The sequence below is a fragment of the Staurois parvus genome, unplaced genomic scaffold, assembly GCF_062004578.1.
Source record: "Staurois parvus isolate SC_StPar_1 unplaced genomic scaffold, SC_StPar_1.0 ptg000306l, whole genome shotgun sequence".
Taxonomy (NCBI): Eukaryota; Metazoa; Chordata; class Amphibia; order Anura; family Ranidae; genus Staurois; species Staurois parvus.
In genome coordinates, this window is record NW_028318102.1 from 2,504,384 (window position 1) to 2,648,562 (window position 144,179).

The following is a 144,179-nucleotide window of genomic DNA, read 5'->3' on the forward strand; positions in this document are numbered from 1 at the left end:
GTGAGATATCTGCATCTAGGGAGTTTAGTTGATCCTCATTTAATTTTAATAACCTAGCCATTTCCAGATATTTCTTTCTTTTCTGATTTTTCTCACTGTCTATAGTTTCTGAACCTTCCAAGGGGCTTATATTGTACAGTTTCCTGTAATATTCTATGAAGGCTTTGGTGATATCTTTATTTGAGTGTTTCATGTTTCCTTTAGCATCTTTTATTTTTTCTATATAATTTCTATTTTTCTTTTTCCTCAAGGCTCTCATCAGATACTTTCCAGGTCTTTCTCCCCATCTATATCTCTCACTTAAAACTCTATTATATACTTTTCTCCTCTCCTCTTCTATCATTTCTTTCAGTTCTTCCTTCTGTTTTTTTAACTTCAGCTCTATTTCTTTTGTTATTCTATTCTTATGTATTTGTTCTAATTTACCTATTTCTTCTAAGAGCTCATTCATTTTCTCCCTTCTTTCTTTTTTCTTTCTTGCCCCAATCGCCATTAATATTCCTCTTATATAAGCTTTATGTGCCTCCCACACTGTGGCTGTTGACACCTCCCCTGTCTGATTCTCCTTAAAAAAGCGTTCGATCTCCTCCCCTATTTTCTGAGCTATTTCCCTTTCCACTAAAAGTGTCTCATTCAATTTCCATCCCAGCCCTCCGCTTTTCCTTCTCCCCCATTCCATTTTCATAGTAACTGGAGCGTGGTCTGACAAAGATATTGTCTCTATGTCTACCTGGGTCAGGTGGTCAATTAATTGGTGTTCTATTAATATATAATCTAATCTTGAATATCTCTTATGCATATTTGAGAAAAAAGTATAATCTCTATCTTGCGTGTGTGTAATTCTCCAGGCATCTACCAATTGACTTATGTGTAGTTCTTTTTTCAATAATTTCAGGGCCTTACTTCCTTCTGTCTTTATATGGGAGGTGGCGTCCCTTTGTGGGTCCATACAAAAATTAAAGTCCCCTGCCAGGATCAAACGTCCTTTTTTAAAGTCCATCAACTTCCTCAACACCTTTTTCAGATACTCCTCCGGTTTTTTATTAGGACAGTAAATGTTAGCCAGTGTACACTCGATCTCCTGTAACTTGCCCCTTAAGAACAAAAATCTCCCATCTGGGTCTGTTTTTCTGTCTTCCAACTCGAACCTAACGTTCTTTGCCAGGCCTATTGCTACCCCTTTTGCTCTTTTAACCGGGGAATCTGCATAATACCATGTTGGGTGATTTTTAGACCTCAGCCTAACATTTGAACTTATCTCAAGATGTGTCTCCTGTAAAAATATCACTGAGGCATCTCTATGGTGTAATTCTTTAAATAATCTATATCTTTTCCCGGGACAGTTCAACCCATTTATGTTATATGTTATAAACTGAATCTCTTCCATCTTCCTTAAATTTCCTCTTTTCTCCTCCATCTATATTTTTTATTTCTCTCTCCTTCTCCCTTCTCACTTGCTTTTATATCATCTTTTATTTTGCAGAAAAAACAACCTCCCTCTCCCATTTCCCACCCTTCCAACCCTCCAACCCCCTCCCTCCCCCCTCCCCTCCCCCCTCCCCTCCCCCCTCTTTTTAGGCCTAACATTTGCCTACTAATCATTTATGGATTAAAAATCCACCTTTGATTTGGTCCTTGGGCTAAGACTCCGTCCATGGGCGACTTTCCCCTTGTCTAACCTCCCCATAACCTCCCAAGCCTCCCTGGATTTATCACCGGCAGAAAAGAGAAGAAAAAAAAAAAAAAAAAAAAAAAAAGAAGAAGAAATCCATAACTAAGGCAATAGAGTGGGGGTAGAAGGTGAGAGGAGGAGAAGAAAAAAAAAAAAAAAAAAAAAACCTCTCTCTTTCCCCATCCCTCTCCCCCCCTCCACCTCTCCCCCCCACACATTGCCAGTTCTCTTTTCTCTTCGCTCTACTTTCTCATTGTTCTTCTTCCCAGCCAGGGATTTCCGTTCTTTGAATTTTTAAACTATCACAAAAATTTTTCATATCTTCTGGAAACCTAAGGTATGCTGTAGTCCCATTTTTCCATCCTATTAAACATTTGGGAGTCCCCCATCTATATTGCACATTTTGTTCTTTCAACCTTTCCAGTAGGGGTCTCAAAGTTCTCCTTCTCCACAAAGTCTCTGGAGCCAGATCCGCATATATCTGTATGTCTCCTCCTTCATACTTAATTACTGATTTTCCCTTAGTCTTCTTCCAGATTTTTTCTTTGTCCCGAAGTTCATAGAATTTAACAATTATATCTCTCGGCCTTTCTTTCCCCAGGTTTCTCAGGATTTTTCCTTTTCTAAAGGTTCCTTCTATTTTAGACCTTTCCATTTCAGAGCTGTCTGTTATAATGTTAAATATTTTACAAACCACCTCTTGCAGACTTTCTCCCTTTAAGTTTTCTGAGACCCCACGTATCAAGATGTTTCTTTTCCTGTCTTTATTTTCTTGTATCTCAGCCTTATATAACAGTTTTTCTTGGATTTTCCCTATATTAGTTAGTTCTTTTTCAAGTTCAGAGATAGCCTGGGTCTGACCTTTAACTTTCTCCTCCGTTTCCTCAACTCTCTCCAAGAGGTGTCCCAGATCACTGCGAATGTTTACCATTTCTTGTTTTATTGTTTTCTCCAGTTCTTTAAACATTTCTGCCATTTCCTTTTTATTAGGTATTTGTAGGTCTTTTTCCACCTCTATATTGCCTGATATTTGCTGGTTACTAGTATCAGGGCCTATTGATACTCTAGGGCTTCTTTCCATACTAAGGTCTGCTTCTTCTTTTTCAGGTCTGCTCTGAGGTCTTTCTGGGGTTACGTTTCCTTGGGATGTATATTTTTTAATTGTGCCAGTCTGGGACCCTTTAAGCCCACTTCCTTTTACATTCTTGTTTTTCATCTTTCTCTGTGGCGCTTATCCTTCTTATAGTCCTTTATAAATTTGTGGGTAGGGCGGGATATTATTTCTTTAAACTTTCAAGTCTCTGCCCTGTCCCCCTGCTGGTTTTTCTCCTTCTCTTCTCTTCCTCCTCTTCCTTCACCCCTCTCCCCCTCCTTCCCCCCGAGCCTCTCCTCTTCTCTCTGCGAGCCTCTTCCACCTTTTATACAGTCTCTAGGGGTCCCCCCTTTCATATACACTCTATTTCTTGGATGTCAGCCTAATAAATCTTCAAATGCAATTCACATCTGTCACTCACCCTCCTCCTATGTCTTCTTCCAGTGAGTGCCTTTTCGGTCGATTCCTCTGAGGGTCTGTTCATGGGGGGGAACTCCCCAGGGTCTCTTCAGACTCCTTGTCCAGGTCTCAATGGTTCTCCTTCCACATTCTTTTAGGCTCCTGGGTTACTAGGGGGATAGGGGGAGAGTGTGTCGGCCCCCGGCAAACAGGTCGGCGCTGCTCTCTCCCCGCAAAACGCCGGCCGGCCGGCTTCCTGATCTCCCAGAGGTGCCTTGCGGCCGGTCACGTGATCGCGCCGGCCCCTCTCGTCTCCCAGCGTCCAGGGACTCTCTCTTCCCCAGTCACCAGCCGCTCCTCTCTCTTCCCTCACCCGCATCTGTCTCTCCTCCGCCGGGAGCCTTCAGACCGGGTAAGTCCCCCGCCGCAGGGCTCTAACATGCCCCAGGGGATAAGCTTGGAGGCCTGGGGAGGTCAGACAACGGAGCTCCGTCCACGAGCTCCTACATTGAGCTCTCCCCTGCCGCCATGTTCAGGCTCCGCCCCCAGTGAGTGACCCGAAGTCTATCCCCCTGCCCAGTATGTTTGATGGCCAAAAGAGGGACGACCGATTTACGACTTAAAAAAAAAAAAACAGCAGATTGTCCCCACGTTTATGGACTGCTTTACTTTTGCAGATTTTCCCTCACTTTCTGTTTGGTGAAACAAAAGCAATAAGTAAGGACAAAGTTCTATGACAGAGCTCTGGATTGATGAAAGAAAAAAGTCTGACAGTAGTAGTAAACTCTCCCACTCTCTCCAAAACAAACAAAATATTTGCCTGGACATATACCTTTTTGTGGTCCTGTCAAGACAACTATAGAAGCTGCCATACTTGACTTGCTTTTAAAAGTTCCTTCTTATCTTTGACTCATTCATACAGAAGACCTACAAGTGCAGCCGAAAAAAAAGTTGGGTCACCTAAAAATGGCATACTTTTTCCAGGTCATCTAATGAAGCATGGATGATGGCGATCAGTCAACTTATGTACCCTGAGTAGCTCTATTGACTCAAACACACCTTCAGTCCCTCAATCCTCACCTATTTATATATCTGAGTGGTGTAGTCTAGCTCAGCCTTTCTCAACCAGGGTGTCTTGAGGTTTCTTCAGGGGTGCCTTGGCAAAATTTCTAAAAATTACCCAGAACGTATTTACAAGTCAGTGGGTGGAACAAGCCTGCCTTTTAGTTACACAAAGCCACAGGTTTTTATTGTAAACCATTACGACCTTCTAGCCCAGCAATGGGCAAACTACGGCCCGGCGGACCTTTTAATCCGGCCCGCGGAGCGTGATACTGTCAGGATGGCTGTCAGGATGTGTGTAGGCAGGGCAGCGTGACGAATGTGAGGGGAGCTAGGCTCCTCTCACAGTCCGCCCTGAAGACCGGTGTAGCATGAAAATCTGTCTCCTATGAGGATCTGTCCCCCTCGACGTATCTGCGCATGTGCCGGAGATCGCCGATCGGCTGCTAATGCCTGAAACTGGCACATGCGTAGATACGTCAAGGGGGACAGATCCTCATAGGAGACAGATTTTCATGCTACACCGGAACGGCGCGGGAACACGGCGAGAGGAACGCGCAGAGCAAAGGTAAGTGAATTGACACAGGGGGGACTTGGGGACTTAATATGGGGAATGAATTACTATGGGGGATGAATTACTATATGGGGGATGAATTACTATATGGGGGATGAATTACTATATGGGGGATGAATTACTAGGGGGGATGAATTACTATATGGGGATGAATTACTATATGGGGATGAATTACTATATGGGGGATGAATTACTATGGGGGATGAATTACTATATGGGGGATGAATTACTATGGGGGATGAATTACTATGGGGGATGAATTATTATATGGGGAATGAATTACTATGGGGGATGAATTACTATGGGGGATGAATTACTATGGGGGGTGAATTACTATATGGGGGATGAATTACTATATGGGGGATGAATTACTATGGGGGATGAATTACAATGGGGGATGAATTACTATGGGGGATGAATTACTATATGGGGGATGAATTACTATATGGGGGATGAATTACTATGGGGGATGAATTACTATATGGGGGATGAATTACTATAGGGGGGGTGAATTACTATATGGGGGATGAATTACTATGGGGGATGAATTACTATGGGGGATGAATTACTATATGGGGTATGTATTACTATATGGGGGATGAATTACTATGGGGGATGAATTACTATATGGGGGATGAATTACTATGGGGGATGAATTACTATATGGGGGATGAATTACTATGGGGGATGAATTACTATGGGGGATGAATTACTATATGGGGGATGAATTACTATATGGGGGATTAATTACTATGCTTACTATGGGGGAATATTACTATACTTACTATGGATGACACATACACATCATTCATCTACTCTTGGTCCGGCCCCCGGGTCCAATATATGAACCCATTGCGGCCCTCAAGTCAAAAAGTTTGCCCACCCCTGTTCTAGCCGCTGGCACCCTGACAACCAATGACATAATCAGTTAATAAGGAGGATTTGAGCTGCCTGCACAACATCCTTGTTTGACCCTCCCCTGCCCCTCTCCATCAGTGATGGGGTCACATTAGCTCAGTGATGGAGAAAAACGTAGGGAGAAGAGAAACATTGGAATACTACCAGGGGCGGACTGACAACTCATGGGGCCCCTGGGCAATAGGGAATCATGGGACCCCTGTGTCCTTGCCCAAACTCAAAAAAGCCTATGAAAACGGTACCAGGGGTATCTCATGAGGCCCCCTACTGACCCCGAGCCCTGGGGCAGTGCCCGAGTTTCCAAATCGTCAGTCCACCCCTGAATACTACTCAGTACCACGTACCAGTGTGCAAAAGTGTATTTGCTTTGGAAGAATCAATCACCTCCAATGTTGGGTGTCATACATGTGTAGATGTTGCTGCATTATATAAAACCATTAGAATAGTTTTTCATAATTCAGAATGAGGTGCCCTTTTAAAATTATGGACAGTCTTGAGGCTCCCCATTTTAGAATGGGGTGCCTTGGGACTGTCCATAATTTTAAAGGGTGCCTTGGGACTGTCCATAATTTTAAAGGGTGCTTTGACTGAAAAAAGGTTGAGAAATGCTGGTCTAGCTTAGCCTACTCCAATGTTTACATAATTTAATGAAAATCTTCTTCACTGCTGACTGGGCCTGTACAGTAAGTCCTAACAGATCTACATAGGTCTGTCACCTAAATGTCTTAAACTTTAAGCTTTTTTAAATCCTGCTGGTTTGAGTCAGGAGTGGTACTGTAAGTGTACTTTGTCTGCTAATCATCATCCTTACTCCACCACTAGTGAGTGATCACTGATGACTGCATAAGATGCAACAAGTGCACTATTGTATTTTGTTCCTGGTTACTTGAAGCTGTCTATCAACCTGAATACATCATCACTCTACAAATCATCAGTTTAAAAGTCTAATCATGAATATTTCATCAGAGAAGAAGCTATTTATTTTAATACATTATGATACAATTAAAAAGCTTTTAACAGAGTTTTTTTGTGGTAAGTTTCCAAATGCCAAAATGAAGTTACCATTTTTAACAAAAAAGGGACAGTTTTCATCTTTTGCTTGATCGGAATCCTTTAATTACCTTCATAAGTTTCTTCTTTCAACTATATATCTATAATTAAAATGCTTTATCATGAAAGCACAGGGAAAAAAACTTGTTAGCTTCACTGATTGCAAGTCTCAATTCAAGTAGAGCAAGCTCACATTCCAATTTTTATCATCATCCTTCAAGAAAGATAATGATCCCTCTTTCTGCTTCCCAGTAGTATTTAACTTGTCAGCCTTGCATCATTACAACAGTTTTTAAAAGATCAATAGGAGCAAATTAATCTTACTGATACAGTATAATAAGATTCAAAGAATTGTAAGTACAGAGGATCCTGAAAATTATTCTTTTGATGTAATGACTATTTAGGCCAATGGCTTGAAAAGACTGATATATAAATGCAAAATTACTGTCCTTACTGTCTATCTCCTGAAAATAATGAAAGGAAGTTGGGTTAGCTGGGCTACTAAATCTATTATAGGACTTTCTTTAGACATTTTTTCTACAAAAGTTTCATACATAAAGTAACTTGTAAAATATTCTATTTGGACAGCAGGGGTGCCATTATTATACCATTAACATACCTGGTAAAACACAAATGAAATATATCAAAAGTTTTTTTTTTTTTTGGAAGTTCACATTTGCACTTGTTTTTCAAAAATTTTAAGGAAGAAGTGATTTTGTTGCTTATAGCAATCAGTCAAATTATTGTTTTCTAGGGTGGTATGTGAAAATAAAAACCTCAGCTGTTATTGCTGTGGTTCAATGATATGGTTTACGATGACAGTAAATAGGAATGTCATTGCTTCTTTTTTAACAAAAATATTTCACAAATTGTTTCACATACTGCATTTTGAACTCATTCTGCAATGCAATTTGTTGCTGTAGGTGATAACAAAACAGATCTGAAAATAGTCACTTTCCACAAAATGATTTTATTTCAAAATTAAACTTTTTTGTTACATACAGAATAATAAAACCTGGGAGTTGAAGACCTGCATTACTAAACCTAATTTTGTGGTCTTGCCCATTTATATGATAATGATGTTTCTCAAAATCTTCACAATCCAACAATGTATTTTACCAGGATAGCATTTACTATCACAACAATTTAGGATGCTGTATAATCTAATGAAGATATATTTGGTCAAGAAATGCTGGTCTCATAATTAAATGTTTGTTTTTGTTATTCCATATTTTAATGTATATTATTTAGATGTTGGACAATATAGGTTTTTACAGCAGTTATCAGTTTATCAAGGAATCAGTTTGCTTTACTGTCTTTTTTTCCCAAATCAGCTCAGAAGCACTATTCACTAAAACATTTCTTAATGCAGTAAAATTCCAAAATGTTAAAAAAAACTACTTGCAGCACATTTGGCTATAGTAACAACTATGAAAACACCATAAAATGTTGGAAAAACCTGGTCTTCACAGACCACAGAATATTTGCTGGCAGCTGGGCAGCAGAGCTTTAGAAGAAACCAGAGAATGCACTGTAATACATAGACCTAATTGCTTTGATTTATCCTGCTCAAAACGTTTATCCAAAGGGTCACACTTTGTTAAGTAGTAAGTGCAATATTCCCTGGATCAACTACTCCTGTCATTATTACCTCTAAATATTAATATTCGGTTATATTTTGTGCATTGATGGTCAGTTTGAATTTGAATGCATCTTTACGTTTGTGATTGTTAGAAGAAAAATTCTGCCTTATATTGGTGGTCAGTGAAAGACAGAATACCTCCTGGCATTGGTAGTCATCAGGAGAAAAATTTCTACCTTACATTTGTAGTCAGTAAAAAGAAGATTTTACCCTTATGTTGATGGCCAATAGGAGGAAAAATTGACTTCCTTAAGTTGGTAGTCAGTATAAAGATCACTCCTGTACATTGTTTGTCTTTAGAATGATGTATGCTCCCTTATGTTTGTTGTCAATAAAAGGAAAAACGAACCCGTACTTTGGTGAAAGCCGGGGGAAGGTTTCTCCATGATATTCAAGGTCAGTAGAAGGAAGATGTCTCTCTTACATCAGGGATCAGTAGGAAAAAGATTTATTCTTTGGTAGTCATTAGAAGGAAAAATGATCCTTTAAGCTAGTGGTCAGTAGGAAGAAGAATTCTTGCTTATGTTAAGTAAGAAGTTAGAAAGAATGTTCCCTAAATTTGGTGGTCAGTGAGAGGAAGAATGCTCCCTCATGTATGTGGTCAGTAGGAAGATAAATGCTTTTTTGAGTAGATGGTCAGTGAGAAGAATGCCACTGCATGTTGGTGGTCAGCAAATAAACTGGCAAGGCAAAATCGCCAGTGACAGGATCACCATGCAGAGAAGACTGGATATTCTCCTAGATTCACGTGTCACTTCCATGTGCCTTCCTGGCAGCATTAGCAACAAGGGACTTCTTTCAGTGTTTTAATCAATGATTTGTTGTATGTATGGAGTTAGATGAATCGTTCCTCTGGTCTGTACAGTGATCCTGCCCTGTAAGCTGCCACATGTGATCCACCTAGATGATATCACTACAACAAACTCTAAATTATACCTGAAGGCCAGCAAAGAATATTTTCCAAGTAAAGAACAACACCAGCTGATGCTAGACAACAATTGTATCACCTTTAACTGAAAGAGTGGTAACTCAAAGCCACAAAACATGAAATAAAGTAATTAGATGTTTTACTAAAGCAGATACCTCATGCCTATCCTTTGAACAACTACATTGGGTGACTTTTACAATCGACACATCAACAAACTTTTTTGCGCTGACTCCTCCTATAAAAGACACCACAGGTTTTCGGTCTACCAAGCCCATGCCAAGAACAGGTAGCACCGCTCAAACCAGGAGGCACTGGGACTCTTGGAATTCTCCATGGCAAGGGAGTACCACACGTCAAGTGGAGCATGTTCATTCGGTTTCCTCGCCCTATCATTCCAGCGCAGTTACTATACAGCCAACCATTCCTACCAAAAGACAATAATAACAGCACAACACTCCTACTGGACACTGATAAGAACAGAAACTAAAAATGATCTTAGCCAAAAGCAGGGCTGTAGATAATTTTTTTTTCTGGGGGGGTTCAGCTCGCAGCTGGACTGCATTTTTACCCCTCCACACACCCACCACCACCAACTTCCCCCCCTTGAGAGCTAAAGGCAGCTGACGGGGGCAACAGCTATAAATGCTGTTGCACTCAGCGGACAGGCAGTAGTACCCATAAAATGCAACTCATTCACCATGCGGTTGTGGTGCAGGTTTTTAGGGGTTAAAGAGGTGGTGAAGAGGCAACATTAACCACTTCCTGCTCAGCCTATAGTCAAATGATGGCCAGGTGGGGCATTCAACATTCTGGGTGGATGTTATATGATGTCCTCCTGGAAAGGGCCACGCTGCGGCGAGATCTGTCACCCACTGTTTCCACCAGACACAGAGGATGACTGATCAGTGTACTGGCCGCTGCCAATACCATATGATCACTGTGACCAATCACAGCAGATCACATGACAATTATACACAATGGATGGCATTCTTTCATGCCTTCCATTGTATACTATTGTGTTGATCTCTGTGATTGGTCACAGCATTCACAAGGTACAGACAATGCCAGTCACAACTAGCCACAACAGTAAACATTGAATGAATCAATTTCATTATTATTGCTCTAGTTACAGTGTGTTAAAACAAATTGTAAAAAAAAAAAATTGAAAAACATTATTTAACATTATTATTTTTTTTACATTCTGACATCAGTCAGAAATCCTGATCGCTGCCACACCAGTTATGTGATGACACTGTACTGCACTGGTGACAGTATGTAAAAAACAAATTGTGAAAAAAGTCTTCATTTTTCAAACATTTATGACAAAAGAAACTACAAAAAAACCTTGTTATGCCTCTTACTAATTACCTTAGACTGTCTACTTTCCAAAAAGAGGCCATTGGGGGGTAATTGTCCTGTCCTGACATTTTGGGGGTATTTGTCATGTCTTGACATTTGGGAGTATTTGTCATGTCTTGACAATTGGGAGATATTTGCACTGTCCTTACATTTGGGGGATATTTGCACTGTTCTGACATTTGGGGGGGGGGGGATTTATACCGTCCTGACATCTGGGGGGGATTTGTAGTGTCCTGACGTTTGGGGGGGATTTGTATTGTCCAGACATTTGGGGGGGATTAGTACTGTCCTGACATTTGGGGAGGATTTATACTGTCCTGACATCTGGGGGGGGATTTTTACTGTCCAGACATTTGGGGGTATGTGTACTGTCCTGACATTTGGGGGATAATTGCACTGTCCTGACATTTGGGGGAATTTATACTGTCCTGACATTTGGGGGGATTTATATTGTCCTGACATCTGGGGGGTATTTGTGCTGTGCTGACATTTGGGAGATATTTGTACTGTCCTGGTGTTTTCGTGCATTAAGAAATGAGATCAGCTATCAGTACATCTGGATTAATCGATTTTCAGATCTATACCATAGTTTGTGGACTTCCCTACAGAGTAAACAGTATACACTGATTTGGGTTATTTTCTGTAGCACAATACAGTTTGACCTAAATTTATGAAGATATTATTTATTTGCAAAATTGTATAACAGAAACAAAGAAAAACGTTTTTTTTTTATTTTGGTATTTTTTTATTTAGGAAAATTAAAATGGTGGTGATTAAATACCACCAAAAGAAAGCTCTGTGTGTGTGAAAGGATAAAAATCTCACATGGGTACAGTGTTGCATGACCATGCAATTGTTTGCCTCCTTAACCCATGCAAAAAATTGGGGGGGGGGGGGTAGAAGATGGGGGATGTGTAGAGAAGAAACTAGGGGATCCGGGTCTGTATAGGGATACAAAAAAGAGGGGAGGATTTGTGTTAGCATGAGGGAACGGGGAGGAAAGGGATATAGATGGGAATCAAGGGGACTGAAGAGCGATGGTCAGGGATGGGGAATAGCCACAGTATTATAAAAGCAAATAGGCTGGCAGGGAGGGGAGAGGGTATGATCTCCACTGGGAAATAGACAGTGTTAGGGGCATCCTGGGACACACACCTGTGTGAAGGTAAAATGCCTTCAGAGAACAAACAGATGAAGAGGGAAGGGGAGTGAGTGAAAGCGAACTGGAGGAAGTATTGTCCAGAAACTGTCATCAACAATAGTATTCTGGCTGGCTGTGGGGAAGAGGTTGTAAATCAGATGCTAGATGTCGGCAAACAAACTGGCTGGGAGAAGGGAGCAAGGCTTTAAAAAAGAAGAAGGAGAGGGAGAGAGAGAGGGTGAGGGGGAGGGAGAGAGAGAGGGTGGGGGGCGAGGGAGAGAGAGAGGGTGGGGGGCGAGGGAGAGAGAGACGGAGAGAGAGAGACGGAGAGAAGGAGAGAGGGAGAGAGGGAGAGAGAGAGAGAGAGAGGGGGGGAGAGAGGGGGAGGGAGAGAGAGCAATAGAGGGAGAGAGAGCAATAGAGAGAGAGAATAAATTTGGAATTATGTAAATATATAATGAACTAGTAGTTTTTATTTTTTACATTATTATTATTTTTTTTACAATTTTTTTTAGGAGCCCCATTGGAGGGCTTTAGTGAGATATCAGGGGTCTAAACAGAGACAGAGAAAGGAGATTAAGAACACAAGCTCTCAATCTCCATCTCTGCAGTCTCAGCAGCACAGAATGAATGGACAGGAATAGCTCTGTACAGAGCTTCCCGTTCATTCATAAGCTGAAGCATAGTAAACACAATTTACTATGTTTCAGTTATGCATGGACAGAGTCAGTGATCACTACCATTCACTGACTCTCCATTCAGACAAAGAAGGGGCCAGACAAGGGGTGAAGGGGGCCAGGAAAGAGCACAAGGGGTAGAGGGTGCAGGGGGGGGGGCTGAAGAGAGCATGGGAAGGAGGTGTAAAGAACAGGGAGGGCTGGTGTGTACAGAGGCAGAGATTACAGGGGGGATAAGAGAGTACATAGGGCTGGAGAACACAGGGAGCAAAGAACACAGAGGGTGGAGAGCATGGGAGGGCAGAAGAACACAGGTGGGGGCAGAGAGCACAGGGGGACAAGAGAGTAGAGGGGCACTGGAGAGCAGAGCGGGGCCAGAGAGCAAAAAAGGGACCAAAGAGCACAGGGGGGGGGCAGAGAGCACGGAGTGGAGGGCACAGGGGGGCCAGAGAGAACAGGGGGGGGAATAGAGAGAATTAGGGGCTGGAAAGAACAGGGAGGGCAGACAGCATATGGAGCCAGAGAGAACAGGGGGGCCAGAGAGCATGGGGGGGGGTGTGGAGAGGATGGGGGTGGAGAGCACAGGGTGGGGGTGGAGAGCACAGGGGGAAAGAGAACAGTGGGGAAAAAATAACTGGGGGGATCAGATAATGCAGGAGGGCAAAGAGCAAAGGGGGGCAGAGAGCAAAGGGAGGCGGAGAGCACGGGGGGGACAGAGAACACGGGGGGGCAGAGAGCATAGGGGGGCCAGAGAGCACAGGGGAGGAAGCAGAAAGAAGATGAATAGGAGAAGAGGTGGGGGCAGCTGCATATAGAAGTGATCTCTCCATTTTCCTCCTGCGGTCTCTCAGAGGCTGCAGGAGGAAAATGGAGAGATTGATTCTTCAATATGTCACCACCCCCACTGCTCCTCCTATCCAGGTGTGTAGGTGGGGGCGCACAGGCACCCTGCAGCATGGGGACGGGTCAAAATTGTGACCCCCCTGTAGGTATGTCCTTGTCTATCAACACACCAAAATATCCTCTCATCAGAGTTAAACTAAAATTTGTCTTATAATTGTTTCTAACAATAAATCAACATGCCACCACTAACAGTCTGGTGCTCACTTTCTCTCTGGTTTATCTCCATGGTGTGTGTGACAGGTGGCAGCAGTGACACCTATCCTGACATCAGACCACAGGATCTCCTCCGGCTCCTCCCAATTCAGAATCATGGGCCAGCTTACCTGTAGTTTCCGTGCCCTGATGGTTGAACTGAAAGGGCGGTCGGGTGAGCACCACGGCCCTAAGAGCAGCCCAGCTACCACAGCTGCTTTGGGCCCCACAAGGACATGTGGCCCAGAGGCCCCAGCCCACCAGGCAAATGCTCAGTGTGCCCTATGGCCAGTCTGGGCTTGGTCACAGCTGAAGGGGGAGTGTAGGGTTCAGAGGACTAAATGTTTCACGTAACACAGCAGCCACCAGCACCAGGGACATTTTTCATTCACTACCAGTTTAAAAAAAAATAAATTAACCCAAGCAGTGAAGGTATCTGAATTTAACTCAGTATCCACCTCTTGCAGTTTCTGTACAGCAAAGCTCAGGCTGGGAGATAGGTAAGCAGGACATAGAGTGGAGGAGAGACAGCGAGATTAGGTTATCACTATTTTGCTTCTTCAGGTCAATGGTAAGTTGGGCTCAGAGAAAATGGGATAACTGATGCTTTCCCTGAGACTAAGAACATCTATCAGGTAAAAAAAAATACTGTGGAGGAAAATCTCGACTGAAGTGGAGTATTGCAGAAAAATCTTGTTGTGCCGTTTTACCTTCTAATTTTATCTTTGTTATTTTTGGTTGGAGTTCTCTTTTAAATTTCTGCCATGTGCTTATTTTAACAGCTTACCAAGAAGCAGAGTACACGTGGAAGATAGAACTACTTATCTGTAGTCTTTCTATGCTGAAGTTTGATGTCAACTACTTACACACGTTTTGGGTCTGGCGGTTTTCAGAAAGCATACAAAAGGTCAGGTAGAGTTCAGAAAGGTTTAAGGAGGTAGAGTTGAGAATCACTAAAGTAATTGGGGTCTCACTAGAGAAATAATTGAAGGCTTGTTAATTTGAAGTTTATCTACAGAGCAGAACAGCCATATTGCTAGGTCAATGCTTAAGAAATCAAGGACTGACTGCAAGGAACAAAAAGCAAAACAAAGTAGTAGGAGGTGATCATTATAACTGCTTGAAATACATTTTCTCCTTTCTCCCTTTCTTTTGATTGAGGAATGTTTTTCTTGTTGGTTTCTTTTTCCTTTTGCTGATCTGTTTTGTACAGCTTTTTGAAGCTTACACAATTAAGCCAACAACTGCAGGTACACTGTATTGCCCGCATCTCCACAATGGTGGATAAAACATTATTTCCATAGCAACATGGTTGATAGAGATTATGAGAATAAATGACTGAGAATCCAGTAAACCAAGAAGATGCATACAGAAACAAGCTAATATCAGGTTTCCAAGCCATTGCTATGTGGTCCAATTGTATTTATTACTTTTATAGCGCTGTCAATTTATGTAGCACTTACACATATATTGTACATTCACATCCCCTGCCCTCAAGGAGCTTACAATCTAAGGACCCTAACCCACATTCATACATACCCATACTAGGGTCAATTTAGACAGGAGACAATTAACCTACCAGCATGTCTTTGGACTGGGGGAGGAAACCGTAGTACCTGGAGGAAACCCACATAGGCAAACTCCAGGCAGGTAGTGCCATGGTTGGGATTCAATCCAACAACCCTAGTGCTGCTAGGAGGAAATACTAACCACTTAGCCACTGTGCTGCCCGAAGAAGAGTATTCCTTGGTTGCCTATAGATAGTTTATGTAGCACCATACTTTAAATAATTTTATATGGAGTGCGCATGCGCAGCCGCCGGGATCGGTTGTCCCGCCATTAGCTCCGCACATCTCCGGCTCCGATAGCAGCCCATAAAAGGGCATAGTGCTGCCTCACTCCCAGGGCCCCCCCTGTCCTGAACTGGACCTCGGGCACCTGACCTAATGCCCAGAAAAACGTCGGTAAAGAGCCATGGAGGCTCCCAGGTGCGGCTCCCTGCGGGGACTGGGAGATCCAAGATGGCAGCCGGATCGGCGCCCGCGGCTCCTGGTGCCTCCTCTGCCTCTCACGGCAGCACTTCTCCCCCAGAGGGAGAAAATGGGCTTCTCTTCCCACACTGGAACAGGGGGGATTGCAGTTGCATCATCAGCTGGGGTGAGTGACTCCCTGCAGCCCCCCCCAGTCACCCTCCATCCCTGTACCACCAGATTCCCAGGCTTCGGCCTGTTCCTTGGGCCATGACTCCCCTGCCTAGTCACCATTGAGCAGCGAGACCGCTGACATTTTTTCCAGCCAGCATAGCAATCCAGAGCCCGCAGATGACAGCCCAGCTTCCTCGCCAACAATTTCTCCTGACCCTCCTCTATATTCGGGTGACGCGACTTTGATAGCTCGGTTCGCAGATTTGCTGCAACGTGAACTGGACAGAGCTACCTCAAAATTGGCGGCTGACCTTAAGCAGGATTTTCAGGCCTTGGGCCACCGTCTGGACAGTATCGAGGCTAAAGTTGATGCGACAGCCCATAGTGTCTCCCAAAATTCTAACATGATGACCGACTTGCAAGATTGCCTGGTGGAAGCATACTCTAAAATTGATGATCTGGAGAATCGGGCCAGGCCAATTTTCGCATTCGAGGACTCCCTGAGTCGGTTAAGGAGCTCACTAGCTGTGCACACACCATCATGCGGTCTGCTTTGCCTGACATTGATGACCTTCATCTTGAGATAGATCGCATTCACAGGGCATTGATCCCCCCCCCGGCAAGGGTGGCCTCCTAGAGATATTATCGTCAAGCCTCATTTTTTCCAGGTCAAGGAAGCGGTTATGCGGTATGGCAGGGAGAATCCGGATCTAGAGCTTACGGGGCACAAGATACAAATCTTTGCTGATGTCTCTCCGGCCACTATCCAGAAGTGGCGATCCCTCAAGCCACTACTCTCTCACTTGGTTCAAAAGGGCATAAGATATCGCTGGGCCTACCCTTTTTGTCTGCAGTTCACTCTTAATGGAAAGTCCTATGGGTTTGCTACATTCCAAGATGGCGAGGAGTTGCTGCTTCAGTTGGGTATTATCTCTTGCAGTCTGGCATCCCATTCCCCTACGGGATCGGCTCCTCGACCTCCGCCGCTCCAGCCATTGTGTACTACACTATCATCTAAGAAGAAGGGGTCCCGGAACCCACCTGTGAGGATCTCTTTAACTTCCGTGTCCTTTTGGGGACTTTTCACTGTGATGTGTTGATTGGTGGTGGCCTCTCTGTGGCCTCTAAGAGCGTTGGCCTCTGCTGCTGTGTTGGTGTGGGGGGATGGCGTGGGGGGGCTGGGGCGAGACTTGGGATGTAAATTGTATCTCTTTGCTGAATACCATTTCAAATGGTTTCATTGTTTTGTTTTTATATTTCAATGCACTATACTTTTGATTTATTGCTGATGGGTTACTGTTGCTGTCGGTGCCGGAGAGCGTCTTTGAGCTTTCCCTGATTGGAAGACTCTTCCCCGAGATTGTCTCTCTGGGCAGATCCATTCCACCACAGGGCTATTGCTCTGTATTTCCTGGTACATTGTTTGATTCATTTATATAGTATTGTTTCGTATACCACGGTTACTTGACATGCGGACATTTGTGTTACGAATGTCTTCTCCTTTCTCTTCCCTTTTTCTCCGATTTTTCTCTCTTTGTCTTTCTCTGTTTTTCTCTTGGGTCAGCTGGCAACATTTAAGGACTCTTAGGGACCTTTTCACTTTTCGGGAATGAGGGGTCTCTATCCTGATTAGCTCCTTAATTACTTATGTCTTCCCTACGGTCAACTAGAGGAGGAATTCATCTAATTTCTCACAATGTTCAGGGGCTGAATTCCCCACCCAAAAGCATACAGGCTTTTAGCTCGTACCACTCCCGTGGGGCAGATATAGTTGCCTTACAGGAGACACATTTTCCCCCCTCCTTCTCTCCACGCTATATCCATAAAAATTACCCTCTCTGCTTTTTTGCTAATGCTACAGAGAAAAAACGGGGGGTGGCCCTTTGCTTTTCTCGCTGATTGTCCTTTACCGAATCTAAAATTATCCGGGACAAGGAGGGGCGATATCTTCTGGTGAAAGGCCACTTGGGAGGAAACCTTATCACTTTTCTAATCTATTATACCCCCGATACCAATCAGGAGGAATTTTTCCAGTCCCTGCTAAGCACTCTGGTCAGAGAATTTGAGGGTGACATTATTCTGGCTGGTGACTCTAATCTAGCATTGGACCAGACTCTAGATCGTTCCCAAACCGTCACGCTTCAGCCTCCTTCGAGACGGAGCCGTAAGTTGGCTCAACTCTTATACCGCTATGACTTTATTGATGCATGGAGGGAGGCTAATCCTACCTCCCGAGACTACTCCTACTACTCCAGGGCTCATAATAGTTATTCCCACATTGATCATATTTTTTTTCATACACATTCACTCTCCAAACTTGTTACTGCTAAAATCTTCTCCACGCCCTGGTCTGACCACGACCCAGTTTCTATAACCTTGTCGTCCGAGACACCTGGTAAGACGACTTTTCACTGGCGTGTTAATGACTCTATTTTGGGTAACTCCTCTCATTGTCGGGAAATTTCCTCACACCTACAGATATTTTTTGACTTTAATAAAGCAGAGGACACGAACCCGGCGATTGATTGGGCAGCTCATAAGGCCTCAGTCAGGTGATATACTATTCAACTTTCTTCTCATCTAAAAAAAGCCCAAAATGACCTACTAACTACTAAAACTCAGTCACACACTGACCTGGTTGCTCAACATAAGCAAAATCCCAGTCCTGATTTGTTACTTAAACTTGACCAGGCCCGACTGGAACTTAACTTGTGTCTTACTACCACTGCTGACAAACAACTTTGTTGATCTAATCATAAATTTTTTACTTGGAGGGACAGACCTGGCACCCTGTTAGCACGCAAGCTGACTCCCAGACATTCCCAGAAGGCCCTCCCCAAACTCAGACTGGATAATGGTTCGTTATCCCAGGACCCTGATAAGATCCTCCACAAATTTCATTCTTTTTACACTCAACTTTATAGCTCGCCCAAAGGGGATTCTTCTTCTTCTCTTGATACTTTTTTGGAGTCTATTTCACTCCCCCCCCCCTCCAGGAGGCCCATAGGGAGATGATGGAACGACCTATCTAATGTGACGAAATCGGGAATGCGGTGAAATCTCTTGCCCCTAATAAGGCCCCAGGATCGGATGGTCTTCCCAATAATTACTATAAAGCTTTCCCTGATATTCTGACGCCCCATATGGCCCTCTACTTTAATTATTTGCGGGATGGAGGAATGGTACTCCCGGATGAAAATAAGGCATTCATCAGTGTTATTCCCAAGCCTCTCAAGGATGCCGCTATGGTCTCCAATTACCGGCCTATTTCCTTAATTAATTGTGATTTAAAGATTCTTACTAAAATCCTGGCCCTATGTCTTCATAACTTCTTGGCCCTATATATTCATGATGACCAATCAGGATTCATAAGCGGTCGACCAACATCGGACCAAATTAGACAGACTATAGCTTTGTTGTCAGCTGTGCAGTCCAATTGGGACGGATCTCCACAGAGGGAAATTCTACTACTGTCACTGGATATTCAAAAGGCATTCGACAGTCTATCCTGGAACTATTTATTTTGAACGTTAGACAAATTTGGGTTTGACCCTTATTTTACGACGCTGTTGCGGGCCCTCTGTTCTACTCCGTCCGCTCAAGTTTCCATTCGTGGATATAAATCAGTCCATTTTTTGATAGAACGAGGGACTAGACAGGGCTGTCCTCTTTCTCCATTGCTCTTTGCGTTGGCAATGGAACCACTTGCAATTGCTATTCGCGCTGATCCCACTATCTCGGGCGTTAACTGTGGTCAACGGGATCATAAATGCACCCTATTTGCTGATGATGTTCTCATGTACATATCTAATCCTCGAACGTCTCTGCCTGGTTTCTTCCATTTGTTTCATCGGTTTTCTGAGGCCTCCGGTCTTACGCTCAACTCATCTAAAACGGTTGATTTAAATATCTCGTTACCTGATTCGGAGGTTCGTTACTGCCAGGAAAATTTTGATTTTCAGTGGGCCCCTGGTTCTCTCCCCTATCTGGGGATTCTCCTCAAGAAATCTATATCGATGTTATACAAGGCCAACTATCTACCGCTTTTCAAACGACTTAAAAATTACTTACTAGACTGGCAGGATCTCTCACTTTCCTGGTTCGGTAGAATTAATTCTATTAAAATGATCTTTCTACCTAGATTATTGTACTATTTTCGGACGCTACCAATCACGATCCCCAAACGGGAACTGTTATTACTACAAGCAGCAGTCTCTAGATTTGTGTGGAGGGGAAAACGCCCTAGGCTTAACAAATCTACCTTATTTTCTTTGAAGAGGCATGGCGGTTTGGGACTCCCTAATCTTTTAGCATACTTTCAGGCGGCCCAAATAGCACAGTTATCGTGTACTACGGACACGGGATATGTCCCCCAATGGGTTGGGATTGAGGCTCTTTCGTGCCATCCATATGCTATTGGTACTCTCATGTGGCTTCCCAGTGGATTGCATCCTCCTATTTCGTGTCCTACTCTATCCTATTCATTATCGGTGTGGGATGGATGGCGAGCTCGTAAACCTTTCTCCTCTCTGCACACCCCGTTGGCCCCGGTGTTTGGTAATCCTGAGTTTGCCCTGGGTCTATCTTTCGCGAGGCTCCAGAGATGGATTAATAAGGGGTTGTTACGTATCGGAGACTATTTAGATGGGGTTCATCCTCGGTCTCCTCATTATTTTGTGACTAATTGTAAGATGCCTCATGGAGAAATATTCCGTTATCACCAACTTCGCTCTTATATCAATAGCAAGCTAAGATTACTCACAGAACCTTGTGCGCTTACTTGCCTCGAGGTCTCCTGTGGGGCAAGTGGGATGATGCGAGGTCGTTTATCCATTATTTATGCTTCGTTAGTTGATCCCGTCACTAAATTATCCTACATGACCCAATGGGAGAGGGATTTAAATAGTTCATTAGATTTAGATACATGGCGGAATGCGGCTCATACTCTATCGAAGATCTCGATTAACACTGATCGTGTTGAATCCAACTATAAAACGCTACTTCGATGGTATTTGGTTCCTGCTCGCCTAACCATAATGTATCCTTCCGTGTCATCTAGCTGTTTCTGACGCTGTGGTCAAGAGGGTACAATGTTCCACATTTGGTGGAAATGTCCAGTTGTGAGTAGGTTCTGGATCCGCAGATTCAATTTTATTTACTCAGTAACAGGAGTTAGTATCCGTAGATTGCCGGAAGTGGCATTGTTCAATATACTGCCCTCTGACGTCCCCAAAAAATCGACTAAACTAATTTTATACCTATTACTGGCGGCTCGCAATACCATAGCTAGAAGTTGGAAACAATCCTTGATCCCGCTAGATAGGGTGAAACAAAAACTTAACGGGATAATGGTTAACGATAAACTGACGAGTATTGTCAATGACGATATGTCCAGATTTGAGAGGACTTGGGAGCCTTGGATTAATTAATCCACATTACTGTATCGTGAGAGTCTTGCAGCTGACCCCCCCTTTATTTTCTTCCTTTTCCTTAGGAGTAATTTCCTTCTTCTTTTCTCTCTTTCTTCTCTTTTTTTCTACTTTATTTGCTGAATTATTTCTGTCACTTTTGGTTCATTCCTTCCGTTCAATTTCTGTTTATTGATTTATGAAACCTGTACATCTTGATGGTTATGGCACTCTTTGTGTGTATTTGTAATGACACTTTTCGATAATCTTTTTGCGTGCCTATCAGTGTTATGATTCTTATTCTATATCTTTCCACCATGGAGGTGGACTTTTTATTTGCCATCTCATTTTATGCATTTATATGCTTGTTTCTCAATAAAAATATTGAAATATAAATAATTTTATACTACACTAATGATCAAACATGACATGCAAAAAGTCTCAGAACCATGCTCTTCATCAAAATGTGTCTATTATTTTTGCTTAGGCAATCACTTTTTTCATTCAGTACCAATGCAATGACCAGTATTTAATACAGCAGACATCAAGCTAGAGCTTCCTGAAGGTCCTGTATAGGGCGTGACAGTGAGTGCTAGGTTGAATACAATAAAGTGTAGCACAACAGACTAATATATCATTTAAAAATAAATATTAAACAATTAAAGTCCCATGAAAAAGTCTTTTATAACACCACTAGGTGAAAAACCTGCTCACCTCACTTTTTGACCTCATCAGCAGGTCATTGTGCGCTCAACATGTGGACAAACTTGTGTACACCCTTTGTGGTCTTCCTCCAGTTCCTCTACTGGCATCGCCACAGTATACACTCCTCCAGCTGACACTCTCCTATAATATGTATTATGGAAAATAGAAAATTGCAATTATAGTGCTCTCTATTTATAAAACAATTTATTAGTGCCCAGGTTAAAAATACTTACAAAATGTAAGAAACAAGCCAGCATTTAATGTATAATTTTGTTACATGGCTCACCGCCCCGATTCTCCCAGATGGTCATCAGTTCAAAACTTCTAGGGCTCAGCTCCTTCCTTCTAGGTGGATTTCTGTTTTTGGGTGGCATTTTGTGAAGATCTCTTTCATTTTGGGGGGTATATTATTTTATGTTTTATTTATTTTTTCATAGTGCTTTTATGCTTTTTGCAGCAAGAGTTTTCAGTAAAAAAGTTTGCTCTTGTGTCAGGCGTTATTTTTGTGGGGTAAAAGGCTTACCTTTAAAAAAAATGAGGACTTTTGTTTCTAGGGAGCAATTTAGGGATTTTCACTTCCTTTGTTTTTTTTTTTTTATATTGGTATTTTAGGTTGATAGGGTCTTTCTTTAAAGTATGGTGTACTCTAGTGCAGCATTCACTTTTTCATGACCTTCTGCTCTTGGAGCTCTTGTTCACAGCACACAGCTGTATAATTTGAAGAAAAAAAAAATTGCATGAACATTGTGCACCTCACATTATCACTTATGTTCACTGTGACCCTCTTACCCTGTAGATAAAATAAAAATTAGACATACGCTTGGTAGTTATGATTGTATTTTCCTTCAAGAACATGATTTTTAGAAAAATCACTGAGGATCAATAACAGGGAACAGATGTAATAGTCTCCAATGTGAACTTTTTGTATGTCAGAAATGTGTTCACATCCCAAATATTAAAAGATATGTTCACATTTTTAGAAAAAAATAATAAATGCACATATTTTTTCACAAAAAAGTGCATTTATTATTTTTTTCCTATGGGAGTCAAGTAAGCATTGCGACTGTGATTAGTGAATCAGGGATGCAATGTAAAGCTTCTGCAGACAATCTCTGCAGCTTTCAGCCCCTACCTCCACACAGGCTGTCATTTACAAAGTTGTAGGGCTTGTGAATGAACTACAAGGTCGCTTATTATTGTTATTATACAGGGTTTATATAATGCTGACAGTTTACGCAGAAGCTATACAATATAAGGGGGACAGTATAATTACAATACCGTTTGATACAGAAGGAATTGGAGGGCCCTGCTCATGGAGCTTACAATCTAAATGGAGGGGAAGTTCACTGAATGAACTGCAAGCTGTCTGCTGCAATGGATGATGATACTTGTAGTTCATTCATTTACAGAAAACTGTGAATGAATGACATGGCCATGTGATTGGGGCCCCTCATAGCCATGCTATTTTTAAACTGTGACAACTGGTGTGATTGGTGACACACTGAGGGGGTGGGGTGGGGGTGGGGGGAAGATCACTTGAGCTGGATGATGTTACAAGTTCCATCCTAAATACGGGTGGAACATGCAACATGTTCCAAAAGTGAGCTTATCCTTTAATATGAGATACGTTACATTTAGGATGGGTTCATACTACTGTACCAGACAGCTACCAGAGTGCTTTACCACTCCTGCAGCTGGTTCTTCAAAGCTGTGGTAGTGGGCAGTATGGTGCGTGATTCAGCTCCCTTTGTTTGCTTTGTACAAATTTTATTAAGTGTACAAAATGTACACTTTATTCATGGCATTAATGGAAAGAAAAACTGCACCAAGTGCTTAAAACAAATATAAAAATATTACAAATAGCACAGACACACTCAAACTCAAAAATACAAATGTTCCAAAAAATATATTATAGAACTGTTGCGCTATGAGTGAACCATGAGCACCTTTCCAGGTGCATAAAATAGTGATTCAACAAACTAATAATAAAGTATTGTCACCACTTGTGAAAATATAATAAAAAAATCACAAAAAGTCCATCCATGAATATCTGGAATACACCTGTGACTCACTCATTCCACACAGCTTCTTACTGACGACAATGAAGACCCCAGGGTATAGGTGGTCTGTGTAAAGCTCAGAGGTGTGTCAACTTTGCAGCAATGATTCCTTTCGCAGTGGGGGCACAGAGCATACCGACAAGACACTGTACCATAAATCTCCTCTCTGACAGTTTAACCCAATAAAAGGAAACAGATGACAGCCTCCAATAGTGAAATACCGTTGGATTTATTAGAATAAAAACTGCATACCTACCCACATATTGTCCTTAATGCACATATCACATCCAGCAAAAACAATGCTGCTAATACAGGCTCCAGGAGGCATGGTGACACCAACATACGTATCTGAAAAAATGTTTTCAAGATCGGCTGAGTGTGCTAACAGCTCATGCACTTAAATAGACAGTTCTGAGCCCATGAGTGCTGCCTTTACATCCAAGCTTCTGCTACTTTATTACCAAACCCAGGACTGGGATCTTCTGCCCCGGGCAGTAAAATGCAGTAAAACGTCTGTCATAGCATACTATGTGAATTAGCCCTTTGCTTGGTAAAAACAGGTTTGAATAAAAGACCCTCTTTGTCTCATAAATTAGAAATTCCAAGACTATACTCTGCTGCAGTAAGGACAGAACTGATCTCTCCAACTCTTTATGATGTAAACGTGACTGCTGAAGCAGAGTCCTCTTGAAACTTCATGGGGGAAAGAGTCTTGATTTCTATTTTTAGTTGATTTGGTGTCTTCATCAGTGGAGGTTCGATTAAAAATTAATACATTAGTAGAGGCCTTTTTTAGTATTGTGCTATTTTTTATTCTATTCTGATGCCTTATTTTTATTTCTATTTTTCTTTATTCCAGGGAGGATAAATCTTTTAGTCCTTGAGACTTTATCCAAAATTTTATCAAACTATGAACCAGGCAAAACACCCCTGACAAAAAGGGACACAAGCAATATTTGGCAGTAACGCCACCAACACAATGCCCTACTAAAGCCTCAGCTACCAAAAAAGAAAAAGAAAACTTCAAATGTCTATGCAAAACAGGGACTGTAGGATTTCCTCACTGGGTGCACCCTTTTGGAGGACTTCTAACGGATTTGCCCATCTATGATAAGGTCTGGCTACGCAGGTTTCCCCCACATTTCAGGCCTGATGCTTCCCATGATAGTTAAATTAAACCTTCCATTTTTTTATCCAACTTATTTTCCCAGCTCTCAAATGGCAATGGAGATTGTTTCTTATTTAGAAACTTTGACAGGGTAAACATTATCCTGAATATTCACCACCATATCCTAAAAAAAAACTTGGAACACCTTCCAGAGCTACTATTTATCTTGGACAGAAATGGCAATGCAGTTTGGAGTAAGAGGTTGACATTTTTTTGAGACAGCAGCAGAGGCTGTAGGGGTAGAGATTTGCTGATGCATATAAATTGAAAATATCACAACAGACTACTACAGACCTTCATCTCATGTCTCATCATCCTCTGAAACCTATGCTTACAGGAGAACATGAAGCAAAGTTGTGGCGGTGACTGACGATACCTTTAAAAACATCATTCTGCACTGCAAAGCCTAAAGAAAGTGGCCTAAAAAGAGCTACTCCCTTCCATAATGCCTAGAATGGATCTTATAGAGTTTGCACTTCCCCCTAAGTTTGAGGAGGAGACCCACAGCCTACTCCCAGTAGACAAGTATGCCCCCTTTCATTCCACTTGCAAAGGAAATCTCTTGTTCTGTCTTGCCATGAAGGAGGAAATGGAAATACCATTTTTTTTCCCTAATTGTTCTCAAACAGCCATAATTGTAACATTGTTATTATGTATTCCCATACTCTGATGGCTGATAAAAGACTTGCCATGAGCACATAATGTCTGTTTGATCATGACACTAATCCTTTTAAACCAATGTTCCATGCATCCCCTTAGCATGCCTAATAAACTACATTTTAGTCTGTAATAGTCTGTCACATCTCCCCCAAGTCTACACTACCTCATCCCTAAATATAATGAAGCAGGAAGGGAGGCAGCAAATCCCACCCAACTGCATTATGAATATGAATCCATGATGGAGTATTTTTTTTATATATCACAACTATCCAGGTGGATTACTTGTTTTTTTAATTTTTAGGACAAATTGGACTTCCCTGTGGTGGTAAATTGTAATGGATATCTCCTGTTCATTTTTGTTTGTTTTTTTTTAATCAAAGGAAAGGAAAACTGGCCCAAAGTAGTAAAAAAAAATATTTTTTACTTTAACAATATATTTTCATACCCTACCACAAATGAACCACCCAAAGTGAATTCTCTTGCTCCTGGCAATTGCAGTGATTCCACATATGTGTAAGCTATTTTTTGTTTGCACCCGTAGTACAGCTCAGAAACTATACAATTTGCTTTTTTTTTTTAATCCTACTTAAAATACACTGTCCCTGACTGATACTAATTTAAACATTTTCTTTCAACCCTACCCATAATATACTGACCCTGACCTTTGACCCCAGTTTTGACCCTTTTCTTGACCCTAACACTAACCCTGCCACTGACCTAGCTCAAACCTTGATCTAGCTATTTTTTTGCTATTTTTTTTGTTTTTTTAATACACTTTTGTTTGTTTATATCTTTCCCCCCTACAAGGAGAGAAAGATACAATGTATCTTGCTCTCCATTCAGAGGGGAAAAAAAACACGAGTGAGCTGCATAATGACTCATTACTGTGACAGCCAATCAGAGGCTATCACAGCGATCAGGTGACCTGGAACTGGGAGTCCCTGATCCCAATCATTAGTACAAGATCTGGGACACTGAGTGAGAGCCCGGCCTCTGTGCTGGGAGTGTGTCATGCAGCAAGCTCCTAGAACAAACACAGGTATGCATATAAGTGGCCTCACAGATAAAAACCCACTTCAGTGAGGCCACATATATGTGTGCAGTCTGTGGGAAGGGGTTAATGGCTAAGGTGGGGAGGGAGTGATGGAGAAGGTTTAGAGAGTGAAAGGGATGGCAGATATAGACTCACTCAGCTCCTGCTGTGACAGTATGATTAGGGCCCAGCTGTTACTTTGACAATCAAGTGCAGATTTGCGTGGTTCCTCTAGGAATGCATCCTGCAAATCCTGAATTTAAAACAACACTGTAATAATATTTTTACAGTGAATTTTACCTGATTCTGTTATGTGCAGATTAAAGGAGTACCCTTTGAATTGTACGTAATGTCCACTCCAGCAACCTTAAAGTGTATTTCCCCTTTTACAATCAAATTGGGATAACATTGACTTTATATTTGTTACATGTTCTCATTCACATAGCAACTGTCGTTTCCCTCTGCTATGCAGAGGAGAGACTGGGGAATTATTGTTTACCACAAATAAAACATTATGGAATTTGCTTGCAGCTCTCATTATCAGTTGTAAACTAGATTTGAATACACAAGTTAATGTGTCCTTCTTTGTCAATAGGGACAGAGTTTCTTCCCATTTCAAATTGATCAGAAAAGCTTGCAGTCTGCCAGAGACCTGCTTCAAACAATCACTTAGAAAGATAAGGAAACTTTTTTAACTACTTGCCAACCGCAGATAGCCGAATGACGGCTGCACTGCGGCCGGCCAGTTCTGGGTGGGCGTCATATGACGTCCTCCCAGAACGCGCTCTCCTGCGCGCCTCTGGGGGCGCGCACCCGGCGATCTACAGACACAGCTGATCATGTGATGTGGTAAAAGGCCAATCACAGCGGCCTTTTACCACGTGATCACCTGGAAATGCAATTGCCGGTTCTCGGCTGCACTTTCCTCATGCTGCCAGATCGTGAGGAAAGTACTGCCAAGAACCGGCAGTTGTTAAAGCAGGGATCGGCACCGATCATCAGGGCACTGATGATCGGTGCCCTGATGATCGGTGCCTAGCAGTGCCACCCACATGTTTTGCCCACTTGTGCCCAGCAGTGCTCCCACTAACTCCGCCCACCTGTGCCCAGCAGTGCGCCCACTAACTCCACCCACCTGTGCCCAGCAGTGCATCCACCTGTGCCCAGCAGTGCACCCACCTGTGCCACCCAGTGTCACACAAGTGTGCCCAGAAGTGCCACCTACCTGTGCCCAGCAGTGCCACCCACCTGTGCCCACCAGTGCCACCCACCTGTGCCCACCAGTGCCCATCAGTGAAGCCCAGCAGTGCTGCCAGTCAGTGGCACCAGTCAGTGCCCAGCGGTTCTGCCAGTCAGTGCCCAGCAGTGCCGCCAGTCAGTGCCCAGCAGTGATGCCAGTCAGTGCCACCTATCAAAGCTGTCTATCAGTACCCATCATCAGTGTCGCCTATCAGTGCCGCCTATCCGTGACACCTCATTAGTGCTGCCTATCAGTGCCGCCTTTCTGTGCCACCTCATTAGTGCTGCCTATCGGTGCCCTTCAGTGCTGCCTATCAGTGCCGCCTATCAGTGCCCATCAGTGCTGCCTCATCAACGCAAATCAGTAATGGAGAAAAATTACCTGTTTGAAAAATTTTATAATAGAAACAAAGAAACTTATTTTTTTTTCAACTTTTTTGCAATTTTTTGTTTATAGCGCAAAAAGTAAAGAGCCCAGCGGCGATTAAATACCACCAAAAGAAATCTCTATTTGTGAGAAAAAAATGATAAAAATGTCATATGGGTACAATCTTGCATGACCGCGCAATTGTCAATCAAAGTGTGACAGCGCTGAACGCTGAAAATTGGCCTGGTAAAGAAGGGGGTATAAGTGCCCGGTAGGCAAGTGGTTAATATATACATATTTAGGTATGCTGTGTGAGTGGGAATATATAACATATAATTTGTTTTTCTCTAATTTGACTGTAAAAGAGGAAATTATTTTTATAAAAGGATTTTTTTTAAATAAAATGTGTTTCCTATATAACCATATTTTGACCCGTTTTTTCCTAATACACATCAATTAACTCCTTCTTCCCCTTTGCTTTTTTTGCTATTTGTATTTAATATTTTTCTTTTTGTTTCTATTGTTTGTTCTAATTTGTAATGTTACATATAAACACATTAAACATTTTTTGTAGATGTATTTTTTTTCCTATTGGGTACTGAGGGCACCATATCAGTGTCTGACTCAGGCAGCACAGCTGCTGCAACCTCTCAAACTTCAATTCAGCTATTGTTCTTAATACCAATAAACTACTGAAACCTATAAATGAAAAATTAGCACTCAAGCATGCAAATCTGTGTTTTAGGCTTACACTGCTATAACATTAAAAAGTTAAAGTAAATGCAAATAAAAGTGTTTTTTTTCTTCAAGAGCATTTACATATATTGCATTTATTCATAGCACATCTTAGTACATCAACTGCAAAATAAAATCCTGAACAAATGTATTTACTGTGGTTGAAGTTTATAAATGGGATTCTTCAAGAGCTTGGCAAGAAGAAAGCACTTGAACAAAAGAGATAGATCTTCATCCATCATGACCATGTACCAGCCATTGTTGCGGAATTGAATAGCTTTCTGTCACCTTGTGATAATATATTGTTAATGTGCAGTGTGAGTGTACTATCTTTTCATAACTAGTATGTGTCATGTCTACCAGATTACTAAAACAAGGAAACAACTTTATCTCAGAGTGGTCACTACTGGCTGGGTTTGAAATTGTTACATTTTCTAAAACACATCAATACATAGCTAGTATAACACAAAGGCTTCTGACATTTCTTCCATTTCCTTTTATTAAGTGATCATAAGAGTGAAAAAAAGTCTTATTTCGTAGACTATTATAATATCTTTAAGGTTAAAATAAAGACGGTAACCAGGTTCTTATGCAAAACATCAGTAGCATGGGGGTTTACTAAAACTGCATGGTGCAAAATCTGGACCAGCTCTGCATAGAAACCAATCAACTTCCAGGTTTTATTGTCAAAGCTTAATTGAACAAACTGAAGTTAGAAGCTGATTGGCTACCATACTCAGCTTCACCAGATCCTATGTGCACCAATTTTAGTAAATCTCCCACATAGTTTATTTATAGACTATTGGTTGTAATATAGGTTAAGCATTCTGATGTGGATGATTATTTTAGGCACCCAAAACTAAACCTTAAACATTTGGTTGTAGGGCTTTCCAACATTTTTCTGTCCCTTTCTTTATCATCCATGCCTATATTATACACATATCACCAGGGGCGGACTGACCATTTGGAAACTAGGGCACTGCCCGAGGGCCTGGGGTCAGTAGGGGGCCCCATGAGATGCCCCTGGTACCTTTTTCATAGGCTTTTTTAATTTCAAGTATTTTTGTTGAAATATTTTAATACAATACAAAACAGTATATATCAGTACGGTTCACAACTGGGTACATACATACTTCAAATGGAAAAAAGAAAATTCCCCACCAATTGGCTGGGGATATATGGGCAAATATCGAGTGTCTCAGAAGATGTTGTTTGTTTAGTGTGAACCCATTAGGTGTGAAATATTGTAAAAGGTGGAGAGGGACAGGGTGGGAGGGGGAGAGGAAGGGGGGGACACCAGTCTAGGACAAAGGGGTAGCAATTTTAAAAATGTATGTATATATTATCATCTTATACAGCCGTTGGGCTTTTGTAGCCATCGAGACCATTGGGTATTGAATTTGTGATGGGATGAGTTATTGAGGGCCGATCTTCTTTCCATATCGCATTGGAAATTCAGGTCTGCTATAAGGGCAGAGAGAGAAGGAGTTGTGGAAGATTTCCATAGCTTAGTGATGTTAAGTTTTGCGGCTGCTAACATGTGGATAATGACGGTACGGGATTTGGAATTTAATTTGTCGATTCCAATATGGAGAAGTGCGAGAGCAGGATTAGGAGCCACTTGGGTTCCATCAACTGAGGAGATCAAGTGGAAGATATTGTTCCAGTATGATCTTAGAGATTTGCAGGTCCAAAGTATCTGTAGAGTTGATCCTATTTCTCAGCATTGTCTCCAGCAAGCGGATGAGTGGTGGGGATAATATAAAGAGAGTTTGACAGGTGTAAAATCCCACTGGTGTAAAATTTTCATGTACGATTCCCAGTGGGAGCTACATCTAGACGCTTTATGTGTGATGTTAAAGGTGTTTTCCAATATGTGGGGTTGGATTGATTGTGAGAGAATTTTCTCCCAGTTGGATAGAGAGGTGGATTGTAGGGTAAACAGAGACCTGGATATAAGCGTGTAAAAGGTCGAAAATCCTTTCTTAGGGTATTGCGCTTTATTAAGGAAGAGATACGCGGTAGTAGGAACCTTCAAATGATGCAAACATTCATCTCTTGTAAGGAGTGAGCTATCCTCAAGTATGTGAAGATTTCACTTTCAGGTAGGTGACACTTCTCTTGGATGATCGGGAAGGAGTTTATTGTGTGGTTTGTATACAGAATATACCTTGATTTTCCCAATGTAAGAGGTTCAAAGAAGGGGTAAGAAAGTGTAGCACGTTGATCGGGGTGGGTATTGTTTTGGATTCTGGTGAGTTACATAATAAGAGGTCATACCAGGCTTGTAAGGAGGCTCGGATGCAAGGGTGTTTGGGTAGATTTCTGGGTTTAGAAGGATGTGGTAGGAACCGAATGTCACGTAGCGGTGACGGAAGGTGGGGAAGTGTTTCCATAGTGGTCCACGTTTTTTCGATATTTGGGTGCCACCAATAGTGGAGTTGGTCTATAAGTAAGGCATTATAGTATAATTTTAAGTGTGGAAGGCCTGCCCCTCCTCTAGAGGTTGGGCATATAAGGAGGTTTGTTTTATATCTGGGTTTCTTTGAGTTCCAGAGGAATTTAGCAAGCATTGCTTGTAGTTTGGAGAAGAAAGTGTTGAGGACGGATATAGGAAGTGTGCGAAAGATGTAAAGGATTTTGGGCAGTATGCACATTTTTGGAGCAGCTACCCTTCCCAATTTCGATAATGTGGACATGCGTAGGTTTTTAAGTTCTTGAGGGATGGATTCGAGTAGTCATTTATGATTTGAGAAGTAAAGTTGGTCTGTCGAGGTGGTGAGTTTAATTCCCAGATAAGGTATGCTGTGTTGTTCCCATGAGAAGGGAGAGCGTTGGAGGAGTATTTTCTGGAGCTTAGTAGGTATATTAAGATTTAAGATAGAGGATTTGGGCCCATTGAGTTTGTAGTATGATATTCTGAATATTTTTGAAGATGTGTTTGGATCGTTTGGAGTGATTTGTGTGGATTGGTAATCATTAGAGAAGAGCGAAGTATTCAAAAATTCGATTCGACTGATTCGGCGAATGCGTGAAAAAATTTTGATTCGAGTCGAATATATTCGCTGCGAATTTAACTTATAAAAGGGTGTTTCTAGGCTTCAGAGAGCCTTTATATTAGTGCAGAACACTGTACCTTTAATTTAAATGCCCTTGGAGTCTGCTGGGGAAGAGAAATAATACTGACAGTCAGTATGACATGCAGATGAGTGCCGTCGATCTTAGAATCACCGCACACTTCACTCATTTGGGCAGTCACGGGGCCAAAACCAGAGTGTGGAGCCACAGTGTGGCGGTGGAGGCAGCAGCAATGGGAGGCCATACAGCACCCTATGACAAAAATGGAAACAACCAGCAGTGTGAGGAGACCTGAAAGTGGCACATGGCAGAGTGTGGCGATGGAGACAGCAGCAATGGGAGGCCGTACAGGGACCCATGACACACTCTGGACCTGGCAGCAGCATGAGGAGGCGGTACAGGGGCCCATGACAGATTACGGGCCTGGCAGCAGCATGAGGAGTTGGTATGGGGGCCCATGGCAGATTATGGGCCTGGCAGCAGCAATGAGAGGCCGTATAGGGACCCATGACACACTCTGGACCTGGCAGCAGCATGAGGAGGCGGTACAGGGGCCCATGACAGATTACGGGCCTGGCAGCAGCATGAGGAGTCGGTACGGGGGCCCATGACACACTCTGGACCTGGCAGCAGCATGAGGAGGCGGTACAGGGGCGCATGACAGATTACGAGCCTGGCAGCAGCAACTTAGACAGGAGGACGTTCAGCTTCTGCACCGTCGGGTGCGTGCTCGCAAACTGTTGTCTCTTGGAAACGGATTCCAAGAAAGACTGCTGACGGAATCCGTGAAGAGGAGTAGCAGGAGAAGGAGCATCTGAACGAGCGGAATATGCCAACAAGCGACAACAGGGGCCCATGACAGATTACGGGCCTGGCAGCAGCATGAGGAGTCGGTACGGGGGCCCATGGCAGATTACGGGCCTGGCAGCAGCAATGGGAAGCCCGTAATCTGCCAGCACCCTATGACAAAAAATGGAACACACCAGCAGTGTGAGGAGACCTGAAAGTGGCACATGGCATGAGACACTGTGGACCTGGCAGCAGCATGAGGAGGCGGTACAGGGGCCCATGGCAGATTAGGAGCCTGGCAGCAGCTATGGGAGGCCCATAATCTGCCAGCACCCTATGACAAAAAATGGAACACACCAGCAGTGTGTGAGGAGACCTGAAAGTGGCACATGGCAGAGTGTGGCGATGGAGACAGCAGCAATGGGAGGCCGTACAGGGACCCATGACACACTCTGGACCTGGCAGCAGCATGAGGAGGCGGTACAGGGGCCCATGGCAGATTAGGGGCCTGGCAGCAGCAATGGGAGGCCCGTAATCTGCCAGCACCCTATGACAAAAAATGGAACACAACAGCAGTGTGAGGAGACCTGAAAGTGGCACATGGCATGAGACACTGTGGACCTGGCAGCAGCATGAGGAGGCGGTACAGGGGCCCATGGCAGATTAGGGGCCTGGCAGCAGCTATAGGAGGCCCGTAATCTGCCAGCACCCTATGACAAAAAATGGAACACACCAGCAGTGTGTGAGGAGACCTGAAAGTGGCACATGGCAGAGTGTGGCGATGGAGACAGCAGCAATGGGAGGCCGTACAGGGACCCATGACACACTCTGGACCTGGCAGCAGCATGAGGAGGCGGTACAGGGGCCCATGGCAGATTACGGGCCTGGCAGCAGCAATGGGAGGCCCGTAATCTGCAAGCACCCTATGACAAAAAATGGAACACACCAGCAGTGTGAGGAGACCTGAAAGTGGCACATGTTTGGGGCATGATTCATGGCGGATTTAGTCAGTTGTGTCAGGAACTGGTGGTTTGAAATCCAGACTAATCCACGCCTGATTCATTTTCACAAACGTGAGTTTCGCCACACTTTGGGTGGACAGTCGTGTCCTCCGCGGAGTTACAATACCTCCTGCCGCACTAAACACGCGCTCCGATGCCACGCTACGGGCCGGGCATGACAGCCTTTCAAGGGCAAATTCAGCTAGTTGGGGCCAAAGGTCAAGTTTCGTTGCCCAGTAGTCAAGGGGATTGTCTACCTCGGTTGGCAGGGTGCTGTCCAAGTAGACCTAAGCCTGTTTGAGGTCCTGCTCCAGGTCCACCTGATGCTGCTGCTGCTGCGGCTGGTTAGTAGTTTCCTCACTGCGCTGGTGAAGAAAGCTACTCATCATCGACTGCAGACTGAGGCAGCTGCTGCTGGTGGAGCTGCCACTGCTCCTACCACCCCACCCCTCCCCTGCTGCCATGGCAGCGGAACGCGAGCGCACAGGGCCCACAGTGTCTGAGGATGGACGTTGGCGCAGAAAGGCAGAGACCAGCTGACTACATAGGTGGTTTTTATAGTACGTTATTTTGGCCTCCCTCTCAGCAGGTGTGAAAAAGGCCACCATTTTTGAACGGTAGCGAGGGTCCAACAAGGTGGACAGCCAAAAGTCATCCCTCTGTCTTATGGTTATTATTCGGCTGTCGCTACGCAAGCAAGCGAGCATTCTATGGGCCATTTGTGCCAAGGAATGCGAGGGACTCCCTGCCTCCATCTCCACAGCATACTGCCACGGTGCGTCTGGGTCCTCTGTCTCCTCCTCCTCTACCAGATGCTCCTGCTCCTCCACTCCTGTCCGCTGAGTGGAAAAACCACCCATTTCACTCAATAATTCCTGAGCACCAATGTCCTCCTCTATCTCCTCCTCTTCTTCCTGTCCTGCCCCCACAGGGGTCATGTGGCGTTGAGATCTGTGCGCCACGTCTACCGCACCCTGACCAGCCATTGTTAACAGCATTTGTTCCAGGACATGCATCAGAGGAATGACGTCATTCATCCCATAGTCCTGCCGACTCACAAATAGCGTGGCCTCCTCAAAGGGCCTGAGCAAGCGCAGGTGTCACGCATGAGCTGCCAATGGCTGACATCTAAGTTACACAGGGAGTACCTTTATCCGCTTTTAACATAAGGAAATCTGTGATGGCCTTTCGCTGTTCGTAAAGGCGGTCTAACATATGTAGGGTTGAATTCCACCTTGTTGCAACGTCACAGCATGAGGAGTCGGTACGGGGGCCCATGGCAGATTAGGGGCCTGGCAGCAGCTATGGGAGGCCCGTAATCTGCCAGCACCCTATGACAAAAAATGGAACACACCAGCAGTGTGTGAGGAGACCTGAAAGTGGCACATGGCAGAGTGTGGCGATGGAGACAGCAGCAATGGGAGGCCGTACAGGGACCCATGAGAGACTCTGGATCTGGCAGCAGCATGAGGAGGCGGTATAGGGGCCCATGGCAGATTAGGGGCCTGGCAGCAGCTATGGGAGGCCCGTAATCTGCCAGCACCCTATGACAAAAAATGGAACACACCAGCAGTGTGTGAGGAGACCTGAAAGTGGCACATGGCATGAGACACTGTGGACCTGGCAGCAGCATGAGGAGGCGGTACAGGGGCCCATGGCAGATTAGGGGCCTGGCAGCAGCTATGGGAGGCCCGTAATCTGCCAGCACCCTATGACAAAAAATGGAACACACCAGCAGTGTGAGGAGACCTGAAAGTGGCACATGGCAGAGTGTGGCGATGGAGACAGCAGCAATGGGAGGCCGTACAGGGACCCATGAGAGACTCTGGACCTGTCAGCAGCATGAGGAGGCGGTATAGGGGCCCATGGCTTATTAGGGGCCTGGCAGCAGCTATGGGAGGCCCGTAATCTGCCAGCACCCTATGACAAAAAATGGAACACACCAGCAGTGTGAGGAGACCTGAAAGTGGCACATGGCATGAGACACTGTGGACCTGGCAGCAGCATGAGGAGGCGGTACAGGGGCCTATGGCAGATTAGGGCCCTGGCAGCAGCTATGGGAGGCCCGTAATCTGCCAGCACCCTATGACAAAAAATGGAACACACCAGCAGTGTGAGGAGACCTGAAAGTGGCACATGTTTGGGGCATGATTCATGGCGGATTTAGTCAGTTGTGTCAGGAACTGGTGGTTTGAAATCCAGACTAATCCACGCCTGATTCATTTTCACAAACGTCAGTCTCTCCACACTTTGGGTGGACAGTCGTGTCCTCCGCGGAGTTACAATACCTCCTGCCGCACTAAACACGCGCTCCGATGCCACGCTACTGGCCGGGCATGACAGCCTTTCAAGGGCAAATTCAGCTAGTTGGGGCCAAAGGTCAAGTTTCGTTGCCCAGTAGTCAAGGGGATTGTCTACCTCGGTTGGCAGGGTGCTGTCCAAATAGGTCCAAGCCTGTTGTTTGAGGTCCTGCTCCAGGTCCACCTGATGCTGCTGCTGCTGCTGCGGCTGGTTAGTAGTTTCCTCACTGTGCTGGTGAAGAAAGCTAATCACCATCGACTGCAGACTGAGGCAGCCGCTGCTGGTGGAGCTGCCACTGCTCCTACCACCCCACCCCTCCCCTGCTGCCATGGCAGCGGAACGCGAGCGCACAGGGCCCACAGTGTCTGAGGATGGACGTTGGCGCACAAAGGCAGAGACCAACTGACTACATAGGTGGTTTTTATAGTACGTTATTTTGGCCTCCCTCTCAGCAGGTGTGAAAAAGGCCACCATTTTTGAACGGTAGCGAGGGTCCAACAAGGTGGACAGCCAAAAGTCATCCCTCTGTCTTATGGTTATTATTCGGCTGTCGCTACGCAAGCAACCGAGCATGCTATGGGCCATTTGTGCCAAGGAATGCGAGGGACTCCCTGCCTCCATCTCCACAGCATACTGCCACGGTGCGTCTGGGTCCTCTGTCTCCTCCTCCTCCTCCTCTACCAGATGCTCCTGCTCCTCCACTCCTGTCCGCTGAGTGGAAAAACCACCCATTTCACTCAATTCCTGAGCACAAATGTCCTCCTCTACCTCCTCCTCTTCTTCCTGTCCTGCCCCCACAGGGGTCATGTGGCGTTGAGATCTGTGCGCCACGTCTACCGCACCCTGACCAGCCATTGTTAACAGCATTTGTTCCAGGACGCGCAACAGAGGAATGACGTCGTTCATCCCATAGTCCTGCCGACTCACGAATAGCGTGGCCTTCTCAAAGGGCCTGAGCAAGCGGCAGGTGTCACGCATGAGCTGCCAATGGCTGACATCGAAGTTACACAGGGGAGTACCTTTATCCGCTTGTAACATCAGGAAATCGGTGATGGCCTTTCGCTGTTCGTAAAGGCGGTCTAACATGTGTAGGGTTGAATTCCACCTTGTTGCAACGTCGCAGATCAGGCGATGCTGTGGAATTCCGTTCTGCCGCTGCAGCTCAAGGAGGGTGTGCTTTGCGGTGTAGGAATGGCTGAAATGCATGCAAAGTTTACGTGACATTTTAAGGATGTCTTGCAGTGGGATGGTGGATTTTAGGAACCGCTTGACAACCAGATTGAACACGTGAGCCATGCATGGCGCATGGCACAACCTTCCTTGACGCAGAGCAGACACCATGTTCTTTCCGTTGTCGGTCAACATGGTTCCGATTTTAAGTTTGCGCGGAGACAGCCATCTGTCGATTTCTCTGTTCATTACACTGAGAAGTTCCTCCCCTGTGTGACTACGTTCGCCAAGGCATACCAGGTGCAGCACAGCGTGACACCGTTGCGCCCTGCACATGTGATATGCCGGTCGGGTAATGGGACTTGGCACGGGGGTGGCGGCTGAGGACACGGCGGAAGAAGAGGTGGTAGAGGCGGACATCTTTGCCGGACCAAGGACGTGCAAACGTGGAGGCAAAAGCGGCGTGACCTGTCCAAGTTGCTGGTGCGGCTGTGACGGCACCACGTTCACCCAGTGGGCCGTAAATGACATGTACTGTCCCTGACCGTAGTTACAGCTCCATACGTCGGCGCTGCCGTGCACTTTGGCAGAGACCGACATACTCAAAGACTGGCCCACCATCTCTTCTACATGTGAATGCAGGGCTGGCACTGCCTTTTTGGCTTAGAAATGACGGCTTGGCACTCTCCACCGCGGCGCGGCACAAGCCATCATTTCTCGGAAAGGTGCTGAGTCCACCACTTGGAAAGGGAGGGACTGCAGCACCAGCAACTTGGACAGGAGGACGTTCAGCTTTTGCACCGTCGGGTGCGTGCTCGCAAACTGTTGTCTCTTGGAAACGGATTCCAAGAAAGACTGCTGACGGAATCCGTGAAGAGGAGTAGCAGGAGAAGGAGCATCAGAACAAGCGGAAGATGCCAACGAGCGACAACTCCCCTCAGCAGAGGTGTTGGAGCCTTGACTGGCTGATAGAGGGCGATTGACGTCGGGTGACGGAGCAAGTAACGGAGAGGGTGATGGAGCGGGGGCTGGGGCGGGCAGAACGGCCGTATCTTTATCACGGTTTTCCCAGGCCACCAAATGGCGACGCTGCATATGCTGCAGCAACGCTGCAGTCCCAACATGGGCCCCCTGGCCACGCTTGACTTTCTGGCCACATAGTCGACATACGGCTACGTTTACTTCCTCGGGCGGCTTGACAAAAAATTGCCACACCGCCGAGTAGGAAACTTTGCCCCCGATACTCCTCACTGGCTGACTGCTGCTTCCTCCGTGCACACCGGCACCACTACTGGCCGTGGTGGTAGGCTGCAGTGGAGCTGGTGCTGTACTCCGTGGCCGTTTGCCTCCACTGACACTGCTGCGACCCTGCTGCCTCCTGGGCAACCCACCGACTGTTTTGCTCGCTGCCAAGCTGCCACCCTCTTCTCCTGATGATGCGGAAGCAATAGCCTGATGACGACGAGGCTGCCAAGTGCGATCAGCCTCATCAACATAAATTAGGGTCTCCGCCTCACTACTAGCCCCCTAGGCTGCGTGTGGGTCAGGAGACAGACCTGTCTCTAGATTGGCTACCGAGCCACTCTCCTCGCCACTACTTCTTCGCCTGGCTGCTGAAGAGTCGGATGTCTCCCCCCGTTCCTGACCGCCCTCTGTTAGCTCTTCCTCACTGTACAGTGGGGCTGAGCCCACAGCATACGATACTTCGCTTGGTGAGGGAACACCAAAGGACAGGGGCAGGTAGAGGACACGTGATTTCAGTGGGCTTGGTCCCGGGCCATGCCAACTAACGGTTGTGTCTGACGTACCCACCGACCGTTGGCTGTAGGTATCAGAGGTGACCTGGGACCTGCCACATCTGCTCGCTCCTAAAACATTGCCTCCTCTGCCACTCCTATGCATGTTGTCTGACATACTCTTTAATTAAACTATTCTGTGTCCCTGAGTAACAATTCTGTGTCTGTCCCTGAGTAACAATTCTGTGTCTGTCCCTGAGTAACAATTCTGTGTCCCTCAGTAACAATTCTGTGTCCCTCAGTAACAATTCTGTGTCCCTCAGTAACAATTCTGTGTCTGTCCCTGAGTAACAATTCTGTGTCTGTCCCTGAGTAACAATTCTGTGTCCCTGAGTAACAATTCTGTGTCCCTCAGTAAAAATTCTGTGTCCCTCAGTAACAATTCTGTGTCCCTCAGTAACAATTCTGTGTCCCTCAGTAACAATTCTGTGTCCCTGAGTAACAATTCTGTGTCCCTGAGTAACAATTCTGTGTCCCTCAGTAACAATTCTGTGTCCCTCAGTAACAATTCTGTGTCTGTCCCTGAGTAACAATTCTGTGTCTGTCGCTGAGTAACAATTCTGTGTCTGTCGCTGAGTAACAATTCTGTGTCCCTCAGTAACAATTCTGTGTCCCTGAGTAACAATTCTGTGTCCCTCAGTAACAATTCTGTGTCCCTCAGTAACAATTCTGTGTCCCTCAGTAACAATTCTGTGTCCCTCAGTAACAATTCTGTGTCCCTGAGTAACAATTCTGTGTCCCTCAGTAACAATTCTGTGTCCCTGAGTAACAATTCTGTGTCCCTCAGTAACAATTCTGTGTCCCTCAGTAACAATTCTGTGTCCCTCAGTAACAATTCTGTGTCCCTCAGTAACAATTCTGTGTCCCTCAGTAACAATTCTGTGTCTGTCCCTGAGTAACAATTCTGTGTCCCTGAGTAACAATTCTGTGTCCCTCAGTAACAATTCTGTGTCCCTCAGTAACAATTCTATGTCTGTCCCTGAGTAACAATTCAGTGTCCCTGAGTAACAATTCTGTGTCCCTCAGTAACAATTCTGTGTCCCTCAGTAACAATTCTGTGTCCCTCAGTAACAATTCTGTGTCCCTGAGTAACAATTCTGTGTCCCTGAGTAACAATTATGTGTCCCTCAGTAACAATTCTGTGTCCCTCAGTAACAATTCTGTGTCTGTCCCTGAGTAACAATTCTGTGTCTGTCGTTGAGTAACAATTCTGTGTCCCTCAGTAACAATTCTGTGTCCCTCAGTAACAATTCTGTGTCTGTCCCTCAGTAACAATTCTGTGTCTGTCCCTGAGTAACAATTCTGTGTCCCTCAGTAACAATTCTGTGTCCCTCAGTAACAATTCTGTGTCCCTCAGTAACAATTCTGTGTCCCTCAGTAACAATTCTGTGTCCCTCAGTAACAATTCTGTGTCCCTCAGTAACAATTCTGTGTCTGTCCCTGAGTAACAATTCTGTGGCCCTAAGTAACGTTTCTGTGGCCCTAAGTAACGGTTCTGTGGCCCTCAGTAACAAATCTGTGTCCCTCAGTAACAATTCTGTGTCTGTCCCTAAGTAAAAATTCTGTGGCACTTAGTAATGTTTCTGTGGCCCTAAGTAAAGTTTCTGTGGCCCTAAGTAACGATTCTGTGGCCCTAAGTAATGATTATGTGGCCCTAAGTAACAGTTCTGTGGCCCTCAGTAACAATTCTGTGTCCCTCAGTAACAATTCTGTGTCTGTCCCTAAGTAACAATTCTGTGTCCCTAAGTAACGTTTCTGTGGCCCTAAGTAACAGTTCTGTGGCCCTCAGTAACAATTCTGTGTCCCTCAGTAACAATTCTGTGTCTGTCCCTAAGTAAGAATTCTGTGGCCCTAAGTAACGTTTCTGTGGCCCTAAGTAACAGTTCTGTGGCCCTCAGTAACAATTCTGTGGCCCTCAGTAACAGTTCTGTGTCTGTCCCTAAGTAACAATTCTGTGTCTGTCCCTGAGTAACAATTCTGTGTCCCTAAGTAACGTTTCTGTGGCCCTAAGTAACAGTTTTGTGGCCCTAAGTAACAGTTCTGTGGCCCTCAGTAACAATTCTGTGTCCCTCAGTAACAATTCTGTGTCTGTCCCTAAGTAACAATTCTGTGGCACTAAGTAACGTTTCTGTGGCCCTAAGTAACGTTTCTGTGGCCCTAAGTAACAGTTCTGTGGCCCTCAGTAACAATTCTGTGTCCCTCAGTAACAATTCTGTGTCCCTCAGTAACAATTCTGTGTCCCTCAGTAACAATTCTGTGTCTGTCCCTGAGTAACAATTCTGTGTCCCTAAGTAACGTTTCTGTGGCCCTAAGTAACAGTTCTGTGGCCCTCAGTAACAATTCTGTGTCCCTCAGTAACAATTCTGTGTCCCTCAGTAACAATTCTGTGTCTGTCCCTAAGTAACAATTCTGTGGCCCTAAGTAACGTTTCTGTGGCCCTCAGTAACAATTCTGTGTCCCTCAGTAACAATTCTGTGTCTGTCCCTAAGTAACAATTCTGTGTCCCTAAGTAACGTTTCTGTGGCCCTAAGTAACAGTTCTGTGGCCCTCAGTAACAATTCTGTGTCCCTCAGTAACAATTCTGTGTCTGTCCCTAAGTAAGAATTCTGTGGCCCTAAGTAACGTTTCTGTGGCCCTAAGTAACAGTTCTGTGGCCCTCAGTAACAATTCTGTGGCCCTCAGTAACAGTTCTGTGTCTGTCCCTAAGTAACAATTCTGTGTCTGTCCCTGAGTAACAATTCTGTGTCCCTAAGTAACGTTTCTGTGGCCCTAAGTAACAGTTCTGTGGCCCTAAGTAACAGTTCTGTGGCCCTCAGTAACAGTTCTGTGGCCCTCAGTAACAATTCTGTGTCCCTCAGTAACAATTCTGTGTCTGTCCCTAAGTAACAATTCTGTGGCACTAAGTAACGTTTCTGTGGCCCTAAGTAACGTTTCTGTGGCCCTAAGTAACAGTTCTGTGGCCCTCAGTAACAATTCTGTGTCCCTCAGTAACAATTCTGTGTCCCTCAGTAACAATTCTGTGTCTGTCCCTGAGTAACAATTCTGTGTCCCTAAGTAACGTTTCTGTGGCCCTAAGTAACAGTTCTGTGGCCCTCAGTAACAATTCTGTGTCCCTCAGTAACAATTCTGTGTCCCTCAGTAACAATTCTGTGTCTGTCCCTAAGTAACAATTCTGTGGCCCTAAGTAACGTTTCTGTGGCCCTAAGTAACAGTTCTGTGGCCCAAAGTAACAGTTCTGTGGCCCTCAGTAACAATTCTGTGTCCCTAAGTAACAATTCTGTGTCCCTAAGTAACAATTCTGTGGCCCTCAGTAACAATTCTGTGTCCCTCAGTAACAATTCTGTGTCCCTCAGTAACAATTCTGTGTCTGTCCCTAAGTAACATTTCTGTGTCCCTAAGTAACATTTCTGTGGCCCTAAGTAACAGTTCTGTGGCCCTCAGTAACAATTTTGTGTCCCTCAGTAACAATTCTGTGTCTGTCCCTAAGTAAGAATTCTGTGGCCCTAAGTAACGTTTCTGTGGCCCTAAGTAACGTTTCTGTGGCCCTAAGTAACGATTCTGTGTCCCTCAGTAACAATTCTGTGTCTGTCCCTAAGTAACAATTCTGTGTCTGTCCCTGAGTAACAATTCTGTGTCCCTAAGTAACGTTTATGTGGCCCTAAGTAACAGTTCTGTGGCCCTCAGTAACAATTCTGTGTCCCTCAGTAACAATTCTGTGTCCCTCAGTAACAATTCTGTGTCCCTCAGTAACAATTCTGTGTCTGTCCCTAAGTAACAATTCTGTGGCCCTAAGTAACGTTTCTGTGGCCCTAAGTAACAGTTCTGTGGCCCTAAGTAACAGTTCTGTGGCCCTCAGTAACAATTCTGTGTCCCTCAGTAACAATTCTGTGTCTGTCCCTAAGTAACAATTCTGTGGCCCTAAGTAACGTTTCTGTGGCCCTAAGTAACAGTTCTGTGGCCCTCAGTAACAATTCTGTGTCCCTCAGTAACAATTCTGTGTCTGTCCCTAAGTAACAATTCTGTGGCCCTAAGTAACGTTTCTGTGGCCCTAAGTAACGTTTCTGTGGCCCTAAGTAACGTTTCTGTGGCCCTAAGTAACGATTCTGTGGCCCTAAGTAACGTTTCTGTGGCCCTAAGTAACGTTTCTGTGGCCCTAAGTAACGTTTCTGTTGCCCTAAGTAACGTTTCTATGTCCCTAAGTAACGTTTCTGTGTCCCTAACTCTCTCCCTGAATACAGCCAGGTCTGCCTCTGTTGAATGACTGGAGGCAAATGGAGAATTCTAAAATGGCCGCCATTTATAGCTCGACCATTACACAGTGCTGGCTGGCTGGCTGCTGATTGGCTAATGCGATCACATGTCATGAATGAATGCATTATGGGTCAGCGCGCCTTGTCTGCGCGCCTTCCCAGACATCCCCGCTCCGTCGCCGCACATGTCGCCGCCATTTTAGGAAAAATTTTAGGAATCTAAATTTTTCTAATATTCTAAGCGAATTCCACTTCGCCTACTTTGATCGCTCATCTCTAGTAATCATTAATATTAAGTCATCTGCGAATAGGCTAATTTTGTGTTCTCTTTTGAGATGGGCGATCCCTGTGAATGCTGGGTCTTCTCTGAGTTTTGAGGCCAATGGTTCAATAAGTAGGGTGAAAATTATGGGGGATAGGGGGCAGCCTTGTCTGGTACCATTGGAGATGTGGAAAATTTGTGATAGTGTACCGTTGGTTAGTACACTTGCTGAAGGGTTGGAATAAAAAGCAAGGATTGCCGACAGCATCCAGTCTGTGATTCCAAACTTTTGAAGCGTGAGTTTCATAAAGTGCTAGTGTATTCGGTCAAATGCTTTCTCAGCGTCCAGGGATAAAAGTAGGCAGGGTTGTTTAGTGGTTTCTAATGTATGTAGAAGAGAAATGAGTCTCCTCGTTGCATCAGGTGCTTGGCGACCAGGAACGAATCCTACTTGGTCTGGTTGGATTAGGGTGGGTAGGTGGGGAAGCAATTTTTGGGCTATTAATTTGGCGTAAAGTTTTATATTTGTATCAAGTAGTGAAATCGGTCTGTAGTTCTGAACAAGTTGGGGGTCTTTGCCTGGTTTGTTGTGATTATGGATTGCAGCATTTCATTAGGGAGTGTACCTGTAGATGCGGCATGGTTAAAAAAAGCGGTTAGGTGTGGTGTAAGGTTAGGGGCAAATATTTTATAAAATTCGTTTGTGAAGCCATCATTCCCTGGAGATTTATTAAGGGGTAAGGTTTTTATAGTTTTCTCTATCTCTATGGGAGAGAATGGGATAGATATAGAGGTGAGTTGTGACAGAGTAAGATGGAGTAAATTAGTGGTAGTTAAGAAGTTTTGTATGGACGATGTCATTGGTTGGGGTGTGTTATGATCCGCCAGGTGGTGCCTCAGGCTGCCAACTGACAGACCTACTCAGAGCGTGGGGTCTAAGCCCGGGCTGTGCTTTCACCAGGGTCCCTGATGGTGGGGATGGACTTGAAACAGTCCCGGGCCAGGTCACGACCACCGAGCAGGCCCACCAGTGGCTGAGGAGACCTCCAGGGACAGGTACCGGGAGAGCCAGATGTGAAGGGAATGGCGGCCCCAGCAGGGTAGTAACGGATCGTTGACCCATGAGGGTAAGCGGGGTACAGAATCGGTGGGCAAAGAGTAGTCGGGTCACACGCAGGATCAGCAGGGTAAGTCAGTCCGTAGAATGGTCAGGGCAATCCGGGTCAAACACAGGAGCAGGCAGAATAGTCAGGACAATCCGGGTCAATCACAGGAGCAGGCAGAATAGTCAGGGCAATCCGGGTCAATCACAGGAGCAGGCAGAATAGTCAGGGCAATCCGGGTCAATCACAGGAGCAGGCAGCGTAGTCAGGGCAATCCGGGTCAATCACAGGGGCAGGAAGCGTAGTCAGGGTCAATCAGGGTCACTAGACGGGTGCAGGAACTCAGAATCACAGAAGGACCTTGCGGCAATCTGTGACAGTGCAGGGCATCTTTAAATAGTGCGCCCTGCACTGTCATTGGCCGGCTAGGATGCGCCCCCGGCTGTCATTGGATGCCTGAGGCGCGCCCGCGGCTCCTACTGCGCATGCACGGCGTCCTGTCAGCCGCGGCTCGCCGGGACCTAGTGCCTGTGTCCCGGCGTGATCTGCCGCCAATGCGCATGTGCGGGGGACGGCGCCGCGATCCAAGACCACAGAGCCGCGATCCCTGACATTGCCCCCCCCCCAATGGGCACCCTCCGGGAGCCCCACTGATCTCTCCACCGCGGGTGACTACAACAAAATTCCCGGATGAGCCTGGGCGCGTGAATGTTCTGGGCGGGTTCCCATGAGTTCTCCTCAGGGCCATAACCCTTCCATTTTATCAGGAACTGTGTCTGGCCCCCCCTCTTTCGGCAACTGAGGATAGTCTCCACTTCATATTCCTCCTGGTCACCTATGGTGACTGCCTCGGGAGGTCCGGATTCACGGTCCGGGAAGGGATCCGGTCTGGATGGCTTCAGGAGAGACACATGGAACACAGGATGTATCTTGAAGGTCCGCGGAAGCTCGAGTTCGTAGGCCACCTCGTTGACTACTCGTTTTACCGGAAATGGGCCAATATACTTGGGTCCCAGCTTCCTTGAAGGGTACAGCATCTTCAAGTTGGTTGTTGCTAGCCAAACCTGATCCCCTGGTTGAAGTAGTAATTCTCCTCTTCTCTTTCTGTCGAATGCCCTTTTACTGTCCTCTTGGGCTTTAGCGATGGCTTCCTGAATCGTCTTGTTGTTGACGGAAAAAAAGTTCAAGATGTCTTGAGACACCGGTACCGGATTTTCAGGCATTAGATCAGGGAGGAATGTGGGGTGATACCCGTAATTAGAAAAGAACGGGGATTGACCCGTAGCTGAGTGACTCGAGTTGTTGTATGAGAATTCTGCGGAGGGCAACAACGTCAGCCAGTCATCCTGAAGGTAGGATGTGTAGCATCGTAAGTACTGTTCCAGCGTTTGGTTGGTCCTCTCGGTTTGGCCGTTGGTCTGTGGATGGTAGGCGGATGAAAGCGACAGCTTGATTCCCAGCGCTTTACATAAGGCGTTTCAGAACCTGGAGGTGAATTGGACCCCCCGATCTGACACAATATCTTCGGGAACCCCATGAAGCCTCACCACTTCCTTAATGAAGATCCGTGCCGTTTCCGGTGCCAATGGGGTCTTCTCCAGGGGCACGAAATGTGCCATCTTTGAGAAACGGTCGACGATCACCATTATTGCTGTGTAGCCTTGGGATGGTGGGGGTTCGACCACAAAATCCATGGCTATCATCTGCCAGGCCCGTTTGGGTATAGGTAAAGGACGTAACAATCCCCATGCCCTGCTCCTGGAGGGCTTGTTCCTTTGACAGGTGGGACAGGTCCGGACGTAACGCTCACAATCCTTGATCATGTCCGGCCACCAGAACGAGCGCCGTAGTAGTTCCAGAGTTTTCATAACCCCGAAGTGACCCGCCATTGGATGGTCGTGGCAGTGCCCTAGGACCAAGGTTCGCACTTCTTCTGGGACCAAGATCCGGTCTTCCTTCCAAAACAGCCCACCGTGGCTCTGGAGGGGTGACCCAGACGGAACTGGTAGTCCTGCAGAAGCATCGAGAACCCGGGAGCGAAGTTCCGTTTGTAGAGCGAGGAAGCTTCCAGAAGGTAGGATGGTGTCTGGTACCACGGCGTCGTCGGGGTCCTCAAACATGCGAGACAGAGCGTCTGGCTTTGTATTCTTCGTACCGGGTCGGTACGTTATATGGAATGTGAATCGAGAAAAGAAAAGAGCCCATCTCGCTTGGCGCGGTCTCAGTCGTTTAGCCGTTCTTAAATATTCAAGGTTTTTGTGATCTGTGAATATTAGGATTGGGTGCGTGGCTCCTTCCAGTAGATACCTCCATTCTTCTAGTGCGGCTTTAATGGCCAGGAGCTCCCGATCTCCAATGTCATAGTTACGTTCCGCCGGTGTCAACTTCCTGGAGAAGAACGCCACAGGGTGCAATAGTTCCTTGGTACCATTCCTTTGGGACAGAACCGCTCCTACCGCGTTTTCGGAGGCGTCCACTTCCAAAACATATGGGAGAGAAGAATCCGGATGGCAGAGAATGGGAGCAGAGGTGAACAGTTTCTTGAGCTTTTCGAATGCCGTCTGAGCTTCGGGAGTCCACTTAAAGCGGACCCCTTGTTTCGTCAGTTGGGTGATCGGGGAGACCAGACCGGAGAAGTTCCTAACAAACTTTCTGTAAAAGTTAGAAAAGCCGATGAAACGCTGTACCCCCTTTTTGTCGGCGGGTATTGGCCAATCTAAGATTGCCGTGACTTTCTGGGGATCCATCGCGACCCCCGCGGAAGAGAGAACCAGTCCCAAAAACGTGATTTCGCGCTGTTCAAAACAGCACTTTTCTGCCTTAGCGTATAGCCCGTGTTGACGCAACCGTTCTAATACCCGTAACACGTGACCACGATGAACTTCCAGTGAGGGGGAAAAAATTAGGATGTCATCCAAATAAACCACCACGAAAATATCGAGAAAATCACGAAAAACATCGTTGATAAAGTACTGAAAGGTCGCCGGTGCATTACAGAGCCCAAACAGCATCACCAAATATTCGTAGTGACCGAATCTCATACGGAACGCCGTCTTCCACTCATCCCCCTCCCTGATACGAACAAGGTTATAGGCCCCCCGCAGGTCTAATTTAGTGAATATCGTTGCCGATCTCAGTCTCTGGAGGAGCTCGGGGACTAGGGGTAAGGGATAACGATTCTTTACCGTTATCTTGTTCAGATCACGGTAGTCTATGCAGGGCCGTAACGATTTGTCCTTCTTCTCTACGAAGAACAACCCGGCCCCGGCTGGGGATGTGGATGGACGAATAAATCCTTTCCGAAGGTTTTCGTCAATATATTCCCTCAGCACACCCGATTCCGTTTCAGACAAGGGAAAGATACGGCCGAATGAGATTTCAGATCCGGGTAGGAGGTCTATGGGGCAATCGTAGGAACGGTGCGGAGGAAGAATGTCAGCACCCCGCTTACTGAAAACGTCTAAGAAGTCATGGTAGGCTGGAGGAATAACCTGGGATAGATTGGTGTCTCCATCCAGGCACAGGAGGAACCGGGGAACCACGGATCCTGTGACGTGGCAGTGACTCAAACAATAAGGTGACCGAAATTGAATTGTTCCCTTTTCCCAGTCAATCTGGGGGTTATGGGCCCTCAGCCAAGGGAGCCCCAGAATGACTGGAAAAAGGAGGGATGCGATGGCATCCAAACGGAGGAACTCCTGGTGATGGTCTGCCATTGTGGTGAAAATGGGTGGTGTCTCCTGGTCCACCACCCCTGATTTTATACTGGACCCATCTGCCAAGAAGATGTTGAACCCCCTTTCTTTGGTCTGGAGAGGGATTTTTTGCCAGTGGGCAAAAGTCAGATCGATAAAACAACTACAGGCTCCTGAGTCAACGATTGCGGTCACCGACAATGTTCCTCCGGGGAGCTGTAAAGACACAGGAATGGCCAGGTAACTTGACTGATCATCCCTTCCTGCAGGTAAAGTAAAAGAAACGGGAGTGGACTTACTCATTTTTGCAGGACAGGAGCGCACCTGGTGACCAGCTTCCCCGCAGTACAGACATAGGTTCTGTGATCGTCTCCTCTGACGTTCCTCGACCGATAAGTGGGAACGGGCCAGTCCCAGTTGCATGGGTTCCGAGTTGTCCCCTGTTTCCGTGCTTCGCGGATGGTTCCCTGGGGCGGGAGCTGTGTCTCTCGATGGAATCCATGCCACCCTTTGACCCTGGCTGCTCCTTTCCAGCCGACGTTCCCTTAGTCTACAGTCAATTTGAATGGCCAACTCAATCAGTTTCTCCAGGGAGTCAGGTAGGCCTACTCGTGCGAGCTCGTCTTTGAGAGACTCAGACAGCCCGATGCGGAACTGGTGACATAAGGCCGCATCGTTCCATCTGGTGTCTCCCATGCAACGCCTAAAATCGACGCGTATTCTTCGGCTGTCCGGGTATAGTATAGGGTAGCCTCTGCGGAAGCAGCCCGCTGAGGGTCATCATACAAAACGGCCATGGCCTGAAAGAACTCGGTCACGGAGTCAAGATGGGGGTCGTGCTTCTCCATCAGACGGTGAGCCCAATCCTGGGGCTCATCCTGAAGGAGGGAGACTATAAACCCCACCTTGACGGTCTCGGTGGTGAACGTGCAGGGCTGTAAGTCGAAGTACAGGGTGCAAGCGTTCCGGAAGGCTCGGAAGCGGCTCCGGTCACCATGGAATCGTTCCGGCAGAGGAACGCGGGGTTCAGGAGCTAGGGGTGTGGCAACCGCTCCGGATACCGGGTTAGCGGGAGGTTCTGCAGATGGAGGACTCTGAGCAGGGGGAGTCAGGGGAGCTAATGACTCCATGCGGTCCTCCAGTCGGGCGCAGCGACTGTGGAAATTCTGGAAAGCCTGGGTCAAAGTTACCAGGTGCTGGCAAATATCCTCTAGGGACGCCGGTCCACTTCCTGGCTCTGTCATGGCCGCAAGGTACTGTTATGATCCGCCAGGTGGTGCCTCAGGCTGCCAACTGACAGACCTACTCAGAGCGTGGGGTCTAAGCCCGGGCTGTGCTTTCACCAGGGCCCCTGATGGTGGGGATGGACTTGAAACAGTCCCGGGCCAGGTCACGACCTCCGAGCAGGCCCACCAGTGGCTGAGGAGACCTCCGGGGACAGGTACCGGGAGAGCCAGATGTGAAGGGAATGGCGGCCCCAGCAGGGTAGTAACGGATCGTGGACCCGTGAGGGTAAGCGGGGTACAGAATCGGTGGGCAAAGAGTAGTCGGGTCACACGCAGGATCAGCAGGGTAAGTCAGTCCGTAGAATGGTCAGGGCAATCCGGGTCAAACACAGGAGCAGGCAGAATAGTCAGGGCAATCCGGGTCAATCACAGGAGCAGGCAGAATAGTCAGGGCAATCCGGGTCAATCACAGGAGCAGGCAGCGTAGTCAGGGCAATCCGGGTCAATCACAGGGACAGGCAGCGTAGTCAGGGTCAATCAGGGTCACTAGACGGGTGCAGGAACTCAGAATCACAGAAAGACCTTGCGGCAATCTGTGACAGTGCAGGGCATCTTTAAATAGTGCGCCCTGCACTGTCATTGGCCAGCTAGGACGCGCCCCCGGCTGTCATTGGACGCCTGAGGCGCGCCCGCGGCTCCTACTGCGCATGCGCGGCGTCCTGTCAGCCGCGGCTTGCCGGGACCTAGTGCCTGTGTCCCGGCATGATCTGCCGCCAATGCGCATGCGTGGGGGACGGCGCCGCGATCCAGGACCACGGAGCCGCGATCCCTGACAGGGTGTATCTGGGTCATCTTTGATATTGTACAAGGTTTGGTAGAAAGTTGCAAAGGCGTCAGCAATGTTCTTTGGATTTGTAAGCCAAGTGTGGGTAGTTGGGTGTAAAATTGAGGAGATTTTAGATTTGAGGCGTCTTTGTTTGATTATTTTTGTTAGAAGTGAGTTTGCTTTATTACCTAGAGAGTAAAATTGTGATTTTGTTTTTTGGAGATTGAGGTCATATTTATTTAGTAAAAGGGTTCGGAGCTGGTTTCTATCTGAGGTGAGGGATGCAGATGTGGAGGTATTGGGGTTTTGTTTGTTAATTTCCTCATTTAGTTTTATGGAAGCTAAAAGTTGGTTAATTTGTTGTGATCTCCGTTTATTGATTCGGGCGTTGAGTTGAATGAGAATACCCCGCATGTAGGCTTTGTAAGCAGGCCAAAGTGTGGTTATAGAAATATCAGGTGTAGTATTCAGGTCAAAAAATAAGTTATGAGGTTCTAATAAATGTTTTTGATTCTCTGGGTTCTTCAATATAGTAGAATTCAGTCTCCAGATGGGGGGGGGGGGGGGGGAGTGCTGAGCGTTGAGAGTCCTCCAGTATTATGTTGATTGGAGCGTGGTCTGACCATGTGATGGTGCTGATGTTAGATGATGTTATATGTTGCAGAGTCCACTTATCTGTAATAAAGAAATCAATTCTGGAGTAGGATAGATGAGAAGGGGAGTAGTAGGTGTAGTCTTTTTTGGTACTGTGCTGGCATCTCCAGATGTCGTAGAGGTCGTGATCATCTAGGAAACAATTGAAATTCTGTTTGAGGGATCTTTTGCTAGAGGATGAGTCCAGGAGTGGGTTGCCGATGACGTTGAAGTCTCCGCCGATGATAAGTCTGCCTTGTTTTTGGGAAGAGATAATGGTGTGGAGTTTACGATGAAATTGGGTTTGATTGTTGTTTGGACCATAAACATTCACTAGAGTGTAGAGGGTGTTGTTAAATTTGCAAATCAAGATGTGATAGCGACCTTAAGGGTCAGCTGCTTCTGACATATAACGGAACTGTATAGTGTCTTTTATGGCTGTAAGAACGCCATTACGTTTCTTAGGGTTGGTGGCCATGTAGAAGTGGGAGAATCGATGTAGTTGTAGTTTGGGGATCTTGGATGTTGCGAAATGTGTTTCCTGTATAAAAAGGATGTCCACATGAGATGTCCATATTTCCTTTTGGAGCATCGATCTTTTGAAAGGGGAGTTTAAGCCACGAACATTTAAAGATGTTATGTTAATCATAAAGTGGATCCGTGGTATGGTTTGAGAAGTAGTAGAGTTGGTGTTTGAGGCGTTGATCAAGGTTGGACGGATACGGGTGCGATGAGGAGAATTTGTAGTCTGGGCAGTGCGGAAATGGCTTGATCGGAGAGTCAGAAGCTGTGTTCCAAGTTCATTCGGAATACTGAAGTGAAGTGTTGAAGCGTTTGGTTGACTGGTGGTGCGGGAAAAGAGGGATGCGAACAGGGGTAAAAAAGGCTTGCGTAAAACGCAAGAAACAGGAGTAGCTTGATATGCTACTTCAAAACTGGGGGTGTGAACAAGCATTGACCATAGACAAGGTCATGCCAAACATTGTTTCATAACAAGAAAATTTTAAATCAGGCCGATCGCCAGATCTTAATTGGATAGAAGGGATATAGTGGGGTAGAGCGTCAGAGGTGCGGAATTTGGAGCGGAGGTATAATGCGCCAAGATTATTCTGCTTCCATCTGTTGTGTAGTAGAAGAGGTGGATTGTTGGGTATCTGCAGGTAATAGGTGCGAAGTCTTCAGTAAATCTATGCCCGCTTCTAGGTTTCTAATTGCGTAAATTCTGCCCTGGTGTCTGACTGTAATTTTTGTGGGGAAGCCCCATTGGTAAGCAATGCCATGGTTCCATAAGGCCTTGGTGATGGTAACCAATTTTTTTTGGTTAAGAAGCGTAGCTTTAGATAGATCCGCATATAGTTTGATGTTAGCATGTGACAATGGTAATGGAGAGGGGTTTCAGAGATATTTCAGAGATAGGTTGGTCAGACACAGGGAGCGTCTCTATCGCTGGAAAGTCATTTGCATGCTGAGGAGATGGATAGATGAGGGTCTGGTAGGCATGTGTAGTGTCTGTTCATTCTGACGATGAATTTCCCCACGAATCATTATCACTCAATTCTGCAAGTGATTCTAATTTACTATCGCTGTATTCTAGCTGGTCTAAAACCGATTTTGACATAAAGGGACGCTTTTTGGACTCCATGGACATTTCTCTGTTTTCAGGCAGAAAGAACAGTAAAAATGCAGGCAGGGCACAGGACAAAGCACTAGGGACAAAATGTATGTGAAATGGTTTGATACAGTAATGTTTTACTATGTGATTTTAGTGTATTAGTGAATGTCACTTTTTAAAATTTAAAAATTTCCCGCCGGTTCCCGCCCCCGTACATCCCGACGCTCGCAGGGACTGGAACCCAGAAGACGGATACCGGCATCGGCCGGAGGAGATGGCCGGGGACGCTGTAGGGGACACATAGCGGGAGTGCAGGACAAGGTAAGTGATCGAGGGAATCCCAGAGCAATGCTGCAGGGTAATCCTGAATGTAGCTCAGGGTTACTGCTTTTGGCACTGATAATTAACCCCGAGCTACACTCGGGAATACCACCAGGGAGGTTAAAGTAGAACTAAAAGGAAAACCTTTTTTTTTTATATTTTAGATAAGGTAAAGCTTGCCTACATGTTTCAGTTTTTTCATCCAGCTGGTGGATAAGGGATGGTTGAGGTGGATGAGTCATTGGCTGCAACCATTCATCTATCAGCTTTTGTCAGAAACAAAGGTTGAAAAGAAGTTGATCTGTAGAATGACTTTTGTTTAAATGCAGTGGCCACACATAGATCAAATTTGGCAAGTCCTGCTGAAACGGCAGAATTTCAATCTATCTATGGTCACCTTAAAATAGGCTTATAACCCTTGTCATTTTTTTTTCTACCATCAGTTTCCCACTGGGGAGCCTTCCCTTCACTTTCTGTCCCACAGCCAAAACAGGAAGTGAGAGGAAATTCCTCCAAAGGTGAAGCTTCCTAACAGAGGCACAGACAGCAATGAAGACCTGACAGGTGTTCTGATCCTTCTCCACTCCACCCCAAAAAAAGGATTACCTAAAGCTTTGCTTTACACTATTACTAAAGGCAAAACTTTTTTTTCTAGATTTGGATAGAGAGGTGGGGGTTAGAATCAATGTTATGTTTTTTTTTATTGCTGTCTGTATCCCCATTTTAACTCTCCTGATCATCTGTGTCACCATGGAATCGAAGTAAGGGTAAATCCAAAAATTTTAGTTATTCTCAAAACAGGAATAGAAGAGACCTTCCAATCAGAACAACTGTTCCTGCAATTACTGTCTAAGCCTTTCTTCACATGGCCATTTAGTAACTTACATTGGATTCCAAGGGTGGGTATCCAAGCCTAAAAGCAGTCAGATACAATTGTGGCCTGGATATTTTACTGATTTTCTGTTTATTGCCCATATATTGTCATGATTACCCATTTGTTTTACTTGCCTCATTCTAACCTTTCTAAAGCTGAACTCCAAGTTAACGGCTTTATACACAGAAAAAATAAATAAAACCATGAGAGCTGTTTTACCTGCCAAAAGATCTGTATTTCTGTCTATACAGTGAAAGCAGTACACTGATGAGCACATTTCTTGGTCAGTTTGCTCTCTTCTGCTACCAGCATGCTCTCTGCATTGCAGCACAACTGATTGGCTCCTTGAGTCATTTCTACCTTCCCCCTGTCAGAGCTCTGCTGTACAGGGAACTGCAAGAAGGTGATACCAAGTCAAATTCAGGTATTTATACTGTTTGCATTTATACTGTTTTCCTAAAGGGGAAGTTCCACTTTATGCTCTCCCTCCCCTCTTCTATTTTGGCACTTAGGGGGCTATCTGGTTTTGAAAGGTACCCACTCAAGGGTTGGATCTAGCCTGTCTGATGTAGGGGTACAGTAAAAAAATGCCAGGGGGAGCAAAGGATGGGAGGTTAGTAGGGAAGAATACCAGGGCCACTGCTGGCAGGGCAGAAGACAGTTGTCACCGCGGGCAGGGCAGAGGACAGGGGTACAGCTCTTTCTCCCATCCATGCACTGCACAGAGCCTGGGCACAGGCAGCAGAGCTCCTCCTCCCACACAACAAATAACTGAGATCAGTATAGTGTCAGGCAAGGGCAGTATAATGTCAAACTAGAGTGGTAAAGTATCAAATTAGGGTGGTATTGTGTCAATTTAGGGCAGCATAGTGGTAGGTTAGGGTTGGCTGTGGGGGGTGGCACAACAAAAATCTGGGGGGGGGCATAGCCCACCCCAGCACCCCTATAGATCTGGCCATGACCCACTCCCACTTCTGGATAGATCGCTGTGGAAAACCACCGGACGTTCTCTACTTCCTTGCCTGCAACTTTCTGGTGCACACCACAGGTCACAGAAGGTTGCAGTACCATTCACAAAGTGCTGCTCGGTTCGCGCATGCGTAGTGAGCGGTCAGGTGTGAAGCCACAAGGAATCACTGCCCACAGTAAACATGCCGAAACTGGGGACCTGAAGATTAGTGAATAATTGGCTTGGGTGAGGCCAGCACTGGACCCCTGGACAGGTACATGTCCTTTTATTAAATGTCAGCTGTTACAGTATATGTATTTTTTTTCAAACAAGACGAAGAACAGCTTACATGAATACAGGGTTGCATTATTATGTGTCTTTTATATCTGCATGGAGTTCAACTTTAAATACAATCATTGTAATGCAGGTAAATATTCTGACATAATATTAGTCATATTTAATGCTTTATATTCATTGTTCCATTGTCATTGCTGCTGCTTGTTGTGCATCACTGCACAGGAACTACATGTATGTTCCTTTCATTTTGAACAGGTATATAGTTAGTCTACTGAGGTGAATTGAATTCTGTTGCATAATCAAATGAGAATATGGAATTTTTTTTCTTCATTTTCTAACAATTATTCTGCTTCCTTATTACCAGAAATTGTATCAAGAGATGGCTGCAGCATCCTACTGCATGTAGAGTTTCACAGTCGGGCTAGATGTTGCTTAACACTCTGTATAAATCATCTTAGGGATGCCATTTTAAAGGAGAAAAAAAAAGATTACTTTCCAGTTTTGTCTCCCAACTAGAGTCCCTGCCATTTAACTCAATCATTTGAAAAGAGATTACTTCCTTAAAATGGTAACTAGATGGATTAAGTTCTTCAAGGGAATCCTGTTTCGATAAAGAATTAATTCCTGTAATGCCCTTGTGTATTCTTGTTATAATCTTCATTACAAGAATGAGGCGGAAGTGAAGTCTATTATTCCTCTCTCTGCTTTCATTATCATTTGGTATTAAAATAAAGATAGAATGCATAATTCAGTAAAGAAGTTGATGCATTGCACCAGCCAGTAATCTTATCAGGTTTATTAACCAGTTGTAATCTTGAAATGTTATTCTTACACCCATGATGGATTTTATTAATGCTTTAAAAACAGAACATACAATGTTTTACATTGTAATTAAAAAGATTTCTAATGAACATAGAACAAAAACTACTATATAAATTGGACAACTGCAGTAGAAAATATATGTATGTATTTAACTTCAGCTCACCTTTTAATTGGAATACAGTTCAGTTCTTGCTCTCTATGCCAAAAACTAAAGCATATCCAAACCACAAATTTGATCTATAGCAGCTTTCCAGTCCTTAGCTATGCTGTCAATTTTTTAGGCCTTTTCCTTTTATTTTCACTTAGCAATCTTGTGTATACCACACTTTCTGTACATTCATGTTTACACTTCTTCCTAATATCTATGGCGAGAGCTACAGCTGTCACGCTGACTGAACCTCAAATATGTCTGCCTTTATTCATCTCCATTACATGGTAGTTAACAGGATTAGTAGTTTCCACAAGACGATAACATTGCTCTGGTCTAACACAGCCTCTATAAAAGAAATGGCAGCATATAATCTTTTAGTCACACAGTCTCTTACACTCTGGAACCTCTATAGAAAAAAAGTTTCATTTAGCATCTAAATTTTTCCTTGGTCTTCATATTATGGTGATCCAAGGTTTGTGATGGCCTTTTCCCAGCCCTGGGATTTCCATTGGTGGAAATATCATGCAATGACTAATCTTTCACACTTTTAAGACAGTTCTACATTTGTCTTAGTTTCTCAACTTCAACATTTGAAATTGGTGCCTTTCTCTGAATTGTTTTATTAACTGCAAACCCATATTTTTTATAGCACACATTATGCTCTGTCTCCATTTATTTCTTATACTACTTATGAACATACTGTATTTGTCACAACAATGTTCAAGGGAAGGGACTGATTTCTATTCTTTATAACTTTCTCTCTACAACCGAGACTGCTGTCAAACTCACCTATAGGTCTCCTTAGGAGGTTGAGATTGGGAAATGATTATCAGTTTAGGAGTGGGTCACTAAGTGGTGTAATGTCAGAATACACACTAAATCTTTAACAATTAGAGAAACAGCACCTAAACAATTTACAAAATGGTACTTAAACTATGATCTATCAACAAGTCTGTCCCACAGACCTGTTTCTGGAATTACCCCCAACCTGGTTCTTTTTTGCATATATTTTGGGAGTGTGAGAAATTAGTCTGGAGACCTTTAGTTTAATCACCAAACTCTTTTGCAAACAGATTACTCTAATATGGGCAAATTGCCTATTTTCCAAAATTCCCATTCTTACATGTTTTTCAGAAAAACTTAATGACACACTTTGTTGCCATGCGTGATGGTTGTACCCATTAGGAACATGAGCTGTATGCAACATCCATTTAGCTCATGTCTCAGCCATTTTGTCATGAGAAGAGACATAGCATAGTGATGTTGCCCCCTCTCTCCTCCTTCAATTTATGGAATCCATAGCCTTAAGTCACATTTCAAAGGGCCTGGTATCTCAAATTTGGGACAGCAGACACAAGCACATAGGCATTTTCCAGAGCTGTAAATAGCTAATTGACGTTCTGGCAGGATGTCAATTTCTGCTGACCATAAAAAAAAATCTACAGATTAACACTTTCCTCTGACCTATTGTAAAACTGTGACAAAATCCTTCAGTTCTGTCACCCGTTGTTTGTAGGGCAATTAAAGCACTAGGAACACATAGATAAGCCATAAATGGGTATCGTAAAAAAAAACCCCAAAAAACACGAGGAGACTTCAGCCCAATTCACAATTTAACAAAAGCCACACACAATTTATAAAATCAAACAGGATCAAGACACATTAATATTAATATGAATAGGGAATATCATACCAAACAAATCGAGGTCATACATGACTAAGTTAGAGCAAACAGAAGGGGAAATAGTAGTCTCCTACCTCCATGGTGACAGGCCCATCCAATATACTTTATATTTATATTAAATATATTTCCCTGGAAATGAAATATAATGCTGAACAATAATCTACCAGTTTCCAGAATGCATCCAGTATGTATTGGAAGACATTAACATTAATATAAATCTGTGTGTAAAGGAGGGCCCTGATAATGTCATAAACACAGTGACCTCCCCATGGCCACCCTTCAGCTGCTTAACTGGTCTGATGGTCTCTGGCAATAACCCCTTGATCTCAGAGAAAAAGAGATTGCTCCTAAAGTTGACAGCTCCCATGTACCACCAACCAAGGAACATCTATCAAGTTATGCAAGCCAATAACACCTTGCTCATTGACTGAACACTGCTGAAAGCAAGTATTTACCTTTTTACCTCTTTGTCTTGCTGTTACTCGTTCTCTTTGCTACTTTGTAATATCTTTATTTTTTGAAAATATTTTATTTGCACCATTTTACCCTTTTCATTATTAAACCATATTTTAAAAAGTGTTAAAACTGTTTGTAAATGCGCTAAGGCAAACGAAAAGAATCCGTCTCTTGAAGAGTGCTAGTGTAGTATAATCTCTGAATATACCTGTCTGTGATGGCAGCGTGTGTACAGGCATTTATTTTAAAAATCGTCATTGTCATTACTGTTATTGTGAACGGTTGATAGGCCCAAATCTCCCTGGTGGTAGTTTGGAGTTTAAAGGGTTAATTGCTTAGTTAACTTAACCCAGTGACAATCACTCTCAGTCTGTTAACACTTAGGGCTCATGTACACTGCAGCTTGTAAACTCACGTTTAGGAGCTGTTCAGCGTTTTTTTCAGCAGCCACTGAACTAGCCCTAATGTTTTCCTATGTGTCCATGTACACATCTTCGTTTACAGGCATTTGAGTTTATAGCCATTTTATAAAAGATTTTATCAGCGTTTCAAACGCAAAACACTTGTTAACGCGGCAAATCGCATTTATAAGTGTTTGCGTCCGGAAATGTTTTTTTAACTCTTCCAGTTCCCGATGCTGTCCAGAGCCTTTTTTCATCATGAAAAATGCATGCAAAGCATTTTCAAGGTACTCAGATGGACAAAACACTGAAAACAAGATGTTCCTATCAAGCTTGTCACACATTGTAATGACCAATTCACACCTCAAACCTCTCACCCCCTTGGAAACAAAAGATATGTTAATGACCATTCACACCTCAAATTCCTCATGAAGACCCCTGCCAGGTGGCCTTAATGACTCACTCCAGCAGACACCTTTCCCACCCTTGGAAACAAAAGAAATGTTAATGAGCAACTCCCACCTAAGCGAATTTCAACGTGTACTGCTGTCTCTGCTTCTACTCTCTTTATTTCTCTGAAACAGTTTGAAATAGTTAATAATTTACCACTTTTCAGTGCATTCTGGACATTTGGGTTGTTCTCCTGTGCTTATCTTTAAAAAATGCTTCTAAATGCAAATGCACATAAACGCGCATAAACACATTATGCAAACGCAGCTAAACAGATGATTTTTTACCTACATTTTCCAACAGTCTGTTTCCATAGTTCAGAAGTGTCCCGTGTACATGGGGCCTAAGATTGTGGTTATGCAGGCTAGAAAATCTTTGTGCAGGGTGCAGCTGAGAGTGTCATTGCTGCGTAAGTGACAGCATGGTTTGAGGTGGACCACTCTTTTGACACAAGTTGGTGAGAAAGATGATGATGGGTTATTGCATGCCATTGTAAATCTATTAACATACCCTTCTCACATATAATTTTCAGAATGGATGCTATTATGTTAAAGGAAACAAATATGTCATACTATTCAAGATTCTAAATCTCATTTTGATGACAAATGGGACCCTTGTTTCCATAGTATGTGCTGTATTGTATTCAAATCAAGACAAGTGTCTGTCTTATATACTATGTCTTTTTGTCCGTATGTGATCTTGAATGTGGTATACTTGTACACACCTTACTTGATCAAAATAGTGCCCTTCTAGTTTTTCCCCATTTTTGCCTTTGCATGTTTTTTGTCTTTTATACAGCTGGTATGTATATACTTCTGATGGTATTTAACATTATATTATTGCATAAATTCACAGTATATATATCTTGTGTTATACTTGTGTTATAAGTTTGAAAAAAAATATTCAAAAACACATATCAAAAACAAAGAACACAAATGCCAAGATGCATTGACCTGCATGACCAAAAGTAAACTGTAATTGGGGCCATGAGCTGACAGCACCTTAGCTCCAAGATAATACACTGCTCTGCAGATCTAATATGCTGCATATAAATGATTGCTGTCAGCTAGTCTCCAAAAGGCCTACCTGCACAGTTGCTACTGCCTGGCAACACCTTTTGAAAGGATAAGTGAAGTTTCCTAAGGAATGACAAAATATCTTCAAACCCTGCACCCTATCTAAATACTCTTATACAGGGATAGACCTCAGGTGCAGACACATTGAGGTTGATTTACTAAAACTGGAGAGTGCATAGATGTTCGCAATGCCTGGAAGAAAGAAGAACATTACTACATCTCATTTGGTCATGCCTCAAGCTGACAGTCTTTTGGCAAAGTCCAAAGGATAGCCCAAAATTTACTGATTACAGTCTCCAGGATTGTTCATGCATGTTTCCAGTATACCTGCCAAAATTTACAAAAAATCAATACTTCGCCATTTCCTTAATGCTGCCAAGTCCTGTATCCCCCTGATGTGGAAAAAACACAAACACCATCTATAGGCTCATGGCTTCAGAAAGTGGAAGACATACATTTGATATAAGACTTGGTATTAACATCACAGCATTGAGTACTCAAAAACGTGGACTATATGGAATATATTTGTGTATTCCGATGAAGGCAAAGCACTCTTTGAGGAGGGACCTGATGAATAATAATCTGCCTTACCTCCTCCCCTGGCTTGAGCCAGCAATACCCTTCCTATTTGCCTCCCCTTTGTCTTGTCCTCCCTCTATCTCATCTATCTCTTTACTGTTCTTGTTTTTCCTTACTTTTCTTATTCCTTTTATACGCTTTTTAACTCTCTTATCTCTTTCTTTTTGGTCTGTTTAGCAGACCCAAAAACAAACAACAAAAAAAACTTGCTAGGCATGATCCCATTTCTCTTGTCTATGCCCTTGGGCACATTGAGCTATGAATAACATGTTATCACTACTCATGGATAGAGGATATGGTGTTTTCTGGAGGGGCTTTTAGAATGGATATTTGCTGTGATTTGACATGACTGACTTCTGTTGAATGGTAATTTCCTCTGAGTATGTACATTCACAGCTCTGGCTCTTTGCTGAGCTGACTATTGTATTTATCAGTTACAAGTGACATGTAATCTGTTACCATGGAACCTGCCTATTGAAAGTGAACTTAAATTAAAAAAGAAAAACTGGAGACTGCAAAATCTGGTGCAGCTCTGGAAATAAACCAATCAGCTTCAAAGTTTGTTTTTGTCAATGCCTAATTGTACAAGCTTTAGTTAGAAGCTCAAATATTGGGTATGCAGCGCTAAATGTTAACATACAAGACAATGATCCAAGTACGTTTATATAAATGTTCATCAGTTAAAAGATAGTCCCAGATAAAAGTCTTCCAATAGCTGAACTCATCAGACTATATACATTAGTACTAAATATTCCGTAGGGTGATAGATCATCCACCAGTGGTTGAACTGGTCAGGTTATATACCTTAATAATCAAACTTCCATGCGGTAATGGTATAGTAATGTGCTTACCAGAAATACATACAAACTGCGCGTTGTATGTATATACTCTGTAAAGGCATCAGGATCTGGTCACCGGTATGATGTCATCAAGCGCAGTGGCGAACTTTCGAAGATGATGTTAGTCACGCTCAAGGTCCACATCAGACTCACCAGTGGATCCAACGCCGTTCAGACTCCATAAGTAAATCCACCTTAAAGGGGCTCGTAAAATAACGAGCCAGGAAGGCAAGATGGTACCAATAGTGTAATATTGTCTTTATTCAATAAAAACCAAATGTATCAAAGAAAGGCACTCACATCAGATATACTGGCTTGTAGATAAGTTTCATAGGTACAAATTCATATACAGCGTCGCATTGAGGGATTCCCCTGACATGTTTCGTGCAGACTGCACGTTTTCAAAGGGGACACCCCTTTGGATTTACTTATGGAGTCTGAACGGCGTTGGATCTACTGGCGAGTCTGAGGTGGACCTTGAGCGTGACTAACATCATCTTCGAGAGTCCGCCACTGCGCTTGATGACATCATACCGGTGACCAGATCCTGATGCCTTTACAGAGTATATACAAACAACGCGCAGTTTGTATGTATTTCTGGTAAGCACATTACTATACCATTACCGCATGGAAGTTTGATTATTAAGGTATACAACCTGACCAGTTCAACCACTGGTGGATGATCTATCACCCTACGGAATATTTAGTACTAATGTATATAGTCTGATGAGTTCAGCTATTGGAAGACTTTTATCTGGGACTATCTTTTAACTGATGAACATTTATATAAACGTACTTGGATCATTGTCTTGTATGTTAACATTTAGCGCTGCATACCCAATATTTGAATTTTTGACACTGAGGTGCTGAGGTATACCTTTATGCTAGCAGCTTCCTATTCTATTTGCCTAATTGATTTAGTCGCGCTCATTCATCTTGTTTTATTTAGTTAGAAGCTGATTGGCTACCATGCACAGCTGCAGATTTTGTACTCTCCAGTTGTAGTAAATCAATCCGATTGTGCTTTCTTCAAATGGTGCATCTATGAAAGATGTATGAAATTTGTGCATGAGCTGGCCCAGCCATAGTGAGTGATAGTCTCAGGTGTCACCAGTACAAGAGACAAACATTATTTCCTGTGTCCAAGTTTGATGCAAGTACAATAGTACTGCAGGGAGACTAACACTGTATATTCCTTTGGCAACCAGTGCAGGAGAAATCAGCTTTCTGCAGCCTGTGCTTATTATACTGAGGGAATTAATTTGAACCAGATTATGTCATGTGATTTTGTTTGAAAAACTACAACCAGCCTCTAAAGCAGTAACAGAGTTGAAAAAAAAGTCAACACTTAAATAACACAGGTCTGCGACTAAAAAGCTGTTTGATTATTTCCATCTAATTTCCATGTATTTTGGTGTGCTGAAAACAAATAAAATATTGAAAAAACTCCTAGACATCATGATTTGCCACAAAATGAAAAATTGTCTTCAAATTTATAAAAAATGTTTCATTTTTTGTATTTTTTTATATTATGGGTTTTTAACCAAATTTAAAGTCCAAATTACTATTAATTAATTCACATAAATGCATGTAAGATATAAAATGCCAAAAAAACCTTAAATGGGTTGTCCGAGTTATGTAAAAAAAAATATAGCACTGTAAATCTGATGGTCAGCAATATATACATAAGCTAAACAAGTTTTAGGGAAAAAAATTCCATTTCCTCATTTCCCTAGTTCTCTTCTGGTCCTTTGTTGTTATTTGCAGGTAAACAATCTCTACCCCTCCCCCCCCCTGCAAAGGGGATGAATACAAGTGCTGCTCTGAGTGACGTGTCTTACTACTGGGATATTCAGCAGCAAGTTGTGTGTGTAAGCCTCAGCCCTGAGTCTGTGCTTCTAATGGTAGAAGGGGTTAATCTTTCCTGAAGAATCCAATGGGTGGGATTCCAAATACCCTTGTTTTCTGTGTCTATGGGACAGTTGAGACTGACAAAATCACTGGACCAAGAAGAGTTGGCAGCCGAGGGTGCTAACAGTCGGTGAAAAAAATGTCCTCCGAGAAACTTTGGTACCTTCCCATAAAGTTCTTCTACCACCTCTCCACATAAAATTGGGATTGATGAAGCAATTCGTAAAATCACTTCCAAGAGATGGAGAATGCTTCAAAATACTTGGTCACCAAGTTTCCAGGCCTGTCAGAGGCAAAATTGAAGGAAGGTGTATTCGTCGGACCAGACATTAGAAGGCTTATAGTTGATCAAGAGTTTGTCAATACCATGACGGATCGTCAAAAAGAAGGGTGGATTGCATTTTAAGAAGTCATACAGAAATTTTTAGGCAATAACAAAGATCCTCACTACAAAAAGATTGTCGGACGAATGCTGAAAACATTTCAAGCTTTAGGTTTCCTGATGAGTTTGAAAGTGCATTTCCTCCAGTCCCACCTTGACTACTTTCCTGAAAAATTTGGGAGCTGTGAGTGAGGAACAAGGTGAACGACCAAGACATTAAAGAGATGGAAAGGAGATACCAGGGAAAATGGAGCATTACAATGATGGCAGACTACTGTTGGATGCTTCAGAGAGACATTCCAGATGCTACTCACAAGCGTAAATGCACCAAGAGGAGCCTCACAGGGAAGAAGAATTGAGGTTAGTGTGTGTAGGTGAGCTCATTTCAGTTCAAAAAAGGATTTTCATGAAAAAATTGTAATTAAACTTTAATTTTATAAGTCTATAATGTGAAAGTGCTATTGAAAAAAATCACATAATACAACAACAGTGAGGTCCAATCCCTAATCAGTCCATCAACTATAAACCATAACCTTCCTGTTTCATCACAGTGAAAAATACAGTCCAAAATTGAAATATGATATAATCAATCCTTCCAACGATATCCACAATGTATACACCTCAAAAAAAAGAAATATCATATAGTGCATTACCTTTTATAAATAAATAATGTAACTCTAGTGAATACCCCATACAATTTATGCAGTGAATATTTGTGAAAAATAGTGAAAAAAACGTGAAAAAAAACGTGAAACAATCTGTGAAATCACTGTGTATGTGAATCACTCTTCAGTGCCACACAAAAGTAAGATTCAAACTGGTGTGCACTACTATTTATAGTACGGATACCCTTACCAACAATCCTAATACAGCATGCCTATAATAATCCAGGAACTGAACAAAATAGCCCTCCTATGGATCTTCCCCAGGGATATATGGTCTCCACGACACTCCCTGGATTCCTTAGTCACAGTACTCCAAACATTTCACTCCATCCAGAGATAAAACATGAGGGACAATAATAGTATAATACCACCAATCACATTACAATATAAACTTTATTCTAACTCCTCACATTGATAGCCTTTAAAATCGCTTAAAATATAAGTGAAGGAAACCTCTCAGCCATCCAGGAAAACGTCCAGGTGATCTTTTCCCTTCTCCAAAATGGCCGCCAGTCAACTTCCGGTTCCAGCATGCGTCTTGATGTAACTTCGCTTGACGTGTTTCATCATCGACTTATTCATAAGGGATATCCCTATTATTATATTTTGTACTAATTATAATAACAGTAATATTATATTATTTTGTTCATCTTCAGGGGATTGTGCTGTGGGGGAGTTAAATTTTTATTAGTATATTTGGAGGTGGTTTTTGATTTGAATACATTTTATAAGTCTATTTCCATTTATTTTGAGGTATTGCCTTATTTAACATAGTTACCTAAATTGTCAGGAAACGTGATGTCCTATGACAAAATGAAGGTCATTTTCGGATTCAGCGCACCAAAAAACATAAAGATTACGTGGAATAACCAAAACAGCTCTTGAAAAAATTTTTTTTGCAGACCTATGTAATTAAAGCAAACTGCACTGCATTGGAATATAATGCTGCAATAGAAATCACTGGTGCTTTTATTTCATAGAAATGCATAACAATATTGCCCCAGTTTATAACTTGTTTAAAAAACACAATCCATGTTCTGAATGTGCATGAGTCTCGCACTATGATCACACTCTGATTTGAGGCCTGGAAAGAGTAACTGGAGCATTGTTCTTACTATATATTGGCTGTCACAGGGTGGAGCAGATTAGACAAAGCACTCCTGTCACATAGGGTATAAGCAAGGGTTTAGTCTGTTGTGACTATTTCTGATGTAGACACTGACATTAAAACCAAGTATGCAATTACAGAAAACAGAAGAGAAAATACATTGGATTCTGTCCACATATCTGTTCTATCTTGTTTAGTATATAGTGAATATCCCAAGAGGGGCCGCTGAGAATATACCCAGCTCTCTCACAATAGTGCAGAGGCTGCCAATCACAAACACAGATCCATTCACATCAACAATTCAGGCTCAGTCTAGGGAATGTCTTTTCAAAATTTATCGCTGAATAACTAGAATAGAAGAGGTGTTTAGGGTCATAGGAAACTCCGAAATGAAATTAACAGTCAATGGGAAGACAAACTTCTTAGTGAAAAATCCTGTCTACCACTCAGCATCCACAGGTAGATCCTCAGTGAGGAGGATAAAAGATTATTCTGCAGAACAGGATTTCAGGACAATGCCTTCCAGCAAAAGTTCATTAGCAATCTCCTCCGGGCCCTCAGCTTATCTCCTGCTGAGGCCCAGACTGAAAATTTTGTGTCTCACTAGCTACCGCCCAGGGGCAGCAGCCTTTGAAGAAAAGGAAACCTTTCCCTAGAGAGGTAAGAGCACTCTGGAAAGGCCACCCAAACATTTATTACCTTTCCATCCACTTTTTGGATGCCTCCTTCCAGGGATTGGCTGGGGAATGATAAATATTCCTAATAATCATAATGGTCAGTAAGAAGCAGACCAGATAAAAACAGTAGATCACTGTTCCACTGATAACAGTAAAGCAAAAAATTAAATTTAGCCTAGTAGCCAAACAAGAGGAGGGCACTGTAAGTACCTTTCATTTTATACCTGAGATGAGATAAAATTGTGAGACTAAATATTGAGAATGAAGAGGTATGGGTCACAGTTATACAACACATATCCTATTGTGCCTAAAAGAACTGTACAGTAAATTTCTATGTCAGCTCCAAACTTAGGTTCAGGCAGAACCCAGAAGTAAGCTGTCACTCATGTCAAATTTGCACCCAATGAGATACAGCTAGAGCATTTCCCACCCCACAGCCACATTTAAAGAAGGTAAGAAGAATTGAAATTGAAGCACCATACTAAGCACCACTGCCAATTTAATTCCATTAAATTTTTTTATTGTTTGGCAGCCAAGCAAGCTGCTGATCTGCCTTCTACTTTCAATTCACACTGGAATATCATTGTAGGTCTAGTTCACTTACGGTTTGCTCACTTTGTTGCTAGTCAAGCCCTGATGAAGGGACACTTAGACCCCCAAAACAGGTTGGCTACTTCTTGAATTATACCTCTGAACTTTAATTGAATAAAATTGTGGCGCAACACGTTGGGGAGGGCCTTTGACATCACCACAGCAACCCGACTTCACGGCGATTATAAGTCTATGTGAGCGAGTGTGAGCAACCACGCAGGAGACCTGTCACAAACGCATTTTGCGGTTTCACTGATTTTAACTCAGCGCTTTTTATACTGAATACTTGTGAGTGCATAAGAAGAGGTTGTGAATAAAATTGTTCTTTTAAAAAACGATAAGGCACCATGTACCTTTTTCTTTCCCACTATACCAACGAGGAATAATACAAGGAGATGGAGCACTTTTTATTGCCATGAGAAAAAGCTAACTCACAGACCCACAATCATCCATTATCAACCATCAGGAGTATCCAAGGGAGTCTCTAAATATATCCATCAAGGATAAACATCATAAAGCTGTGTTAGCCCAGCAGTGGGCTTAATAGAAGGTGAACGCATACAAGTATCTATATTCCAGCAAGAATCCATCTGCAATCTTGTTTGACTAATCAACTTTAATCGAATTTATATAGACTTTTTGGAAACTATTCATTTTTTATTTAAATTACTTATATTATGATATTTTTGTCACTATTTTTGCACATTCTATTATTGATTTATTTTGAAGTTGTAATAAGTTGACTTGGAAGGTTCATTATTTCTGGAAGTATTCATATCTCACATTTAGGAAGCGTCAATAAGCAATCAATTTATTGTACATTACTACAAAACACATTTATATGAAGATGTGAATAGATGCCTGCTGACCTATATATTTAATTATTATCGCATACCTCAGTGGCTCGCAAGTAATTATAATATATATTAGAGGCTAGGTAGGAGGTTGGAAAGTATTTAGAAGCAAATTTAAGTGACCCACCAGCATGGAAATCTGTCTCCTGGGCCAGGACTACATCTGCTCCTGAGAGTTTGAACTCTTTTTTGGCCAACCATCTTTTCTTAATAGAATTCAAACCTTTCACATTATGTGAGAGAAGTCTTGATGCCATAAGGACATGACATTTGAAAAGTTAGTATAAGCATAATAAAATAATAATAGATTGCCGGAGTTTGTATATAAGCCCAAGCACAAAAGGCAAAATGACAGAGTAATAACTAACAGAAAAAACAATGCATTAAACTTTCTAACAAACATGGACCCAGGAGAGGTAAAAAAAAAAAAAAAAAAGAAAAGAGTGGATACGGTGGCCTGGATCCAGGTTTCAGCGACCGATAGGAGGTTGAGGGAGCGGGAGATAAAGAAGTCATGGATGGCGGAGAGCTTGTTGCAAACCGATCAGGCATTCAGGAGTGCAACCGAAAGTGGGGGGTGGATGCAGGGAGGAGGGGGATAGGTATAAGATTTAGGGGATTGCGGTGGTTAGTGGGATGTGAGGGGCCAGGGTTTGGGGAGATGTCCCCGGCGGTAAGGAGGAGAAGGAGGGTGAGAAAGGTGACATGGGAGCGGGATGTGTAGGATCGTGTGGGTCTGTTAGTGGAGGTGCGTGGGTTGGTGGGAGAGTGGAGTATCAGGAGGAGGTGGTGAGAGCCGTAGTGGGGAGATGGTAGTAGTGAGGGATAGGATTTTTCTATGCAGGAGGATCATCCCAGCAGTCCTATAAGGACAAAAAGCTAGTTTTGCCTTTTCATAAGGCAAAACCTGAGGTGAGCGCATAATAAAACCACACTGCACTTGGATTGTGGGAGCGGCATTGCACCATTGCAGTTTATATTGAAAGAGGACTGTTTATGAGCACATTTTTTATTTATATTGTTTTTGTCACTATTATTATTCACAAATATCACCAGCACAATATGTGTCATTTATTTATGGTGTTATAGGCAGTAGGTAATTTTTATTTCATGCACCAGATATAAGTATATATATCATTTGCTTTAGTTTATTATTTTTATTGTTATTTGAAATAGTGAACATTAGCGTTAACCATACACAGGAGCGCGGCACAATTCATATATTTAATTTTTATCACAGAACACTGTTTAATGAGTAGGTGTGAGTGCCAGTGAACCACAGGTGTATTATAGATTTTGTTTTGTTTTGTTTGTCAAAATAATCAATGGGAAGAGTTTAGACAAACACCATAGTAGCTCACAAGTACACTCATTAGTTACATCATAGAGAGGAAGTCTACCTCCAAAACAATGTGAGCAGTGAGAGGCAGAATAGGGGCCGTGGAGAGTGGATGGGGTCTGGAACTCAGGTAATACACATTGTTGTTACTAATATGAAAGATATTTCTCCTTTGACGTTACTCGATCCCACTCCCAATTTACATATACTATAGGTCCAATGTATCCGATGTAGCCAGTATCTTTCCAGCTACCAATGCATCATCTTCTTCCAAAAAAAAGATAATAAATCCAGGGCTTTATAAAGCAATCCACTGAGCTGGCCAGAACCAACTCTTGAGGGAATCTATTCCACATTTTCACAGCTTTTACTGTGGAGAAACCTTTCAGTATCTGGAGATTAAATCTTTTCCTTCAGACTAAAGCTGGAGAGTGCAAAATCAAACTCACTTCTGCATAGAAACCAATCAGCTTCCAGGTTTCATTACCAAAGCTTCATTGAATAAGCTGAGGTTAGAAGCTGATTGGTTTCTATGCAGAAGGGAGTCTGATTTTGGACTCTCCAGCTTTAGTAAATAAACCCCAAAGAGTTCCCCCATTCTCTTCTGTGATGACCTCAGGGTGAATAACACTACACCAGGTTCACTATGTGAATCAATGATGTATTTATACAAGTTGATCATATTCCCCCTTAATCTCCTCTTCTCAAGAGAGAATAAATTCAGTTCCTCTAATCTTTCCTCATAGCTGACCTCCTCCATGCCTCGTATCAGTTTGGTTGCCCTTCTCTGTACTTATTTAACAAATTTAATGAATCTGAAATAGTGAAACAAAATTCATCTGAAATTCAAATCCATACAAAAAACACATTTGAAAACCAATGCAAATTTGAAAGCAAGAATAGAATAACAGAAAATAAAGAAATAGAAAAGAATATAGTAGAATGGAAAATAAAAGAATATAAAAAGAGGAAAAAAGAACAGAACAGAAAATTAAAGAATAGATCAGAATACAGTACAAAATAATAAAGAAAAACAGAACAAAAAATAGAATAGAAAATATTGGAATAGAAAAGAATAGATTCCATTAGAATAGAACAGAAAAATTAGAATAGAAAATAAAAAAATAGAATAGAAAATAATAGAAAAGATTAGAAGAGAGAATCAAAGAATAGCATAGCATAGAAGACAATAGAATAGAATAAAATAGAAAGAATATAACAGCCTTTTGAAATTTGAATAAAATGAATTTGAACAGAATACATTAGAATATAAAATAACAAAAAAAAAAAACAAAATCGATAGAAAAGACTAAAATACTTTACAAAAAATTTTGAGCTGTGATATGGTGACATGAGTAGTTATCAACAAAGGCACTTAGAAAATTTTGCTGAAATAGAAATTTCCAATATGGTCACGCAACTCTTCATATAGCCCATGTACCATCAAAAACACATATGGATTGTGGATTATGGATTGTAATGTTAAAACTATTTTCAAATCTGTTGGCATTATTTTTGTATCCGTTAAAATTATTTTGTAATCTGTTTGAAATTTCAAATTCGGCAAGTTTGAGCAAAACAAATTCCCCAAAAAAAAAATTAATTTACCTAATCGAACAAAACAAAATTAGTCACATAACAAATTGAAACACATTTTTTAATTTTGCATGTCTAACCAGAACTCCCAGATCCTTCTCCACCATTGATTCCCCCAGTTGTATCCCCCCCCCCAGTATGTATGATGCATGCATATTCTTAGCCCCCAAGTGCATAATCTTACATTTATCAACATTAAACCTCATTTGCCACCTAGTTGCCCAATTAAACAGTGCATTGAGGTCGGCTTGTAAATTGAAGACATCCTGCAAGGACGTTATTCCACTGCACAGCTTGATGTCATCTGCAAAGACTGAAATGGTATTTTTAATCCCAGACCCTATATTGTTTATAAATATATTAACCACTTGCCCTCCAGAGCATTTACCCCCCTTCCTGACCAGGCTATTTTTTGCTGTTCTGCACTGCGGTATTTCAACTGGTATTTGAGCGGTTGTGCAATGCTGTACCCAAACTAAATTTATGTCCTTTTTTCACACAAATAGAGATTTCTTTTGGTGGTATTTCATCACCTCTGAGGATTTTACTTTTTGCGCTATAAACAAAAAAAGATTGAATATTTTGAAAAAAAAACAACAACAATATTTTTCACTGTTGGTTATAAAAAATATCATATCTGCTACATGTCTTTGGTAAAAAAAAAAATGTCAATACATGTATATTAATCGGTTTGTGTGAAACTTATAGCATCTACAAACTATGGTATATATATATAAATTTACGTAGCTTTTACTTTCTGAGTGCCTATCACATTTCTTAAGGTGCTAAAATGCCAGGGCAGTACAACCGCCCACCCCCCTGACCTCTTTTTGGAAAGTAGACACACCAAGGATTTTGCAGAGAGGCATGTTGAATCCATGGAACATTTTATTTTTTGCCACAAATTTTTTTGAAAATTACAATTTTATTTATTTTTTCTTTTACACAAAGTTGTCACTTATATGATATATTGCTAATGCATGCCATGGGTATATATGGAATAACACTCCAAATCACATTCTTCTACTTCTCTCGAGTATGTGGATACCACATGCGAGAGACCTTTTGGCAGCCTAGCTACATACAGGAACCCAAAATCCAATGACCACTTCCAGGCTTTCAAAAGGGCATATTTCCTCATATCACTTCCCCACTACCTATCACAGTTTCGGAGGTCCTAAAATGCCAGGATAGTACAAACCCCACCCCCCAAATGAGCCCTTTTTGGAAAGTAGACACCCCTAGGAATTTGATAAGATGCATGGAGAGTATTTTACAGATATTATTTTTGTCACAGGGTTTTGAAAAAGAAAAAAGGAAAAAAAATATGTATTTTTTTTCTTTCTTCGTTTTCTAAAAACATGTGGCAACAAATGAGATCTGCAAAATACTCACCATGCCTCTTAGCAAATACCTTGGAGTGTATTTTTCAAAAAGGGGTCATTTGGAGGGGTTGCTTCTACTTTCTCAGTATTTCAGGGCCAACATTAGAAGCTTATGCCACACATCACCCACTCTTGAAGAACAAACCTTTTCTGACACTTTTTGTTCACATGGAAAAACTGTTTTTTTTTATGCTAGAAAACTACTTTGAACTCTCAAATATTATACATTTTTTTTTAAAGTAGAGGCCCTAGAGAATAAAATGGTGGGTGCTGAAATTTGCCCGTGTAATGGCGACAAAGTACATACATTTTTAATATCAATAGGCAATGCGTTAAAAGCCTTTACAGCTCACCAATTTATATTTATGCAGGTGGTCTAGTGCTAGAATTACTGCTCTTGATCTGATACTTGTGGTGATATCTCACATGCATGGTTAAACCACTGTTTACATACCAGCATGGGATCAACGCTTGCGCAAACAGGTGTGCGTGCGCAAGGAGGCAAGGTTGTTTTTTGTTTTTAGTTATTTAGATTTTTTCTATTATTTTTACACTGTCCCTTTCTTTTTTTTATCAATTTTATTGCTATCACAGGGAATGTAAATATCCCCTCTGACTGCAATAGGCATTGACGGGTATTATTTTTTTTTTAGAAATCTGGGGTCTATTAGACTCTAGATATCTCCTCTGCCCTTACATCATCTGATCTCACCAAGATTGGTGTGATCAGATGCTTTCCCAATTTAGAAATGGTGCTGTGTATGCCTGCTGGAATCTCCTATACAGTATGTCCCTTCCCGTTGCTCGTAAAGACAATTCAGCAGATAATTGGCCACTAGGATCACTTTTTCATTAAAGCCAACCGCCAGCTGAAGAAAATGATACCAGGATGATGCCTGTAGCTGCAACTGCAAGCATCATCCCGGTAAAACTACTCAAAGTCCAGCGATGTACCAGTACATTGCTGGTACATGTGTGGACATATATGTAATTGCAGAGAACACGGGCATATGATGAACCAGCTCTGTGGACCAGTATGACCACAATTCATTCTTTTTTGTAATGTCCATGTTGAGGGTTAGGCCCAAAAAAGTTTTAAATTCAGAAACCATGATATATCTGAATCGTCTGGTAAGAGCTGAATTTGGGTGGGCGGTGATGTATTGTTGTTCATTTAAATTGCCATGGCTCACAATCAATTGATACAAATATAACATGAAGAACAGCGGAGGGCTAAACGCTAGTGCTGGCAGTGAATGGGGCTTATCCTGCTAACTCTGCTTTTTTGGGGACACTGTGCAAAGGAGGCACTAGTATAGTTTTGTTCATGATCAATACATTGATCCGTACAAACTCTGATTTCAGGAAACATACAATGGTTGGGAGTTTAACTACTCTTTAGACCTAAATAGTAAAGTTTAACATGTATGCAAAAAATTAAAAAATGGTTCTGGTAGGCAAATGTTTAACCACTACCTCTGGGTGAAAATCATATGATATCCTGGGAGGAAAGTTATAGTGGATGATACCTGCACCTGATGATGCCCTTGAAAGCAAAAGTAATTTGAGTGGCTGTACAATCACTCAATCACTTCTGCAGGTGAAGAAAGGTGAAAGAGAAGGCAAATTTATTAAATACCTTCTCCAGTTCTGTATATACAAAGGAGCATGGGGGAGCTCTTGTACATAATGGGCATGGTATTGACACAGCTCCAGATAATCCACATTGGCTCACAATTGATATAATCCAAAAATATTTAGACAGAATAAAGCACATGGACTGAATGATATACACCCACGGGTCCTTAAAGAATTGAGCTATGTCATTTTAAAGACATTGTTTATAATTTTTAGGGACTCTTTAATGACTGGCATAGTACCACTGGATTGGCGTAAGGCCAATGTGGTGCCAATATTTAAAAAGGGGTCAACATATTTACCAAGTAATTATAGACCTGTTAGTTTAACTTCTATAGTTGTGAAGATACTGGAGAGTTTAATAAAAGACCACATAGATGAGTTCTTGCTGGAAAAAAATATTTTAAGCAACAGACAGCATGGATTCATGAAAGACAGAAGTTGTCAAACAAATCTGATTTCTTTTTATGAGGAGGTGAGCAAAACCTTGGACAGAGGGGTGGTGGTGGATGTGGTATACTTGGATTTTGCAAAAGCATTTGACACAGTTCCCCACACACAGCTAATGTGTAAGGCAAAGTCTACGGCTTGGAAAAATCAGTATGTAAATGGATAGAAAACTGGCTAAAAGATCATTTTCAAAGAGCAATGGTTAATGATTCATACTCTGAATTGTCTAGGCTTGTCAGTGGTGTACCCTAGGTTCAGTGTTGGAACCCTTACTTTTTAATATATTTATAAACGATATAGGGTCTGGGAAAATACAATTTCAGTCTTTGCAGATGACACCAAACTGTGCAGTAGAATAACGTCCTTACAGGATGTCTTCAACTTACAAGCCGACCTCAATGCACTGTTTAATTGAGCAACTATGTGGCAAATGAGGTTTAATGTTGATAAATGCACTTGGGGGCTAAGAATATGCATGCATCATACATACTAGGGGGGTACAATTGGGGGAATCAATGGTGGAGAAGGATTCTACTATATTATTTTCTATTTATTTTCTGTTCTACTTTATTCTAATTTTGTTTTCAAATTTGAATTGGTTTTCAAATTTGAATTGGTTTTCTAATGTGTTTTTTGAATGGATTCGAATTTGGGATGAATTTTGTTTCACTATTTCATATTAGTTTAAATTTGTTACTATTCTAATTCGAAATTTGGATACATCCAAACCTCTAAATAACGGAAAATGTGTCTGAATTTTGATTCGGAATGAAATGAATTGCACATGGCCAGTTCTTGTAGATCATAAGCTTAATAATGGTATGCAATGCCAAGCTGCAGTTTTTAATGCAAGAAAAATCCTATCTTGTATTAAAAGAGGAATAGACTTCTGAGAGAGAGATATCATATTATCCCTGTACAAATCATTAGTAAGACCTCATGTGGAATATGCAGTTCAATTTTGGGCACCAATTTATAAACAGAACATTGGGGAACTGGAGAAAGTACAGAGAAGTCAACCAAACTGATAAGAGGCATGGAGAAGTTCAGCTATGAGGAAAGGTTAGAGGAACTGAATTTATTCTCTCTTGAGAAGAGGGGATTAAGGGGGTATATGATCAATATGTATAAAAACATCAGTGGTTCATATAGTGAAGTCAGTATAGAGTTATTCACCCTGAGGTCATCACAGAGGACAAGGGGGCACTCTTTACGTCTGGAGGAAAAGAAATGTAATCTCCAAACACAGAAAAGGTTTCTTCACAGTGAGAGCTGTGAAAATGTGGAATAGACTCCCTCAATAGTAGGTTCTGGCCAGCTAGGTAAATTGCTTTAAAAAAAAGCTTGGCTTCTTTCCTAAATACACAGAATATAACTGGATACTAACATTTATAGGTAAAGTTGATCCAGGGAATATCCGATTGCCTCTCGGGGGATCAGGAAGGAATTTTTTTTCCCTGCAGGAGCAAATTGGATCATGCTTTGCTGGTTTTCTTTTTTTGCCTTCCTCTAGATCAACTGAAGGTGTAGGATTAAAACTTTTTTTTTAATGGTTGAACTGGATGGACTTTCATTTTTTCCCCCCTCCCACCACATTGGCTGCATTATGCAGAGAGAGAAACTGACATTGTTCCTCCTTCTCTGTGACTCCAGAAACAACAAGGATTTTGTCACTTCCTGTTTTGGCTCTTTGTTTACCTGGCCATTACTGGCCAGGAAAGCAGCCAATCAAACTGAACGGTGTCTGATCAGCATTGGAGGCCAGGGAAGAGATCTGGGGTCTGATAAAGCCCACATCTCTCACTAAGGGTACCTGTCACTGCCTATTGCTATCACAAGGGATGCTTACATTCCTTGTGAGAGCAATAAAACTGATAAAAAAAATTAAAGTGCAAAAAAAATTTAATAAAATAAATGAGAAAACTGCCCCTGCCCCCCATTCCATGCTCATGCACAGAGGCGAATGCATACATAGTTTCTGCACTCATATGTAAACAGTGTTTACACCACACGTCTCAGGTATCACAGCAATTGTTATAGCAAGAGCAAAGATTCTAGAACCAGACCTTCTGTGTAACTCCAAATTCGTAACCTGTAAAGATTTTCAAAGCATTACCTATGCATATTTTTATGTACTGTAGTTCGCCTTCGTTCCACATGTATATGCAATTTTAAAGCGTTACATGTTAGGTATCTATTTACTCAGCATAGCATCATCTTTTATATTCACAATAAAATAGGTATTTTATAGTGTGTGCAATAAAATTCTTTAAAATGAAAAAAATTACTGCACAAATACCATGTGACATAAAAAATTAAAACACCCGTCATTTGATTCTTTAGAGTCTCTGCTAAAAAAATATATAATGTTTGGGGATTCTAAGTAATTTTCCAGCAAAAAAAAATGTAGATTTTTACATATATGTGTGCAGTGTCAGAATTGGCCTGGTACTGAAGTGGTTAAAAGAAAATTTATTGAGATAAACAAAGTCAGTTATCTTGCTTTCTCTTGGCTTTAATATATTGAATCATTGACCTTAAAAATGTGGAGCAGCCAAAGGTCAGAACTACTGATCTGCATACCTGCTGAGGTTGGCAACTCGGAAAGTACGGAAAACACTAGGTAAGCATGGAATATTTAGTTACTGGTAGATATGAAAGTAATCCTTTACAAACAGATTCCATTTGCTCCCAATACCCCCCCCCCCTTCCCCAGTAAGAAGGGGAAGATTAACCACTTAGAGGGATAAAGATAGGCAAACTGGAAGAAATGAAAACAGTAGAATAAATATTCTGTATGGGCATAGAGCAAAGCTATTCATTTTTTTTTATTTTAACTTTTTATTTCATACTTAAACAACATTAAAACATTCCATATTCCAAAATATACTTTTTCTTCTTTTCTCCCCTAAATGAATAAATACATTCCATAACCCCTCCATCTCCCACCCCCCACCATGGTCTTATCTTTCTCTATCTGTATCCATTTCTCCATAACTTGTTATTCCGACCAATCTCATCGTAATTTCTTAGGCTACCTCCTTTACTTTAATTAGTTCTGTATAAGATTCTGCGGTTTCAAAATTTAACCAAACATTCCACATTATTTTAAATATTGCCATCTTATCCTCTTCTAAACTTCTCCGTTCTTCCATTTTGAAAATGCCTTCCACTCTATCTATCCAATCCACCACCCTCGGAACCTCTGCCACGAACCAAAATTTTGGTATCAAACCCTTTGCTGCACTGATTAAATGGTACAATACTTTATTCCTATTTACTTCTGCCATGGGCTCATAATAGTAGAATAAGCATTTCAGTGGGTCCCCTTGAATATCTTCCCCACATATCTCCCTATTTCCCTTCAATAAACCTGTATCCTCGGGCAACTCCACCAGATGTGCTCCATATTGCCCCTTTCTCCACATCCTCTCCAGCACCATGGAGAGCTTTCCCCTTGCTGCTTATGAGTTATACTGGGTGTTAAATACCATTTCACCAAGCATTTGTAGTTCATCTCTACTGTGTGCATGTTTATTACCTTGTGCGTTAGGTTAAAAATACCTTCTCTTTGCTGAGGGTTGATTTTTATTCCTAGTTCCCTTTCCCATTTACTTAAATATCCAGGGGGCTCTACATTATCTAATTCCACAAGGATTTTATATATCCTAGAGGTGATGTGTTTTGGGCTTAATTCAGCATTCATTAGTTTTTCAAGCGGGTTCATTTCTCCTACATCGCTAAATGATTGTGGTAAATTTGCAACAAAATGAGACAACTAGTTATACTTCCATTCATCTATTTTAACAAAAAATTCTTTTTTAAATTCTGAAACGTGCATAATCTCCCCCCCTTTTATAATATCTTTCAAGAGTGTGTATTTATCCTTTATTCATCTGCCACTTATTTTAACATTTCCTGGTGCAAAAAAATCTGTTCCCACTGGTATCAATAGTGAATTAAATTCCCATTTTTCCTTATTGTGTAATCTGTCCCATGTATCCAACACTATCCTAGTTAATTTACTTGTTTCTACATCTAATGTACGGAACCTGTGAGGTATCCAAATCATTGTATCTAATTGTGATTTACTTAATTCCCCTTCTATCTTTACCCAACTTTTCCTTTGTGAATTTAAAAAAACAATCTGTCACCCGTGACAGTATTACAACTTTATAATACTTCTTTATATTCGGTAACCCCTGTCCTCCATTTGCTTTTACTCTGCATAACACTTTATAACTAATCCTAGGCCTCTTATTTGCCCATATGAACTTAGTAATCATCTTTCTAATTATTACACAGAAAGTTCCCGGTAAAGATATCGTGAGCATCTGAAACTTATACAGAATTTTTGGGAGTATCACCATCTTGACTAAATTAATTCTTCCAATCCACGAGCCCCCCCCCCCCCCCTTTACTAGTCTTTTCAGCTCGTCTTTTATTTAATTTATCAGGGTGATATAGTTTATTTGGTATATGCTTTTTACCGAAGTCATTAATTTTATTCCAAGATATCCTATTTCATTTTTCCTCCAGGAAAAAGGGAACACATTTTGTAATCTTTGCTTTTCTGTGACTGCAAGATTGATATTTAGGATTTCCGATTTAACCGGGTTTATCTTCAAGTTTGATACTCCTCCATATTGTTTTAGCTCTTTCATTAAGTTGGGCAAAGCTGTCCTAGGGTTAGCCACGTAGAACAGCATGTCGTCTGCATAAGCAACGACTTTGTGTTCCCTATCTCCTATTTTTAACCCTTTTATGTCATTACTTTTCCTGATCCTCTCCAACAGTGGTTCTAATGACAACACAAACAACATGGGGGAGAGGGGGCAACCCTGCCTAGTTCCATTATTCATCCTGAAAAACTGGGATAAGGTTCCATTTACCTTTACCGCCACTGTTGGGTTCTTATATAATCCTTTTATCCAATTCATCATTTTAGGTCCCAGCCCCAATTTTTTCAAGCGTGTCAAACATAAACCCCCAGTTGACCCTGTCAAATGCCTTTTCCACATCGATCGACAATAAGATTGCAGATGTTTTTTCCTTTTTAGCTTTTTGTACCAACATCAAAGATCTCAGACCGTTGTCCCTCCCCTCTCTCCCTGGTATAAAACCCACCTGATCTAAATGCACCCATTCGGACATCAGATCCTTCAACCTTGCAGCCAGTACGTTTGCATACAATTTGGTATCAACGTTTAGCAATGAAATCGGCCTATAGCTTGCGCACTGAGAACTATCCTTCCCCTCCTTCAAAATGAGGGTGATATAAGCCTTGAGGGATTCTTCCATCATTTCTACTCCCTCTCCAATCACATTCATATATTTACATATTTTGGGAACCAATATCTCTTTAAATTTTTTCAGGTATCTTACTGTATACCCATCTGGCCCGAGACTCTTACCCACTTTTGTATTTTTTAAAGCAACATTAATTTCCTTGGGGATGATCGGGGTTTTGAGATTTTCTAGTTTTTCCTTTGCTATATTTAGGAGCTGCACCTCACCTAAATAGTCCTGTATTCTTTTCTCCTTCTCTTCACTTCCCCCATACTTATCCTTTCTTACATTATAAAGTTCACTATAGTAATTATGAAACCTCCTAGCAATGTCAGATGTTTTAAACAAATTCTCTCCCTTCCCGTCACTAAATAAAATTCCTCGCCTGTTTTTTCCTGAGTCTTCTCATTAAATATTTTCCTGGTTTATTCCCCCATTTATATCTTTCTTTAGCCATTCTTTTAAATATCTTCCTAGAATCCTGTTCCATCAGTTCTTTCAACTCATCCCTTTTTTGTATTATCTTCTGATATTTATCCATCCCCTTTTGCTTTTTGTGAGTTTGTTCCAGTTTTTGCAGTTCTTCTATGGCCCGTTTTATTTTTTTTCCCCTTTCCTTCTTCTTTTCTATGCCTATGGAAATCAATATTTCTCTGATGTAAGCTTTATGTGATTCCCACACTATTGCCTCTGACATTCCCTTGGTCTCATTTATCTAAAAAAATTGTTCAACTTCCCTTTTTATCCTCTTCTCCACTTCAGGATCGTGTAAAAGCGAATCATTCTATTTCCAAGATAATGTTTTATCTTCTCCACTCCCCATTTGAAACCTCATCGTGACTGGGGCATGATTTGATAATGACATAACTTAAATCTTAGATCCTTTTACTATCTCCAGCTGTCTATGCTCCACCATTATATAATCCAATCTTGAATATGTACCATGGGCATGTGAGAAGCAGGTGTAATCTTTTTCCCTCGGATGGTTTATCCTCCACACATCAACCAACTGATATCTATACAATACCCCCTTCAAAGATTTAAGACTCCTTCTCTCCTCCCCCCAGATGACACATACCATCTGGGATCCAAAGACAGACTAAAATCCCCCACCACAACCAGGTTCCCCTTTTTAAACTCCATGAGTTTCCTTAATGTCTCTTCCAAAAATCCTGATGGGTTTTTATTTGGGCAATATATGTTAGCGAGTGTATATTCCTTTCCTAATAATTTCCCCCTGATAAACAAAAATCGACCTTCCAAATCTTCCATTCTATCCTCCAATTGGAAATCAACTTTTACTGAAAAACCAATTGCTACTCCTTTTGCCCCCCTTTACAGGTGAATCCGAAAATATCCATGTTTGATAATGCTTCAAATATAATTTCACATTTATATTTCAAGTTAGTTGAGTCTCTTGGAAGAATATTATATCTATTGAGTATTGTTGGACCTCCCTCAATATCTTATGTATTTTGCTGAGTGAGTTTAGCCCATTCACATTATAGGTCATAAACTTAATCTCATTCATACCCTCTGTTCTTTTTTTGATCTGTTCCCTTTGATTCCTTTCCACTTGAATACAGATAATTACTACTAAACCCCTTCTCTACCCCATCTCCTCCCACCCCCATCCCCCCCAACCCTCCCCTCCTCCCTCTCCTCCACCCCACTCTCCAACCCCCCTTCCTCTCTCCCCCACCCCCCTGGCTAATCATAAGCCAAAGAATTTGACAAGAAGGATTCCCCCTAGCAATTCCTTGATTGGGGTGAGACTCATACCATGACCACCTCCCTTTCATCTGTACAGATGACATCTCTAATTGTCAAATAGTCATGCGCTGAGCCTACCGGACTGCCAGCCTGCTCTACCCCTCCCCTATCCCCTTGATCATCAGCACAAGGGGATATAAACCAATGAGGAACTACAAAATTCTAATGTGGCCCAGTGGGCCACTGGATAAAGAGGAGGGAACAAACCCCCCCAACCACCAGGGGTGGGGGCCTCTATGTATCCCCACCCCTCCCATCCGTCTCTATCCCATAGCCCCTTCCCGGCACTCATCTTCTAAGATCTACCTCCTATTTACCCTCTACCAATTGCCCTCTAACTAGGCCAGGTTGTCTCTTTCTCTAATCCCCTCAAACCACCCGTCTATGTTAACTTTCTGTAAGTCCACTTTTTCACAAAAGTCATTGTAGTCTTCTGGGAATCTCAATCTTGCCGATCTTCCATCTCTACATCCGACCAAACAAGAAGGAAATCAACTATATCTGACACTTTCCTCTCTCATATGGATTAGAAGTGGTTTAAGGACTCTCCTTCTCACCAATGTCTTTGGGGAAATATCAGCATAAATTTGTATGACTGAATCTTCAGATTTTATTTCCAGAAAATCCCGCAACCCTTTCCAAATCTGGTTCCGATCTCTAATATCCTGAAATCTGGCTATCACGTCTCTGGGTCTTTCTGCTGATATACCCTTTGGCCTTCTGACCCTATATACTCTGTCCATTTTTATACAATCTGTCTCTGGTCTTCCCATAATTGGGTTGCAAATTTTTTTCATTTTCCCCAGCAAGTCTTCCTCTTGTCCTTTTTCTTCCGGAATACCTCTAAACCTCAAATCAGTCCTTCTACTGCGATTCTCCTGATCTTCCATTTTAAATATTTCTCTCATATCTAATCGCCTCTCTTCTATTTGCATTTCTAATCTCTTAATTTTTAGTGTATGTTCCTCTACTCTTTTCTCCGATTCCTCCAAATGGGACAGTACATGACCCAGATCACCTCGGAGGTTCCCTATCTCCTTCTTGACAACCATCTCCAATTTCGTGGATATTTCTATCAAATCCTTTTTTGAAAGGGTATGTATTTAGGACCCTTCCTGTTCCACTTTTCTTTGTTCCCCTCTCATCTCTGAAATTGGGCTTCCTTTACCTCCTCCATATTACAGAGTGACAGTCTTGATTGATCACCTCTAATGTTTATAAAGCACTTGCCCTGGTTCTCTTGATTTTGTGATTCTGGACTTTGGGTCAGAGGGGGAAATGGGGAGCAGCCACAGCAGGAAGCCGTAGCAGCATGGCTGGGAGGCCTGCTAGAAGGAGTATGAGGTGCTGTGCCCTAAGTGCCGAAACAGCTTACCCTTCCCTGGAGTAAGGAAATGGAGCTCGGGTGTCATCTGATCCGGAGCGGTGGAGGACGGTGGTGCGGCAAGGGAGCGGTGTCGGTGTGCTGGGGGAGCGGAATGAGAGTCTGCTCCCATGTGAGTCTGGAGCTGGTGTGCTAGGGGAAGTGGCCGAGGAAGGAGAGAGAAGAAGCAAGGACCTGGAGAGGTATGCAAGGACCCGCAGCTGCCCCAGACTCTGCCTGAGGACCAGAGGACTGGCAGTCACAGGCTAGAAGGGGAAGGGAGCATCAGCAGTGGGACCGGAGCCTGGGGACATATGGTCAGTTCCCAAATTCATCTCGTATTCCACGTATACAAAAAAGGTTGGTGCAGATTTTCTGGTGTAGGGTGATTAAGGGTTGCTGCAGACATTTTCCAGCATACTGGGTATATTTGTTTGAGAACTGTATTACCAATGTCTGTTGGTGCAGGTGGAAGTCTAATGACTGATATTTAATTACAACTGATTTTTGTCAAGCACCATACAGCAGACCCACATCAAGCTTTTAAATGTAGATCTATACCAAAGTATATACAGCGTACCTGTGGCAAGCTCTGTACAGCTGACTGACGCCAAATGTTATGCAGTGGATCTGCACATAGCTCCAAACAGCAGACTCACACCAAATCGTATATAACAGACCTGTACTAAGCTATATATAGCAGACTTTTGTTAAATACAATGCAGCAGAACCACACTAAGCTTCAAACAATAGACTCATATGGAAGTCTTAACAAGTGACCTGCACCAAGGTGGTGCAGATTTCCTGATGCAGGGCAATTAAGGGTTGCTGCAGACATTTCCCAGCACACTGGGTACATTTGTTTGAGTACTGTATTACCAATGTCTGTCGGTGCTGGTGGAAGTCTAAAGACTGATATTCAGTTACAGCTGATTCTCATGAAGCATCATACAGCAGATCCACACCAAGTTCTTAAATGAAGATTTATACCAAAGCATATACAGTGTACCTGCAACAAGCTCTATACAGCTGATTGACGCCAAACATTATACAGCGGACCCGCACATAGCTCCAAACAACAGACTCACATCAAATTTTATACAGCAGACCTGTACTAAGCCATAAATAGCAGGCTCTTGTTAAATACCTCGCAGCAGACCCGCACTAAGCTCCAAACAACAGATTCATATGGAAGTCCAAACAAGTGACCTGCACCAAGGTCTATACAGATGAATTCCGTCTAGTGTCACATAGTAGATCTGCACAAAACCTCAAATAGTAGACGCACATCAAATTGTATACAGCTGATCTGCATCAAGTTATATATTGCTGACTTAATTCAAATACTATACAGCAGACACGTATTAGCTGTATATAGCAGATTTATGCAAATTCAATACAGAAGATCCAAGTTAGTCTTATATAGTAGACCTATATTATATATATATATAAAGAAGGCCTACCCCAGTCCGAAATAACAAATAAGTCATTGAACGGGAATCCTCTAAAAAAAATGAGAAGTAAACTAACTAAAGGGGGTGGCCCTAAAACACCCCAGGCAAGTGCAAACTCCCTTACGATAAAAAAATATATGCTGGCACAGGGGAAAAAAAATCCAGAGCAAAGCTATTTATGATGCACCATTTGGTAATGACAAGTATGCAAATGCAGTTTTATAGACCTATTTTTTATGAGTTCTGCTGCCATATTTATCTTTAGTGTATGTAAAATATTTTTATGCAAAATCTATATAAAATGCATATAGTGGGCTTGGCTTGCAGATGAGCTGATTACATTACATTACATTGAGTTTATATAGCGCCAAAGGGTTTGCTCAGCGCTGTACAATAGAGGGGGGGACAATACATGAAACATTACAGCAACTACAAACAGCACACGAGGGGTTATAGGGCCCTACTCTTTCGAGCTTACAATCTAGGAGGGAGGGGGTAGTGGTACAGGAGGAAGTGGCTGTGGGGGATGGAGTGGTAGGAGGAATGAAGGAGAGCAGCAGTTAGGTGAGGGTGGGGTAGGCTTCCCTGAAGAGGTGGGTTTTCAGGGAGCACCTGAAGGTGAGGAGGGAAGGTGACAGTCTGATGGATTGGGGTAGTGAGTTCCAGAGGATGGGGGAGGACCTGGAGAAGTCTTGCAGACGTGCGTGTGAGGAGGAGACCAGGGAGCAAGATAGAAGGAGGTCCTGTGAAGAGCGAAGGGTACGGGTAGGGTGGTACTTGGGAATCAGGTCGGTGAGGTAGTTAGGGGCAGTGTTGTGAATGGCTTTGTAGGTCAGAGTGAGTAGTTTGAATTTGATGCGTTGGGCGATAGGGAGCCAGTGGAGGGATAGGCAGAGGGGGGTGGCAGAGGTGGAGCGGGTGGTGAGGTGGATGAGTCTAGCCGCTGAGTTGAGGATGGTCTGAAGCGGGGAGAGCCTGCACTGGGGTAGGCCGGTGAGAAGGGAGTTGCAGTAGTCAAGGCGTGAGATAATCAGGGAGTGTACAAGTAGTTTAGTGGTGTCTGGGGTAAGGAAGGTGCGTATTTTGGCGATATTGCGGAGGTGGAGTCTGCATGTGTTTGTAAGTGATTTGACATGAAGTTGGAAGGAGAGGTTAGAGTCCAGAATGACTGATGGTGGTGATGTTAGTAGTGATGAATAGGATGGGGGGGGGGATGCAAATACTTGTGAAATATGTGGGTTGTGCCAAGCAGTACCAATTTGAAATATATTGGTTCCCCTAGTGGTCCAACCCCTATCCCTAAAAGTAACAGGAAACCACATAGAACAATACACAAAATAAGGTGCCCATGCACAGAAGGAACAGATCCAATCAATTTATAACTACCTTTTCAAAACAAGGTGCAAATGGAATGGCTTTGCACAGAACAAACACAATGCAAACATTTCCAAGCATACTTCCAGCTAGCCAACAAAAAAAACAAAACAAATTGCACCAACAATTTGTGTTAAAAACCAAGGTTTTAGTTGCACAACACTTGCAAATATACAGTATCTCACAGAAGTGAGTACAGCCCTCACATTTTTGTAAATTTATTATATATTTTCAAGTAACAACACTGAAGAAATTACACTTTGCTACAATGTAAAGTAGTGTGTGTAAAGCTTGCTGTCCTCTCAAAATAGCTCACACAGCCATTAATAACTAAACCGCTGGCAACAAAAGTGAGTACACCCCTAAGTGAAAATGTCCAAATTGGCCCAATTAGCCATTTTCCCTCCCCAGTGTCATGTGACTCCTTAGCATTACAAGGTCTCAGGTGTGAATGGGGAACAGGTGTGTTAAATTTGGTGTTATTGCTCTCACTCTCTCATACTGGTCACTGGAAGGTCAACATGGCACCTCATGGCAAAGAACTCTCCGAGGATCTGAAAAAAGAATTGTTGCTCTACGTAAAGATGTCCTAGGTTATAAGAAGATTGCCAAGACCCTGAAACTGAGCTCCAGCACGGTGGCCGAGACCATACAGCTGTTTAAGAGGACAGGTTCCATTCAGAACAGGCCTCGCCATGGTTGAGCAAAGAAACTGAGTGCCCGTGCTCAGCGTCATATCCAGAGGGTGTCTTTGGGAAATATATGTATGAGTGCTGTCAGCATTCCAGCAGAGGTTGAAGGGGTGGGGGGGTCAACCTGTCAGTGCTCAGACCATGTGATGCACACTGCATCAAATTGGTCTGCACGGCTGTCATCCCAGAAGGAACCCTCTTCTAATGATGATGCACAAGAGAGGCCGCAAACAATTTGCTGAAGACAAGCAGACTAAGTACATGTATTACTGGAACCATGTCCTGTGGACTGATGGGACCAAGATAAACATATTTGGTTCAGATTGTGTCAAACGTGTGTGGTGGCAACCAGGTGAGGAATACAAAGACGAGTGTGTCTTGCCTACAGTCAAGCATGGTGGTGTGAGTGTCATAGTCTGGGGATGCATGAGTTCTGTCGGCACTGGGAAGCTACAGTTCATTGAGGGAACCATGAATGCCAACATGTACTGTGACATACTGAAGCAGAGCATGATCCCCTCCCTTCAGAGACTGGGCTGCAGTGCAATATTCCAACATGATAATGACCCCGAACACAGCTCCAAGACAACCATTGCCTTGCTAAAGAAGCTGAGGGTAAAGGTGATGGACTGGTCAAGCAAGTTTCCAGACCTAAACCCTATTGAACATTTGTGGAGCATCCTCGATCCTCATCCACCAGTTCCATGATGTCATCATGGAGGCGTGATAGAGGACTCCAGTTTCAATCTGTGAAGCTCTGGTGAACTCCATGCCGAAGAGGGCTAAGGCAGTGCTGGAAAATAATGATGGTCACACAAAATATTGACACTTTGGACCCAATGTGGACATTTTCACTTACGGGTGTACTCACTTTTGTTGCCAGCAGTTTAGACATTAATGGCTGTGTGTTGAGTTATTTTGAGGGGACAGCAAATTTACTCTGTTATACAAGCTGTACACTCACTACTTTACATTGTAGCAAAGTGTCATTTCTTCAGTGTTGTCACAGGAAAAGATATAATAAAATATTTACAAAAATGTGAGGGGTGTACTCACTTTTTTGAGATACTGTATGGGAAAGCCACACTGCCTCATTAAAGCCCTTCTGCATAAAGTGGGCCCTAACTCTAATTTCTGGCAAGCCTCCATCTATATAGCAATGTATAAATTGCTTGCTAACCCCGGTTCTATCTGGCTACAACCCACCTCCAGTGCTGCCATTATGGTGCATAGGGATGCCAGCTGCCAGATCATGCCACAGCACTTTGAAATATCTATGCATGCACAGGATATTTTTTGTGAGTGTGCAAAGACAGGAGGCTTTGTCATTTCTGTGCTAAGCATCTTTGCACATTCGTGGGGATACCTAGCACATGCTCAGATATACAGGGCAACCTAAGTGCACTCAAAAGTGCCCCAGGGCTGTCGGAACCAAAAGGCCCTGCAGCATTTCTAGAAATGCACAGAATCCAGGAAAGGAGCAGGGCCCAGACATTAGTCTCACCTTGGTAAGAATTGGGAAGTTCTGATTTGAAACACAATAAATGTTAAAAATAAATACAAAAATATATACAATTTAACCACTTTCTGCTGCCCACAGTACACTTATTGCAGGTGGGCAGCAGCCACAGGCTAAGCTACATACCTTTATGTTGCTTAACACATGTGCATTGGCACACCCCATTGGGCACTCAGTGGGGCAATACCATGACAAAGCGGATCACGGTGCTTGTTACCCGGCTGCTGAGAGTGGCCAGAATATCATGTAATTGCTGTGACCAATAGGTAGTGATCACAATTACAATGCAAGCAAAACTGTTATGAATGGCTTCCATTAATGACAGCTTGCTTACTATTGTGATGCTGTGATTGGTCCACGGCTGTCACATGGTACCTGCCACCCTGTACCATGTGATTAGCTATAGTCAATCACAGTATCACAATATTAAGCAAGATGTAATGAATGAAAGCCATTCTTGACAGTTAAAACTATTGCCTATAACAGTCAAAAAAACCTGATCACCCACATAGTAGTACAGTGTTACTATGGTGACACTGAACTATTCTGATGACAGTATGAAAAAAAAAAAAAAAGTTCTTCAGCTGCCATTATGCTGTGCTGGGCTTCTGGTGTGTACCTTTATTAAAGGATAAGTTCACCTTTGGAAAATGTTCAATGTTCCCATAGCTGCAGCTGCTGCCCGCTGCTGATCCTCCCTTCCTCTGACAGATAGTACAGGGAGAAGTCTCCCTGTACTATCTGTTCATTTTGAAAACAGCTCAGCTGTTTGGGGTTCAGCCCACATGGCTGCATCATTCATTCACAGTCTTCTGTGAATTAATGAACTGCAAGTCCCAACAGCCTTAGCGGCTGTGGGCTTGTAGTTTTCAATGAACTACCATAGCACCGCAGAGCTCCGGGGTAGTTCATTATAGCTTCCTGTCAGAATATCTGCTTGCTCCTACATCCTGTACAGGCAAGTAGATATGCTGACAGATCTGACAGCAGACCTGCATTGCACAAGTAATCTACTGATCAATAGTGCAATGCTTTCCAGGCTCCTGTAGACAAAAATACTAAATGCACATTTTTTTTACCTAAAAGGTGTCTAGAAGGTGAACATAGGGGGGCGCATGCGTGGCTGGCTCCGGGATGACAGCTCGTGAGTGACAGCTCCGTCCCGCCGTCAGCCTAACCGTGGCACACACCGGACCCAGAGACACTGCAGCCTCTCCCTAGAGACATAAGGGCATACAGAGGCTCTTACTATCCTCCGGACCATGCCCTGATGCTGCAGATCACCAGGGCAGCCAGGGAAGCTGACAAGCTTCTTCCCTGCTCTCAGCCCCTGCATCCAAGATGGCGCCGGCTCCTCAGCTGACAGTCTCCTCACACAAGCAGAGGGAGACACAGTGCAGAACACAGACTCCAGGCTCAAGGAACCACTATACCCAGGAGACCCGGGTGAGTCCTCTCCGCCCCTGTCTCCTTCTACAAGTAGTCCTGCTAAGTCCAGACCCAGACTGGACATACAATCTGTTTCTGACCTGCAACCTTCCTCTCCTCCTACAATTACTGCCATTTCTACTCCATCTTTAATTGAAAACTTTCCTGCTTCTGACCATCCAATCACTGAAATTTCAATGAAAAGTATGCTACTATCCCTGCGACAAACACTACATGACGACCTGACAGCAACTATATCGCAAATCTCATCTGCGGTACAAAATCAGGACCGACGCATCCGCTATATTGAAAACAGAATGGGGGGAAATGTTCATGGCACACAATGACCTCATAGACGCCCACACAGACCACGGAGCTGACATAGAACAAATTAACCTAAAATTGGCAGACCTAGAAGACCGCTCCAGGCGCAACAATATTAAATTCCACGGAATACCGGAAGCAATCACTACAGGTGACATAGTACCTTACATCCAGCAATACATGAAACACCTCATCCCTTCTCTAACGGACGTGGAACTTGCCATAGACCGGGCACACAGGATACCAAAACCATCGTTCCTACCGCCCGCAATACCTAGAGATATCCTAGCACATGTGCACTTCTACCACGTGAAGGAAAAAATCATGACGGCTGCTAGAAACCCTACCTCAATTCCGGCTTCTCAGGCGAATATAAAATTGTTTGCAGATCTATCCAAAGCTACACTTCTCAACTGCAAGAAACTTATTACCATAACCAAAGTGCTGCGGAACCATGGTATCGGCTACCAATGGGGTTTCCCCACGAAGCTCATCGTTAAGCATCAAGAAAGGCTCTACACGGTCAAAAACCTAGAAGCAGGCATAGAACTCCTGAAGACATGGAACATCCTACCTGTGGACTCCCACCAATCCACTTCAACCCGACCACAACAAATGGAAGCAGAATAGTCCTGAACCAAAAAATCCCTAACACCATTTACTACCCGACACACTGGGTATCATCACAAAACCACTAAAGGCTGACAGACGGCCCCCTAACCGAACATTTCTAAACTTCAAGTTTTTCGTCAACACTCCTTTGTTTCATGTTGTCATATATGTTTCTGTTCCCCCATTACACAGTAGCAACATCTGCTACATATGTTACTTGTATTTTTCACAAGTTTTTTTTTTAACCCCCTACCCACCTCATACCACCAGTCGCTCACATCAACCTCCTTTCCCTCAAACACCTCTACTACAAGCGGAAATAACCTCTTCAGACCAGCAAACATATCAAGACCACTACTTCTTCTCTATGGAAGCTTTACATCCACGACAAAGAAATATTCAACCTTTCACACAACTTATCTCTCCTACTCCATGCAACCCGTATATACCCAACAATATGATTAGCATATCATCCTTGAATGTCCGAGGCCTCAACTCTCCTTACAAGAGAACTGCAAAAAGAAGCTCGCTCTCTGCAAACTGATGTTCTTTTCCTTCAAGAATCCCACTTTACCTCCTCCAAAATTCCCAAATTTAACCTACACCACTTCTCATCAATATTTATGGCAACCAACTACAAGAAAAAGAATGGCGTCATCACATCTTCCAGTAAATGCACCTTTAAACATACTTTTAACCGTTTTCTACAAAACAACTACCTCTACGACATATGGCGATGCCAATACGGTACAGAAAAAGACTACACCTATTATTCTCTGGCCCACCTCTCCTATTCCAGAATTGACTTTTTTATCACAGACAAGTGGACCTTACAACATATCACCTCCTCCAAGATCGGCACAATAACATGGTTGGACCACGCTCCAATTTCCATCACTCTGGACCACAATCAACATTCTTCGATCCCTCGAATATGGAGATTTAACTCAACCTTACTGAAGAATCCAGACCACAGAAAACATATACTAAACGCTCATAACCTGTTTTTTGAAATTAATGAATCACCTGATATTTCTATACCTATACTATGGTCTACCTACAAGGCATACATGAGAGGTATTCCTATTCAACTAAACGCCCCTATCTCTAAACAAAGAAGCCAACAAATAGATGAACTCCTCATGTCAATTAAAACAAAAGAAGAATTAAACAAAACATCCCCAGACCCCTCAACCTCTACTTCCCTCGCCACGGATAGAAACAAACTCAGAACCCTCCTACTTTATAAATTATAAATTTGATTATTATCTGGAAGTATCTGAAACATCACCATATCTATTTGGACATCGGGTTCATTGCTCCCAGAGCACAAGCGCTGTTGCTGGTTTATAATATGACCAGCCATTAGCTCTGGTGAGTTCATTTAATCTCCTTTGGTGGTGGATTTTTCACAATTGGTTCAAGTCACTGAAGATATATATATATTTTTTGGACACTAATTTATGTTTGGACACTATAATTTATTTAAAACAATAATGTTTTTTGGATGATGATATACACCTTTGTATAAGTTTGTTATTAGCGCATACCTTTTAATTAGGATAAAAGCACAAAACACTACTTGAAACTATACCCCAAGAAATTGCCACCCTACACACATCAGAATTCTCCAAATTAGGCCGAGTTGCGACCTTGAAAATGTACATCCTACCAAAAATCCTGTACATTTTTCGCACACTCCCCATACGAGTTCCTAACGCCTTCCTTTCCAAATTGCAATCGATTCTCTCCAGATTTTTATGGAACTCTAAAAAACCTAGATGCACTACCAATCTCTTAATACGCCCATCTTCCAAAGGAGGCGCGGGCCTTCCACATTTAAAATCCTACTATAACGCTATTCTTCTGGACCAAATATATTTTTGGTGGAACCCAACTAGAGAAAAAATTTGGTCTACAATGGAAACCTTACTCTTACATCCACTTAAACCCCAAAATTTACTCATAATTCCTACAATGCTACAAACCAATTACCAATTAAAACACCCATGTATCCAAGCCACCCTTCAAGCCTGGCACGATCTTCTGACCATGGAATACACAGACCCGAAACAAATTTTCACCCCAATTGAAATATTACACTCCATTACACCCTCATTGGACCTATCCCAATGGGAGAAACGAAACATACACAAAATAACAGACCTCTATAAAGACCACGTCCTGCAGCCATTTCAAATTCTCCAATCCACGTTCAATTTACCATCCACGGAATACTTCACCTACTTAAGGATTGCCCACTGTATGCAAACAAAGAGTATACCTCACACCAAAAAAATCCCTAATACTGCCTACCTTTTCTTTACAAAGCCACAATACCCAGGTAAAAGTATCTCCACTTTCTACAAATACATAACGAACATGCAATTAGCTTTAAAATCTACCTCCTTATCCAACTGGGAAAAAACTCTCTCAGAAACAATTACATCACATGCATGGAGCACAGCATTTATGTTTCAATATTTTTATTGAGTTTTTCAAAGATAAACAGGGAAAAGAGAAGGTTCAATCATACATTACAGTAGACAAAATATGGTTGATCATTTTGCTGTAGATCCGCCCTCTGGACAGATGAGGTGTTGTTCTTGTTTAGCAATATCATCAGCGGTATTCATGTGCATTTGAAGAACCTTGGTGAGGAGTTTGGGGAATTAGGGGGGGGGGGGTGTTAGTGGAGAGGTGGGGGAGGGTAGGATTGGGGAGGGAGGAATATAACTGGGGAATTGAGGAAATACCAGTCTTGGTGTGGGGTGTGAATTCATCTCTTGAGATGTCAACGGGGTTGTACATAACATTTTGAGTGGTTTAGCCATCGGGTCCACTGGATGTTGAATTTGTGGTAGGAGGAAGTGTTAATTGCGGATAGTTTTTCCATTTGACATTGAGTGTTAAGGTCTGTAATTAATCAAGTGATTGAGGGGGAATAATTTGTGTTCAATAATCTAGTAATATTCATTTTGGTGGCAAAGAGTATGTGGGTAATAATTGTTCGGGAGCGGAGATAGAGTTACTCGATTCCGATGTGTAGGAGTGCTAATGAGGGGTTCGGGACTAACGGAATTTTGTTTATTTCAGAGATTAATTGGAATGTAGTATTCCAGAAAGAACGAAGTGATTTGCATGACCACAAAATGTGGATTGCTGAGCCTGGCTCACCACAGAGTCTCCAGCATGTAGGGGACTGTTTCGGGTAGTAGATGGAAAGTTAAACCGGGGTTAGGTACCATTGGTGGAGTATTTTTAAGTATGACTCCCAGTGGGAGCTACATTGGGTAGCTTTATAAATGATGCTGAAGGTATTTTCCCAGCATTTTAAAGTTATTTGGGCTGAAAGGATTTTTTCCCAGTTGGTTAGGGAGGTTGTTTGTAGAGTAAATTGTGAGTTTATGAGGTGTGTATAGAAAGTGGATATTCCTTTACCCGGGTATTGGGGTTTGGTGAAGAAGATGTAGGCTGTAGTTGGTATTATAGTATTGTGGGGTAAGTTAGTTGTTAGTAGACAATGAGCGATTCTGAGGTATGTAAAATTTTCAGCAGTAGGAATATTGTATTTGGATTGAAGAGTTTGGAAGGGGTGTAAGGATTGATTGGTGTAGAGGTCCCTTATGTTGGTTATTCCTTCTTTTGTCCATTGAGATAGGTCCAGTGAGGGAATGAGGAGGTGTAGTATGTTGGTTGGAGTAGGTATATGTTTATTGTCTTAGTGGATAGAAGGTCCCGCCAACCTTGTAGGAAGGCTGCAATGCAGGGATGATTTAGTTGGGGTTCTATACGTTTGGACGGTGGGGTCAAGAGTATATTTTGGGGTTAAGGTGGTTGAAAAGGGAGGGTTTCCATTATGGACCAGATATTTTCCTTCGAAGGATTCCACTAGAAATATAATTGGTCTAAGAGGGTAGCTGTGTAATAAGATTTGAGGTGTGGGAGTCCTGCTCCTCCTTTAGTTGTAGGTCTAATTAGAAGATAGGTGGTACATCTCGGTTTTTTCGTGTTCCATATGAATTTTGTGAGAATTGTTTGTAGTTTAGAGAAGAATGAATTAGGGACTGGTAAGGGGAGTGTGCAAAATATATACAAGATTTTGGGTAAAATATACATTTTTAGTGTCGCCACACGGCCTAGTTTGGAGAGTTCTGAGGTGCGTTAGTGTTTAGTTCTTGGGGTATAGTTTCAAGCAATATTTTGTGGTTTGCTGTATATAGATGGTCTGTCGCTGGTGTGAGTCTGATTCCTAGGTAAGGAATGCTGTTTGTTTCCCATGAATTGTTTGGTTAGTTGGGTTTGGAGTTGGGCTGAGATGTGAAGGTTAAGTATGGAAGATTTGGGTTCATTAAGTTTGTAGTATGAAACTGTTGAGTAAATAGGTGTGAGCGAATCGTTTGGAGAGATTTTTTAGGGTTGGTCACCATTATTATATCGTCCGCAAATAGGCTGATTTTGTGTTCCATGCTAAGATGCGTAATTCCTGTGAATGGTCTATCCTCTCTGAGTTTGGAAGCTAGGGGTTCAATAAGGAGTGTAAATATTATCGGGGAGAGTGGGCAGCCTTGTCTTGTACCGTTTGATATGTTGAAGGGATCGGATAATGTGCCATCTGTTAGAACTCTAGCAGATGGGTGAGAATATAATGACAAGATGGCTTTCATCACCAACCTGTGATGCCAAATTTTTGAGTTGCATGAATTGCCAATGTATCCGGTCGAACGCTTTTTCTGCATCCAAAGATAGGAGCAAGGAGAGAGTCTTAGTACTTTCTAAATTGTGCAGGAGGGAGATAATTCTTCTGGTAGCATCGGGTGTTTGTCGACCTGGGATGAAACCTACTTGATCCGGGTGTATTAGGATGGGTAGGTAGGGGAGAATTCTTTGGGATATGATTTTCGAATAATGTTTTATGTCGGTATTGAGTAGCGAAATTGGTCTACAGTTCTGGACTAGTTGGGGGTCTTTGCCAGGTTTTGGTATGGTCGTTATGATAGACTGCAACATGTCTTTAAGGAATGAGCCTGTGGTGGCAGCGTGATTGAAGAGTTTGGTCAGGTGTGGTGATAGTTCTGTGGCAAAGTGTTTATAGTATTCGTTAGTGTATCTGTCATTTCCTGGTGATTTATTAATTGGTAGTGTTTTAATGGACATTTCTATTTCTTTGGCCAATATTGGGCTGGAAATGGAGTCAAGTTGTCTGAGGATAGCTGAGGAAGATTGGTCGTTTGGAGAAATTGTTGTATGGACACGGTCGTCGGTTGAATGGTGTTAGGGTCGTTTTTAATGTTGTAAAGATTTTGGTAGTATACTGCAAAAGCATTCACTATATCCTGGGGGTCTGTGTTTAGGGTATTCATAGATGGGTGTTTAATTGAGGCTATTTTGGATTTCAGCCGTTTTTGTTTTACCGATTTGGCTAACAACGAGCTGGTTTTGTTACCTAGTGAGCAGAATTTCCCTCTCATTTTCTGGAGATTTAGATCATATTTGTGGAGTAAAAGGAATCTTAATTTATTTCTATCTGCTGTCAAAGACACAGAGATTGTTGGGTCTTGAGATTTTTTGTTTTTTTCTTCGTTTGTTAGAGCACAGCATTTAATACCACTTACAAATCATCCTGCTGCAGTTCACACTGGGAAGCATGCTTAAAAATCCTCCACCAATGGTATCTAACCCCAGTCAAACTTGCCATGTATTACCCAAAACACTCCGCCTCTTGCTGGCGACAATGCGGAGACATTGGTTCAACACTACATATATTATGGTCATGCAAATCAATTAAATCCTTTTGGAAATGTGTCTTCCAACTACTCTCTTAAATAACCCAAACAGTGATCAACCCAAACCCTCTATTTGCGCTTTTACACATTGGGATTGAAAAATTCCCCTATACCTCTTGCACCATAATTGTCCACATATTTTTCGCAGCAAAAATCACTATAACCAGATTATGGAACACCACTACTGCCCCTTCTCTCAAATCACTAATTACAGATTTTAATTTCCAATGTGAAATGGAAAAAAGATCGGTCCTCAACAACTCCACCCGGAGGAGGAGCCTAACTATGGCGGCAGGTGAGAGCGCGATGTGAACGCTCTCCACAGGATAGCCACTCTCCCTCCCCAAATGTTCCACGAGTAAAGCTGCGAAGGTGCCCGGGCAAAAACTCACGGGCGAGAGGGGCCCCCCGAAGAGAACTTCGAGGACAGAGCTGCAGGAGTCCACGACTGAGGGACGGACGATACCTCCCGCCCGAGACTGCTGGGAGTCCAGGTGACGCGGGACAGTCACGTGATCTCCCGAAAGGGAGCTCTGGGAGACAGAGAGGCCGGCCGGTTCTCCGACACAGGGGGAGAAGCCGGCTTCCTCACTGACAGGACACGTGGTACCGGCTCAGCGTCCCGGTGAAAGGAGAAGAGGAGAGATTTGGCTGCTCTCCAGTGGAGTCAGAGAGACATCAGCGTGGGAGAAAGGAGACCCTGTCTTCCGGATACCTGTGAGAGAGGTAGAAGGAGGAAAAAGGAGACCCGGAGAGACCCCCCCCCCCCTCCTTCAATCGAGGGGAAGAGGAGTAGAGCCAGAGCAGAGGACAGAGAACCTAAAGGACAACTTCCCTGGAAAGGCAGCTGGAATGTGGGTGAGTGAGAGTGGATGGACTGTATATTAAATCCGTGTTATGGACAGTTTATTAAAGCAGCAGAAGTAATTATAGACTGGGGGAAAAAAGAAAAAAAGAGAGGGGGAAATATCAAGGAAATCGAAGAAATTAGAACCTCTCTAAAAAGACCCATTATAGCATATACCCTAAAGCCTTAAAGAAAAGGGTTTGGACATATATAGAAAAGATGAAGAGTAAAAATAGCAAAGGGAGTGGTTCCAAACACTCCCAATCTGGAACAATCAGAAAATTTACGTCTCAAGGTAATGTGACCCCAGAAAGAACTCAGGAGATAGCAGAAAAAAGTATAATGGAAAACAGTATGGATAAGAGTACCAGATCGCCTGGGGAAATGGATAATAATAGCCAACAAATAATAGAAGGAATAGAGCTAAGAGTAAAGGAAGGAGAACTACAAATCCCAAATAAAAAGGAGATGGCAGAAATGTTTGGAAATTTGGAAAAATCAATTAAACAAGAGATGGGAATAATTCGGAAAGACTTGGGACATCTTTTGTCCAGAGTAGAAGAAACAGAAGAAAAAATTAAAAAACACGCTCAAGCTATTCCTGAACTGAGAAATCAAATAATGGAGATTAGGCAAGAACAGAAAAAGTTGGGATATAAGTTGGAGATACAAGGTAACATGTACAGGAAAAATAACCTCAGGATAAAGGGAATCCCGGAGCTTACACAAGAAGAAGATCTAAGAGAGACAATACAAAAAATTTTTAAATCCATCATGGGTAGACCTAGAACTGAGACATTTGTATTGGACAATATATACAGGTTAGGAAGGTTCCAACGAGATCGGATGGAAGAGAGACCGAGAGATGTAGTGGTACAATTTAATAAAAATGGAGAGAGAGAAGAAGTATGGAAGAAGATAAAAGGAAGAGCTAGTATTGAATATGAAGGAAAAAACTTGCAAATTTTTGCAGACTTGACACCTGAGACATTATTGAGAAAAAGATCATTGAGACCACTAATAGAACAGATGAAAAAACAAAATATACAATATAGATGGAATAGCTCGATGTGTCTAATCGGATGGAAGAATGGAGTTACTGCATATCTGAGATTTCCAGAGGAATTAAGAGACTTTTTTGATAAACTTAATATTCAAAGAATAGAGATTCCAGGTTGGGAGGAAGAAGAAGAGGGAGAGAAATATGCTGAGGGAAAAGAGGAATGGCAGCAAGTTAGAAGAAGAAATAGAGAATAAATAGATAGGGGAACATCGGGGGAAATGGGGAGTAGGTGAACCGTACAAGGTTAGAGTTCCACCTCAGGGTCAGGATCCAAATGTGGCATTTGGTCCACAAAAGGATTAGATGGAATAAAAAAAGGCCCAACGGGGGTGGGGGGAGACGGAGGGGGAGTAGATGTGGGAGGGGGGGGGAATGGGGGTGGGAGGATGGTATAGGGGGAAGGTTTTAAAAATACTTTGCATAGGGATGAGATGTATTCAAGAATCATGGAAGATATAAAATTTATAACATATAATGTAAAAGGGTTGAATAGTCCTGGGAAGAGATTTAAGCTATTTAAGGAATTACAACATAGAGAAGCCTCAGTAGTTTTTTTACAGGAGACGCATCTTGAGATTAAGTCAAACATCAAATTAAATACTAGAAATTATCCAACATGGTTCTATGCAGACTCCCCAATTAAGAGAGCCAAAGGGGTGGCAATTGGGTTCGCTAAAAATGTAAGGTGGGAGGTGGAGGAAAGAGAGACAGACCCTGAGGGGAGATTCTTATTTTTGAAAGGTAGATTACAGGAAATGGAGTGTACAATAGCAAATATTTATTGCCCAAATAAGAGACCAGAGGTATACCTGAAAGGGATATTAAGAAAACTGAGGGACTTTAAAAAAGGAAGGCTGATAGTGGCGGGAGACTTGAATTTATGTCTAGATCCACAGATGGATACAACATCTCGTGTGCAACGGGAGGGAGGTAGGTCTATGAGGATCTTGAAGAAGGAGATATATGAGGGTCAACTAGTGGATATATGGAGGATAATGCATGGAAAGGAAAAAGACTATACTTTCTTCTCTAATGCACACGAGATTTATTCAAGACTGGACTATATAATGGTAGAACATCAACTTATTGAAAGGGTGGCTAAAGTAGAAATAGAAACAATGACCCTCTCAGACCATGCCCCAGTTATAATGAAGTTGAGATGGGGGAAACAACTGACAAGGGGGGTGGGATGGAGATTAAACGAGGCCCTTCTATTAGATCAAGAGACTGACCAGCAGATCAGACGGGAAATGGAAAGATATTTTCAAGAGAACGAAACAGGAGACGTGTCAATGGCCACTGTCTGGGAGTCCCATAAGGTATATATTAGAGGTATATTGATTGCGTTAGGGGCAAAAAAAAAAAGGGAAAGGAGTAAGAAAATGACAGAGCTCTTAAAAGATATAACTGACCTAGAACAAATCCATAAAAATACAATAACATGTGAGATAGGACAAAAGATAATAGGAAAGAAGAAAGAACTGGAGATATTAATGGAAGAAGAGAGGAGGAGAGTACTCAATAAAGTTCTAGTGGAGAGGTATAGATGGGGAGATCGTCCAGGAAAATATTTAATGAAGGCCCTGAGAAAAAAGAAAAATAGAAATTACATAGAAAAAATAAGAAACCCCAAGGGAGAAATGGCTCACTCTACTAAAGAAATTGGGAAGATATTCAAGGAGTATTACAACAAGCTGTATAATATTAAGTCTCAAAACTTAGTAAATAATAGGGAAAATGAGAACAGAGAAAAAAGAAAGGCATATTTAAAAAATGCAGGACTACCAAAAATAGATGAAGACCTATTGAAATCCCTGGAATTAGAAATCACACAGGAGGAAATAAAAATAGCACTAAAAGACACTAAAGTGGGGAAAAGTCCTGGCCCAGACGGATACACCGTGAGGTATTATAAAAAATATAGTGAAGTATTAATACCAAAGTTGAAGGAATATATGAATGCCTTGGGGGGAGAAATGGAGATTAGACAGGAATCCCTACAAGCCCATATAACACTCATACACAAGGAAGGGAAGGATCCTACTCAATGTTCAAGTTATAGACCAATTGCACTCCTAAATGTAGATACAAAATTATATGCGAAGGTTTTAGCAAATAGGATCAAAGACTTAATGCCAGAATGGATCCAGGGAGATCAGGTTGGCTTTGTATCAGGGAGGGAAGGTAGAGATAACGGAATTAGAACTCTGTTATTGATCCAGAAAGTTAAGAAAGGGAAAACCCCGGCAGTGATTCTCTCGATCGATGCTGAAAAAGCTTTTGATAGAGTAAACTGGAGCTTTATGATGGACACCCTAGAAACCATGGGAGTAGGTAGTAGAATGAGGGAATGGATAGGAAAATTGTATAAAACGCCATCCGCGGTTATTTTGGTTAATGGTGAAAAATCTACACCTATAAGGATGTCAAATGGGACTAGACAGGGATGCCCACTGTCCCCTTTATTGTATGTGTTAACATTGGAACCCCTACTAGAAACAATTAGGAAGAACGTAGATATAAAGGGAATACAAATAGGGGAAACAGAACATAAGGTGGCAGCCTTTGCGGACGATCTGTTGTTTTATGTGGGTAATCCTAGGATAACACTCCCGAACTTAATAAAAAGCTTAAAAGAATATGGAGAAATATCAAATCTAAAAATCAACCCGACAAAAACCGAGATCTTGAATATAAATCTACCGAATAGTGAGAAAGAAAAGATAAAAAAAGAATTCCCTTTTACATGGAGAGATAGAGAGATAAAATATTTAGGAGTTAATCTTACTGCTTCATATTCAAAATTGTATAAATTAAATTATATTTCCCTTTTAAACGAGATTAAGGAGGAATTGAAGAAATTGGGAGGAGGAATCCCTTCCTGGTTAGGACGAATAAATCTGATAAAAATGATAATTGTACCCAAAGTTTTGTATAAATATCAAATGATCCCAATAAAACTCCCAGAAGCATTTTTTAAAGAAATTAAAAAGATGATAACAAAATTTATATGGAAAAATAAAAAATCTAGATTATCGTATGACTTGATAAGTAGACGAAAAGAGAGAGGGGGACTGGGAGTGCCGGACTTTAAGAGATACTATAATGCTGTAATTTTAACAAGAATTTATGATTGGACACACAATAAAAGGGGGAAAAGATGGGTGAAGATAGAGAATGATCTGAGCGGAGTTGACCTGAGTAGAAACATATGGGCACCAGCACAATATAGAGGTTTAGAGAAAACCACGAGTGTGTTCACATTGAATGTTTTGAAGGCTTGGGATAATTTACACAAGTATATGCACTGGGATTTTAATTCACAATTAATGCCACTAAGGAATATGGAGTATTTTCCACCAGGTATTGAGGGGAGTATGGGAAAATGGATCAAAAAGGAAGACATTCAACTAAGGGATATTATGGACGGAAAGAAGTTGAAAACATTGAAAGATTTAAAAAAAGGTGGAAGGGAACTTTTTACTAAGATTGATGAGTGGAAATATCACCAATTAAATCACTTTGTTGAGGGTCTTCCGAAACCCATAAGAGGGAGAGGGGAGTGGAACTTGTTTGAGAGGTTGTTGGAATCACGAGGAGATGGAAAACGGGGCACGGCAAAAATTTATAAAATTCTCACCGAATTAACCACGGAATTTAAACCAAGTTATATAGTAAAATGGGAAAGAGATTTGGAAGTGGAGATAGATGAAGATAAACAGAGGAAGATATATAGACTCACACACGAGAATATTAGCATGAGAGAGGTGGAGGTAAATTATAAGAGTTTAGTAAGATGGCACATCACACCAATTATGGAGTACAAAATGGGTATAGAGAGAACACAAGAGTGTTGGCGTGGTTGTGGAGAGATGGGTACATGGTTTCACATTTGGTGGGAGTGCCCAAAGATACAAAATTTTTGGAAGACAACAGTAAACTTAATTGAGAAAATCTCAGGAATAAAGATTGGATTAGACCCACAAGTGTGTCTATTACATAAAACAGACTTACCAGTGAATAAATATAAAAATTCGGGTATATGGTACTTTGTAAATGCAGCGAAGGGTTTGATACCTAAGTTCTGGCATAGCTTGGAGGTTCCGAAAGAGAAGGATTGGGTAGAGAGAGTAAATCAGATTAGTAGGATAGAGAAACTATACTATATCCAGGAAGATAAGATAGAGATATATAATAGGAGATGGGAGAAATGGGAAGATTTTGTACACCAAAGGAATATATATGAAGTAATGTTAGGAGAAGATTCTTAATTTCATATAGAAGGAAGTAAGAGAAAAATGCAAAGTGGGAGGGGGGTGGGATGTGGTAGGGTATAAAGGTAGAGGGAAGGGAAAAGAAGAAAAAGGAGGTAATAGAAAGAGAATAAGAGTAAGAATATTATATGAGATTGTGGATGAAATGTAGTGTGTTCTTCTTGCATGTGCCTCTTTTTTCTTTTTATGTTTAATTATAAATATAAAAATTTAATAAATATTTGAATTAAAAAAAAAAAAAAAAAAAAATCAACAACTCCACCCAATACAAATTTAATTCCCAATAGACTAACTGGTTAAAACATCCCAATTGCTCAGTACAAGCCTGATTTTGTACAAACAATTGAATTACCCATCCACTTTAGACTGGTACTCCTCCCCCCATCCCATTATAACTTCCTCCTCCTCTCCCTACCCTCTTCCTGTTCTTCCCATGTTTACACCCCTCTACCATTTTCTACACCTCACCAAAGTTCAGTATATATCCATATCTACCTGTTACTATTGCCTTATTCCTTGTACCCAGCCAAATGGTGGGGTACACATGACCCAATACTGTATTGTATGACTACAATTTTTATTGAACTGAACGTCATTATTATAACATTACCCTGTTATTTAAAATCTTCACTAAAAACATTTTGAAAATAAAAGGTGAACTTATCCTTTAATTTCTATATATAATCCAAGATGGAGGTTCTCATTTGTTAGAGTTTAAGACTGCTCTATGCAGAGGAAGTGTGGCTTTCAGTGCCAATATAATTTGCAAATGTTATGCAACTAAAATCTCTGTTTTAATGAAAATTTTTGAAAAGTGTAATTTTTGGGAGCGAACTGGTAAATGTGCTCACACACTTTTCAGTTTATTAGTATTATGACAACTGATTCAGTATTCTGATTTACAAATAAGTAAGATCACATGTAAGCAGTTCTTTTTAACCCTTATAATTTTTTTTTAGGTTAAAATGAAAAAGAAGGAACCCTACATGTCCAATTGCTTTCAGTGTTTTTTAGTGTTTGGTATAATGGTTACAGTTAGAGATGAGCGAATCGAACCTGGCGAAGTGGAATTCGTTTCGAATTTCAGGAAAAATTTGATTCGCATGGAATCCGAATTTTAGCAAACTTCGGGTGCACGATTCGAATTTTTCCCGATCAGCCAGCAAAAGTGTCACTGCAGAGAGCTCCGCTATTTCTGACAGTTCTGACAGTTCATTTACAGCGGTTGAAACATTGTATATATTTGTTTCCATTTAGGATACAGATGTTTTTATTCGGAAATAAATAGATACAATGTTTCAACCGCTGTAAATGTGAAGGAACTGTCAGAGAACTGTCAGAAATAGCGGAGCTCTCTGCAGATACACTTTTTGCTGTACTGGAATACTTCTTCTTTTCATTCTTCTTCTTCTTCTTTTCATTCTTCTTCTTCTTTTCATTCTTCTTCTGCTTTTCATTCTTCTTTTCATTCTTCTTTTCATTCTTCTTCTTCTTCTTTTCATTCTTCTTCTTTTCATTCTTCTTCTTCTTCTTTTCATTCTTCTTCTTGTCATTCTTCTTTTCATTCTTCTTGTCATTCTTCTTCTTCTTTTCATTCTTCTTCTTGTCATTCTTCTTTTCATTCTTCTTCTTCTTTTCATTCTTCTTTTCATTCTTCTTCTTCTTCTTGTCATTCTTCTTTTCATTCTTCTTCTTCTTTTCATTCTTCTTTTCATTCTTCTTCTTTTCATTCTTCTTCTTCTTCTTCTTTTCATTCTTCTTCTTTTCATTCTTTTCATTCTTCTTCTTCTTTTCATTCTTCTTTTCATTCTTCTTCTTCTTCTTTTCATTCTTCTTCTTTTCATTCTTCTTTTCATTCTTCTTTTCATTCTTCTTTTCATTCTTCTTCTTTTCATTCTTCTTCTTCTTCTTTTCATTCTTCTTCTTTTCATTCTTCTTTTCATTCTTCTCATTCTTCTTTTAATTCTTCTTTTCATTCTTCTTCTTCTTCTTCTTCTTCTTCGTCGTGCCCCGTGACTGCCCAAATGAGTGAAGTGTGCGGTGATTCTAAGATCGACGGCACTCATCTGCATGTCATACTGACTGACAGTATTATTTCTCTTCCCCAGCAGACTCCAAGGGCATTTAAATTAAAGGTACAGTGTTCTGCACTAATATAAAGGCTCTCTGAAGCCTAGAAACCCTTTAAATAAGAAGTTAAATTTGCGGCGAATAAATTTGCATCGAATCGAATTTCTCCCGCAAATTCGGCGAATCGACCGAATCGAATTTTTGAATAATTCGCTCATCTCTAGATACAGTATTATTGATACGTATGGTAGCTTGGGATGAGCAGAGTGATTTTGGCAAAATTAGTTTCCTACTGGCAAAACTTTGCAAAAGCTCTCAGAACTGCTTAATCAAAGAAGCAAGGATGTGGGGCTTTGCTATGGTTGTTTTGTTTAGTGTACTAAATGTACTTACTAATACTAATGCACTGTATTTATGTATGTATTTTTTTCCTTTTTTTGTGTCTGTGTTTAATCATTTTTTCACTGCATGATTTTTTCCTTGTGTGATAAAAAACAAAAACAAAAAAACTTAACCTCCCTAACGGTATTCCCGAGTGTAGCTCGGGGTAAAATGTCTGTACCAAAAGCGGTAACCCCGAGCTACACTCGGGCTTACCATGCAGCGCTGTATAGTGAGTCCCTGCAGCACTTACCTTGTCCTTTGCTCCAGCGATGTGTCCCCTGCAGCGTCCCCGGCCATCTCCTCCGGCAGATGCCGGCATCCGGCTCCTGTGTTCCGGTCCCTGTGACGTCGGGACGTACAGGCGCCGCCGACGGCAGGAAATTTGAAAATTTAAAAAAAATGTATTTTTTTTTCAAAACGATTTTACATAGTAAAACATTGCTGTTTCAACCCATTTCACATACATTTTGTCCCTAGTGCTCTGTCCTGTCCTCTGTCTGCATTTTGAATGTTCTTTCTGCCTGGAAACTTAGAAAACTCCATGGCGTCCAAAAAGTGTCCCTTTAGGTCAAAAGCGGGTTTAGACCAGCTGGAGAACAGCGATAGTAAATCAGAACCACTTGCAGAATTGAGTGATGATTCGTGGGGAAATTCGTCATCAGATACTGAAAACGATTTTGCGACTTTGCTCAGCAATGTGCGAACTTGGCGCTATATTTCAAATTTCAGTGTTTTTGGTTTGATTATATTATTGAATTAAATGTAATATTATTATATGATTATTTTTTATGATTATTTATTAAATTATAATTTATGATTTTGTGTTTCAAATTTTATCATACCCGGGATGTTTACTAGACTCTTGTTCGGACAGATTTCAGTGAGTTATTCCTAAATATTACAGCCTACAATAAAAAAACTACATATTTCCATGCAGGATAATGGTACCGCTTTCAGCACCAAAAATCTGAAATAATCATACTGCTAGGGAGGTTAAATGAATGAGGTCAATGAGGGACCATTTCTAGCCCTCTGGGAAGGTTCTGCGCAGTTGACAGGAGCTTCTGTAATCCTTAGGAGTTATTGAGCTGGTTCCCGCCCTGCTTATTGTAGAATAATGGCCAGGCAGGACCTCTCTCATTGTGAGTGGACATCATAGGACGAACTCCCTTTCTTGGCGCACATTTTGGCGATCAGTGGTAAGCTGTGTCCCTCGGACACAGCGCATTGTCGATCAGGGTAAAGAGCCAATGACATTGGCTCTTTATTGTGCGATCAGCTTTTCATATGTGAACAAATGCTGGTTATCGGCATTTCCTTTCCTCAGCACTGTCACTGTCTGAGAAAAGGAAAGCCGATAACCAGCCTTCCTGTGACAGGGACATTGGCATTGATAATCAGGGCACTGGTCATCAGTGCCCTTATCAGTGCAGCATATCAGTGCCCATTAGTGTAGCATATCAGTGCCCAGCAGAGCAGTCTATCATTGCCAGTCAGTGCAGCATATCAGTGGCGCCTATCATTGCCTATATATCAGTGCAGCTTTTTTTTCAAAATTTGGGGGTATTTTTTTACTTTATTTAGCAAATAAATTTTAAAAAAAGCTGTGATTAAATAACATCAAAAAATCTGTTTAAAAAAAATGATAAAAATTTAAGTACAGTGTTGCATGATCACGCAATTGTCATTCAAGTGTGACAGCACTGAAAGCTGAAAATTGGCCTGGGCAGGAAGGGGGTTTAAGTGTCCGGTACTAAAGATGTTAAAGCCCATTACACCCTGAAAAACCACACCTAAAGCCTAACTCTAGGAAACCTCAAACCTCTCCCTTGCAGTGGGGTTGCACCCACACTGCAAGATTTAACTGAGTGTTTAGTCTAGTGGGACAGTAAAAGTAGTTTTACTTACCACATCCTCTGCTCCCCTGGCAGACAGTGCTCCCGGAAGCAACAGTGGTGGACTGCTTCCTTATGTCCAATGAACCCTGCATCAGTTTTGGTGATGTCAGAGGAACTTGGACTGCTGGAACCTGGGGGAAAAAGTCTGTGTGTCAGGGACCATCGCGACGCATGGGTCTGCACATGCGTAGGTGTCTGTCAAGACATGCAGCCAGCAGGGCACTAGGACCCATGCACACCCATCGCCTATGACGGTGCTGGGCAGGCACTAGCACCTAGGCTGCGCCTGTCAGGTGCAGGGCGGGCTACTTAAACCAGCCCTGCACAGACACAAGTTGCCGTATGCTCTGATCTTGTTCCTGTGTTCCTGTATTGCCATTGTTTGGGATTCGTTACTGACCTGCCTGGACCTGACCCCTGCTGACTTCTCCTGCTCTGACCCCTGGCTAAGTTTGACCTCTCTTTTGGATATCCCTACCTGATCTGAACTACTGGTACCGACCCCGGCGAGTGACCTGACTATTCTTCTGCCTGCTGCCTTGTACTACGCTGACCCCTCTGTTACCGACCTAGCCCGTTTGACCACGCTATTGCTCAGCCATCCATCCGAACCGCACGGATTAGCTGCTACTCTCCAGACCTGTCTGCCTCTTCACGTCGGGCTCTCTACCTGTCATTACCTCTGGTGATTCCTCTACCTCAGGTGGGTGTACTCAGGGGCCGCGACCTGGTCACTGTCCGCTCCAAGCCCATCCCCACCATCAGGGGCTCTGGTGAACAAGCGGACTGGGGCTTAGACTCCGCGCCCTGGGGAATCCTGTCCAGTGGACTGCTAAAGTACACCAGGTGGTCCATAACACTGTGGGAGAGCAGGATATGGGAGACTGAAGGAGTGGAGGATTGGGTAAGTAGATCTGCTCAACCAAACCCCTAAGACAGCCCCACTGCAAGGGAAGATTTTTGTGATTCCCAGGAGTCAACTTTAATTTCACTTTCTGCATTAACATCATTTATATTGTCAAAATGGGGAAATTTCACCCCAAATGTTTGATTTTAGCAGAAATTGTAGAGAAACGAAAACTCAACTTTGCTCTCTATCATCTCGTCATCTCTAATGACGAGATGATCAGCTAAAATATTACACACACACAATGAAACATCATAGCAGAGCCTTTGTTCTAGTTGTCCACATCCTTCCTTTGCCTATGGTCTTCTCACACAACATGGAAAAGTATCCATCTGAATATAGAAGGATATCTGAGCTCACAACTGCAATACACTTTTGTAACTTAGAGAAGCTTATTTGCTAGAAAACCTTTAGAATGCATTGTTTATAGCTTTAAACATGTTTACTTTAGGTAAAATGGATTCAGTCCAGGTGGTTCTTAGATAAGTAACTTGTTATGGGTAATTAACTCGAAAAAGGTTCCCTGCAAAAAGCATTGTATAGTACGTTTTAATGTAAACAAGGTGCTCAGTGACTATGAGGATATCTGCATCAGCTAGCACTCAGTTCCCCAAGTACCACAGTTACATATGACCTGACATTGTCTGCACATTATACGCATCACCAAACTACAAGTAGTCTGTTTTGCCATATTATGGAGTGTACAATGAAATGTACAATGTCATCACCAGTGCTTAAAATGTATTTCCAGGATTGCAACTACTTTTAGATACCGGCTACTTTATATGTGTTACATGTCCTAATTCACAAATGTTTAATTTATCATTAAAACAAAAAAACAGTTGCAGTTTACCTTAATTAACTCTGTCTGTACTGTGCAGGCAGACCTTCTTTGTCAATCATAATTAGATTTTAACACGATTTGTCCTAACAAAGAGCGAGCCATAGATGGTTGGAATCTTGGCCAGTTTAGTAGGAACTGCCTGATAATTTGATCCATCTATGGGCAGGCTGAATGTACCCAAGTTGATCCATCAATCAGCTTTGGAAAAACCACTGTCAGATTTTTAACATGTAATTATTACCTTTGGCTATTGTTGCCAGCAGTAATCACTGTGTTCTCCAGGCAGTGATGGCCCCCCCATGCCCCCCCATGCCGTGGAACTAGAAAACACACTAGTTCCACGGGAGGGATTCCCCCATCAACACTGACTGTGTTGATATGGAAATCAAACAATTTTCATTTCTGAAACCTGTGGTTGCAGGAAAGAAATGTGCCTGCCTTAAAGGATATGCTCACCTTTAAAACAAAAAAATGCACTTTTTTTGCAGGTAAAATAATTTGTATTTCCGATTCTTTTTCTTAGGAGCCTGGAAAGCATCTTTCTGATGGCGAATGCAATGTCAGGGTCCTGCAGACGGTCAGTGTAAACGGTCTGCTTGTACCTTGTACGTACAGGCAGTTACACAAAGACAGGAAGAATCAATTACCTACCTAGAAATCTCAACAGCGCCCTGGAAGTCCATTGAGAACTGCAGGTCATCAGCCACAAAGCCTGTCGGTACTTGTAGTTCATTGAATGAATGACATGGCTGTGTGGGTGAAGCTCTGCATGGTGCGTTCTTTTCAAATAATGACAGCGGGTGCGGGGAGAAGATCCGTGGCCTGCTGTCACAGGAAAGGAGGGATCAAGGAGTGGAAAGGATGCAATCAACCATAGTGTCTCCTCCTGGGCAACTGAGAAACATCTAAAAGGTTATATATATATATATATATATATATATATATATATATATATACAGTATTTATAGACAGCAATTAATCTGTTTTTAAGAAAATATAGTCATCTGGATATTGAGTAAAATTACTGCTTTCAGTCCATTTCTGAGACAATGAGTAGCTTCTTGAGTAGGAATATCAGCATGTCAGCAGTCATTAGTTGCATGCTTTTTCTAGGCTAGAGACTGAACACATTGGACTGAGACTTGTCAGTATGACAGTATGGCAACTAGAATTTTCAACAGTAGAAGTCAGCAGTGGCAGCCTTTATGTTATTGTCACAATTGGTTTATCACAAACCTTTATTTCATGGTAAAGCAGAAGCATATACAGTACAGAACAAGGTAATCCAAGAGGTGATACTGACATGGAAGAGCTAAGTAAAATTTCTGATGGTGACCTTTAGTATAAAGGATAAATGTACTTTTAATGCATTTAACCTTCAGATCCCCCTATTTTTAAACATACTACAAGTTTTGGTGACCTACACTGTGTCACCTCAATGTGTGCCTTTCTTCAAAAACTACCCAGATGGCTAGCCTTCTAAAAGTGAATTTATCTTTTAGGCTGGCTTCAATAGCACATATTACCACATTGCTATGCATTTTGTGTGGTGTGTTGTGGCATCAATTGTTTTACAAGGGCACCCCAAGACATAAGTACACTAAGTGTCGATGGACCTGCACTCTAGTGCATCATAATGCACGTCATGGGATATGGGATGCTGAATAATAATAAAAAAAGGAGCAGTTTCCTTTCTTTGCTGTACATTGACAGCCCATTTGAAATGAGTTCACTGCCTTTACACAAAACGTGTTAATGCTAACTGTTCATGCTTGTTTGCTAACGCACTACAATAAAACCTAAAAGTGTGAAGGGGATCCTAATGTTTTGAGAGTGTTTACTAAATGTAAGGTAAAATGTTCACAATGCTTTGTTTGCTTAGTGAACTGATCAACTTGCATTTGTCTTGTTAGTGTTTTTTTTCCAATGAGGGATTTTAATCTCTATATTTTTTTTATTTGCAACACATAATGCCATCACCTCCAAAAATGTGATTTCTCATGTGCTATGTTATTAAAAATGCAAGGAGTGCTCTCTTTAGGAGATTATAATGGTATCTGGCTGGAGATGTGTGGCAAGCAAAAAAAATTGTTTTTTTTTTTAGAATTATACTGTAGCATTGACCATACATATAAATACTGTATGTAAAAAAAACCTCCATATATTCTATATAAATGTGTAGCTGTCTTTTCTTGAAACTGGATTTCTAGCTTGGCCTCCCAACTGTTTTATCTTCACAGCAATGGTAGAGGAACATTGACAAAGAAAACATTTTTCTGGGGCCAAACCAGAGGGTCCAGAGAAAGACTCATACAGGCACAGTGAGGATATTAGAAATCTATATTGATGTGGGTTACCTTATTCTCAATTTTTATTGTCATTTTTCTACCAACACTCTCTTTATTTCACTCTATAGATATACATTTAACAGAACATAATCAGACAGTAGTAACTGTAGTTGCAGCTTAATAAAGAGGTGCAAAGTTAGAGGCAATAATGCAAAACAGGTTCAGGATGGAAAAGAGCAAACATGCAGAATAATATAATGCAAATTACGAAAGCTTTGCAAACATGGACGCTTCACAGCAGTGTCTCTGTGGCTCAATCAGGGTACTGTGGCTGCATAGTAAACTCTCCATAAATCCTTAAAAATAGATACAGCCTATCTGAGAATCACTACTTCAGTAAAACCATTCATACCAAAAACAGCTACTGTATGTAAAATTATCCCCATGATTAGTATCCTTTTTGTGAAGTCAATAGAAGCTTTGGTAACACAAGTGAACAGCTGGAGGGATCCAAGGCCCAAGATGAAGGGAAACCCCACTGGAATTGAAAAAGTCTTTGCATTGTAGCTAGGTCTTCTGGAGAAGTTGAGGACTATTAAGTTCCTGTTTGGTTGCCCACATGACAATTCTGACAGGGAAGTGCCACTCACATGGTTACAGATCAATTACCCAGCTACCTTTGGCGCATGTGCGGCTGCCATCATTGAAGGTGGGAAGTTGAAGGACTTATCTTGCCAGGGTTCATTTAGGAACCAAGGGAGATGTGGGAAATTGAGTTAAACTGCCCTGCACCTGCATGTCAGTTCCATATTCTGGGACAAGTAGAACTTGTCTTCAGGCATGTCTGTTGGTGGAGGTAGGAGAGCTCCACAGAAGGAGCATGGACTTAAGATGGGTAATATGGTCAGGATTCATAGCTCACAAACCTAAAACAGATTCTTCTAAAACCCTCTTATGGGCCTTTCTGTGTGTACCAATGGCTTTGAGGAGTTTGCAATGTAAACATGTTGGGTTTCTTCTCTCTGCGTAAGACAGAGCCAGGCTGCATACTTTAATTAGGGTCTGGTATGGATTTTTAAGGGTGCCTTACACATTTGTGTTTGTTTTGCATAAAGTCCCATTTGAAACCTATACCAGACCTGAAGGGTCTAGCATGGATTTCTTGGGGGATGCCATGCATTTTTTGTACAAGGTACCTCCCTAAAATCTGTACCAGACTTCAAGGGTCTTGTAAGTATTTTGTTGTAGGATGTTCTACAGAAAACGTGACATTTACAAAAACAGAAAAGTCAAACAGATGTACAAAATAGGGCGGAGCTCCACAAGGCACACAAACAGTGGAGGCATCCTTTTTCTTGGAGCAACAGCCCGATCCTTGTGAGCGCTAGAACTGTTGTCCAGACTTTGGAGAGCAGTGAGCCGTGGGTTGCATCCCACTCAGTATAAGCGATCTTCTGCCTCTGAACACAGTTTTTTTCACCTTTCATAACATGTTAGACCCAAATTCTAGGTGTGACATGTTATTAATAGAACGGGGATCCTCTCCTCCCACTAGCTGGCAAAATTAAATAATAAAATGCGGCCATGCAGGGCTTTAGCCGCATCACTCATTCACAGTTCTTTGAATGAGAAACTACAAGTCCTGACAGCCTTAGCGGCTGTTGGCTTGTAGTTCCCAATGAGCTACCATGGCTCATTGCTTTCCCATACATCTCGTACAGGCAAGCCAATATACTGGCAGGTCTGCAGGAGACCTGCACAGCACCATTGAACTGCTTTTCACTGGTGCAATGGTTTACAGGCTCCTACAACAAAAATTAAAAATGCACAAAATAAAACGTGCATTTATTATCTTTTTGCAAAAAGTGAACTTACCCTTTAATCTGATCCCAGAATTTAAAGAGAAACGAATGCTATAAGACATTTTATAATTTGTAGGTCTTTTTATAAAGGTGGCAGTCTATCTTTTTATCCCTGGTGATGGTTGGAGATTTACTCATTCACATTGAAATTTCCCATTATCTTTGGGTTGAAGGACATTCTTTTATTTGGCATGGATTAATTATTGTATGGATTATTCATTTGTTCGCGGTTATTTATGTGCGCACAATATTGTCACAGTATTGAAGTAGTTTAGTTGCTTATCAAGACATTATTTGTTTAGATTAGTGATATATTGACACCAAACATTTTTTATGCATAGTTTAATGTGGCACATTAAGAAATATACTGTATAACATGTGTTAGAGAACACATACACAAAAATACAACACATACAGCAAAATAATAGACACAATAAAAAGTGAATGCCAGGGATGGGTCCTGGATGGCAGGTATATTTATCCACTCTTTGGGTTGTGGTTCCTTTAAGAGGAATGGTTTGAAGACATTGTATTTAGGGGTTCTCACACATGCAGGGTGAGGGGTTCTAGGGTAGTCCAGTTGGAGAAGAGAGGACTGGCTGGGAGCTTTTTCAAGTTTAGTAAGTCCTCATTTGAAACCTGCTATTTTGTGGCTTGGAGAGACATTGGGTAGGAAAGAGCTTCCAAGCAATGATCACAGGGACTCTGGTCCTGAAAAGCTTAAGGAAGCAAAGGAAGCTTGAAGAACAGCAGGAAGGAATCGGAAGGTGTGGACTACCTGAAGACAGACTGTTTTGGTGAGCTCCTGCTTTCTTGTATCCCATTTGGTATTTTTAAGGCACCAAACTTACCACAGATATAAATATAAAAACTCTTGTGTTTTATTAGTACAAAAAAGATAAGGCAGCTGGTTGGTGATATATATATATATATATATATATATATATAGATATATATATAGATATATATAGACAAAAGTGTTGGGACACCTGCCTTTACATGCACATGAACTTTAATGGCATCCCAGTCTTAGTCTGTAGGGTTCAACTCTTTTGGGAAGGCTGTCGACAGGGTTTAGGAGTACGTCTATGGGAATGTTTGACCATTCTTCCAGAAGCACATTTGTGAGGTCAGGCACTGATGTCGGATAAGAAGGCCTGGCTCACAGTCTCCGCTCTAATTCCTCCCAAAGGTGTTCTATCGGGTTGAGGTCAGAAATTTTTGAAGGCCAGGCAAGTTCATTCACCCAAAACTTGATCATCCATGTCTTTATAGATCTTGCTTTGTGCACTGGTGCACAGGCATGTTGGAATAGGAAGGGGCCATCTCCAAATAGTTCTAACAAAATTGGGTGTATGAAATTGTCCAACATGTCTTGATATGCTGACGCCTTAAGAGGTCCTTTCACTGGAACTAAGGGGCCAAGCCCAACCCCTGAAAAACAATCCCACACCATAATCCCCCTCTGCCAAACTTTACACTTGGCACAATGCAGTAAGGCAAGTCCCACTCTCCTCGCAACTGCCAAACCCAGACACATCCATTGGAGAAACGTGATTCATCACTCCAGATAACACGTCCCACTGCTCTAGAGTCCGGTGGTCGTGTGCTTTACACCACTGTATTTGATGCTTTTCATTGCACTTACTGATGTAAGGCTTGGATGCAGCTGCTCAGCCATGGAAACCCATTACGTGAAGCTCTCTACACACTGTTGTTGTGATAATCTGAAGGCCACATGAAGTTTGGAGATCTTTAACTATTGACTCTGCCGACAGTTGACGACTTTTGTGCACTGTGCGCTTCAGCATGTGCTGACCCTGCTCTGTCATTTTATGTTACCTACCACTTCATGGCTGAGTTGTTGTTGCTTCTGCTTTGTTATAATATCACTAACAGTTGAGCGTGGAATATTTTGTAGCAAGGAATTTTCACGGATGGACTTATTGTACAGGTGGCAACCTATTACAGTACCACACTTGAATTCACTGAGCTCCTGAGAGTGACCCATTCTTTCACAAATGTTTATAGAAGCAGTCTGCATGCCTAGGTGCTTCATTTTATACATCTGTGGCCATGGAGGTGATTGGAACACCTGAATCCAATGATTTGGAGGGTGCCCAATACTATTGGCAATACAGTGTGTGTGTATTTTTTTTTCTTTTCTTATTAAGCACTCAAACGTAGCCTGTGCTGATGGATTCATTGAAGGCTAACATTACAGTGTACATGAACATTCTGAGTAGAGACATAAAAAATATATATTCCTGTTACAGTGCCTTGCTTTGTGTGCGGCTTCTGACCAGTAACAGTCATGTCCAGCTTAACATGTTTAAGACAAAACACAGTTCTTCCATTGTTAAAGAATTCTCATCAACTAGACTGCAAATACAAATTAGTCTTAAATGACTAAAATAAACAATAAAAATATATTGGTGTTTATACAGTATGTCTACATAAATATATTTTTACAAATATACTCTCTGTAAATAAAGTATTCTGTTTACTTATCTACCTGTTCGGATAAAATAGAATAGTAAAGGAGAAATCCAAGGGGCATGTCATTTCACTTGTTGATGTTAGTTTCCCTGGCTTCTGCCTGATCAGAATATCACAGTTGATGCTCAGCTTTTGTTTGTGTGGTTTGATCACATCAATGGCAGTTCCTCTAGTAGATGCCTTAAAGGCACCAAACCTCTGCCAGTGAAGACTCTGTTAAAAGTAAAATACTCATCAGTAAGACTCTGAAGTAATTTATGATGTATTTGTAGTGTCAGACAGGCATTCTATAGATTTAAGCTTCAATCCCAAACAAAACTGATTATTTAGAACATAGGGTATCAAGGTCTTGAAACCATAATACATTTTGTTTAACCCAATTCCAGCCAAAGGGATAGAACCCCTGTCAAATATTTACTACCTTTAGAGCTCTTTTAGAGAGATTTCCTCTCACTTCTTGCAGTTGAAGAGGTAAAATCTTCAACTGCAAGAAAAACAGAAATAGAAGCACTTTTCTTTTTTGCAGGTTTTCTGCCTAGTGGAACTGTTGCCCATAGGGATGAGGTTTGAACTTGCTGCTATCATCCAGTGTGGCCAGTAGTGCAAACATGAATAGACATGGTCTGTGAAAGGTACATGAATCAAGGACAAGAACAGACACTTTATGTATTATAAGCAAGTTATAGGTATTGCCGTGGGTGCCACGGTTGCACCAAGTGTGCCAAACCTATTCATGGCCCAATGTGAAAATGAAGTAGTGTTTGCAAAGAAACCAAAACAACTGTTATTATATTGAAGGTTCATGGATGACATTATGGTTATCTGGAATAAGGATGATGAGAGCTTACAGAGATTCAAGGATACATTTAATAATCAGAAAAGCATACTATTATCATGGGAGAAAAGTAAACAAAAAATGAATTTCCTGGACCTGGAAATCATGGTTAAGAAGGAGGGACTGATTATGAGGCTGCTTGTTTCTTTAAACCAACAGATAGGAATGGCTACATTCCCCATGACAGCTGTCATCATAGTCTATTGCTTGTTAACATCCCCAAAGGCCAATTACTTTGCAGGAATGGTACTGAGGAAGTGGACTGCATCAACAAGCCATGGAAAGTTGGTGAACAGGTTAGCCAAAAGGGGTATGAGAGAGGATTTATTCCTGAACAGATAACTAGGGTAGGAAGAAGGGGAAGGAGAATAGAAATGAACTGAATAAAAAATAGAAGGTTGCTTCTGGGAAAAATTATTATTCCTAAGCTATTATGTTGGACAACAGGCAACATAAAAAAGTTGAAAATATATTTTTAAAAATTTGGGCATATTGAAGTGTGATAAAGAACTTGGGAGCTTGCTACCTGATAAGCCAAAATGAATTTATAAAAGAGCACCCACAATAAAAGATGGGATGGTGAGGAATGTAGTTGATACACCGGTTAAAACCACACTCTCTTTCTTTGATTTAAAAGGGTTATATGGTTGTGGGAGGTGCAGTGATTGAATTAAAACTAAGTATAGTAAAAAAAAAAAAAGGAGGAAGACATTTAGATGCCAAGTTAATGGGAAAGAGTATACCATCAAGGATTGCATTAAATGTAACACATAAGGTGTAGTATACTGCATTCAATGTCCATGTGAAATGCAGTATGTAGGACGTACAAAGAGAAAATTGGCCACGTGGATACAGGAACATGTATATAATATCACAATAGGGTATAAGAAACATTATTTATCAAAACATTTTTCAGTGGCTCATAATAATGATCCGCTTGGATTAACTTTTTGGGGAAATGAAAAAAATAAGGGCCACTGGAGGGGCTGCAGTAATGTTACAATGTTAAGCAAGGAGGAGTCCAGGTCTTTGAGTTGGAGACATTAAGGGCTAAAAGTTGATTTTGATTGTTTTATCAGTTATTATGTTTGTTAAGTGGCTGTGTCTAAGTCTCTTTATGGATTTTATTCAATATTTATGATGGTATTTATATAATTATAAAACCATTTATATAAAATTAATATTAGCTTTTTTTAAATACTGTATGTATTATTGGACTGTGTATGCGGAATTTGTATACAATTTTATTTGTGACCTATAACTAGTGTTAATTTTAGGGCCTATAAGATTTGTGTATTCAGATATATATACTGTATATATTTTCATTATTCCCTCTGATAAGATTTAATGTTTATTTTTTAACTTATTAAATTTATCATGGATATTGTGAAATTATAATATATTTTGATTAATCAGGGGGCTGTATATACTCAACATCAACATAATCGTAGTCGTTAATGAAAATTATTATAACGATAATTATAACACACACGCACACATATATATATTTGTATTGAGTTAATTCCCACTTAAAAGGTATTATAACGCGCATAAAAGTTGTTTATACCCATTACCATTATTCAGGGGAGTTACGAACTAGATCCTAAATATGACACCTGTGTCATGTACCTTGGTTGGGGGCTGAACTGATGAGAGGGCTTCCCTTGCAGCTCTGGTCAAAGCACCCCTGAAAGTGATGACAGTGGTACAAGGCTCAAAGAAGCATGGGTGCCGGTAGCTTGCTAGCAGGTAACTGCCAGGGTCAGGGATATAGTCAGGAAGAGCCAGGGTCATACATGATGAGGCAGAAGCATGGTCAGGTAGCAGGCTAAGTCCCTACAAAAGAAGCAGGCAGAGTGAGGTCCAGTAGTAGGCCAGGGTCAGAACCAGGGGAGCAGGCAGAGAATAGTCAGAGGCAAGCCAAGGTAAGTAATCAAATCCACAGAGCAAGGTCAGCAACTAGCTGGGTCAGCAATGGGAGATCAGTCAACATAAGCAGGATTACAGGAACACAGGTCATGGGGAGCTGAAGAACATAAAGTGATTAGCGCACACCATGGTCTCCTTTAAATAGGCAGCTTGGCATCAATGCACATGGACGTGAAAGCCGATGAGCAGTGGTGCATAGAGATGCACCTACATGTCAGTGCATGTTGGATATTAGCTCGAGCATGTGTTTTTGTTGGCAGACAGCATGATGATGCTTTTTATATTTGAGTTGAGGTACATAAATACCAAACATGTTACGTTTTAAAATGATGCACGACAATGGAACAGCGACAAACTACGGTATATTACATTATCCATAGGCAATGTTTTAAATGCCTTTACAGGTTACCACTTTAAATTTACACAGAAGATCTGGTGCTAGAATTCAAAATTACTTTAAGCAGCACTAAATTCCTAAAACATGAAGCAAATATATATATATATATATATATATGTACATACACACACAACCACACACACACCTTATGTATACGTAAAGTGCAAACAGTGTTTAAATATAAACCATTTGCAAATAAAAGTGCAAAGTGCTTATTCTGCAAATTAAAGTGTGATATACAGTGAGAAACTCAAAACCAGTTCATAAGGCTTCTACAAAATAAAATCTACAAAACCGTTCATATGTTTACTCAATGTGCTTCCACACTTCTGTTATCCAAGTGTAAACCATCATTAAAAGAACCTCTTAATGACATGGACCATTAGATTATAAATGGTCAACAGCACTCAAAATTATTGCTCATCAGATAGCCTCCTTGTGTAAGGTTCATCTCCCATATGGATCACCTCCATCACTTCTGGGCATCAATATCAAAAAGAAAAACTATATAGATCCATTGTGAAGCATGTAAAACTAAGCCTTTACTAAAAACATGTTGCACCACAAGGATGACAGACGCCTTCATTGAAACACGCCCTCAGTGCATCCAGTTCATTCAAGAAGAGAATGCCATGTTGTGGCAAAAATAGCACAACTACAGATTTTCTCAATGTTAAAAATAACACCATCTTGAGGCCAAAAATAAATGTAACAATTAAAAATCATTAAAATGTCAAAACATTCATCATATAAATATCATCAGCCTGCTATATGGGATTGCAAAACGCCATACAAAATAAAATGTTACAATAAAAACTAAAATAAAGGAACTACAAATATAAAAGTATAAAAATCTAAATAAAATAAAGCGCATCATTGCATTCTCACATACTGTATGGTGAACTAATTTAACCCTACAGATACCAGCCAATTAAAATCATGTATAAAAAACAAAACAAAACAGATTATTAATTTTTAGTGCATCAATCGCCCATTTTTAACTATTGTTAATAAAACTGTTAATGTCCCTCTCAACGTCTAAGCCGAATGGGACATACGTTTTTAAATTATATAATATACCTCAGATCTCTCCTCTGGCCTCCAAAGCAGCAGATAAAACTGAGATCGGTTTGATCTGCTGCTACACAAGCCGGCAATGGCTTGTACTCAAAGGAGCCAAACCTGGAACATTCTTGTCACTTCTGGTTATTGACATCACACAGTGGGAGGAACAAGATCAGTTTCTTTCACTGTGTTCAAGCAATAGTAAACCACATTAAAAAAAAAAAAATTAAAAATCCCTGCAAGGTAAAAGCATAATGTGCTAGTATACTTTGCATAACACAGTAGAGCGATGTCACGGCTCCTCAGGGCTTCCATCTAAACCCGGTCTTCTTTCTGGGTTTGCGAGCTCTGGCTGGTTGACTGGCTGAGCCACAATGCGAGTCCCGGGCCATGTCACAGTGCTCTGAAGGAACGTCACGGGTATGCCATTCCATCAGACCGCATGCGCCAAATCTCAAAACGGGCTAATATCTCCTAAATGGTTCACATTTACGAGATATTAATTTTACCTACAGGTAAACTTAATTATAAACTTACTTGTAAGTAAAAATAATAAAGAAGAGTTTACTACCACTTTTAGGGAAGCTGATGGCCCGGTGCCATCCTTACTGGGCTCACAGGACTCTGGAGAGCCTGGTAAACACAGTGCACGGGACTCCCTTCCACCACCTGTAAAAATAATGCCGCAGCTCTTTAGCCACTCAGATTACTTTTACTGGCTTCAGAATCACCGGCTCTAAGAAATTATATCTTGGTCATCAATATTGCAATCCAGTGATGTGCTGGTACATCGCTGGTCTGCAAGTGGTTAGCAAAACTAATAATTATGGGTGAAGTTACCTGGTTTATAAAGAACTGATTCTGCTTTTAACAGCTTTTAAGAAAATCATTTGTTTTTTATAAAATAGTACACAATGAAATATCTACAAAAATCAACAGGCAATATAAAAGTGCAAGCTAGATGTACTTTAAAAAAGCCACAACTTTTGAGTGCTGAAAACTCAGTTTGCTATCTCTGACTTCCCTTCTAGTTCCAATGAATATACACGAAATGCAGTTTTAATGAGGAGTGATAAGAATGAATAATCTCTTTAAAATACACAGGTCCAAGGTGAACCACTTTCCTACAAATACATGAATGCTTTTTGGCTTTCATCCAGTCTTAATTATTGAATGGCTTCTTTATTCAGTCCACAGCCCATTACCGTCTTTTTTCCTTATGTTGAATAAAAGCAGTTTATTTTTAACACTGCCTTCAAAAGGCTAATAGGACATTCCTTTGGCACAATGAAAAAAATCAATGTAAAGAAACAGCAGCTCCTGCTCATGTCCCGTTGGCAGCCATCAGTCTTCCATCCATGCCTCATGCTGGTGTCTTTCCCTTTAGGCTGAGTGTGCTGTTATTACCCGTACAACCACACCAGCACTAGTTTAAATAGGGAACTGTTGCTCAGGCACATTCCAGCATGCCTGTGATGATATCAAGCAACAAGAACAAATTCAGCTTAGTGTCAGCATCTGAGCAATAGGTTACTGCTGGTCCTTGCAGGCTTTGGCATTTATCTTGTGAATTCTAAATATTGCTCTGGTTATGACCCCAGCTGTTCTTTTGATTCCTGTTATTTGTCTGTCTGCCACCTGCTTCAGCCCCAGCTGCTGATGTGTACTCCACTGGTACTTCACTTCAAGCTTCGAGCTGACAATATAACACTACAAAATCTATTCCTCTTTAATGGGTATGTGCTGATGACGAACCCCTTGCGTCATTGAAATTTCATCATTGCAAACCAAAGCAGTATTGAACCTTGTGTGTAGTGTTCTGTAGTGACAAACGGATGGCACACATCCGTCCTTAAAAACCTGGCTCCTTTATTTGTTCATAATTACATAGCCATGAACAGATTCAACATTTTGGAAGCATGCATGCTTCCTCTATCAGGCAAAGCAACAGTAGGTGATCATTCGACACAGTTAGTTACCCTGCTGCCTGTGACACAGAGTACGCATAAACCAATGAAAATCAAGTCTAGTGATATTCACTACTCCACCAGGTACATCCAAAGCAGAATCCAGTCTTTTTCTTCATTAAATTGAGAAATAGGTGGGGGGGGGCGTTTCAACATTGAGCGATGAATGTGTAGCTAGGTGATGTTGCATAAGTGTATAGAATACTGAATTTTGAATAAGCTTATTTTTTTACATAAAACCGGGGATAGAGCCATTTCATTCACCTTATCAGTAACCCACGTCTCCTGATTTACTAATTTATCAGCCATCATAAGACTCTTTGGCATGCAAAACAGCACACGGTGATTCCATCGTCTGACCCCTAGGTTGGTATATGGCAATGGTGTAGAGGGTCAAAGGAAAGAAATCACAATGCACAGAGGGGGCACAGACATCCTGGCACCATATAAATTTGATTTCCATATCATCTGGCCAAAAATTAGGAATAGGAGACATCTCAGGTCTATGGACAAGTTAATGCAGAATGCACTGCTACTTAGCAGCATTGACTTGACCAATAGGGCTGACAATATTGAGCATATGATCAGATTAGAAATACTTCCTATATACAGTATAAACCTATTTTAATTGCTTGTCTACCAAGGTACATTAATAAATGGCATGGTAAACAGGTGGTTAAAGAAAGCTCATGGCTGCTCATAATGCAGTCATAAGCTTAGTATAATATCATGCTGGATATCTATACTGATATGGACTGGGTAATGTGTTAGGAACATAAGGATGCCCCATCATTTGATGAAAATGATCAACCTACAGAGGACTGAATTCGAAGACACCCTGAAAATCAAAGTGAAAAAATTATGCAGCATGCTAGTACATTTTGCTGAAATTTCATTGCAGCAACTCAAAATGGTACTCAGTAGTTTGTATGGCCCCCATTTGCTTGTATTCATGCCTGACAACATTGAGGCATATTTCTAATGAGATGACGTATGGGGGATTATTTACTAAAGCTGGAGAGTCCAAAATCAGACTTCTGCATAGAAACCAATCAGCTTCTAACCTCAGCTTGTTCAATGAAGATTTGGCAATGAAACCTGGAAGCTGATTGCTTTCTATGCAGAAGGGAGTCTGATTTTGGACTCTCCAGCTTTAGTAAATAAACCCCATGGTGTCCTCGAGGATTTCCTCCAAGTTCTGGACCAAGGCATCACTGAGCTCCTCGACAGTCTGAGGTGCAACCTTGCAGTATCAGATGGACTGAAACATGATATACCAGAGGTGTTCTATTGGATTTAGGTCAGGCAAGCATGGGGACCATTCAATGGTATCAATTCCTTCATCCTCCAGGAACTGCCTGCTTACTCTCGCCACGAGGCCCGGCATTGTCGAGCATCAGGAGGAACCCACTGCACCAGTGTAGGGTCTGACAATGGGTCCAAGGATTTCATCCCGATACCTAATGGCAGTCAGGGTGCCATTGTCTAACCTGTAGAGGTCTGTGCTTCCCTCCATGGATATGCCTCCCCAGATCATCACTGACTCACCACCAAAATGGTGCTGAACGATGTTACAGACCGCACAACGTTCTCCATGGCTTCTCCAGACCCTTTCATGTCTGTCACATGTGCTCAGGTGAACCTGCTCTCATCTGTGAAAAGCACAGGGTGCCAGTGGCGGACCTGCCAATTCTGGTGTTCCATGGCGAATGCCAATCAAGCTCTATGGTGCTGGGCAGTGAGCACAGGGTCCACTAGAGGATCTTGGGCCCTCGAGCGACCCTCATGAAGTCTGTTTCTGATTGCTTGGTCAGAGACATTCATACCAGTGGCCTGCTGGAGGTAATTTTGTAGGGCTCTGGCAATGCTCATCCTGTTCCTGCTTGCACAAAGGAGCAAATACCAGTCCTGCTTATGGGTCAAGAACCTTCTACAGCCCTGTCCAGCTCTCCTAAAGTAACTGCCTGTCTCCTGCAATTTCCTCCATGCTCTTGACACTGTGCTGATGTACCATCCTATAGGAGTTGGACTGTCTGTGCAACCTCTGTCCAGGTATCGCCTCATGCTATCAGTAGTGACACTGACCTAGCCAAATGCAAAACTAATGAAAAACCGTCAGAAAAGAGGAGTAGGGAAAAAAAGCGATAGTGGCCTCCACCTGTAAAACCATTCCTGTTTTGGGGGTCGTCTCATTGTTGCCCATCTAGTGCACCTGTTAATTTCATTAACCCCAAAGCAGCTGAAACTGATTAACAACCCCCTCTTCTACTTAACTGACTAGATCAATATCCCAAGAGTTTCATTGAATTAATGCTATACTCTGATTAAAAAGTGTTCCTTTCATTTTCTTTGAGCAGTATATAAACAGTATGTGTGTGTTAGACTGTGGGATAAACCACCAACACCACAGTCATTGTAGCAATGCTCATTTTGGCTCAGAACAGATAAATTATCATTTCCTTGAATAGCCATGAGTAAACACTTTGCAAGTGATTGCAATGTACTTTTTTCTCCTTGATTGATACCTTTGGATGTGGGGCCGTAATGGGAAATAACGTTTAATACAGTGATTTCTTTTTTACTGCAGTCTTGAATAATAATTTTTACACCTAAAGATATTTAAATGACCTAAGGTAGTAGCATACAGTACTTTTGATCTCTGTGCAACAGATTTGCTGGGGCCTATGCAGTATGAAATCAAGCTAGTAGGTTAAACAGGAACACCACATACTGTTATTATTAACCCTTTGCAGAAATTTGCAGTCATTTGTTTGCTAATTTTGTTTCCCACCTCTGGCTCTTTGAGTTTAAACCGAGCAAAGGAACTATAGAAAAAAGTGCTTATGGCAGAAGTTGATTTAAATGATTCAGATGATTCATCATAGTCCAAGAATCATTAAACCATCTCTCCTTTCTCTTATTTGCTGGTCTGTATATTGAAAATGCAGCTGTAAATATATACAGAACAGCATGCTTTTACAAAAGTGCATTCTACTTGTTCTTACATAAATATTTGCATGATACAATGGTCTGAGCTTGTTTAAAGGGTATCATCATTCTGGCATGACTAAGTCTTTATGATGTCTAAATACAGCTCTAGGCCTGTGATTAACCACTTGCCTTCCTGAGGATTTACCCCCCTTAATGACCAGGCCTATTTTTGCTACTCGACGCTGCACTAATTCAACTGATAATTGTGCGGTCATGCAACGCTTCACCCAAACAAAATTTACGTCCTTTTTTCACACAAATAGAACTTTCTTTCGGTGGTATTTGATCACCTGTGCACTTTTTATTTTTCACGCAATAAACAAAAAAAGACCAACACTTTTGAATAAAAACAATATTTTTTACTTTCAGCTATAAAAAATATATAGTAAACTCAAAATTAGTTATAAATTTAGGCCAAAATGTATTCTGCTACATGTTTTTGGTAAAAAAAATCCCAATAAGTGTATATTGATTGCTTTTTGTGAATGTTATAGCGTCTACAAACTCTGGTATAGATACTGCAATTTACGCCATTTTTTTGCTATACAGCGCTGCGCTAGTTTAACGGACAATTGCGCGGTCATGCAATACGGTACATAAATTAAATTTATGTCCTTTTTTTCACACAAATAGAGCTTTCTTTCGGTGGTATTTGATCGCCTGTGCGTTTTTATTTTTTGAGCTATAAAAAAAAGGGCCGACAATTTTGAGAAAAAAAAACAATATTTTGTACTTTTTACTATAAAACATGTCCAGTAAAAAAAAAAATTAAAAATCAAATTTCGTCATAAATTTCAGCCAAAATACATTCTGTGACGTTTTTGCTAAAACAAAACCCAATACATGTAAATTAATTGGTTTACGTGAAAGTTATAGCGTTTACAAATGGGGGGAACGATACTCAGATTTTTATTTTTTTTTATACTAATAATGGCGTCGATCAGCGACTTATGGCGGCAATCAGTGACTTATGGCAGGACTGCGGGACTGCGGCGGACATTCTGACACTGGGGGGGGGAACTGACTTAGGGTCACTGACATCCCCAGTGACACCAATACAGTGATCAGTGCAAAAAAAAAAAAACACTGACACTGTACTAATGGCACTGGGGAGGAAGGGATTAACTTTTTTTTTGCACTGAAAGGGTTAACTGTGTGAAGGGAGTGTTTTACTAGGGGGCGGGGGGTGTGTACTGCAGGGAGACACGCTGATCGGGACAGAGAAACTCTTTTCTCCTGGTCAGCTTGTCAGGAACTGTCAGGGAACTGACAGAAAGCAGAGCTACTGCAGCCCTGCCCTCTGTCACTGATTGCCGCCGATCGCTGGGACACAGCTGATAATAACCAGCTGTGACCCGGCGACTGACACCCGCGGCTGAGATCGGCGGTGAAGGTAGGGCGGGCGCGCGCCCCCTACCTGGTTTGAAACAGCACGTTTTAAAATGTGCTTTTGCCCAGCCATGCTGCCCTGCCACCGTTTTTATACAGTGGCTGGGCGGCTAGTGGTTAATGTTACTGAAAGCTGGGGTGGACCACAGCTATAATGTAGTCACCTCCACCTCTCTGCTCATTTTTTTTAGATAATTATCAAACCCATTTTTTGTTGCTAACCATCTCACCTCCTCTTCTTTCTTGTGCTTTCTTATTGAAGTGATACCTCCCATCACATTTGGCACTTAGTAATAGGCTGTGTCTCATTTGCGCTGAATACTGTGCTGGACTGACTGGATCAGTTTCTGGTCATAGGTGGATGGTTGTGTGGAATTCCTCCAGCAGGTTGTGCCTATTAGATGATGGTGATGGAACCTCATGTGGTTTGGTCTACTGCCTTTTAGGTACAGCCCTATGGTTGGTTTCACATGTAGACTTGGATATGTATGAAGGAAGGAGAGCCCTGTGTCCAAAAGAATGCAAATTTGAAGATAGGTTAAAAGGTGTTCATTAAATTTACTAAAATTTGTCAATATTTCCAATAAATAAATGAATGTTTGGGTCTTCAAGCTCCACAGGCACTCTGAAAGTAAAATGAACTGGCAAGCATGCACCTGGATGTGCTTTCTTTATGGACCTTTGGTCATCTTAAAAGTAAGGTGAACTAACAATGGCAAGTAAACCTTTGTTTATGATAAAGTAATAAATTGCTTTCACAGATGAAAACAATAGCTCCTACAGTTTCCTACGCATAACTTCAATTATCTGCCTTTAAAACTAAAAGACCACTTCCGGTTCCAGTATGCTGTAGGGCTCCGAACCCTCCCAATTACAAAGCCGGCTTCCTGCTCCAGGGACACCCGCAAATCGGCACAAAAGTGTCCCCTGACCCTTGCACTGCTTCTGCATGGAGCAATATCTTTTGCCGGCTCTGGTCCTGCCATGAGGACAGAGGGATGCGGCTCTTCCCCTCCTGCAGCCAAAATGGCCGACAGCAGCATGGACACAGGAACAGGTATGGCAGAGCCTCTAACAATGACAGTAGCTGCACCAGCTCCTTCTGACACCCATAGTTCTTCAGATCAATATCAAAGAATAGCACAAGCAGTTGCTTCATTACTTTTAACTATTATTACTCAGGCTGTTGACAGAGCAGTATCACTGGGAATAGAACAGCTAGAAAGGACTTAGGCGAACATGCTAAACATATATCTGAAGTGGAACAGCACCTTTCAGATTTAGAAGATGAAGTCCACTCTATGCAAGCGGGTGCACTCCAATCCAAACACAGACAGCAGAGTATTCTAGAGAAACTTGACGACCTGGAAAATCGTGCATGCAGAAATAATCTTTGCATCGTAGGCCTCCCAGAATCCTACAATTCAGGTGCCCTTCCAGAACTTTGTTCTATGCATATTCCCACAGCTCTGGGCTTAACCACACCATGTCAGGTGGCGAAAGAACACTGCCTAGGGCTACCTTCCAATGATAGACGCACGCTGTGCTCTGTAATTGTTAAATACCTTAATTATGCTGACCGAGTGGCTATCCTTAACTATTTTCGCAATTCCCGCTCCCTGCCAATAGAGGGTCATAAAATTGCAATTATTTGCTAACTACTCACAAGAATTTTCGCGTAAGCGAGAAGCATTCCAGCAAATATGTGCCACTTTATACCAAAGAGGGGTTAAATTTACCTTAGCGTACCCGGCTGTACTAAGGTTCACCACGCCTTCAGGAGATTCAAAGTCATTCGTCCATCCAGAGGAAGCCTTACAATATATACAGGCTAACCTGATTGACAAGTAGTCTTAGCATTCCATCCGAGACTCAGGCCCCAGAGATCAATGGAGTCCCAGCAAAGACCCTCCTAAGCGGCAACGTGTCAACCTTTCTTCTACTAAGCTATGACTGCTCTGATAGGGCCAGCGCCTAATAGTCAAAAAAGCTAGCCTCGCCTTCAATCAGACCTTACTGTCCCACAACTAGGCCTTCAGTTTACAAACATTCTTTCTCCGGCTTGTCCAATGATGTTATGCAAGGTGTCTTAGACGTGACATTACCGTTATTTGTTGTCATATGCTATATCATATTGTTATGCCTGTTATTACATTTATGCAATTGTCTTTGTTGTTGCTATGAGCGCCATACTCCGATCATCATAATGCTGCTGGTGTTGGGATTGCGGAATTCTTCCCCACTTGGCCTCTTTTGCTAACAGGGGGGATCCTTCTGGCCAATTCTAACCCCCCCCCCAATGCAAGTTCACTACCTGTCATCTCCAGTTACGCTGGTCATAGTATAGGAGTAGCACGCATTTTAATGTTAAGTCCAGTTTGATAATACGGTTTACTCTTTATTTTGGTCATCTGACAGGCCCCCGTTGGGATTTTGCAGTTCTCTTTTCTCTATTCTTCTTTTCTTTCACTTTTCTATACTTCCCCAGAGAATTCCAACTACCTCAGACCCCAGGTCCACTACACATAAGGTTGGATGGTAGTGTAGAGTCAGACAGGCCTATACTACATAACTATGAATATTTCACCTTTATGCACATCACAACAATCCCGACATTATGACACGCATATTCTCATGGAATGTTAAGGGCCTGATATCACCCCATAAACACATGGCCATACTCCACCATCTTAGTCGGCTGAATGTGGATGTAGCGTTACTTCAAGAAACTTACCTGTCTCAATCCGATTTCACCCATTAGAAAAAACTATGGATGGGTCAAGTCATAGGCTCTCCTTCACTCAAAAACAAAGCAGGAGTGCTCATACTCATACATAAACGATTTACCCCTGAAATCATCTCCATAGACTCAGACGATCCTGGACACTTTTTGGCTGCTCATATTAAGTTGGGCTCTTGCTCTCTAATCCTCACTAGCATATATGCCCCAAATTCACCTTCTAAACAAATTTATCAAAAAATGTCCTTGAGGTTATCAAAATATATTCATTTTCCTCTTGTTATAGGAGGCAATTTTAATTCCTACATAAATGAACAGGAGGACAAATAAGAAAAAAAAATTGACCACTGTCGATGGCTCCCCAATGCTTCATACTTGGCACACACGATGCTCTGTAATTTTGTGGAAGCTCTGCAACTTACTGATGTATGGCGCTTGGCTCACCCAGATGGCAGGGAATACACCTTTTATTCCCCTGTTCACTACACTTTATCTAGAATTGACTATCTTTTCTGCAATTCCATTTTATTGCAACACATTATAAATTCCAACATACACAGCATTGCTATTTCAGATCACTCTCCAATCTCCATCACCCTAAATTATCTAAACCCTATTCAACACCCAAGAATATGGCGATTCCCTTCATTTCTAGCAGACAATCAAGAGTTATTTCAGCAACTTCATGAAACATGGCTAGATTTCCAAGTCATAAATGCGGCTCACCTATCTAACCCAAATCTATTTTGGGAAACAGGTAAAGCAGTTCTGCGCGGTAAAACTATTGCTTTCACCTCCGCTTACAAAAAAAACTCATCCATAAAGTTACAGACGCCAGGAACCGTCATAGGCAGACCCAGAACAATTTTGCGGATTCTAACACAGAAAAGCATGGGCGGAACCTAAACACCAATTTGATATATGGGCAGCGGCCTAAAAATCTATACACCAAACTTATCTTGACCTACAATATAAAAAATTTGGAAATGAACCAGGTAAACTGCTGGCCCGATTGTGCCGAAAAAGTTCACTCCTACTCAGTTCACAACTTTGAAAGACTCCCAGGGTGTATTAAAACACTCCCCGGAGGAAATCATTTCCGTTTTAGAAAGATTTTTCACAACACTATACGGCCCTATAAATATATCCCAAGCCAACTCATTTTTGGAACGCATTACTCTTCCTCAAATAGATCCTATAGCGCTTCAATCCCTGAATGCCCCGATATCACAAACAGACATTCTCTTGGCTATACAATCCTTAGTAAATGGCAAAGCACCTGGTCCTGACGGGTACACAGCAAAGTTTTATAAGCTCACCCCAACTTTACATTAAGTATTCCAATCAATTCAGGAAGGAGGGGTATACCTCCCATTAGCTTTCCAAGCCCATATTAAATTTATAGCAAAAAAAGACACAGACCCTACTGACCTGAGTTCGTATCGGCCAATATCCCTTTTGAACCTAGATGCAAAAATACCTTTATTATTATTATCTTACCTTCCCTTATTCACTCTTCTCAAGCAGGCTTTATACAGGGATGCTTGGCCACCTCAAATATATGTAAAGTCTTTACAGTCCTAAATCAAGCCAAAAATAACCCACTCCAGGATCTAGCGATTATCTCTCTTGATGCCGAAAAAGCTTTTGACAATGTCAGTTTCACATAACTTTACCTAGAGTTGCAGAAATTCGGTTTTTCGGGTCCTTTCACGCATTTGATCCAAGCAATGTACGCGGCACCGACGGCACAAGTAATAGCTGCAGGCCGCATATCCAATCCCATACAGCTCCATAAAGGAACAAGGCAGGGATGTCCTTTATCCCCCTTACTTTTCAACCTAGCATTGGGACCATTAGCTCACTTCCTATTGTTTAACTCCCATCTTCACGGAATCCAAATTGCCCAGCAAGATTTGCATTTAGCAGTATTCGCAGACGACATATTAATCTTTACATCCAACCCAACCCTAGATCTGCCTTATATTCACGATACATTCTCAGATTTCCGACATTGCTCATGCCTCCGCATAAATTTCACGAAAAGCAAAATTCTTCCTCTATTTCACACTCGCGCCCTTATGTGGGCCCAAAATCCTCTCTTCAAAATTGCTACAAGTCATATCATATATCTTGGCATCAAAATAAGGAAACTCGGGGCGCATGCATGGCCGCCTCCGGGATGACAGCTCAGTAGAGAGAGTTCTGTCCTGCCGCCAGCTTAATCTTGGCACACACTGGACCCAGGGACACCTCAGCCTTTCCCCGACAGTATAAGGGGACACAGAGGATCCTAGCACCCTTCGGACCATGCCCTGACACCGCAGATCACCAGGGCAGCCAGGGAAGCTGACGAGCTTCTTCCCAGCTCTCAGTTTCTGCAACCAAGATGGTGCTAGCCCCTCACAAGATGGTCTCCTCACACAGGCAGAGGGAGACATAGCACAGTAGTGGTGTGAACCTCCTGCGCTCCCAAGTGTTTAAACTAAATAAAAATATATATAAATCCCAGGGGAAGCTGCTAACATTAAATCATATACCAGTGATTGTGATAAATAAATACAATAAAGAATGTAGCGCTACACCCAAAAAATATATGCACACTTAAATAATAAAAATAATAAAAGAAAAAAAATGTGAAATCACAAAATCTCATAAAATATATATATATATATATATATATATATATATATAAGTGTGACAGTGATATTAATTAATATTAATTAGTGCCCATGAATCATGGAATCCACACAATAAAATAAATAGCTCAAAACATGTGAAAAAACATTTCCATATATATATGTATATATAGCACGCATACATATATATATAATTATAATCACACGTGCCTCTTGTGAAGTGAAATGACCATTAAAATGGTACAAACAACAGTGCTCTCAAAGTCCAATAAATGTTGCTGGTGACCGAAGAAAAAACAGTGCTTCCAATAACTACTGTTAGTGACCATAGGCAAAACTCGTGCAGATCTCTGAGTGCATATAAATCTGACAATCCGACCACCATCTGGATAAGCCTCTCGCCTCATCCCTTCGACCCTTGCGGATCAAAGAGCAGCTGTGGATCCCCCTCACGGATCCTCCAAGATAACTATCACTCCAAAGGTTGCTCTCTCAGAAATAAATATTCCCACTCTGGCTCTTCTCCAGGAAAGTTTTGCAGCATCAATCTCTCAAATGAGACAAAATGAATCCTCCCATAGTGCAGTATATTTTATTTGTAACATAGGGACAGATAACATTAAGCTATTTCACTTATGTAGCAGCCAGTCCAAAACCTCATGCTTTCGGATGAGGGTATGTATGTATGGGTGTACAGCTGGATACACAGGTGTACCAAGATGGCCACCATGCCGGAAATACGTCACCACGTCAAGCCACATTCAAAGTCAAGTAAGTTTATTTTATTGTGTGGAGACATAGCACAGCCTATGGACCCCAGGCTCAAGGCACCACTGTACCCAGGAGACCCGGGTGAGTCCTCTCCGCCCCTGTCTCCTACTAGAAGTCCTGCTAAGTCCAGACCCAGACTGGACATACAATCTGTTTCTGACCTGCAGCCTTCCTATCCTCATGCATTTACTACTACTTCTACTCCATCTTTAATTGAAAACTGTCCTGCTTCTGACCAACCAATCACTGAAATCTCAATGAAAAGTATGCTACTCTCCCTGCGACAAACACTACATGACAACCTGACAGCAACTTTATCGCAAATCTCAACCGCGGTACAAAATCAAGACCACCACATCCACCACATTGAGAACAAAATGGGGGAAATGTTTGCGGCACACAATGACCTAATAGACACTCACGCAGACCATGGAGCTGACATAGAACAAATTAACCTAAAATTGGCAGACCTAGAAGACTGCTCCAGGCGGAACAATATTAAATTCCACGGAATACTGGAGTTTATCACTACGGGAGACATAGTCCCTTACATCCAGCAATATATGAAGCACCTCATCCCTTCTCTAACAGATGTGGAGCTCGCCATAGACCGCGCACACAGAATACCAAAACCATCATTCCTACCGTCCGCAATACCTAGAGATATCCTAGAGCGCGTACACTTCTACCACGTGAAAGAAAAAATAATGATAGCTGCTAGAAACCCTACCTCAATTCCAGCATCTCAGGTGAATATCAAACTATTCGCAGACCTATCCAAAGCCACACTTCTCAACCGCAAGAAACGTATTACCATAACAAAAGCGCTGCGGAACCATGGAATCGGCTACCAATGGGGTTTCCCCACGAAGCTCATTGTTAAACATCAAGGAAGGCTCTACAAGATCAAAACCCTAGAAGCAGACATCGAAGTCCTGAAAACATGGAACATCTTACCAGTGGACTCCCACCAATCCACCTCTACTCGACCACAACAAATGGATGCAGAATGATCCTGAACCAATAGTCCCTAATATCATTCACCACCCAACACACTGGGTAACACCTCAGAAACTACTAAAGGCTGGTAGATGGCCCCTATCTGAACATTTCTAAACTTCAAGTTTTTTGTCAACATGACTCCTTTCTTGAGTCATGTATGTTCTCGTTCCCCCGTTATACAGTATCAAAATGTGCTACACATGTTACTTGTATTTTTCAAAAGTTCTTTTTACCCCTACCCTCCTCACACCACCAGTCGCTCAAGTCAACTCCTCTTTTCTCAAGCACCTCCATTACAAGCGGAAATACCCTCCTCAAACCAGCAATCAAATCAAGTTCACCACTCCTTCTCTATGGAAGCTTTACACCTACGACAAAGGAAAACCCACCTTCTTCCACAACTTGTGAATCATCTCTGCTACTCCATGCTACCCGTCTACACCCAGCAACATGATTAGCATATCATCCTTGAATGTCCATGGCCTTAACTCTCCTTACAAGAGATCCCTACTACAAAAAGAAGCTCGCTCCTTACAAGCTGACATCTTATTACTCCAAGAATCCCACTTTGCCTCCACCAAAATCCCCAAATTCAACATACACCACTTCTCATTGATATATATGGCAACCAACTCAAAGAAAAAGAAAGGCGTCATAACACACATAAAAGACTCCCTCCAATTCCAATATATCTCAGAAGTAGCAGACCCTAAAGGCCGCTACCATATTCTGATATGCAAGATCAACAAAATGCTATATACCCTGGTCAACATCTGCGGTCCAAATACCAACCAACTCCAATTCTACAACAATATAATCTCAATCATCTCTACCCAGAGACAAGGAAGGCTACTATTAGGAGGAGACTTCAACATCATAGGCAACCCACTCCTGGACTCTTCTTCCAGTAAACGCTCCTTCAAACATACCTTTTATTCGCTTTCTACACAACAACGATCTCTACGATATATGGTGATGCCAACACAGTATGGAAAAAGACTACACCTACTATTCTCTGGCCCACCTCTCCTACTCCAGAATTGACTTTTTCATCACAGACAAGTGGATTGTACAACATATCACCTCCTCCAAGATCGGCACCATAACATGGTCAGACCACGCTCCAATTTCCATTACTCTAGACCACAATCAACATTATATGATCCCTCAAATATGGAGATTGAATTCAACCCTACTGAAAAATCCAGACCACAGAAAACATATATTGGCCGCGCAAAATATGTTTTTTGAAATGAATGAATCACCTGATATCTCTATACCTATACTATGGTCCACTTACAAGGCATACATGAGAGGTATTCTTATTCAACTAAACTCCCGTATCTCTAAACAAAGAAACCAACAAATTGATGAACTCCTCATGTCAATTAAAACAAAAGAAGAATTAAACAAAAAATCCCCAAACCCCTCAACCTCTGCTTCCCTCACCACAGATAGAAACAAGCTCAGATCCCTCCTGCTTTATAAATACGACCTTAACCTTCAAAAAACGAAAACAAAATTTTACTCCATGAGCAACAAAGCCAATTCCCTATTAACAAAAATGATTAAACAGCGACGCTTAAAATCCAAAATATCCTCAGTTCAACAGCCAACCACGCATACCTTAACCACAAACCCACAAGAAATGCTTTTTGCGAGCTATTATCAACAGCTATACAATCTTAAAAATGATTCTGACACTATCCAACCAACACTATAATCCATACAACAATTCCTTCACACAACTAAACGTCCCCAACTCTCCCCATCTCAACTTGACGCTATATCTACTCCGATATCTCCCAAGGGAATAGAAAATACCATCAAAACACTCCATCTTAACAAATCTCCAGGAAACTACGGTTATACGAACAAATTTTACAAATATTTTGCCCCTAATCTATCACCATGCCTGTCCAAACTCTTTAACCATGCAGCCACCACTGGTATATTCCCCAAAGATATGCTACAGTGGATAATAACAACAATCCCAAAACCTGGCAAATACCCGCAGCTTGTCCAAAATTATAGACCAATTTCCCTACTCAACACAGGCATAAAACTCTATGCAAAAATGATAGCTCGCAGACTACTCCCTTATCTTCCTACCTTAATACACCCAGACCAAGTAGGATTCATACCAGGCTGCCAAGCACCCAATGCCACCAGAAGACTTATATCTCTTCTCCACCATTTAGAACATACCAAACAACCCTCAATACTCTTATCCTTAGATGCAGAAAAAGCATTTGACTGAATACATTGGCTATTTATGAGAATGACCCTACAGAAATTTGGTATCACAGGGTGGATGTTAACGGTCATCTTATCACTATACTCCTTCCCCTCAGCCAGAGTGTCAGGAATGGACTGGCCAGCAATAGTGGGACTCACCTGCCTTGTGAGCTGCAGTACCAGGGCTGGCCAGCGGGTGCTCCCAGCAATCAGAGACTCAACCTTGCAGCCAGTCAAACACCTGGAACTAATTATACTGGTGTATTTAAGGGACATTCAGACCTGCAGACTCTGCCTTGGTGTTGTGTTTTTCCTGGGCCCTGTATCTTGTTCCTGCATCCTGCTCCTGTTCCTGTTCCTGTCTTGTTGCTGACCCAGCTTGATTCTGTCCTCTGCTGACTTCTCCTGTTCTGATCCCTGGCTTGTGACCCCGACCATTCTCTGCCTGACCCCCTGTACCTACCTGCCTGTTAGTTGCTGTACCCTGCTCGTGACCTGACTATTCTCCGCTTGCTCCCCCTGTACCTACCTGCCCGATTGATATTGACCCGGCCTGCCTGACGACGCTTGCACTGTATGTACTGTTATCTGTGGGTGGTTTGGTTCGTTTGCACTGTGTTATGTTTTAGTATTGCACTGCGTTTATGTTTGTATTGTTAGTGTTAATAAATTGTTTATAACTTATCTGAAGTCTGCGTTTCCCTCCTCACACACCTCTGGTCACACACCTCTGGTCATACCCGGGAGCCCTGACATTACACCAAGGCCAATCCTGACCAGAAGGGGCTGCACAGGGAAGCCATCTTGGTTTGTTGATGGGAAGGATGGATCTGGATGAGGTTGCGTATTTATATCTGCTAGTGTTTGATGACAGGGAGTATGCTTATCAAACTCTGAAGGAGTATACCCGGGATGAACTGCTAGAATGTATACGGCTCGCTCATGTTCTAGTAGATCAGGGCACAGAGTTCTCTGAGGTGCAGCCATTGATTGAGGTTTGTGCTGAGTTGGTTTCATCTGGTACCCCCGAATGCAGGGATGAATTTTTGCCACCATTTAGTGCAGACCAGGTAGAGTCCCTGGTATGGTTATTAGAGGATGATGTGGGTTACTTTCTGGAGCGTTATTCCACATGTTCACCACAGGTACTAAGAGATTGTATAAACGCAGTGCAGTCTTTGGTCAGACAGGCTTTGTGTAAGCTCAGCTTTGTTCAACCCATACTGCAGACATGGACAGATTTGTTACACCCAGCCTCAGTCAGCTTACAAAGACCCAGTCCTGCTTCTAATCTATCTCCTCAAAGCTCTGCTCCTGTATTCCCAACAGCTCCTCCAGTTACAGCCCAGTATACTTGGCTATCTACCGCATGTCAGTACCCTGTTCCCACTCGCTGCACCTATCCTGCCTTTAACCCTGTAAAGAAGCCCTCTGTAGCGACTGTTCCTTCCCCTGTTCCATCCTCCAGCTCTTTTCTGTCTCCAGCTGCTCCATTCATTTGCAGACCTGCGTTTACTTGCAGTGCCCCAGTAGTTAAAACCAGAAAAAAGCGAAAATTCTTTCCAACCAGTTCCATCCTGCCAGTATCCAAACCGGTGAACCTGCCGTCTGAGAACCTGCCTTCCGTGGTTCAGCCTGATGCCTCTACTCAGCCTGAAGCCTCTACTCAGCCTGAAGCCTCTACTCAGCCTGAAGCCTCTACTCAGCCTGAAGCCTCTACTCAGCCTGATGCCTCTACTCAGCCTGATGCCTCTACTCAGCCTGATGCCTCTACTCAGCCTGATGCCTCTACTCAGCCTGAAGCCTCTACTCAGCCGGATGCCTCTACTCAGCCGGATGCCTCTACTCAGCCGGATGCCTCTACTCAGCCGGATGCTTCTACCCAGCATACTGAACTGATCCAGCCTGATGATCCTATTAGGCCAGTTGACTCGATGCCCGCTGTTGATCCAGATAATCCGGTACCCGCTGTCGTGCCAATTGACTCGGTGCCCACTGCCTTGCCAGATGATGCGGTGCCCGCTGGCGAGCCAAATGACCTGATGCCTGGTGACCCAGTGCTCGCTGTCATACCTGGTGACCCGATGCCCGCTGTCGAGCCAGACGATCCAATGCCAGACGACTCGGTGCCCGCAGTTCCGCCAGTTGACTCGATGCCCGCTGTTCCGCCAGTTGACTCGGTGCCCGCAGTCTTGCCAGACGACTCGGTGCCCGCAGTCTTGCCAGTCGACTCGGTGCCCGCAGTCTTGCCAGGCGACTCGGTGCCCGCTATTCCGCCAGTTGACTCGATGCCTGCTGTTCCGCCAGACGACTCGGTGCCCGCAGTCTTGCCAGTCGACTCGGTGCCCGCAGTCTTGCCAGGCGACTCGGTGCCCGCTGTTCCGCCAGTTGACTCAATGCCCGCAGTCTTGCCAGACGACTCGGTGCCCGCAGTCTTGCCAGACGACTCGGTGCCCGCTGTTCCGCCAGTTGACTCGGTGCCCGCTGTTCCGCCAGTTGACTCGGTGCCCGCAGTCTTGCCAGTCGACTCGGTGCCCGCTATTCCGCCAGTTGACTCGATGCCCGCTGTTCCGCCAGACGACTCGGTGCCCGCTATTCCGCCAGTTGACTCGATGCCCGCTGTTCCGCCAGACGACTCGGTGCCCGCAGTCTTGCCAGGCGACTCGGTGCCCGCAGTCTTGCCAGGCGACTCGGTGCCCGCTGTTCTGCCAGTTGACTCGATGCCCGCTGTTCCGCCAGACGACTCGGTGCCCGCAGTCTTGCCAGACGACTCGGTGCCCGCAGTCTTGCCAGACGACTCGGTGCCCGCAGTCTTGCCAGACGACTCGGTGCCCACTGTCGTGCCTGGTGACTCGGTACCTGTCGCTCCGCCTGGGGGTCCGGCGCCCGCCGCTCTGCCTGGGGGGCCTGAGACCTGTCGCTCCGCCTGGGAGCCTGAGACCTGTCGCTCCGCCTGGGGGCCTGAGACCTGTCGCTCCGCCTGGGGGCCTGAGACCTGTCGCTCCGCCTGGGGGCCTGAGACCTGCCGCTCCGCCTGGGGGCCCGATGCCTGTCGCCCCGCCTGGGGGCCCGGTGCCTGTCACCCCGCCTGGGGGCCTGGTGCCTGCTGCTTCACCTGGTAATCCGATGTGCCTCTGCCCGGAGTCCAGCCCGATGTGCCTCTGCCCGGAGTCCAGCCCGATGTGCCTCTGCCCGGAGTCCAGCCCGATGTGCCTCTGCCCGGAGTCCAGCCCGATGTGCCTCTGCCCGGAGTCCAGCCCGATGTGCCTCTGCCCGGAGTCCAGCCCGATGTGCCTCTGCCCGGAGTCCAGCCCGATGTGCCTCTGCCCGGAGTCCAGCCCGATGTGCCTCTGCCCGGAGTCCAGCCCGATGTGCCTCTGCCCGGTGTGCCTCTGCCCGGTGTGCCGCTGCCCGGAGTCCTGCCCGGTGTGCCAGTCTTTGATATCCCGCCAGTTACCAGACCCGGGCGGTGGAACATTTTGCCCAGCTAGGACTGTTTGGAGCGTCCTGAGGCCGCTCCTTGAGGGGGGGGTACTGTCAGGAATGGACTGGCCAGCAATAGTGGGACTCACCTGCCCTGTGAGCTGCAGTACCAGGGCTGGCCAGCGGGTGCTCCCAGCAATCAGAGACTCAACCTTGCAGCCAGTCAAACACCTGGAACTAATTATACTGGTGTATTTAAGGGACATTCAGACCTGCAGACTCTGCCTTGGTGTTGTGTTTTTCCTGGGCCCTGTATCTTGTTCCTGCATCCTGCTCCTGTTCCTGACCCGGCTTGATTCTGTCCTCTGCTGACTTCCCCTGTTCTGATCCCTGGCTTGTGACCCCAACCATTTTCTGCCTGACCCCCTGTACCTACCTGCCTGTTAGTTGCTGTACCCTGCTCGTGACCTGACTATTCTCCGCTTGCTCCCCCTGTACCTACCTGCCCGATTGATATTGACCCGGCCTGCCTGACGTCGCTTGCACTGTATGTACTGTTATCTGTGGGTGGTTTGGTTTGGTTCGTTTGCACTGTGTTATGTTTTAGTATTGCACTGCGTTTATGTTTGTATTGTTAGTGTTAATAAATTGTTTATAACTTATCTGAAGTCTGCGTTTCCCTGCGTCAGTCACACACCTCTGGTCATACCCGGGAGCCCTGACACAGAGTATTAGCAGACGGAACGTTATCAGACCCTTTCGATATCACCAATGGTACTAGACAAGGCTGCCCATTATCTCCCATCATATTTGCATGGCTCATCGAACCCTTAGCCTCTAAACTCAGGGACGACCCAGTATTCACTGACATCAAACACCTTAACACTAAACACAAAATTAGTCTATTTGCAGAGGACATCATATTAATGATTACCAACCCAACCAAATCCCTCAAAACGATACACACGCACTTTCAACAGTATTCGACGGTCTCTTATTATAAACTCAGTGAACCCAAATCTTCAATCCTAAATCTCCACACACCACACCAAACCCAAGTATTACTTGTTAAACAATTCCCCTTCTCCTGGGAAAAAAAACGACATCACCTACTTAGGAATCAAACTCACCGCAACAACAGACCAACTATTCTCCTCAAACCATAAAATACTACTGGAAACTATACCCCCAAAAATTGCCACCCTTCACACCTCAGAACTTTCCAAATTAGGCCGAGTTGCAACCTTGAAAATGTACATCCTACCAAAAATCCTATACATTTTTCGCACACTTTCCATACCAGTTCCTAACACATTTTTCTCCAAATTACAATCGATTCTCTCCAGATTCTTATGGAACTCTAAAAAACCTAGATGTACCACCAATCTCTTAATATGGCCATCTTTCAAAGGAGGCGCAGACCTCCCACATTTAAAATCCTACTATAATGCTACTCTTCTGGACCAAATATATTTTTGGTAGAACCGAACCAGAGAAAAAATCTGGTCTACAATGGAAACCTTACCCTTTCTTCCACTTAAACCCCAAAATTTACTTCTAATTCCATCAATGTCACAAACAAATTACCAATTAAAGCACCCATGTATCCAAGCCGCTCTTCAAACCTGGCACAATCTTCTGACCATGGAATACACAGATCCCAAACAAATTCTCACCGCAATTGACATATTACATTCCATCACACCCTCTATGGACCTATCTCAATGGGAAAAACGAAACATACATAAAATAACAGACCTCTATAAAGACCACACCCTACAATAATTTCAAAATTTTCAAACCAAATTCAATCTCCCTACCACTGAATACTTCACCTATTTAAAAATCGTCCACTGTATGCGAACAAAGAATATACCTCACACCACAAAAATCCGTTATACCGCCTACCTTTTCTTTACCAAACCACAATACCCAGGTAAAGGCATCTCCACTTTCTACAAGCACATAACAAACCTGAAATTTGCTCTAAAATCTACCTCTCTATCCAATTGGGAAAAAATCCTTTCAGAAACAAAATTACAACGCAGACATGGAGCACAACATTTAATACCACCTACAAATCATCCCGCTGCAGCTTGCACTGGGAATCATATTTAAAAATCCTCCACCAATGGTACCTAACCATCATTGTCCACATACTTTTTCGCAGCAAAAATCAATATAACCAGATTATGGAACACCACCACTGCTCCTTCATTCAAATCACTAATTACAGATCTTAATTTCCAATGCGAAATGGAAAAAAGATTGGCCTTCAACAACTCCACCCAATACAAATTTAACTCCCAATGGACTAGCTGGTTACAACATCCTAATTGCTCAGTACAAACCTGATATCTTACAAACAATTGAACTACCCACCCATTTTAGACTGGTACTCCTTTTTTCCACCCCATTACACTTCCCCCCACCCTCCCTACCCTCCTCCTTATCCCCCCCTTTTTAATACCCCCTCACCATGGTTCAGTATATAACCAAGTCTACCTCTGATGCTAATGGCTTAATCCCAAGTTTTAACCCCAGCCAAATGGTGGGCTAAATCCGTACCAATACTGTATTGTATGACTATACTTTCTATTGAACTGAACGTCATTATTACTTTACTTTGTTATTGAAAATCTTCAATAAAAAATATTGAAATTAAAATAGGGAAACTCGCCTCGTCTTTATACACAAATTATACGCCAACAATCAAAAAAATTATAGGAGAGTTGGAGATGTGGAAAGACCTGCCTTTATCACTCCTGGGGAGGTCTCACCTCTTCAAGATGGTGAGCTTCCCGAAACTCTTGTATCCTCTTCAAACTATACCCCTCCTGCTTAGGCATAGCAATATAACTAAACTAAACAAGGCAATATCCAGATTTCTGTGGAAGGGCGACGCCCACACATTGCACTACACAAGTTATTTCTTCCAAGGAGTGAGGGGGGGGGTCTGGACTTCCTAATAAACAAATTTATAAGCTTTTTTGTTTATTACGCGTTTGCCTGGACTGGCTGACCCAGTCGTCCAAATACTCCATCAATTTGAATCCGCTATGGTCCATCCATTTAATCTCACGGCCCTTCTACATTCAAACTCTAACTCGCTCGCACCCCGTTTAAAACATAACTAACTCATACGTGATACTCTTATAGCATGGAAAGAGGTCAGATGTAAACTAGGGGTTTCTCCTTGGCTGTCTTGCTTTCTTCATAACCCTTCTTTCTCTCTCCCACAACCACATGCAGCTTGTGAAATGTGGAATACACATGCTCTTATATTTGTAAGACAACTGTTTGACATCTCCTCTGGCTCTCCCTTGCCTTTTCACCACATCCTGAAATCCTGCAATCTACCTTCTCATCACTTTATGTACATTTTACAAGCACAGAACTTTGTAAGCTCAATGGCTCCAATCAAATCTACCAGATTTCGCACATCGATAATAGACGTACTAGCCAAAAATCAAAAATACTAAATATCCAACATATATGGTCCATTAAATCTGCATTATACGAAACCTCTAGAAACTTCCACATCTGTGAACTCATGGGCTAAAGACTTTGACAATGCCTTCACTGTAGATCAATTAGTAACAGGTTTTAACACCACATGTGCGTTTAACTCAAATGAGTTTTGGCGTGAGCAACAATTTAAGATCATGCATCATGCATATATGCCTTGTCTCTACTCGAAGCTCAATCCTTCCATATCTACCTGCCCTCTTTGTGGATGTTACAAACCTTCATTACAGCACAGATTTTGGCTTTGCCCACCAATATCTATCTTCTGGAACCAAGTGCTTAGCTTAATAACATTTACCACCAATCTTCAAATGTCCAAGGACCCATTACTCCTCCTCTTCGGCAACTTGGAACAACCTGCTTCAGGAACTTCCTCTACACAGCTTGCAACCCTCAGGAAAAACAAACCATGGCTTTCCACTTGCCTATTGGTAGAGTGAAGAGCTATATTAAAAAAATGGGTCTTGAGCTATCCACCAAGCATATCAGATGTCAAGCAGGATCTTAATTTTCTTCTCCGACTAGATAGACTCAATCTATTATCCTCACCCAATAATCACAGAGCTGATTACTATAACCAGAAATGGAAGCTTTACATCTCTGGATCATTTTCCATATCGAAACAACACTTTTTCCTTCAAGACTCTAAAGTCGTGAGCCATGTCCCTAAATCTTTCTATTGATGTATTGACATTTTGCTTATTGCATGCATATTTGAGATATACTACTCATGTTGTGTCTGACAGCTAATACACCTCTACTAAGTTTTTGACTTCTTCTTTCTTCATCTTGTCTCCTTTCCTCTTTTCACCAGCAAATATTGGTTGCGCACATTATTTTTGCATTTTTGGCAGTAACATGTCCTTAACATGATACTATACAGAGTGCCTCACACATACACAACTATTTGCAATGGCTCTATGTTATCTAACATAAATACCGACACATAACATTACACTTCACCCCCATATTGTTTCTCACAAACACCAACACAAAAATAACTCAATTTCTGATATTGGGTTCGGCATCTTTGAGTCTACAGCATCTAAATGGTTCCTCGGGGAGGTACTATTTACCCCTCCTCCTCCCTTTCCTTACTCTATTATTCTTTAGTCATGCACATTTTCCTTTTTCAATTCCCCTTCTCCTTTCTTGACTAGCCTTCCTTTTTCTTTTTTTTTTTTCAGTTTATCCATTTTTATTGTTTTCCTTTCTCTCCTTCATCGTACATATATGATTGCTACCTACATCTTCTATAGTGGATATTGGTCAACATATTGTTACACTTTCAACATCCAGAAACATTATTTATACTATCGCATACTTTATCATCATATCATTCTCACCATGCTTGCTTTCAACTAATGAAACACCTAGCATTCATCACTGCTTTTTTTTTGGCTCGAGTATAAAGGTATTAGTCTCTATCTACCCCATTTTCGGGGCCAATTCACCAACATTCACTTGAGTGTCATATCTCATGCTTCTCACAAAATGTGAATGGAGATTAATTGCACTGTTATGTTGACGTGATATGTTTTCACATGTCCTCTGTTGGTCGTTATTATGTAAACGATAAAACACAATAAATCTTCTTAAAAAAAAAATAAAAGATTATGGAGCCCTGGTGCACATATAGTTGTTTCAGCTCCCATGTCTAAAATGGGCCCACCCTACCTGCCTTCCTACCATGCTATTGGTCAATGAGGCTATACATCGCATTCAGGTACCAACAGTAAAGAGTGAATTGAAAGGCAGCAGACCAGAGTGACCATGTATTTTTGGGGTCCTGGACCACTCTAGCAGATATTCAAAGTAATATTCAGACACATTTTATTTCCAGAGTTTAACTCAACTAGCAAAATTACTACTCTAACTTTCTATTTCATACATATGCAGGTTTATAACATACAGCTGCATTAGCAATAGTTCAAAACATTGTTGGAGATAGAAAGTTGGAGAGTGTATTCTATCTCATATATTTTAAAAGTTCAGCAAAATTTAAGAAACCAGAAAAGAGATATCTCACAACAGTTCTCGGACTTCGTCATATCAGATTAACCCATGTTCACATTAGAGATTGGTTCTCTCGAATAAATCACATTAAATAGTGAAAGACTTAACCTCAGCATTAAAAGGCATGTTTTTTTGGGATGCAAGGCTTTGCAGGTCAAAAGTCATCAGTCTTTCCTTTCTAAGCCAGAGTCTAAATGTCCAACTGAATTAGTTTGCTTGTCACTATTCTCCACTCCTTTACACCACTTTGTTGCCTTCCCTTACACCCCATTTTTTAAAATTTATTACCTGATTTCCCTTTTCACTCCTACTCCTTAGTTTGCTCTTATTCCC